This window comes from Toxotes jaculatrix, chromosome 18 (genome assembly GCF_017976425.1).
Source record: "Toxotes jaculatrix isolate fToxJac2 chromosome 18, fToxJac2.pri, whole genome shotgun sequence".
NCBI lineage: Eukaryota > Metazoa > Chordata > Actinopteri > Toxotidae > Toxotes > Toxotes jaculatrix.
In genome coordinates this window covers 5616031-5723113 of record NC_054411.1, presented here as the reverse complement: position 1 = coordinate 5723113, position 107083 = coordinate 5616031, and the positions used below count along the sequence as shown (strand labels likewise).

At 39.1% G+C, this 107083-nt stretch overlaps 6 protein-coding genes across 11 annotated transcripts; 2 read left to right on the top strand and 4 right to left on the bottom strand.

Annotated features, from left to right (window-relative positions):
• Positions 1–1414: 1414 nt before the first annotated feature.
• On the bottom strand, positions 1415–13235 carry fmnl1a (formin-like 1a). The gene is made up of 25 exons (XM_041062134.1): positions 12638–13235; positions 9528–9611; positions 9056–9142; positions 8885–8958; positions 8704–8787; positions 8462–8605; positions 7668–7776; positions 7322–7398; positions 7130–7223; positions 6701–6775; positions 6488–6598; positions 5809–5958; positions 5615–5716; positions 4320–4953; positions 4069–4193; positions 3768–3970; positions 3413–3647; positions 3256–3324; positions 3092–3172; positions 2876–3005; positions 2627–2790; positions 2429–2530; positions 2247–2342; positions 1945–2059; positions 1415–1805 (listed from the first exon to the last, which is right to left on the bottom strand). Exons 1-25 carry the CDS (start codon positions 12821–12823, stop codon positions 1741–1743), a joined length of 3396 nt encoding a protein of 1131 aa, XP_040918068.1. The 5' UTR covers positions 12824–13235; the 3' UTR covers positions 1415–1740.
• A 1315-nt stretch (positions 13236–14550) lies between these two features.
• On the top strand, positions 14551–20538 carry mlx (MAX dimerization protein MLX). Its single transcript, XM_041062174.1, has 8 exons — positions 14551–14627; positions 15655–15691; positions 15851–15940; positions 16824–16933; positions 17070–17172; positions 17720–17819; positions 17903–18101; positions 18212–20538. The coding sequence occupies exons 1-8, from the start codon at positions 14589–14591 to the stop codon at positions 18263–18265; spliced, it is 732 nt and encodes a 243-aa protein (XP_040918108.1). The 5' UTR covers positions 14551–14588; the 3' UTR covers positions 18266–20538.
• On the bottom strand, positions 20174–23803 carry LOC121198212 (PSMC3 interacting protein). 3 transcript variants are annotated; one of them, XM_041062179.1, is made up of 8 exons: positions 23691–23803; positions 22383–22483; positions 22211–22300; positions 21973–22084; positions 21596–21741; positions 21416–21469; positions 20822–20881; positions 20174–20684 (listed from the first exon to the last, which is right to left on the bottom strand). In XM_041062179.1, exons 3-8 carry the CDS (start codon positions 22283–22285, stop codon positions 20628–20630), a joined length of 504 nt encoding a protein of 167 aa, XP_040918113.1. In that variant the 5' UTR covers positions 22286–22300; positions 22383–22483; positions 23691–23803; the 3' UTR covers positions 20174–20627. The 3 variants fall into 3 exon arrangements, with proteins under 3 accessions (XP_040918113.1, XP_040918111.1, XP_040918112.1); XM_041062177.1 differs by lacking the exon at positions 23691–23803 and adding an exon at positions 22882–23617; XM_041062178.1 differs by lacking the exons at positions 21416–21469; positions 23691–23803 and adding an exon at positions 22882–23628.
• A 25859-nt stretch (positions 23804–49662) lies between these two features.
• retreg3 (reticulophagy regulator family member 3) lies at positions 49663–57370 on the bottom strand. Of its 4 annotated transcripts, none has more exons than XM_041062165.1 (10): positions 57228–57370; positions 56724–56999; positions 54853–54959; positions 54370–54400; positions 54128–54254; positions 53828–53912; positions 53139–53276; positions 52978–53057; positions 52119–52251; positions 49663–52041 (listed from the first exon to the last, which is right to left on the bottom strand). In XM_041062165.1, exons 2-10 carry the CDS (start codon positions 56969–56971, stop codon positions 51494–51496), a joined length of 1497 nt encoding a protein of 498 aa, XP_040918099.1. In that variant the 5' UTR covers positions 56972–56999; positions 57228–57370; the 3' UTR covers positions 49663–51493. The 4 variants fall into 4 exon arrangements, with proteins under 4 accessions (XP_040918099.1, XP_040918100.1, XP_040918101.1 ...); XM_041062166.1 differs by having other exon boundaries at positions 56724–56979; positions 57228–57341; XM_041062167.1 differs by having other exon boundaries at positions 57239–57325.
• Positions 57371–58361: 991 nt separating this feature from the next.
• tubg1 (tubulin, gamma 1) lies at positions 58362–64922 on the top strand. The gene is made up of 11 exons (XM_041062169.1): positions 58362–58555; positions 58906–59018; positions 59337–59504; positions 59604–59672; positions 60390–60469; positions 60557–60683; positions 61919–62005; positions 62467–62616; positions 62786–62938; positions 63041–63202; positions 63785–64922. Exons 1-11 carry the CDS (start codon positions 58507–58509, stop codon positions 63980–63982), a joined length of 1356 nt encoding a protein of 451 aa, XP_040918103.1. The 5' UTR covers positions 58362–58506; the 3' UTR covers positions 63983–64922.
• A 537-nt stretch (positions 64923–65459) lies between these two features.
• Positions 65460–97202, bottom strand: plekhh3 (pleckstrin homology, MyTH4 and FERM domain containing H3). The gene is made up of 13 exons (XM_041062153.1): positions 96552–97202; positions 90996–91051; positions 82264–82358; positions 78284–78466; positions 76892–77049; positions 74514–74637; positions 73694–73991; positions 71364–71571; positions 71036–71163; positions 70292–70412; positions 69375–69863; positions 69028–69219; positions 65460–67723 (listed from the first exon to the last, which is right to left on the bottom strand). The coding sequence occupies exons 1-13, from the start codon at positions 96684–96686 to the stop codon at positions 67553–67555; spliced, it is 2358 nt and encodes a 785-aa protein (XP_040918087.1). The 5' UTR covers positions 96687–97202; the 3' UTR covers positions 65460–67552.
• Between the last annotated feature and the right edge of the window lie 9881 nt (positions 97203–107083).

Below are 107083 nucleotides of genomic sequence, written 5' to 3'. Positions count from 1 at the left end.
CTTATTTTGCTACTATCTTTTAATTTTTTGGGGGGGGATTATTCTGTGTGTCTGTGGTCTGTTGTTTTTTTTTTTTTTTTTTGGTTTCACCTCATCTTGTATTTGTAGTTCAGCTGGTATTAGTGATGTTGGAGATGGTCAGAAACACAGATGTAGTTACTACTGTGAAAGAACAGTTAATGGGCCTGAAGGCTTCATATAGAGCCTTGCTGCTTTGACAGAAGTTAGATTGCTTTAATTTTCCTCTGTTCTGTGTTTGCATGTGAACTGGAATGGTAGCGACGTGGATTCTCAGTGCAGAAGCTCGTAATCATTACAACAGGTGGGAGTACATTTTGTTGCTTATTCTGCTCCAGTTGTTGCACTAAGTGGCTTTAAGTAGCAGTTAAGCTAAACCACAAGAGTTGTTAAAACCACCAAGATGGATCAATAATGGAATCACGTGAAGTTGTATGAATATCTCTTCCTTTGCCATTGTATCTTTTTTTTATAATGAACCTACATTCTATAGTATGTATATGAGATTTTTACATGAATGTGTGGATTTTCAAAAATCTTGGCATCAAAAACAAAGAAAAACAAAATTGACTTGTAAATAGGCCGAGTCATTCCTAGCAAGTTCAATAAATTGTTATGTCCAAAAGAAGATGTTTTATTAATAAACTATGATGATGGGTACAAAGGTATATACAAAACAATGCATGTATAGTCTCAAGCAATCGCACGGTGCAGTTGAAAAAATGTTGTCTACATGTTTTCTCAAAAAAAATGAGAAAGAAAGAGAAAGAGGAAAGTGGTTCTATGTTAGAATGAGACATTATTCTGGTATCTGTGACACAGGCATGTTCAGTCTTACTGTGATGTTAGTGATGATGAGGATGAGGATGAGGATAGTGGCCGAGAGTGTTGAATGTCTAGAGGGTTTCAGAATGCTTGAACGCACCCCAAACAGAGAAGTCACCAGTGATGGTGAACTCCTTCCACAAGAGTGATTCTCCCATTTGTAGAGTAGTGTGATATAAGAACAAAAATAATACAGAAAATAGATCTATAATATAATGATATATAAATTTAAAAGCCTACTGATACTGGAGATACTAATTTATCAGTGTGGATGCCATGATATTCTGTGAGAAATGTGTGTGTTTTTCCTGTGAGAAGACAGTAGGCAGTTGAACCTGCCTTCTTTTGTACATAACTTGCTGTGATTGTGTGTCCAATAAAGTGCAGCTCTCTTGTACAGTGGCGGCGTCTGATCTCGCTTTATACTGACTTTCTGTAAGTTTTCTTGTCAGGGAATGATTTGCATCTTTGGCATCCAAAAATGTGAATACAAACTGAGGATTTTGCATATGCCAGGTCAAAGCTCTGATTTTGTAGATAAAATATAAATACAGAGAAAGGTTTAAAAATAGGTTTATTATTTAGGATTTTTTTTTTTTTTTTAATAGGTAGACATGAGGCGCCACAGAAATAATTGTTTTATTTAGCAAGATGTGGAATCTAATTCATTCATGGACTGTTGCACTAAAAATATCAAATAGTTCCAACCCAATTCTATTTACAGAACAAAGTCACACTAAAATGTTGCCAAAAATACACAATGCCATATGGATAACTATATATTTTGATATACTGTATATACATTACCCTTTAAAGATTTTTATTTTGTCTGTATGCTTGACTGTGATTCCAGTTACATTTGTTTAAAAAGAAAAAAAGTCTTGGACCGGAAGTGGATCAAGTGTCCTGGCGTTGAGCTGGCCGTCGACCATCTGTCCGCCTGAATGGTGTGTTTCTCAGATCTGTAGCAGAGCAAGGACAGGCTTACTGAGATGGTAGAAGAAGGTAGAATTTCAACTGCATTTAAATATCAAACATGCAGCACGTGCAATATTAAAATCTCCCCACGTGTCTCCTCCAGGAAGCGACGCGTTAACGTACCTGTGATGATATCCTCCAGAGCGCCGTCCTTCCCTTCGCGTACCTGTGGTTTTACCTGCCTCTTCTTCAGCTCTGCTATCAGGTCCATTTGAGGCATCTTGGGCATCATAGGCCCCTAGTAAAAGTTTAAAAAAAATAAAAGCCATTTATAATCAGTTGTTTTACATGATGCTTTTTGCTGTATGAAATATTTCTGAAAAACTGATATCATTTGAAATAACACATAAGACATTATTACAGATTACCAGTCAGTACAAATCTATGGTACATAATCCCTTTACGCTGAGCCTTAAATCTCTTACCTTTTGTGCTCCAGGTTTATTGGGAGATGGCTTCTCTTTTTCTACAGTGCTCTCACTCTCCATTTTCTTTTTCTGCTGAATCTCTTGCTGTGCTGTCTGTGTTCAGTCCAAGGAAAAACGATTAACATTCAATGCAGCACACCGTAACGGATAAATATCAGAAACCTACCACACATCCTCACCTTGTAGGCCTTTAGGAAACGCCCAAATATCGGGAAAAACATGGAAGGCTGGGTGGTTTTGGGGTTCTCTCCGAAATACTCCACCACAGAGAGGTAAGCCTCCTGGAGGAAGACGGGCAGAGCGAATGTATGTGTATTAAAATGTGATAAAATGTTGTTCACAGTTGTGTGTAAGTTTGATATGAACTGTGGGCTAACCTGTGCGGTCTTGCTGTCTTTGATCAAAGATTCCAGTTGCTCACTGTTGGTTTTGATGAATTCCTTCAACACTGGGCTGTCATCCTGCACCAGGAACTCCTTTTTGGTCATCTCCATTCCTCGTTCTAATGAGCGGATATCCTGAAGAATGCCATCCAGGGATACTGGCAAAGAAAGAGAAGTGAGTTTAGTACCATTCCTGATTTATATAGCTCCATAACTGGACAGCCTGAGTGTGTGTGCATGTACCCAGCGCTGCCTTGTCCACAAAGTGTAGGTCAGTGTGGAAGTTGACCAAGTCTGGGTATTTTTCCTGGATGATATTGGTGATGAAGTGAAGTAGCGTCTGTGAGCGGTCAGTGGACTTGGTCTCCAACAGCTGAAAAGCACAGACATTGGTAAAGCTGAATTGATTTTATGTTTTCTTAAAGTGAGAGAGTAAATCTACAAACAAAAACTACTTACAAGGTCCAGACTCTGCAGCCGAAAACCGTACGCTGAACCTCTCTTACTGCTATTCATATAGTTACCGAAGGCGAGAACAATCTGAGGGGAAACGCATGAGATGACCTGAGCAAAAATCACACACTTGGAAGCCACATCAATATGTTATATTGTCTTTTACTTACTTCTAAGATCTTTCTCAGTTTGACTGAAGACTTGATGGACATGGACGCAGAAATGATGGAGTCCAGTTGCTGTGGATGAAGTAAAAACAAAATCAATCCATCTTGTTAAAATCACACTCTCTTCAAACACAACGTACAATGCATTTGACAAACTGACCGGCTGCAGACGTTTGACAGTGTCTGGGAAGTTGCCCATGAAAGTGAGAGTGTTTATTCGCTGCTTCAGACGAGGAATCTTCCCAAAGCGTAACATAAATTGGTCCTCGTTGGTCAGCTCGTCCAGAGGACGGCCATCCTTCTCGTAGTTCAGCAGCAGCTTCATCTCAAAGTCTGACAGTATGAAGGGCTCGAGCAATTCCAGGAAGTCTATAGACAAAGACTGCTGATCATACCTGTGCAAAACAGTAGTGAGTAGCAAAACATCAGTTAGTGTAAAAGAGAAAGATCCCTAAAGAGGATTGGATGAGTCTGTTTATAAGCAGGATATTAAACAATGCAACAGAAGCACATACGTCTCGATGGCAGTGCAGATACTAGATGGCTCCATTCCTCCCTTGCGTAGAGTGATGGCCAGGTTCTTGGCCTTGTTGGGCTCAATCAAGGATGTCTTGGTAGGGGCCTTCTGGACCACCTTCTTCTTCATATTGGACAGGTCTGTTGGATTACCCTGGGCCCTGGTCTTGAACTGTTCCTCAAACATCTCCATGTTGAGCTCCTGATAAAGTTTTTCATTTCAAGTATGTTCACATCAAACAACAGTTTTCTCTCAGGATATTCTGTACAGTACAAGTGGAAAAGGATGCATGTTCTTACCCCTAAGACCTGCTCGTCATCTAACTCGTTGAAGACGGTGCCTGTCACCTGGTTTGGTTTTAAGGCTTGCCAGTTTAACAATGGCATCCTGAACTTGGTCTGAATGGGCTTCTTGCTCTTAAACCCTGAGGAAACAGAAAAAGAAAAGGACTGATTAAACACTTAAGATCTTTACTGATCCTTTGCTACCAACTCATGACGGATTCTAGTACTTCTAGTACTAGTACAGATTCTTCTTTCAAACTCCTCACCAGATTGAGTATTTGGAGCTCCAGGAGGGGGTGGGGGTCCAGCACCTGGTGGGGGAGGTGGAGGTAGCGGTCCTGCGCCAGGTGGGGGTGGAGGAGGTGGGGGTCCAGCACCAGGTGGGGGAGGAGGAGGTGGGGGTCCAGCACCAGGTGGGGGAGGAGGAGGTGGTGGACCTCCTCCAAAGGTTGGAGGGGGTGGAGGAGGTGGAGGCACAATACAAGAAGGTGCTGCTAGGGTGGGTGACGAAGGAGAAGAGGCAATCTGTCCTGGACCACCGGGAGGGGGAGGCGGAGGGGGAGGAGGTGGCGGAGGGGCATGGGTGCTGGCTGCTGGGGAGGCTGAATCAACAGGGCTCGGAGCACTGGACTGAGTGGCTGAAGCTGGGGCGGGGGTTTGGACATATTCTATCACTGTGACAGGCACAACCTGGATGTCCAGACCTCCTGAGGCACTGCGTCCCAGTCGTATCAGCCCCTTGTCCTGCAGCTCCTGGATCTTCTGCTCCAGCTCTGAGGAGGTTTGAGGGGTAGAGATGCTCAGACGCTCCCTGTCCTTCTCCCTCTCCCTGTCCAGCTCCCGCTCTCTTTCTCTCTGCTGCAAAGCACTAACCTGGGAGCAGGACTCTCGCAGGCTTTCCTAGAAGTTAAGAAGACAAATACAGACACACAAACAGTATATGATACACAGTCTGTCTTCCCGGCTTGTATGGAGATAATGTTTCCATGTTTACCATCTGAGTTTAGTGTGTGCTAATTAGCACAAAACACAACATACAGCTGAAGGTGATGGAAGTGCCATCAGTTTTGGACTGGACAAAATAAAATGCAGACCTCGTGAAGAAAAGTGAGAGAATCACCAAAGTTATTACAATTCATCCTGAAGGGGTCATGAATGTGTGTACAAAACTTCACAGCAGACCATCTACTTTCACTCTTAAATAAAAAAGTCATCCTGTTGGTGGTGCTCGAAGAAAATTCAGGGGATCACCAAAGTCATTAGGATTCACCGTCTCAGAACCACAGGCGTCTGCTCAACATTTCATATCAATCCATCAATTAGCTGTGGGGATATTTCACTCTGGATCAAAGCAGAGGACCGACCGACCATCAGACCAACAGCCATTGCCATTCATAGAGCCAATATACTGAAGGTGATAAAACTTTCACATTAAGATTATTAAAATAAAGTGAACTGCCACTCTTTTGACCTCATTATAACTAATCACTATGCAGATGGCCCACCTTCCTTGGCTAATTAATCTTATTAAACACTGTACATGTCATGGAGCAGCACTTACTTTGAGTAGCTCGGTCTCCTTGGTTGCCTGCATGAGCTTAGTCTCAAGTTCGGATATTCGCCCTGCCGTCTGACTCTCAATCTCCTGAAGCCGGGCATTCAGCTGTAACACAGCACACAGACAACATTGCTTTAACATCACAACATCAGACTCTCTTTTTTTTTTTGCACTGATATTTCAGTTTTGTGGCTGACCTGTGTGTTGTGTTCTTGCAGTTCGTCCACATGCTCCAGCACCCCTCCTCTGTTCTCAGCATCCTCCAGCAGGGCTCCTACATCTAACACGTTGTCCAGGTAGGCCTGGATCTGGACCTGCAGTTTCTCACTCTCCGTTTGCTTCAGATGCTAACACACAAATACATATAAAATGATGTATTATAGGAACATACTGTTACTTGATATATATATATGATATAGAATAATGATATATAATAATATTTCTGTTGCATGTTTACAGTAACAATGTACATATTTACATAGATTAATGCATCAGTTATTATTCTGCAACTGAGATCTCCTGTATGTGTTGAAGAACTGACAGCTATAAGCTATAAACAACTGAAACCACATCATTTGAATCATGTTCTGAATTGGGATAAGGAATGATTCTTGTTCACCTTTAAATATAAATTTATAGCTGATATTTAAATTACAGAAACACAAACAAGATGTTTGTAAGCCAAGCTGTATAGAGAATTAGCAAAAATTTGATGAACCTAAAATGTATTTACCCCATGCTTTTTTTCATGAGGTAAATATGATATTGTTTTATTTTATGTGATTTCTTTTTATTTGATTTTTATTTTTGATATTGATTTTTTTTTTAAGAAATTGTATTCAGCAAAAAGTAAACAGGATGAGCATGTCTACTCACCTCTAGGTACTTGTCTAATCCCAGGTGAGTGAACTCGTACTGTAGATGGACACGGAAGTTCATGTTCTCCACGGAATGGACCACAATGTTTATGAACTGCATGCAAGCCACCTGGAAAGAGACACAATATCAAGTACTTCTACAACTGAACAGTCCCTTAATTTATTTGTGAAATAGTTAGCCGGTGTGTAGGTAACACATTTGTAGACCTACCATGAAGTCAATGTTGCTGTCATCATTGATGAAGTACTCCATCAGCTTCTCAAAGCGGTTCCTTTCTTTGCTCACCTGAGAAAAAAACATCAGAAAATGCTTTTTAATTGTGGCCCACATGGGGGCATAGGGGAGCACAAATGCAAAACAAGCCCATCTCTGACATTTTATATCTATTACGTGTGGGAGCCCTCTATGGTCAACATGAACCGTTATATTCTTATCTCTGCTCTATACTTGCATTTAGAATTACACGCACATGCGTGACTGTTCTACACTTGCTAAAATTATGACCGCAGTGCATGTGAGTCGCAGGATGACTAATGAAAGAGGGGATGTCTGAAACACTGATATGACTAAATGAACAACAGTCAAAGTCAAATGAGCCCTTCACATTATGATGAATTTACTCATAAAAACTCAGTTCACCTCTTTAAAGTTGTCAAAGGCAGAGAGAATGATGTCATGTCCTCCTCTGACGAGACACACGGCAGCCAGCAACTCCAACACGAGAGCTTTGGTCCTGTCGCAGCAAAGGAGAATGATAATGATATACATGGATACATGGACAGACAGACAGACAGATAACACACACTTTTTCTCAAGCACAAAATCCCTCACCTGGGATTCCTGCTGTTGAGACTGAGGGTGATCTCATTCACACAGCGTGGGTGACTCATCACCTGGTTAAAGCCAGACTGCAAGTAGAGGGAAAATATAAGGAGCTGCCCACTATGTTTAAAGATGCAGGGAAAGTGTTTGTGTTTAGTCGGAGGGAAAAAAAAAACTTCGATGCAAAATATTATGATTAAATTTGTGTTTTTCTTCCGTTCAGCTAAGCAGTCAGACAAGTGAAACAGCAAAAGGAAAAGTGGAGCCAAAGTGGGATCAACAAAAGAAAAAAAAGCACAGAACCCAAAGCACCATTTTTGCATGGTAAGTAAAGCATGGGATGTTAAGACTCTACCTGGTAGTTCATGATGGCTCGCAGACACATTATGCACACATGTACGTCATCTCTCTGGTTGGATGAATGGGACTTTTTATGCATTTTGCTCGCCAGAGTGGAGCTTATTCTGTAGAGGGATAACAAGTGTATGGACACATGAACGGATACTTTAGAAGAAGTTACTGTATGTGAAGACGGTTTGAGGTTGAGGACCAGAAATGCTGAGATACATGCAAAACTATTTTGAGCACATCTAGCAGTTTGCTAAGTATATCACAACTTTCGGCACTGTTTTGGACATCCACTGCATCTGACCTCTGAAATGTGTCATCAGGAGGGAGGAAAATAAAGAATGACACACTGTACAAAGGAGCTAAACTTGAAAGAAGGAGAATGTGAGTAATCAAGGTAATTTTTGTGAAGTGTCACTTTGGAGGAAAAGTCTAACAGTAAGATAGCTCATGACAGACTCTGGTATACAATTAATAATGAAGACATGTTGATCACGTAACAAAAGCCATTTAGCCAGCTGCACTGTTAGTTTCATTTACAAAAATTGCTGGATTTGACACAGTTCAGCTTCTTTGAGAAAATGACATGGCACCTCTGTGACACCACAACATGCCTCCAACACACCACTTCTCCCTTGCAGAATACTGTTTTCTGTTCAAATGTACAATGTATGAGCTATAAAGTTACTCTGTAATAGAAATTCATGATGTGGACTGCGCTATCAATACAATCATGTTACTCTCTAAAACTCTTTTTCTCATAGATGCTGTGAAGAGTCTTGCTTGTCTGCAGCTTCTTACCTTACAGTCAGTGCACGAGCAGCTCTGGTCATCCCATGTGAATGAGAGCTGCTGGAGCTCTTGGTCAAATCTTCCATCGACCTCTCTGCCGGCTTTCCTCTGTCTGAGAGGGTTCCCCCATTTTCAACACTCTCCACATCAAATCTACAAAGGGCAGAAATACAAAAGTAAGCATGCATGGTGACAAATAATTTTACTGTAAAAGATTCTGAGATTGTTTTTCACGCTCTGCTGGTACTCACGAGGTTTCACTTTGGGCATGGGACAAGTATTCCACCAGAACATCCAAACCATTATTATGCTCATTGAGAAACTCTTGGGCCCATCTACAAAAAGACCCAAAGCAAAATAAAGCGTGAAACAAAACCTGCATAAAATCACACTCCACATCAAATAATCAAATAAACATCAAGTAGGACTCACCCAATGTGATTGGTGCGAAGTGATATCTCCAAATCTTTAAGGACCTGAGTTGCTTCTTGGATCCTTTTCTTATGCTGAAGAAGCAGAAGATATAAGAGTCAAGACTCCACTGTGCAGCTAGGAAACTGAAGATGTGTCAAATACAAAAGGAGGATGGTGCTTCACACTGACCCTGCGAGACACCCCTCCTTGATCCTGGTAAAAGCTCTTGATCTTGGTCAGATAAGTGGATGGGGGACTCTTCACCTGGAAACGCTCCTGGGAAAGAAATATTCACAGAGAACTGAGTCAAAATTAGCTTTTGACAGTTAATGTTATCAACAACCCAAAAACAAAAACTGAACTGGAGACATTTGCTGGTGCTGCAGCCTCTGACGTTATTAGTACAACAGAAACAAACTGCTCTCTGTTTCCATGCCGACGCCTGAACCGCTTGTCACCACAGAAACTGTGCTGCAAAGTTTTCTCACTGTACTCTGCTCTTCACCACGCATCCACTTTGGGTGTTTATGTACTTTGTGTCAACTCTGGCTCATTGAAGATACCAGTTCACGGCTCCTGCTCAGTTTGATGACATTTGCTGAGGTGGAACCGCAAAACCAGCTCATTATCAACAACAGCAACATAGAATGCATGCTCTTACCTGATCACAGACTAATTCCCATTTCTTCTCATTGTCATATTGACTCAGTAGCTTCAGTTTATCTGGAGGTAAATTCATGTGGCTCTGAAAGAAAAAAAAAGAGAGTTGTTTTTTCATGTTTGTTAAGCAAGAAAATATTATTTGTGATAATTCATCTTTCCCGCTTATGCAACAACATTAAAATCTTTAAAACCACAAGCGCATTTTCAGTATAAAGCAGAAGGGTGTTCACCACCTGCCGGAAGTGCAGATGACTCAGTGTTTGCATGTATGAATTGATGGTTGTCAGTGGGTACCATGTACCTCAGAATAAATATTTTTGGTCCTTATGTGGTCATAACAAAGAAATTATTCCACTGATCTAATCCAAAGACTGTGCAATTGATGATGAAATGTCAAAGTTGACACTACAATGCAACATTTAATAAAGATAAAGATGTTGATGAAACAAGGCACATTTAAAATTAAGAAAACTCACAGCGCTACTAACCATTTTTTATTTCTTAGTTGGTTTCATTACTTTTTTATTAATTTCACCAAGGTTTACATGTCAACTATTGCAATATTTTTAGTTTATATAAACATTCAACAAAAATTACATTTTTTTTTACATTATAACATATCTTTCCATCATAAACTGTACATAATGTTCCTATAATTCTCTCAGCTATATGGAGAATTTTACATAGAAGAAGAAGAAGAAGCCCCCACCTTCACAACTGTGGAGTAGGCTGACGCAAACGTTTAAGGAGTTGACATATTCGCACCCTAACAGTTTCAGTTTGAATTATCACCCTCAACCCACAGCAAAATGTCTGACCTGTGATATAAAGATTATTCGCCCATTCAAAAGACTTAAGAAATGAATAGTTTAATGAATCCAAATTAAGTATTATGAATAATTCAGATCCAAACACGGGAGTGTATGTGGCGAAAAAGACAGAAAAAAGAAGAAGCGCAAGGGTGTCTCTCAACAACTGTTACTCTAAGATTATTTTGTTTTTATTTGTTCTCCAGATTCACAACATTGCTGCAATCAACACCATCCCCATCACCACTCACAAACCCGATCCAAATACTCAGGTGATAATTTACTATTTACCATTCTGATCACTTCCTCTTGCACTGGGTGGTGACCTAAAATCTACCAGTGTGTGTTTCAAGCAATGGTTTGTAGTTTCTTTTTCACACCTTAAAAAAAAAAACGAGAAGCAAAAACGGAAATGGCCCGTTGCTTTACTGCTGGGTAGCGGGAGCCTCATCCTTGGTGGGGCAAGGGAGAGGTCTCATTGTGGGTTTCCTGGTATGGCACTAACCAAATAAACTCAAAGAGGCTCACTTTGTGCGCACGTTCGCTTGTATGAACTTACATGAGCATAAGTATAAAGACCTTCAGTTTTGGCACGATGTTGAAATGAAGAGGAAAGTCCACTTCTCATTTCCTTGTGAGTTAGTGATGCACACTTTAACATCTGAATTCTCTCCTTTAAGAAAAGTACAGAATGACATCTTTCTGAAATTTAGATTGGAAGTATTTTGCAAAAAGAGGAAATGAGGTCATGCTTTCATATAATGTTTGAAATGGCACAACCCATCGATGGTCTCTTTCCAAGTGAGCGGAATATGTCACACAGATATTGTGAAACAGTTAACCTTAAAGCCGCAATACTTGCGTCCTCAGATGTTATGACCTTTTTATGTTTTGTAATAGCTTAGCCACATACATTTTACATGTGTATAATGTGTGCATGTCTAATATTGCCAGTTTTTATTGACTAATACAGTGATTGTTACTCTACTTGATAGAGCTTTAAAAATTCAAACTGTCAACTTTTTGTGTGCTACTTTTCAAGTAATTGTTAAGGCATCACCAGATAAAAACCTATTTGCCTTTTTTCATTTTAGTTACAATAAATGCCACGAGTGTCACTGTGAAAGGAATCTTGCTTGTTTCCTTTAAAAATGCCTTTAAATAAATGACAAACAAACTTGGTTTGGTGAAGTGTATTTTACTGTACTTCAGGGAGGACACACAATTGCTGTTGTTAGTCCGTTTATGTGGATCTGTGCTTCACTTGTGTTTTAAATCAAGCACAAGTAAACTGGTTTAGCTCCTGGACAATTTATGCTGTTCATCCAGAGACAAAAGAGTAGATTTTGCCCCTATAATAATTCATGATGCAACACTTTCATGCAGCATCAAAAAATATGATAAGGAATGTTTTGTTGTTGTTGTTGTTGTTTTCATGTGTGAGCAGAACAAACAGATTTTTGTTCTTGTGGTTTTTCTTTTCTTACACACTGATATTTAGCAAATATAATCAAAGATTGAGGTGCTTCAGCATCTCTGATTCTAAAAAACTTGTTTTAATGCCTTATGCTTTAAGATGTCACAAATGCTTGAGGATTTATTTTGTGGCTTTATGTTTTCCGAATTGTTGTAAGACTGTTGAAAGAATGGTGAAATGGTTGCTTTCCGGTCTTATGGTCTCTCTCATGTAAATGTGTTGCTCAACTTCCCCTTGGGGCCAGCAGCCTGTGCATGCACTAATCACTCTGTTCCTTGTCTGACATTTTCAAATCAAACAGTGCAGAAAAAAAGTACTTTGATGAATCTGGAAACTTGTTGATAATATGGTATTTGTTGTGAAATTTCAATTTTGAAAGGAGCAGCTGTTGATGACCTTTGAGCAAATATGATTGGGCAAAATGACTCTTTGCTAGAGCATGTTGAAAGCAGATATTTTGCAAACTTTGGGTCTCTATATGCACCAGACAAATGGGCCTCTAGATTTAGATATTCTAAAAGGTTGTGAGACATATGGTTAAAGGCAGATTCCATATTTAATCTGTATTGATTTGAAATAGATTTTTGGCAGCACCAATGAGTCAGAGAGCATAAATGTTCTCTGACTCATTGGACAAACAGGATTCAGAGCTCTTACTTAGAACAACTTAAAATTACAGATGATAAATTGGATGTGAATTATTATTTCTGTGCCTCTGGAATAGTTCCCTTAACCTCTGCCAGAAAGCCTGGCTTGCATAATCTCTGTGTTTTCATCTGCATTAAGGGTGTGTGCCTTCCTGTCTCCTGTGCAGCCACTCACCAGAACCACGTTGAATCGCTCCTCCAGCTCCTCCTCTGGGGGCATGGGCAGTTTTGGGGGAGCCGGCTGCTTCTTCTGTAAGACTGGTGTAGGTTCACTCATTCCTGAAGCTGCCCCAACTGAGTTCCTGGCCTCTCGGCCCTCAGCCGGTTCCTGCTCCAAGCCCCCCGCAGCCGCATTCCCCATCACTAATCTCCACAAGTAATCCAGGGGGAAAGCTTTACACAAACACCTTCCCCTGAGAAATGGGTGTATTCCAAAACAGTGACAAAAAGTGGACACTCCAAGTGACTCGAAGACTAGCGGGCCTAAAGCAAACCAAGTCTCTGGGTCTGCAGTGAGAAGAACATCAAGCCGCTCGCCTACTGCCTCCGCCTTGGTCCTGAGGACAGGGCGGGTGATGAGAGAAGGTAGTTTTTCCTCATGTCCTCTGTTCTCTCATCAACCAGTTACTCTCTGTTTACAATTACCTTACTGGAGCCTATTGGGCTCTGAGGAAAGAAGCACCAATTTCTCAACTCACTCTTCTCTATGCTAGTTGACAGAGTTGACCGAGAACAGCTCTGGTGAGGTTAGCACAGAGGGCTGTGCATGTGAGAGGAAGGAGAAGGGAGTGTGACACACTATGTAACACAGACAGAAACCGCAGAAGCAGAAAAGCAGAAGAGTTACTTCCTGTGCATAGCAGCAATAGAACCTGGGGCGGAGGACAGGGTGGAAGACAAACACTGTAACTGTTAGGTGTATCATGCATGCAGTAGATGGATGATGAGAAAGATAAGGTTGTACAGGAAAGGAAGAAAGCAAGCAGTGAGTGTCCAGGCTTAGGGAAACATATGCTAAGCAAGCAGAAAAAGATGTAAAGTGAAGCAAAGGAAACTTAACCATGAGTCCACCTGCACTACACTGGAGCCATCCAGTCTCTTGAAGCCAGCTCACATTGCATGGGCCTGGGGTTACATTTGTTTTTGGTCATTTCCCTTCAAGTGAGGGGGTCAGGTAAAGATTAGATGCTGAGCAGAGAAGATTGTCCAACAGCGCCCCCCCCGTGTTTAAAGCCAAATACTGCACGCAGGGCTGCTGTATTTGTGGCCTCTACAGAACATTCATTGAGTTTTAAATGAATGTAATTAATAAGAAATAGTAACTTTATATAACTTTAAATAGTAACAAGTTGTTTCATAAATTATCAAAGCTGATGAATCCATACTGACAATAATTTCTGTCTTAATTGGCCACTATTTTGCTGATTGATTTATTGTTTCAGCAAAAATATCAAACAACTATTAACAACTAATTACAACTAATTACTAACAAGGTTGGGAGAGTGTGGGAGCCTTCTTTTGAGTAGATTTTCTCAATGACGACAGTCAGTGTCTTAACTCTTAACGAGGCTTAATTTATATTTATATTTGACAGTCAGAGGGGGCCAATAACAAAGTGCATTCATTAGGTGGTTTCAGAGAGTTAGAAGGTTTTGTGAATGCATTGTGAAAACAATACAGCAATATATCGATATTAGAAAATGTAATTTACTGTAATTTGTACTTTTGAATACTTAAGTATGTTTCAAAGCAAGTCAGTTGCCTTGATGACTAGGACATAATGTTGCCTGAATCTTTCAAGGATGCCTGGTAAGGAATGAATTTGGGGACTTCTCCCACATTCAACATGCTGCGCAGGGAGTAATTCAATGTAGAACCGCCACTGCCTGTTAACATTTAATAAACGAATCGATTAATCGAGAAAAATAATCGGCAGATTAATCAGTAAGGAAAGCAATCGTCAGTTGCAGCGCTAGCTGTATTGTTACATTTATTTAAGACTCTGCGATGGATATTAGAAAGCAGTTCCGTTTTCCTAATGTGTGTTTTATAGAACAACAAATGTCAACTCAGATGTGATTGGAATTTACGGGACGGACGCGAAGGCAGCAGCAGAGCATTCCAAAATGACGGATCCGACAACGTCGCCAGAGGACCACTGGAAAGTAAGTAACTCGTGTTAGCTAACCTCGGCTTTTTTTGTTAAATTGATTCACACGTCTGCCAGGTGACAGCAGCGATAAGTGGCAAACGTTGTTTTGTCTGAAAGTGGACGTTTTGCTAACGTTATGGAGGAGCGGGGCTTTGTTAGCTCCACAGCTAACGCTAGCTTGCTGTACAACTGTAGCAGTTAGCTTGCTTGTTGAGTAAACAAATCCCAAATGACAAGTGATTTTGCATATCGTTTCTTCCTCTTTAAAGTCCATGTGGAAGTGAAGTGCAGGTTTTTTGAAGAGTCTGAGTGTTGCAGTTATGTACAATTGTAGCTTAGAGAGTCAGTTCTGTTTGCAGCCCCACCAAATTCATCTTTTGGGAAGCACGGGATGTAGTTTCAGAGAGTTGTATATTTGTGATTAGGAAATGACTTGGTCTGTTTTGCCTTGTCAGAACTATCGGTTGACGCTTTCCTCAAGGCAAAATATAGTCATCACCTCTGTCGTAGTTTTATGGAAAAGCAGCTAATACCACTGTTGATCCCAACTTAGATATTCTGTTTCAGAGAGTAACATCCAAGAGAGGTTTTATTCGGGCAACCTCTTATAATGTAGTTCTAGTTTAGCTGGAGAGGGTGAAACCTTCGGTCAAAAAAGTCCTTGTCAAACACGTATAGCAGGACTTAGTGTTGAACTTATACCCATTTTTCTGTGTTTTGCCCCCTGGAAGCATAGGAGAACACTGGACCCAACTATGGGAACCACAGATTTAAGGAACTATTGTGTTGTGGTGCCCTAGATCAAACCGTGATTCTGTAATTGAAGTACTGATTTGGTCCAGCTCTTTGCCACCTGCATACTTGGACAGGACAAATCAGGGCAGCACTCAGCGGGGGTTCAGGCAATCTATCAGGCCAGCTAGCTATTGGTCTATTGTCAATGTATTTAGGGCAGCACAATTTTTCTCCTTATTATTCCAGCCTCTCAGTCTCCATTTTCTCCTTTTTCCATCTTCTCTTGTCTGGTGATGGCACGGCAGACAGACGGCTCTTTCAGCGACAGTGGCTTTGACCATAGTGAGTATTCATTCAGTTCATATCCTGTTGTTTGTCATATTATTTGATGTTTAGACTATGTGATGGTGACCTTGTGTTTCTGGTCACTGAGATTAGTATGTCAAACTGTTTCTAGTGTTGAAGTGAAAGATCTTTGATGTCGGCTGTTTTGCTCTATAGGTTTCTTTGCTGAAACTGCCAGAAAGGGAACCGTTGTGTCCAGGGCCAACAGTATCGGCTCGACAAGTGCCTCTTCAGTACCAAACACAGGTATTGTGGTTCTAACGGAGGGAATCTGGCATTTGTAGAGAGACTTTGTGCTACATTTTGATTGTGATGCAGACGTTTGCTTGCTTGACTGCACCTCGCACCCACTGATGTACTGATGTAGTCTTAATTCTGTTAGATGTTTTAAGTTTTATTCTCTAAAAAATAAAATGGCCAATTTTATACCATCTTTCATTAAAAGTAATTGTTCATTGTGAAATGGACACAGAGCCTGCTTACTTTCATTATGCTCACTGCTATTTACAAAAGGAAAAACCTGTTCTGTGTGCAGGTACTCTAATAGGATAAAAAAGATATGATAATAACAGAGATAAAAAAAAAAACAGGACTCTCCTGTAAAATTATGTTTAATAGACTACAGTGCATGCAGAACAGAATTTTCATAGTTTTTATTTAGATTCTGTCATGTTTTACGGAATAAAGTTTATTCTCCTGTGCTTCTGCAAGTTTTTTTGCTTGCTCACTGACTAGTGTTTTATATCAGTTTCTAACTGTCGATAAACATTTCGCATAGGCCAGTTTAAAGTGCATTACAGGAATCAATATGTCTTAATGGAAGCATGAATCAGCTTCTTTGCATGCACACTGTCAAGATGAAAAATGGTCCAGTGTTGGCAAAATAAATCTGATGAATACATTTTTAATTTTACATTTTAATTTACTGTCTGGCAAACTAAAAATCCAACTGTCAGGAAACAGTAGTCTTGTTATGGTTTTAGACCAGCTTTTAAAAGTTGTTTCATCTTCACTATGTCTGAGAAAACGTCTGACAATATATTTTAAGATTTGTCAGTATGTCAACAGGTATTCAGTCACTGTCAGACATCAGAGTGACTTATTTGAGTCTTAATATATTCTTGAATAGATGATGAAGACAGTGACTACAGGCGTGAGACGTCATACAAGGACGAGTATAAGGATCGCCGGAGACAAGCTCACACACAGGCTGAGCAGAAGCGTAGGGATGCTATCAAGGTAAGGCTACAGTAGATTGCAGTAGGTCTCTGTGACTGCCTCAGATGAACCGCACACTTTGAAATTTTTGAGTTGTGTATTTTTAGATTTTTTTTTTTCAGTAGTTATTAAGGACTTTTTTTTCCCTTGACTTTAGAAAGGCTATGATGACCTCCAGGCTATAGTGCCAACCTGCCAGCAGCAGTCTGAATTCGCAGTGGGAGCACAGAAGATCAGCAAGGCTACAATTCTGCAGAAAAGTAAGATGCAGTGTTGTGTTATTGGATGAAAACTCGTAGGTCACTCATGAAGCTGATGGAAAAGTCATTCATACATCAGTAGCAGTTTTCCGGAAGAGCATCCAGTGGAGTCCTGTGGTGCTTAATTTGTAGAACATGCCACGAAAAAGTGGCAAGGTCACGTGTTTATTTCTCAGTTCAGTCACATGACACAAATCTGCACGCAGCTGCTCATAGCCCCCAATTACAGACACAGTCTTATAAGCTCATATTACACAAGGCAAACAAAAAATGGAAAAGAACAGACAGCATACATATAAATATATCTACATTTTCATATGTTCAGATCACACAGATTCAATAGAAATGGAGACAAATATAGAACAGAGATGTCTACACTTGCTGGGTTTTTTAACAGGGGGAAAAAAGAGGAAATCAAAAAATTTCAGTATTTGGGAAATGGTTGTGGAGGGACAACACCTCAAGGCAAATGGAAACTTGCCGCAATGTACTTGAGTCTGTGTGCAGTGAAGAAATCCCCGACTGATGTATTTCTTTATTTTTTCAGCAATTGACTACATCCATTTTCTTCACAAAGAAAAGAAGAAGCAAGAGGAGGAAGTTTCTGTACTTAGGAAAGAAGTGATGGCACTGAAGATCATGAAAACGTGAGAAACAGTTCACAAACTGTCTAAGCCAAGATACTTTTTTCCATAATCTGCAACACAATCCCAATCCCTTTTTCTTACAGGAACTATGAGCACATAGTGAAGGCCCACCAGGACAACCCACAGCAGGGAGATCAGGTGTCTGACCAGGTCAAGTTCAACATCTTTCAGAGCATCATGGACTCCCTGTTCCAGTCATTCAGCAATTCTGTGTCAATGAACAGCTTCCAAGAACTCTCCGCCTGTGTTTTTAGCTGGATTGAGGAGCACTGCAAGCCACAGGTAAGGAGTAATATTTACTGTGGACAGTAGATTAGTTACAGTAATAATCATAAGAATTGTTTTGCTAATGCTGAGATAATTATGGTTTTTGTGCTTCTTCTTTGTCCAAGACGCTGAGGGAGTTTGTCGTCGGGGTGCTCCGGCAGCTCAGTGGTCAGCTTTAGTGATCGAGTGAACCTGAAGTCTGAAGACTCTGGGCTTGCTCTGGCCTTTCATGGTGGAGTAAAAACTTTTATTAGCCTCGAGCCACACTACAGTATTTACACTGACTTCAGGTCATCTGTGACTCCCTGGCTGCAATTGGATTACCTCAACTCACACCATGGGCAGAAATGAAAAGTTGCATTGGATTGAGCAATTTTATGTTTTAAGAGAGATCACATTCTGATTATAAGTGTACACACAGATAGCTGAGTTTATTTCAGCCACTGCTGACTGTTCAGTCCAGGGGAAACACAAGTTCTCACAAGCTAAAAATTACAGTAAGAGTTTGCAAGTGAGTGTGTTTGTTAAATGCACCAGGCAGGCAAAACAGTAGCGTGTATCTTGTTATAGTCAGGGTGTGCAGTGGAGCTGCCACTTTTGAGATAAATAATCAGTGGGAGGTTTCATCTGCAAGACTCTCCTCAGAGATCTTTTTTTTTTTGCCTTCATTTTGACAGTCAGCAGTGGAGAGGCAGACAGGAAACATGGGGGAGAGTGAAGGGGTGTGACATGCAGCTGAAGTCCCTGGCAAGAAATCGAACTTTGGACGTTGCAGCTATGTGGCATGTGCTGTAACCATTTGGCTACCAGAGCGCTCCACAGCTCTCCTCACAGATTGAGTAGTGGAGGTTTTGATATTGCTTCTGCAACGTGTTTTTAATTAAGCAAATGAAAATAGAGAGGCGAGCCCACACCTGCCCCTCTGTGAAGCATAAATTTGTAGCTTAGTGCTGAACCAAAGGGCTCCTCTCAGCTTAAGCGCACAAAATTGTGAGTCAGCCATACCACTCCGGAACCAAAGCAGTGTGAGAAAAAAAAACTCTACTATTCTACTGCAGGGTAACCATCATTTTTCTTTACTGTGCTATCAGGAGCAGGCTCTCGGGTGCTTCAGCATTTTATCATTGACGTTTGTTGATTACAACAACTCTAGTGAGATAAACTGTGAGGTTTTTATTAACGCAGCTGTGACGAGTCGACAAAGATGCTGAAATCTCATGGGTGACAGGTGTGCAGTGTAGGCAGCACACAGGGCTAAAATGTATGAATCATTGTGAAAATATTCTGTTTATATACAGGCAGTTATTCAGTTGCGGTAATACGTGTTGTGATTATTTGGGAGATCATGTTTATACAATGTGTTGATTTTGATGAACCTGTCCAATTGCAGTTTTCTCCTCAATCGAGTGACTCAAGTTCTCACCACTTAAAATTGCAGCGGTTTTATTGCTGATACGATAAATGCTATTTACTTTGTCAGTGGCTTTTGCGATCAGTAACTGTTCATCAGCATCACGGTGATGACAATTTTCAGACTGTTCAGGACTGTACCTTACACCAGTCACAGGTTCCTGGAGAGATCCTGAACAGGGCCCTGCACAGATTTAGAGCCAATCTGCTCTGAATGAAAACAGGTAATTTTTAAAATAGATGAGACAAAGTTAAATTTTTGTGATAGCTTTGACAGTTCTCTTTCCATAGAGTTGTGTCACCATTGTTGCTTTAATCACAGGGAAACAGGAAGATTTTTGACCGTCTTGTCTTTTTGCTGAAAGTATTTTATTTTGATAGTTCTTTTACAAAAGCCATTTACACTCAATGCTGACTTTATTAGGTATACTTGTAAAATCTAATGCACTTTAGTAATTTTACAGATGTACCTAATAAAGTGTATATTACCATCCATGTCAACCCATGTAAAAACTTATTTGTTTCTTGTTAAATTTGCCTAAAACACAATTTGGAAATAAAGGGAGAAAGAAAACAGCAGCAAAGGACAAATCATGCTGGTCACCTCTGCAGCCAGTGAACCAGTAAAACTTATTCAGTGTTTAAAGATAATTAAGAAATGAATTTGATTCTTTTGCTTTCATTTGTTGTCATTTAATTCACTGAGTGAAAAAACAGTACAAAGGGTTATTAACAAAAGAGAGGGGAAAAGTGCAACAACAAGCAAGATAGACTTAAACATGTAATAAGAACAACAAAGAATGTAAACCTCTCAAAGCAATAAAGAATAATTTGATGACATTTTCATCGTAGGTTCAGGATTGGTTTTAAACACTGTTGCCCTCGGTGCTGTCTAATTATGTGACATTGTTAGTGTCTGTAAAGCTGTTTTTGTATGAATATACTTTGAAATTACAAAAATTGTTTTTCCATTCAGCCTTTATTAAAGATTTACAATTTGTTCAAATCAAAGGCCATAAATAAAGTAATGTGCTGTGGCTCAGGCTGCTGTCATGTGTAATCTATCTCCCTAGCTGAGCACGGCACAGGCTTCCGTTGATCAAGTAGCTGAACAAGCGTTTTCTTGTTCTTTCAAGTACTTGGAACAACCACCTTACAGTCCTCATCAGTCTCTACTCCGACTTCATCCTGTAAGGGCAGCAGTAGGTGTATTACTCATTTGCACTGTGAACAAAAAAAACCACACTGGCACACAAGCAAAATGTACATAGGAGTTGTGAAGTTTAAGTTTTGGAAAGTGGGTTTTAAGAGCCTCCTTCACTCACCAGGAACTCCTTTTTGCTCTTAGGATATCCCTCCAGGATTGCATTTATCATGTCTGAAGCCTGAGAGAAACAAAACACAATGAAGTTTAAGGCTTTAGTGGCAACAACCTAATGATAACAATGGATGTCTTTTCAACACACATCCACAAATCTACAAACCATCCTCATTACCTTTCCATTTACTGCATGTAATACTAGTAATGATTGGAGGAACAAAATATAGATTTTTTCCCATCATACATCTTTATTTAATATTTACTTTATTCCCAATGTTGATTAATATCTACTTCTCGTTTAATCGTGAAGTAGAAGTTTTAGTAGTTTTGTCAAATTTAGTAGTGAAAAATGGCATTCACAATATCCCAGAAGCCAGTGATGTCCTCAGTTTGATTATTTTGTCAGTACAAAACCTGGAGATATTTGATTTACTGTCATAAATGACAAAGAAAAAGAGCAAGCTCACATTTGAGATGCTCCAACCAGAAAATATTTGGCATTTTTGCTTAAAAATGACTTAATCACAACATTTGCCAGATTTTCTGTTGAATTACTAATCCATTATTCAACTAATTGTTACATCTCTGTATACATTACCAGTCTCTTCCTCTTTTTCCACTCTTTGACATAAACAGTCTGCTCTTTGTAAACCTGTAAATTTAAATATGAGCTTACAGTACAGCAAATGAGGCAAAAAAACGAAAAAACAGCAGCAGTATCTTCACTAGGTTTCTAAGGTGGTGTGCTGTAACTAGAAAACATAAATGCAGTCCCCACCTTCTCTTTCTCTTCAGGTGTGACGTGATTTGTGACTGACTTTATCTTTTCCAGACGAGCTCTGCAACCAGAACACTCGGCTTTCAGCTCTTGGATCTCTGACATCATTTCCTCTGTTGTCAGGGAGCTGTTTAGCTCCTTCAGCTCTGTATTTACAGATTTCACACAAGGTTACACAACATCCCCTTTCAAATAAATATATTACAACAAAAACATGGCCCTTTGAGCTTTGACTCATGCAAAACATTTACTGTACTTACAGCAAAAAATACAGTAAAGTACAGAAACATCCTGTCCTTTGAAACAGTGCAAAATTCAAATATAAGCCATGCTCTGTCTTGAAGCACCAACTTGTAAGGACGAATAGTGTACTCTACCTGCATCTAGCTGTCTGCAGCTTTGTGTTAGGGACTGCGCTTCTGCACTGAGCTCTGAGATCTGACTGTCCATCGACTTCAGGTCTGCATCACTTACATCTTTGAACTGAGACTGTAGGGAGGGTTAGCAGTCATTAGTCAGTTTCAACTGAAACATAAAAGATTATTAGAAATAACAGTTTGTGAATATGTTTGCGAATGTTCATAGCAACACAGTATTTCAAAGAAACGAACTAACCTGATCTGCAAAGTAAATCTTTTGCTTGCCGTATGTTTTCTCCTTTATCTTGCCCTCTAAAGCCAGCAGCTCCATGGCTTTGACCACTGCCTGGTGAAACACAAATGTACAATCACTCATTCATTGTTAGCGACATACACCACTGCACCTTATGGGTAAGCGTTTAACTTACAGTTTTGCCCAATCCATGCTGCTTCTGTAAATTACAAAAGACATCCTGAGCACTGTACGGTCGGTTCTTCTCATTAAGATAGGCAAGAATGAGTGAGGCACCTGTGGATGTCAGCAGGACAATCTGATCATATGAGCAAACACATACAAAGCTATCACAAACACATACAAAGCTATCTTCTATCCCCTATAGCATGTGACATGTATAATGTGTTTTTTGTGATCTTTAAAATAAATGTGGCTTGTGGAAAAGTGGGTGTATTTGGAGGAAAAAATGACAGAAACGTTAGAGAGCTCTGAGGTCAGTTACGGTAGCTTATCATGCGGGCTATGAATATAGGCTATGTGGTTAACGTTAGCTGATAGCTTGTTAGCTACGCTGCGAAACGTATCATAAGTGACATTTTAACGGACACCGTTCGGTCGACACGAGTGTGAGACACGCCAGCTGGCTGGCTACAGTCAAAAACATCTTGACATGACGCCAACTCTTGACTTACCGTTATCCTTTTTACTCATTTCTAACTAGTCGTCTTTCACTTTAGCTTTTCCAAACCGAGTTTCGCGCGGAATCTACGTCACGGAAAAGATCGTCTCTGTTTTAAGAGGCATCACTAAAGTTTCAGTCTCCAGACAACTGCCGCATGAACTCTCTGTCGATTTAGTCTAAAAAAAACCGTTATTTATTATTTTATTTACGCATATTAACAGCACTCTTGAACTTTGTTAATTTGCCCCTAATGTTTTTTGTTTGTTTATAACTTTGGCTCAGTCAAGGACGTCAATAGGATTTGGAAACAGGGGCTTGGCCACTTTCGGGGGGAGCTATTTATAACTGTAAGGAAAAACTGCAAATATAACTAATTTATTCAATATGAATATCCCTGTTAATTTCCATAAAATGCTGTCTGTATCGCAAATGACTGTCAGATCACTTTGACCCACCTTAGCAGCAGAGACTGACAGGTGAGAGAGAGCGACAGCTCTTCCTGTCATCTGGCTCTAACTCAGTCAGTGTCTGGATGTGGAGAGGGGTAGTGAACTGATTATTATTTATTGTGCTATTCTTTTCCATTGACGATAAAGATAACAGCCAGTGAAGGAGCTTAGTTCTCTTTTTTAGAGCAAACAGCACCGACAGTTACACTAACCATTTGGCTAGGCAAACACAGAATGTTAAACTGGTAACATGATGGCTGATGGCCAGGTTTTATTTGTGAGAACAGGGAAGATACTTTGGTTTATTACTGACAAGGAACTCTGTGCTGTAGGAGTTAACTAATTACTACTCCCAGCAACGATGACTTACCTCCTTCTTTAGAAACCTCCGAATATCCATTTCGTTGCGGTGGCGCTCATTTTAATCATAACAAACGTCTGTCAGCACCGTCACTACCGTACAGTCTGTGCAGCATACCAGTGAAAGGTAATACTGAAAACGTGGAATGGATTTTTTATTTATTTCCTGTTCAAGGGAGCAGTAAAACATGGACTGGATTATCGTTAATATTGACTTTCTCTCAATGAAAAAGCGGATTGGATTGGCGCTCTCGATATCGCTCTGAATTTACACTGAATTGATAGAAACAACCAGGAATATGGTTGTTAACTAGGGGTGATTAATCTGTCCAATTTCCCGATTCGCTTCGATTACGATTATTGACGTCTCGATACGATTAACAATCGATTATTGGGTTTCCACTTGACACCAGCAACCCAAAATACACTATAAACCTACTGCACCAAAAAATGGCTAGTGATTTAGTCAACTTTTCTGTTATTGTGAAACATCTCAAAGCAGCTAGTATAGCTGTAACTTCCAAATAACTTTTTAAGTCGTTTTAGATGTCTTTCATCGGGAATAATTTTGTCGTCAACTCGTGGAGAGTACGCTGATTCGGTGGAATGAGCGCGAAATGAGAACCCTCATCCGTCCATCCGTTTTCTATACCGCTTCAAAACGTCATACAGCCATAAGGAGTCAAAATCGTCCAAAAAAAGTCAAAAAAATTTTTTGACCTCAAAATGTCATAAAAAACGTCATAGTATAGTATGGCGTTTTTTTCGGACAAAAAAAGTCAAAAATTTTTTTGACCTCAAAAAGTCATAAAAAACGTCATAGTATAGTATGGCGTTTTTTTCGGACAAAAAAAGTCAAAATTTTTTTTGACCTCAAAATGTCATAAAAAACGTCATAGTATAGTATGGCGTTTTTTTCGGACAAAAAAAGTCAAACATTTTTTTTACTTAAAAATGTCATAAAAAACGTCATAGTATAGTAAGGCGTCAAAATCGGACAAAAAAGTCAAAATTTTTTTTGACCTCAAAATGTCATAAAAAACATCATAGTATAGTATGGCGTTTTTTTCGGACAAAAAAGTCAAAAATTTTTTTTACTTAAAATTGTCATAAAAAACGTCATAGTATAGTAAGGCGTCAAAATCGGACAAAAAAAGTCAAAAAATTTTTTGACCTCAAAAAGTCATAAAAAACGTCATAGTATAGTATGGCGTTTTTTTCGGACAAAAAAAGTCAAAATTTTTTTTGACCTCAAAATGTCATAAAAAACGTCATAGTATAGTAAGGCCTCAAAATCGGACAAAAAAAGTCAAAAAATTTTTTGACCTCAAAAAGTCATAAAAAACGTCATAGTATAGTAAGGCATCAAAATCGGACAAAAAAAGTCAAAATTTTTTTTGACCTCAAAATGTCATAAAAAACGTCATAGTATAGTATGGCATTTTTTTCGGACAAAAAAAGTCAAAAATTTTTTTGACCTCAGAATGTCATAAAAAACGTCATAGTATAGTAAGGCATCAAAATCGGACAAAAAAAGTCAAAAATTTTTTTGACCTCAAAATGTCATAAAAAACGTCATAGTATAGTATGGCGTTTTTTTCGGACAAAAAAAGTCAAAATTTTTTTTGACCTCAAAATGTCATAAAAAACGTCATAGTATAGTATGGCGTTTTTTTCGGAAAAAAAAAAGTCAAAATTTTTTTTGACCTCAAAATGTCATAAAAAACGTCATAGTATAGTATGGCGTTTTTTTCGGACAAAAAAAGTCAAAATTTTTTTTGACCTCAAAAAGTCATAAAAAACGTCATAGTATAGTATGGCGTTTTTTTCGGACAAAAAAAGTCAAAAATTTTTTTGACCTCAAAAAGTCATAAAAAATGTCATAGTATAGTATGGCGTTTTTTTTTCGGACAAAAAAAGTCAAAAAATTTTTTAACCTCAAAAAGTCATAAAAAAAGTCATAGTATAGTATGGCGTTTTTTTTTCGGACAAAAAAAGTCAAAAAATTTTTTAACCTCAAAAAGTCATAAAAAAAGTCATAGTATAGTAAGGCATCAAAATCGGACAAAAAAAGTCAAAATTTTTTTTGACCTCAAAAAGTCATAAAAAACGTCATAGTATAGTATGGCGTTTTTTTCAGACAAAAAAAGTCAAAATTTTTTTTGACCTCAAAAAGTCATAAAAAACGTCATAGTATAGTATGGCGTTTTTTTTGGACAAAAAAAGTCAAAAAATTTTTTTACCTCAAAAAGTCATAAAAAACGTCATAGTATAGTATGGCGTTTTTTTCGGACAAAAAAAGTCAACATTTTTTTTGACCTCAAAAAGTCATAAAAAACGTCATAGTATAGTATGGCGTTTTTTTCGGACAAAAAAAGTCAATTTTTTTTTTACCTCAAAATGTCATAAAAAACGTCATAGTATAGTAAGGCATCAAAATCGGACAAAAAAAGTCAAAATTTTTTTTGACCTCAAAAAGTCATAAAAAACGTCATAGTATAGTATGGCGTTTTTTTCGGACAAAAAAAGTCAAAATTTTTTTTGACCTCAAAAAGTCATAAAAAACGTCATAGTATAGTATGGCGTTTTTTTCGGACAAAAAAAGTCAAAAAATTTTTTGACCTCAAAAAGTCATAAAAAACGTCATAGTATAGTATGGCGTTTTTTTCGGGAAAAAAAAGTCAAATTTTTTTTTTACCTCAAAATGTCATAAAAAACGTCGTAGTATAGTATGGCGTTTTTTTCGGACAAAAAAAGTCAAAAATTTTTTTGACCTCAAAAAGTCATAAAAAACGTCATAGTATAGTATGGCGTTTTTTTCGGACAAAAAAATTCAAAATTTTTTTTGACCTCAAAATGTCATAAAAAACGTCATAGTATAGTATGGCGTTTTTTTCGGACAAAAAAAGTCAAACATTTTTTTTACTTAAAAATGTCATAAAAAACGTCATAGTATAGTAAGGCGTCAAAATCGGACAAAAAAGTCAAAATTTTTTTTGACCTCAAAATGTCATAAAAAACATCATAGTATAGTATGGCGTTTTTTTCGGACAAAAAAGTCAAAAAATTTTTTTACTTAAAATTGTCATAAAAAACGTCATAGTATAGTAAGGCGTCAAAATCGGACAAAAAAAGTCAAAAAATTTTTTGACCTCAAAAAGTCATAAAAAACGTCATAGTATAGTATGGCGTTTTTTTCGGACAAAAAAAGTCAAAATTTTTTTTGACCTCAAAATGTCATAAAAAACGTCATAGTATAGTAAGGCCTCAAAATCGGACAAAAAAAGTCAAAAAATTTTTTGACCTCAAAAAGTCATAAAAAACGTCATAGTATAGTAAGGCATCAAAATCGGACAAAAAAAGTCAAAATTTTTTTTGACCTCAAAATGTCATAAAAAACGTCATAGTATAGTATGGCATTTTTTTCGGACAAAAAAAGTCAAAAATTTTTTTGACCTCAGAATGTCATAAAAAACGTCATAGTATAGTAAGGCATCAAAATCGGACAAAAAAAGTCAAAAATTTTTTTGACCTCAAAATGTCATAAAAAACGTCATAGTATAGTATGGCGTTTTTTTCGGACAAAAAAAGTCAAAATTTTTTTTGACCTCAAAATGTCATAAAAAACGTCATAGTATAGTATGGCGTTTTTTTCGGACAAAAAAAGTCAAAATTTTTTTTGACCTCAAAAAGTCATAAAAAACGTCATAGTATAGTATGGCGTTTTTTTCGGACAAAAAAAGTCAAAAAATTTTTTGACCTCAAAAAGTCATAAAAAACGTCATAGTATAGTATGGCGTTTTTTTTTCGGACAAAAAAAGTCAAAAAATTTTTTAACCTCAAAAAGTCATAAAAAACGTCATAGTATAGTAAGGCATCAAAATCGGACAAAAAAAGTCAAAATTTTTTTTGACCTCAAAAAGTCATAAAAAACGTCATAGTATAGTATGGCGTTTTTTTCAGACAAAAAAAGTCAAAATTTTTTTTGACCTCAAAAAGTCATAAAAAACGTCATAGTATAGTATGGCGTTTTTTTTGGACAAAAAAAGTCAAAAAAATTTTTTACCTCAAAAAGTCATAAAAAACGTCATAGTATAGTATGGCGTTTTTTTCGGACAAAAAAAGTCAACATTTTTTTTGACCTCAAAAAGTCATAAAAAACGTCATAGTATAGTATGGCGTTTTTTTCGGACAAAAAAAGTCAAAATTTTTTTTTACCTCAAAAAGTCATAAAAAACGTCATAGTATAGTATGGCGTTTTTTTCGGACAAAAAAAGTCAAAAATTTTTTTGACCTCAAAAAGTCATAAAAAACGTCATAGTATAGTATGGCGTTTTTTTCGGACAAAAAAGTCAAAAAAATTTTTGACCTCAAAAAGTCATAAAAAACGTCATAGTATAGTAAGGCATCAAAATCGGACAAAAAAAGTCAAAAAATTTTTTGACCTCAAAAAGTCATAAAAAACGTCATAGTATAGTATGGCGTTTTTTTCGGACAAAAAAAGTCAAAAATTTTTTTGACCTCAAAAAGTCATAAAAAACGTCATAGTATAATATGGCGGTTTTTTTTTGGAAAAAAAAGTCAAATTTTTTTTTTACCTCAAAATGTCATAAAAAACGTCATAGTATAGTATGGCGTTTTTTTCGGACAAAAAAAGTCAAAATTTTTTTTGACCTCAAAAAGTCATAAAAAACGTCATAGTATAGTAAGGCCTCAAAATCGGACAAAAAAAGTCAAAAATTTTTTTGACCTCAAAAAGTCATAAAAAACGTCATAGTATAGTATGGCGTTTTTTTCGGACAAAAAAAGTCAAAAATCTTTTTGACCTCAAAAAGTCATAAAAAACGTCATAGTATAGTATGTCGTTTTTTTCGGACAAAAAAAGTCAAAATTTTTTTTGACCTCAAAAAGTCATAAAAAACGTCATAGTATAGTATGGCGTTTTTTTCGGACAAAAAAAGTCAAAAAATTTTTTTTGACCTCAAAAAGTCATAAAAAACGTCATAGTATAGTATGGCGTTTTTTTCGGACAAAAAAAGTCAAAAAATTTTTTGACCTCAAAAAGTCATAAAAAACGTCATAGTATAGTATGGCGTTTTTTTCGGACAAAAAAAGTCAAAAAATTTTTTGACCTCAAAAAGTCATAAAAAAATGTCATAGTATAGTATGGCGTTTTTTTCGGACAAAAAAAGTCAAATTTTTTTTTTACCTCAAAAAGTCATAAAAAACGTCATAGTATAGTAAGGCATCAAAATCGGACAAAAAAAGTCAAAAATTTTTTTGACCTCAAAAAGTCATAAAAAACGTCATAGTATAGTATGTCGTTTTTTTCGGACAAAAAAAGTCAAAATTTTTTTTGACCTCAAAAAGTCATAAAAAACGTCATAGTATAGTATGGCGTTTTTTTCGGACAAAAAAAGTTAAAAAAATTTTTTGACCTCAAAAAGTCATAAAAAACGTCATAGTATAGTATGGCGTTTTTTTCGGACAAAAAAAGTCAAAAAAATTTTTGACCTCAAAAAGTCATAAAAAACGTCATAGTATAGTATGGCGTTTTTTTCGGACAAAAAAAGTCAAAAAAATTTTTGACGTCAAAAAGTCATAAAAAAAGTCATAGTATAGTAAGGCATCAAAATCGGACAAAAAAAGTCAAAAAATTTTTTGACCTCAAAAAGTCATAAAAAACGTCATAGTATAGTATGGCGTTTTTTTCGGACAAAAAAAGTCAAAAATTTTTTTGACCTCAAAATGTCATAAAAAACGTCATAGTATAGTATGGCGTTTTTTTCGGACAAAAAAAGTCAAAATTTTTTTTGACCTCAAAAAGTCATAAAAAACGTCATAGTATAGTATGGCGTTTTTTTCGGACAAAAAAAGTCAAAAATTTTTTTGACCTCAAAAAGTCATAAAAAACGTCATAGTATAGTATGGCTTTTTTTCGGACAAAAAAAGTCAAAAAATTTTTTGACCTCAAAAAGTCATAAAAAACGTCATAGTATAGTAAGGCATCAAAATCTGACAAAAAAAGTCAAAAATTTTTTTGACCTCAAAAAGTCATAAAAAACGTCATAGTATAGTATGGCGTTTTTTTCGGACAAAAAAAGTCAAAAATTTTTTTGACCTCAAAAAGTCATAAAAAACGTCATAGTATAGTATGGCGTTTTTTTCGGACAAAAAAAGTCAAAAATTTTTTTGACCTCAAAAAGTCATAAAAAACGTCATAGTATAGTATGGCGTTTTTTTCGGACAAAAAAAGTCAAAAAATTTTTTGACCTCAAAAAGTCATAAAAAACGTCATAGTATAGTATGGCGTTTTTTTCGGACAAAAAAAGTCAAAAAATTTTTTGACCTCAAAAAGTCATAAAAAACGTCATAGTATAGTATGGCGTTTTTTTCGGACAAAAAAAGTCAAATTTTTTTTTTACCTCAAAAAGTCATAAAAAACGTCATAGTATAGTATGTCGTTTTTTTCGGACAAAAAAAGTCAAAAATTTTTTTTACCTCAAAAAGTCATAAAAAACGTCATAGTATAGTATGGCGTTTTTTTCAGACAAAAAAAGTCAAAATTTTTTTTGACCTCAAAAAGTCATAAAAAACGTCATAGTATAGTAAGGCATCAAAATCGGACAAAAAAAGTCAAAAATTTTTTTGACCTCAAAAAGTCATAAAAAACGTCATAGTATAGTAAGGCATCAAAATCGGACAAAAAAAGTCAAAAAATTTTTTGACCTCAAAAAGTCATAAAAAACGTCATAGTATAGTATGGCGTTTTTTTCGGACAAAAAAAGTCAAAAATTTTTTTGACCTCAAAAAGTCATAAAAAACGTCATAGTATAGTATGGCGTTTTTTTCGGACAAAAAAAGTCAAAAAATTTTTTGACCTCAAAAAGTCATAAAAAACGTCATAGTATAGTATGGCGTTTTTTTCGGACAAAAAAAGTCAAAAATTTTTTTGACCTCAAAAAGTCATAAAAAACGTCATAGTATAGTATGGCGTTTTTTTCGGACAAAAAAAGTCAAATTTTTTTTTTACCTCAAAAAGTCATAAAAAACGTCATAGTATAGTATGTCGTTTTTTTCGGACAAAAAAAGTCAAAATTTTTTTTGACCTCAAAAAGTCATAAAAAACGTCATAGTATAGTATGGCGTTTTTTTCGGACAAAAAAAGTCAAATTTTTTTTTTTACCTCAAAAAGTCATAAAAAACGTCATAGTATAGTATGGCGTTTTTTTCGGACAAGAAAAGTCAAATTTTTTTTTTTACCTCAAAAAGTCATAAAAAACGTCATAGTATAGTAAGGCATCAAAATCGGACAAAAAAAGTCAAAAAAATTTTTGACCTCAAAAAGTCATAAAAAACGTCATAGTATAGTAAGACGTCAAAATCGGACAAAAAAAGTCAAAATTTTTTTTGACCTCAAAAAGTCATAAAAAACGTCATAGTATAGTATGTCGTTTTTTTCGGACAAAAAAAGTCAAAAAATTTTTTTACCTCAAAAAGTCATAAAAAACGTCATAGTATAGTATGGCGTTTTTTTCGGACAAAAAAAGTCAAAATTTTTTTTGACCTCAAAAAGTCATAAAAAACGTCATAGTATAGTAAGGCATCAAAATCGGACAAAAAAAGTCAAAATTTTTTTTGACCTCAAAAAGTCATAAAAAACGTCATAGTATAGTAAGGCATCAAAATCGGACAAAAAAAATCAAAATTTTTTTTTGACCTCAAAAAGTCATAAAAAACGTCATAGTATAGTATGGCGTTTTTTTTTGGAAAAAAAAAGTCAAAAATTTTTTTGACCTCAAAAAGTCATAAAAAACGTCATAGTATAGTATGGCGTTTTTTTCGGGAAAAAAAAGTCAAATTTTTTTTTTACCTCAAAATGTCATAAAAAACGTCGTAGTATAGTATGGCGTTTTTTTCGGACAAAAAAAGTCAAAAATTTTTTTGACCTCAAAAAGTCATAAAAAACGTCATAGTATAGTATGGCATTTTTTTCGGACAAAAAAAGTCAAAATTTTTTTTGACCTCAAAATGTCATAAAAAACGTCATAGTATAGTATGGCGTTTTTTTCGGACAAAAAAAGTCAAACATTTTTTTTACTTAAAAATGTCATAAAAAACGTCATAGTATAGTAAGGCGTCAAAATCGGACAAAAAAGTCAAAATTTTTTTTGACCTCAAAATGTCATAAAAAACATCATAGTATAGTATGGCGTTTTTTTCGGACAAAAAAGTCAAAAAAATTTTTTACTTAAAATTGTCATAAAAAACGTCATAGTATAGTAAGGCGTCAAAATCGGACAAAAAAAGTCAAAAAATTTTTTGACCTCAAAAAGTCATAAAAAACGTCATAGTATAGTATGGCGTTTTTTTCGGACAAAAAAAGTCAAAATTTTTTTTGACCTCAAAATGTCATAAAAAACGTCATAGTATAGTAAGGCCTCAAAATCGGACAAAAAAAGTCAAAAAATTTTTTGACCTCAAAAAGTCATAAAAAACGTCATAGTATAGTAAGGCATCAAAATCGGACAAAAAAAGTCAAAATTTTTTTTGACCTCAAAATGTCATAAAAAACGTCATAGTATAGTATGGCATTTTTTTCGGACAAAAAAAGTCAAAAATTTTTTTGACCTCAGAATGTCATAAAAAACGTCATAGTATAGTAAGGCATCAAAATCGGACAAAAAAAGTCAAAAATTTTTTTGACCTCAAAATGTCATAAAAAACGTCATAGTATAGTATGGCGTTTTTTTCGGACAAAAAAAGTCAAAATTTTTTTTGACCTCAAAATGTCATAAAAAACGTCATAGTATAGTATGGCGTTTTTTTCGGACAAAAAAAGTCAAAATTTTTTTTGACCTCAAAAAGTCATAAAAAACGTCATAGTATAGTATGGCGTTTTTTTCGGACAAAAAAAGTCAAAAAATTTTTTGACCTCAAAAAGTCATAAAAAACGTCATAGTATAGTATGGCGTTTTTTTTTTCGGACAAAAAAAGTCAAAAAATTTTTTAACCTCAAAAAGTCATAAAAAACGTCATAGTATAGTAAGGCATCAAAATCGGACAAAAAAAGTCAAAATTTTTTTTGACCTCAAAAAGTCATAAAAAACGTCATAGTATAGTATGGCGTTTTTTTTGGACAAAAAAAGTCAAAAAAATTTTTTACCTCAAAAAGTCATAAAAAACGTCATAGTATAGTATGGCGTTTTTTTCGGACAAAAAAAGTCAACATTTTTTTTGACCTCAAAAAGTCATAAAAAACGTCATAGTATAGTATGGCGTTTTTTTCGGACAAAAAAAGTCAATTTTTTTTTTACCTCAAAATGTCATAAAAAACGTCATAGTATAGTAAGGCATCAAAATCGGACAAAAAAAGTCAAAATTTTTTTTGACCTCAAAAAGTCATAAAAAACGTCATAGTATAGTATGGCGTTTTTTTCGGACAAAAAAAGTCAAAATTTTTTTTGACCTCAAAAAGTCATAAAAAACGTCATAGTATAGTATGGCATTTTTTTCGGACAAAAAAAGTCAAAATATTTTTTGACCTCAAAAAGTCATAAAAAACGTCATAGTATAGTATGGCGTTTTTTTCGGACAAAAAAAGTCAAAAAATTTTTTTACCTCAAAAAGTCATAAAAAACCTCATAGTATAGTATGTCGTTTTTTTCGGACAAAAAAAGTCAAAAATTTTTTTGACCTCAAAAAGTCATAAAAAACGTCATAGTATAGTATGGCGTTTTTTTCGGACAAAAAAAGTCAAATTTTTTTTTGACCTCAAAAAGTCATAAAAAACGTCATAGTATAGTATGTCGTTTTTTTCGGACAAAAAAAGTCAAAATTTTTTTTTACCTCAAAAAGTCATAAAAAACGTCATAGTATAGTATGGCGTTTTTTTCGGACAAAAAAAGTCAAAAATTTTTTTGACCTCAAAAAGTCATAAAAAACGTCATAGTATAGTATGGCGTTTTTTTCGGACAAAAAAGTCAAAAAAATTTTTGACCTCAAAAAGTCATAAAAAACGTCATAGTATAGTAAGGCATCAAAATCGGACAAAAAAAGTCAAAAAATTTTTTGACCTCAAAAAGTCATAAAAAACGTCATAGTATAGTATGGCGTTTTTTTCGGACAAAAAAAGTCAAAAATTTTTTTGACCTCAAAAAGTCATAAAAAACGTCATAGTATAATATGGCGGTTTTTTTTTGGAAAAAAAAGTCAAATTTTTTTTTTACCTCAAAATGTCATAAAAAACGTCATAGTATAGTATGGCGTTTTTTTCGGACAAAAAAAGTCAAAATTTTTTTTGACCTCAAAAAGTCATAAAAAACGTCATAGTATAGTAAGGCCTCAAAATCGGACAAAAAAAGTCAAAAATTTTTTTGACCTCAAAAAGTCATAAAAAACGTCATAGTATAGTATGGCGTTTTTTTCGGACAAAAAAAGTCAAATTTTTTTTTTACCTCAAAAAGTCATAAAAACGTCATAGTATAGTATGTCGTTTTTTTCGGACAAAAAAAGTCAAAATTTTTTTTGACCTCGAAAAGTCATAAAAAACGTCATAGTATAGTATGGCGTTTTTTTCGGACAAAAAAAGTCAAATTTTTTTTTTTACCTCAAAAAGTCATAAAAAACGTCATAGTATAGTAAGGCATCAAAATCGGACAAAAAAAGTCAAAAATTTTTTTGACCTCAAAAAGTCATAAAAAACGTCATAGTATAGTATGTCGTTTTTTTCGGACAAAAAAAGTCAACATTTTTTTTGACCTCAAAAAGTCATAAAAAACGTCATAGTATAGTATGGCGTTTTTTTCGGACAAAAAAAGTCAAAATTTTTTTTGACCTCAAAATGTCATAAAAAACGTCATAGTATAGTATGGCGTTTTTTTCGGACAAAAAAAGTCAAACATTTTTTTTACTTAAAAATGTCATAAAAAACGTCATAGTATAGTAAGGCGTCAAAATCGGACAAAAAAGTCAAAATTTTTTTTGACCTCAAAATGTCATAAAAAACATCATAGTATAGTATGGCGTTTTTTTCGGACAAAAAAGTCAAAAAAATTTTTTACTTAAAATTGTCATAAAAAACGTCATAGTATAGTAAGGCGTCAAAATCGGACAAAAAAAGTCAAAAAATTTTTTGACCTCAAAAAGTCATAAAAAACGTCATAGTATAGTATGGCGTTTTTTTCGGACAAAAAAAGTCAAAATTTTTTTTGACCTCAAAATGTCATAAAAAACGTCATAGTATAGTAAGGCCTCAAAATCGGACAAAAAAAGTCAAAAAATTTTTTGACCTCAAAAAGTCATAAAAAACGTCATAGTATAGTAAGGCATCAAAATCGGACAAAAAAAGTCAAAATTTTTTTTGACCTCAAAATGTCATAAAAAACGTCATAGTATAGTATGGCATTTTTTTCGGACAAAAAAAGTCAAAAATTTTTTTGACCTCAGAATGTCATAAAAAACGTCATAGTATAGTAAGGCATCAAAATCGGACAAAAAAAGTCAAAAATTTTTTTGACCTCAAAATGTCATAAAAAACGTCATAGTATAGTATGGCGTTTTTTTCGGACAAAAAAAGTCAAAATTTTTTTTGACCTCAAAATGTCATAAAAAACGTCATAGTATAGTATGGCGTTTTTTTCGGACAAAAAAAGTCAAAATTTTTTTTGACCTCAAAAAGTCATAAAAAACGTCATAGTATAGTATGGCGTTTTTTTCGGACAAAAAAAGTCAAAAAATTTTTTGACCTCAAAAAGTCATAAAAAACGTCATAGTATAGTATGGCGTTTTTTTTTCGGACAAAAAAAGTCAAAAAATTTTTTAACCTCAAAAAGTCATAAAAAACGTCATAGTATAGTAAGGCATCAAAATCGGACAAAAAAAGTCAAAATTTTTTTTGACCTCAAAAAGTCATAAAAAACGTCATAGTATAGTATGGCGTTTTTTTTGGACAAAAAAAGTCAAAAAAATTTTTTACCTCAAAAAGTCATAAAAAACGTCATAGTATAGTATGGCGTTTTTTTCGGACAAAAAAAGTCAACATTTTTTTTGACCTCAAAAAGTCATAAAAAACGTCATAGTATAGTATGGCGTTTTTTTCGGACAAAAAAAGTCAATTTTTTTTTTACCTCAAAATGTCATAAAAAACGTCATAGTATAGTAAGGCATCAAAATCGGACAAAAAAAGTCAAAATTTTTTTTGACCTCAAAAAGTCATAAAAAACGTCATAGTATAGTATGGCGTTTTTTTCGGACAAAAAAAGTCAAAATTTTTTTTGACCTCAAAAAGTCATAAAAAACGTCATAGTATAGTATGGCGTTTTTTTCGGACAAAAAAAGTCAAAATATTTTTTGACCTCAAAAAGTCATAAAAAACGTCATAGTATAGTATGGCGTTTTTTTCGGACAAAAAAAGTCAAAAAATTTTTTTACCTCAAAAAGTCATAAAAAACCTCATAGTATAGTATGTCGTTTTTTTCGGACAAAAAAAGTCAAAAATTTTTTTGACCTCAAAAAGTCATAAAAAACGTCATAGTATAGTATGGCGTTTTTTTCGGACAAAAAAAGTCAAATTTTTTTTTGACCTCAAAAAGTCATAAAAAACGTCATAGTATAGTATGTCGTTTTTTTCGGACAAAAAAAGTCAAAATTTTTTTTTACCTCAAAAAGTCATAAAAAACGTCATAGTATAGTATGGCGTTTTTTTCGGACAAAAAAAGTCAAAAATTTTTTTGACCTCAAAAAGTCATAAAAAACGTCATAGTATAGTATGGCGTTTTTTTCGGACAAAAAAGTCAAAAAAATTTTTGACCTCAAAAAGTCATAAAAAACGTCATAGTATAGTAAGGCATCAAAATCGGACAAAAAAAGTCAAAAAATTTTTTGACCTCAAAAAGTCATAAAAAACGTCATAGTATAGTATGGCGTTTTTTTCGGACAAAAAAAGTCAAAAATTTTTTTGACCTCAAAAAGTCATAAAAAACGTCATAGTATAATATGGCGGTTTTTTTTTGGAAAAAAAAGTCAAATTTTTTTTTTACCTCAAAATGTCATAAAAAACGTCATAGTATAGTATGGCGTTTTTTTCGGACAAAAAAAGTCAAAATTTTTTTTGACCTCAAAAAGTCATAAAAAACGTCATAGTATAGTAAGGCCTCAAAATCGGACAAAAAAAGTCAAAAATTTTTTTGACCTCAAAAAGTCATAAAAAACGTCATAGTATAGTATGGCGTTTTTTTCGGACAAAAAAAGTCAAATTTTTTTTTTACCTCAAAAAGTCATAAAAACGTCATAGTATAGTATGTCGTTTTTTTCGGACAAAAAAAGTCAAAATTTTTTTTGACCTCGAAAAGTCATAAAAAACGTCATAGTATAGTATGGCGTTTTTTTCGGACAAAAAAAGTCAAATTTTTTTTTTTACCTCAAAAAGTCATAAAAAACGTCATAGTATAGTAAGGCATCAAAATCGGACAAAAAAAGTCAAAAATTTTTTTGACCTCAAAAAGTCATAAAAAACGTCATAGTATAGTATGTCGTTTTTTTGGGCAAAAAAAGTCAAAATTTTTTTTGACCTCAAAAAGTCATAAAAAACGTCATAGTATAGTATGGCGTTTTTTTCGGACAAAAAAAGTTAAAAAAATTTTTTGACCTCAAAAAGTCATAAAAAACGTCATAGTATAGTATGGCGTTTTTTTCGGACAAAAAAAGTCAAAAAAATTTTTGACCTCAAAAAGTCATAAAAAACGTCATAGTATAGTATGGCGTTTTTTTCGGACAAAAAAAGTCAAAAAAATTTTTGACGTCAAAAAGTCATAAAAAAAGTCATAGTATAGTAAGGCATCAAAATCGGACAAAAAAAGTCAAAAAATTTTTTGACCTCAAAAAGTCATAAAAAACGTCATAGTATAGTATGGCGTTTTTTTCGGACAAAAAAAGTCAAAATTTTTTTTGACCTCAAAATGTCATAAAAAACGTCATAGTATAGTATGGCGTTTTTTTCGGACAAAAAAAGTCAAAATTTTTTTTGACCTCAAAAAGTCATAAAAAACGTCATAGTATAGTAAGGCATCAAAATCGGACAAAAAAAGTCAAAATTTTTTTTGACCTCAAAAAGTCATAAAAAACGTCATAGTATAGTAAGGCATCAAAATCGGACAAAAAAAGTCAAAAAATTTTTTGACCTCAAAAAGTCATAAAAAACGTCATAGTATAGTATGGCGTTTTTTTCGGAAAAAAAAAGTCAAAATTTTTTTTGACCTCAAAAAGTCATAAAAAACGTCATAGTATAGTATGGCGTTTTTTTCGGACAAAAAAAGTCAAAAATTTTTTTGACCTCAAAAAGTCATAAAAAACGTCATAGTATAGTAAGGCATCAAAATCGGACAAAAAAAGTCAAAATTTTTTTTGACCTCAAAAAGTCATAAAAAACGTCATAGTATAGTAAGGCATCAAAATCGGACAAAAAAAGTCAAAAAAATTTTTGACCTCAAAAAGTCATAAAAAACGTCATAGTATAGTATGGCGTTTTTTTCGGAAAAAAAAAGTCAAAATTTTTTTTGACCTCAAAAAGTCATAAAAAACGTCATAGTATAGTATGGTGTTTTTTTTGGGAAAAAAAAGTCAAAAATTTTTCTGACCTCAAAAAGTCATAAAAAACGTCATAGTATAGTAAGGCATCAAAATCGGACAAAAAAAATCAAAATTTTTTTTTGACCTCAAAAAGTCATAAAAAACGTCATAGTATAGTATGGCGTTTTTTTTTGGAAAAAAAAAGTCAAAAATTTTTTTGACCTCAAAAAGTCATAAAAAACGTCATAGTATAGTATGGCGTTTTTTTCGGAAAAAAAAAGTCAAAATTTTTTTTTACCTCAAAAAGTCATAAAAAACGTCATAGTATAGTAAGGCATCAAAATCGGACAAAAAAAGTCAAAAAATTTTTTGACCTCAAAAAGTCATAAAAAACGTCATAGTATAGTATGGCGTTTTTTTCGGACAAAAAAAGTCAAATTTTTTTTTTACCTCAAAAAGTCATAAAAAACCTCATAGTATAGTATGTCGTCTTTTTCGGACAAAAAAAGTCAACATTTTTTTTTACCTCAAAAAGTCATAAAAAACGTCATAGTATAGTATGGCGTTTTTTTTGGGAAAAAAAAGTCAAAAATTTTTTTGACCTCAAAAAGTCATAAAAAACGTCATAGTATAGTATGGCGTTTTTTTTGGACAAAAAAAGTTAAAAATTGTTTTGACCTCAAAAAGTCATAAAAAACGTCATAGTATAGTATGGCGTTTTTTTCGGACAAAAAAAGTCAAAATTTTTTTTGACCTCAAAAAGTCATAAAAAACGTCATAGTATAGTAAGGCATCAAAATCGGACAAAAAAAGTCAAAAAAAATTTTTGACCTCAAAAAGTCATAAAAAACGTCATAGTATAGTATGGCGTTTTTTTCGGAAAAAAAAAGTCAAAATTTTTTTTGACCTCAAAAAGTCATAAAAAACGTCATAGTATAGTATGGTGTTTTTTTTGGGAAAAAAAAGTCAAAAATTTTTCTGACCTCAAAAAGTCATAAAAAACGTCATAGTATAGTAAGGCATCAAAATCGGACAAAAAAAATCAAAAATTTTTTTTGACCTCAAAAAGTCATAAAAAACGTCATAGTATAGTATGGCGTTTTTTTTTGGAAAAAAAAAGTCAAAATTTTTTTGACCTCAAAAAGTCATAAAAAACGTCATAGTATAGTATGGCGTTTTTTTTTTGGAAAAAAAAAGTCAAAAATTTTTTTGACCTCAAAAAGTCATAAAAAACGTCATAGTATAGTATGGCGTTTTTTTCGGACAAAAAAAGTCAAAATTTTTTTTGACCTCAAAATGTCATAAAAAACGTCATAGTATAGTAAGGCCTCAAAATCGGACAAAAAAAGTCAAAAAATTTTTTGACCTCAAAAAGTCATAAAAAACGTCATAGTATAGTAAGGCATCAAAATCGGACAAAAAAAGTCAAAATTTTTTTTGACCTCAAAATGTCATAAAAAACGTCATAGTATAGTATGGCATTTTTTTCGGACAAAAAAAGTCAAAAATTTTTTTGACCTCAGAATGTCATAAAAAACGTCATAGTATAGTAAGGCATCAAAATCGGACAAAAAAAGTCAAAAATTTTTTTGACCTCAAAATGTCATAAAAAACATCATAGTATAGTATGGCGTTTTTTTCGGAAAAAAAAAGTCAAATTTTTTTTTTACCTCAAAATGTCATAAAAAACGTCGTAGTATAGTATGGCGTTTTTTTCGGACAAAAAAAGTCAAAATTTTTTTTGACCTCAAAAAGTCATAAAAAACGTCATAGTATAGTATGGCGTTTTTTTCGGACAAAAAAAGTCAAAAAAAAATTTTTGACCTCAAAAAGTCATAAAAAACGTCATAGTATAGTAAGGCGTCAAAATCGGACAAAAAAAGTCAAAATTTTTTTTGACCTCAAAAAGTCATAAAAAACGTCATAGTATAGTATGGCGTTTTCTTCGGACAAAAAAAGTCAAAAATTTTTTTGACCTCAAAAAGTCATAAAAACGTCATAGTATAGTATGGCGTTTTTTTCTGGAAAAAAAAGTCAAAATTTTTTTTGACCTCAAAAAGTCATAAAAAACGTCATAGTATAGTATGGCGTTTTTTTCGGACAAAAAAAGTCAAAATTTTTTTTGACCTCAAAAAGTCATAAAAAACGTCGTAGTATAGTAAGGCATCAAAATCGGACAAAAAAAGTCAAAATTTTTTTTGACCTCAAAAAGTCATAAAAAACGTCATAGTATAGTATGGCGTTTTTTTCGGACAAAAAAAGTCAAAAATCTTTTTGACCTCAAAAAGTCATAAAAAACGTCATAGTATAGTATGGCGTTTTTTTCGGACAAAAAAAGTCAAAAAATTTTTTGACCTCAAAAAGTCATAAAAAACGTCATAGTATAGTATGGCGTTTTTTTCGGAAAAAAAAAGTCAAAAATTTTTTTTGACCTCAAAAAGTCATAAAAACGTCATAGTTTAGTATGGCGTTTTTTTCTGGAAAAAAAAGTCAAAATTTTTTTTGACCTCAAAAAGTCATAAAAAACGTCATAGTATAGTATGGCGTTTTTTTCGGACAAAAAAAGTCAAAATTTTTTTTGACCTCAAAAAGTCATAAAAAACGTCGTAGTATAGTAAGGCATCAAAATCGGACAAAAAAAGTCAAAATTTTTTTTGACCTCAAAAAGTCATAAAAAACGTCATAGTATAGTATGGCGTTTTTTTCGGACAAAAAAAGTCAAAAATCTTTTTGACCTCAAAAAGTCATAAAAAACGTCATAGTATAGTATGGCGTTTTTTTCGGACAAAAAAAGTCAAAAAATTTTTTGACCTCAAAAAGTCATAAAAAACGTCATAGTATAGTATGGCGTTTTTTTCGGAAAAAAAAAGTCAAAAATTTCTTTGACCTCAAAAAGTCATAAAAAACGTCATAGTATAGTATGGCGTTTTTTTCGGACAAAAAAAGTCAAAAAATTTTTTGACCTCAAAATGTCATAAAAACGTCATAGTATAGTATGGCGTTTTTTTCGGACAAAAAAAGTCAAAATTTTTTTTGACCTCAAAAAGTCATAAAAAACGTCATAGTATAGTATGGCGTTTTTTTCGGACAAAAAAAGTCAAAATTCTTTTTGACCTCAAAAAGTCATAAAAAACGTCATAGTGTAGTATGGCGTTTTTTTCGGACAAAAAAAGTCAAAAAAATTTTTGACCTCAAAAAGTCATAAAAAACGTCATAGTATAGTAAGGCATCAAAATCGGACAAAAAAAGTCAAAAAATTTTTTTACCTCAAAAAGTCATAAAAAACGTCATAGTATAGTAAGGCATCAAAATCGGACAAAAAAAGTCAAAAAATTTTTTGACCTCAAAAAGTCATAAAAAACGTCATAGTATAGTATGGCGTTTTTTTTCGGAAAAAAAAAGTCAAAATTTTTTTTGACCTCAAAAAGTCATAAAAAACGTCATAGTATAGTAAGGCATCAAAATCGGACAAAAAAAGTCAAAAAAATTTTTGACCTCAAAAAGTCATAAAAAACGTCATAGTATAGTATGGCGTTTTTTTCGGAAAAAAAAAGTCAAAATTTTTTTGACCTCAAAAAGTCATAAAAAACGTCATAGTATAGTATGGCGTTTTTTTCGGACAAAAAAAGTCAAAAAATTTTTTTGACCTCAAAAAGTCAGAAAAAACGTCATAGTATAGTATGGTTTTTTTTTGGGGAAAAAAAAGTCAAAAATTTTTTTGACCTCAAAAAGTCATAAAAAACGTCATAGTATAGTAAGGCATCAAAATCGGACAAAAAAATCTAAATTTTTTTTGACCTCAAAATGTCATAAAAAACGTCATAGTATAGTATGGCGTTTTTTTCGGACAAAATAAGTCAAACATTTTTTTGACCTCAAAAAGTCATAAAAAACGTCATAGTATAGTAAGGCATCAAAATCGGACAAAAAAAGTCAAATTTTTTTTTTACCTCAAAATGTCATAAAAAAACGTCATAGTATAGTATGGCGTTTTTTTCTGGAAAAAAAAGTCAAAATTTTTTTTGACCTCAAAAAGTCATAAAAAACGTCATAGTATAGTATGGCGTTTTTTTCGGACAAAAAAAGTCAAAATTTTTTTTGACCTCAAAAAGTCATAAAAAACGTCGTAGTATAGTATGTCTTTTTTTTTCGGACAAAAAAAGTCAAAATTTTTTTGAACTCAAAAAGTCATAAAAAACGTCATAGTATAGTATGGCGTTTTTTTCGGACAAAAAAAGTCAAAATTTTTTTTGACCTCAAAAAGTCATAAAAAACGTCATAGTATAGTAAGGCATCAAAATCGGACAAAAAAAGTCAAAATTTTTTTTGACCTCAAAAAGTCATAAAAAACGTCATAGTATAGTATGGCGTTTTTTTCGGACAAAAAAAGTCAAAAATCTTTTTGACCTCAAAAAGTCATAAAAAACGTCATAGTATAGTATGGCGTTTTTTTCGGACAAAAAAAGTCAAAAAATTTTTTGACCTCAAAAAGTCATAAAAAACGTCATAGTATAGTATGGCGTTTTTTTCGGAAAAAAAAAGTCAAAAATTTTTTTGACCTCAAAAAGTCATAAAAAACGTCATAGTATAGTATGGCGTTTTTTTCAGACAAAAAAAGTCAAAAATTTTTTTGACCTCAAAATGTCATAAAAACGTCATAGTATAGTATAGCGTTTTTTTCAGACAAAAAAAGTCAAAATTTTTTTTGACCTCAAAAAGTCATAAAAAACGTCATAGTATAGTATGGCGTTTTTTTCGGACAAAAAAAGTCAAAATTTTTTTTGACCTCAAAAAGTCATAAAAAACGTCATAGTATAGTATGGCGTTTTTTTCTGACAAAAAAAGTCAAAAAAATTTTTGACCTCAAAAAGTCATAAAAAACGTCATAGTATAGTATGGCGTTTTTTTCGGACAAAAAAAGTCAACATTTTTTTTGACCTCAAAAAGTCATAAAAAACGTCATAGTATAGTAAGGCATCAAAATCGGACAAAAAAAGTCAAAAAATTTTTTTACCTCAAAAAGTCATAAAAAACGTCATAGTATAATATGGCGTTTTTTTCGGACAAAAAAAGTTAAAAAATTTTTTTGACCTCAAAAAGTCATAAAAAACGTCATAGTATAGTATGGCGTTTTTTTCGGACAAAAAAAGTCAAAAAATTTTTTGACCTCAAAAAGTCATAAAAAACGTCATAGTATAGTATGGCGTTTTTTTCGGACAAAAAAAGTCAAAAATTTTTTTGACCTCAAAAAGTCATAAAAAAACGTCATAGTATAGTATGGCGTTTTTTTTTGGAAAAAAAAGTCAAAAATTTTTTTGACCTCAAAAAGTCATAAAAAACGTCATAGTATAGTATGGCGTTTTTTTCAGACAAAAAAAGTCAAAAAATTTTTTGACCTCAAAAAGTCATAAAAAACGTCATAGTATAGTAAGGCATCAAAATCGGACAAAAAAAGTCAAAATTTTTTTTGACCTCAAAAAGTCATAAAAAACGTCATAGTATAGTATGGCGTTTTTTTCGGACAAAAAAAGTCAAAAATTTTTTGACCTCAAAAAGTCATAAAAAACGTCATAGTATAGTATGGCGTTTTTTTCGGAAAAAAAAAGTCAAATTTTTTTTTGACCTCAAAAAGTCATAAAAAACGTCATAGTATAGTATGGCGTTTTTTTCGGACAAAAAAAGTCAATTTTTTTTTTTACCTCAAAATGTCATAAAAAACGTCATAGTATAGTATGGCGTTTTTTTCGGACAAAAAAAGTCAAAATTTTTTTTGACCTCAAAAAGTCATAAAAAACGTCATAGTATAGTATGGCGTTTTTTTCGGACAAAAAAAGTCAAAATTTTTTTTGACCTCAAAAAGTCATAAAAAACGTCATAGTATAGTATGGCGTTTTTTTCGGACAAAAAAAGTCAAAAAATTTTTTGACCTCAAAAAGTCATAAAAAACGTCATAGTATAGTATGGCGTTTTTTTCGGACAAAAAAAGTCAAAAATTTTTTTGACCTCAAAAAGTCATAAAAAAACGTCATAGTATAGTATGGCGTTTTTTTTTGGAAAAAAAAGTCAAAAATTTTTTTGACCTCAAAAAGTCATAAAAAACGTCATAGTATAGTATGGCGTTTTTTTCGGACAAAAAAAGTCAAAAAATTTTTTGACCTCAAAAAGTCATAAAAAACGTCATAGTATAGTAAGGCATCAAAATCGGACAAAAAAAGTCAAAATTTTTTTTGACCTCAAAAAGTCATAAAAAACGTCATAGTATAGTAAGGCATCAAAATCGGACAAAAAAAGTCAAAATTTTTTTTGACCTCAAAAAGTCATAAAAAACGTCATAGTATAGTATGGCGTTTTTTTCGGACAAAAAAAGTCAAAATTTTTTTTGACCTCAAAAAGTCATAAAAAACGTCATAGTATAGTATGGCGTTTTTTTCGGACAAAAAAAGTCAAAAAATTTTTTGACCTCAAAAAGTCATAAAAAACGTCATAGTATAGTATGGCGTTTTTTTCGGACAAAAAAAGTCAAAAAATTTTTTGACCTCAAAAAGTCATAAAAAACGTCATAGTATAGTATGGCGTTTTTTTCGGACAAAAAAGTCAAAAAAATTTTTTTACCTCAAAAAGTCATAAAAAACGTCATAGTATAGTAAGGCATCAAAATCGGACAAAGAAAGTCAAAAAATTTTTTGACCTCAAAAAGTCATAAAAAACGTCATAGTATAGTATGGCGTTTTTTTCGGACAAAAAAAGTCAAAAAATTTTTTGACCTCAAAAAGTCATAAAAAACGTCATAGTATAATATGGCGTTTTTTTTTTGGAAAAAAAAGTCAAATTTTTTTTTTACCTCAAAATGTCATAAAAAACGTCATAGTATAGTAAGGCATCAAAATCGGACAAAAAAAGTCAAACATTTTTTTGACCTCAAAAAGTCATAAAAAACGTCATAGTATAGTATGGCGTTTTTTTCGGACAAAAAAAGTCAAAAATTTTTTTTACCTCAAAAAGTCATAAAAAACGTCATAGTATAGTATGGCGTTTTTTTCGGACAAAAAAAGTCAAAAAAATTTTTTGACCTCAAAAAGTCATAAAAAACGTCATAGTATAGTATGGCGTTTTTTTCGGACAAAAAAAGTCAAAATTTTTTTTGACCTCAAAAAGTCATAAAAAACGTCATAGTATAGTATGGCGTTTTTTTCGGACAAAAAAAGTCAAAAAATTTTTTGACCTCAAAAAGTCATAAAAAACGTCATAGTATAGTAAGGCATCAAAATCGGACAAAAAAAGTCAAAATTTTTTTTGACCTCAAAAAGTCATAAAAAACGTCATAGTATAGTAAGGCATCAAAATCGGACAAAAAAAGTCAAAATTTTTTTTTGACCTCAAAAAGTCATAAAAAACGTCATAGTATAGTATGGCGTTTTTTTCGGACAAAAAAAGTCAAAAAATTTTTTGACCTCAAAAAGTCATAAAAAACGTCATAGTATAGTATGGCGTTTTTTTCGGACAAAAAAAGTCAAAAATTTTTTTGACCTCAAAAAGTCATAAAAAACGTCATAGTATAGTATGGCGTTTTTTTCGGACAAAAAAGTCAAAAAAATTTTTGACCTCAAAAAGTCATAAAAAACGTCATAGTATAGTAAGGCATCAAAATCGGACAAAGAAAGTCAAAAAATTTTTTGACCTCAAAAAGTCATAAAAAACGTCATAGTATAGTATGGCGTTTTTTTCGGACAAAAAAAGTCAAAAAATTTTTTGACCTCAAAAAGTCATAAAAAACGTCATAGTATAATATGGCGTTTTTTTTTTGGAAAAAAAAGTCAAATTTTTTTTTTACCTCAAAATGTCATAAAAAACGTCATAGTATAGTAAGGCATCAAAATCGGACAAAAAAAGTCAAACATTTTTTTGACCTCAAAAAGTCATAAAAAACGTCATAGTATAGTATGGCGTTTTTTTCGGACAAAAAAAGTCAAAAATTTTTTTTACCTCAAAAAGTCATAAAAAACGTCATAGTATAGTATGGCGTTTTTTTCTGACAAAAAAAGTCAAAAATTTTTTTTACCTCAAAAAGTCATAAAAAACGTCATAGTATAGTATGGCGTTTTTTTCGGACAAAAAAAGTCAAAAATTTTTTTGACCTCAAAAAGTCATAAAAAACGTCATAGTATAGTATGGCGTTTTTTTCGGACAAAAAAAGTCAAAAAATTTTTTTGACCTCAAAAAGTCATAAAAAATGTCATAGTATAGTATGGCGTTTTTTTCGGACAAAAAAAGTCAAAATTTTTTTACCTCAAAATGTCATAAAAAACGTCATAGTATAGTATGGCGTTTTTTTCGGACAAAAAAAGTCAAAATTTTTTTTGACCTCAAAAAGTCATAAAAAACGTCATAGTATAGTATGGCGTTTTTTTCGGACAAAAAAAGTCAAAAATTTTTTTGACCTCAAAAAGTCATAAAAAACGTCATAGTATAGTATGGCGTTTTTTTCGGACAAAAAAAGTCAAAAATTTTTTTGACCTCAAAAAGTCATAAAAAACGTCATAGTATAGTATGGCGTTTTTTTCGGACAAAAAAAGTCAAAAAAATTTTTTGACCTCAAAAAGTCATAAAAAATGTCATAGTATAGTATGGCGTTTTTTTCGGACAAAAAAAGTCAAAATTTTTTTACCTCAAAATGTCATAAAAAACGTCATAGTATAGTATGGCGTTTTTTTCGGACAAAAAAAGTCAAAATTTTTTTTGACCTCAAAAAGTCATAAAAAACGTCATAGTATAGTATGGCGTTTTTTTCGGACAAAAAAAGTCAAAATTTTTTTTGACCTCAAAAAGTCATAAAAAACGTCATAGTATAGTATGGCGTTTTTTTCGGACAAAAAAAGTCAAAAATTTTTTTGACCTCAAAAAGTCATAAAAAACGTCATAGTATATTAAGGCGTCAAAATCGGACAAAAAAAGTCAAAAAAATTTTTTGACCTCAAAATGTCATAAAAAACGTCATAGTATAGTATGGCGTTTTTTTCGGCCAAAAAAAGTCAAAAAATTTTTTGACCTCAGAATGTCATAAAAAACGTCATAGTATAGTATGGCGTTTTTTCCGGACAGAAAAAGTCAAAATTTTTTTGACCTCAAAATTTCATAAAAAACGTCATAGTATAGTATGGCGTTTTTTTCGGACAAAAAAAGTCAAAAAATTTTTTTTACCTCAAAAAGTCATAAAAAACGTCATAGTATAGTATGGCGTTTTTTTCGGACAAAAAAAGTCAACATTTTTTTTGACCTCAAAAAGTCATAAAAAACGTCATAGTATAGTAAGGCATCAAAATCGGGAAAAAAAGTCAAAAATTTTTTTGACCTCAAAAAGTCATAAAAAACGTCATAGTATAGTATGGCGTTTTTTTCGGACAAAAAAAGTCAAAAATTTTTTTTGACCTCAAAATGTCATAAAAAACGTCATAGTATAGTATGGCGTTTTTTTCGGACAAAAAAAGTCAAAAAATTTTTTGACCTCAAAAAGTCATAAAAAACGTCATAGTTTAGTAAGGCATCAAAATCGGACAAAAAAAGTCGAAAAATTTTTTGACCTCAAAAAGTCATAAAAAACGTCATAGTATAGTAAGGCATCAAAATCGGGAAAAAAAAGTCAAAAATTTTTTTGACCTCAAAAAGTCATAAAAAACGTCATAGTTTAGTAAGGCATCAAAATTGGACAAAAAAAGTCAAAAATTTTTTTGACCTCAAAAAGTCATAAAAAACGTCATAGTATAGTATGGCGTTTTTTTCGGACAAAAAAAGTCAAAAAATTTTTTTGACCTCAAAAAGTCATAAAAAACGTCATAGTATAGTATGGCGTTTTTTTCGGACAAAAAAAGTCAAAAATTTTTTTGACCTCAAAAAGTCATAAAAAACGTCATAGTATAGTAATGCGTCAAAATCGGCCAAAAAAAGTCAAAATTTTTTTTGACCTCAAAATGTCATAAAAAACATCATAATATAGTATGGCGTTTTTTTCGGACAAAAAATGTCAAAAAAAATTTTGACCTCAAAATGTCATAAAAAACGTCATAATATAGTATGGCGTTTTTTTCGGCCAAAAAATGTCAAAAAATTTTTTGACCTCAAAATGTCATAAAAAACGTCATACGGCCACAAGGCGTCAAAATCAGCCAAAAAAAGTCTTGTTTTTTTCAGACCCATGAGAAGATGCATGTTAGCCAGTATTGCACACACACACTTAAGTGTAGAGCCGATGAGCGAAGCCAAGTGCAGTGCATTCTCCCAAATGGTCTCGGCTGCTCCGCTGAATCCCTTCGACCGTCCTGCGGAAACCTGGCACATAATCAAGCATGTTAGTCTCTGGTCACAAATTCTCAAGCATTTTAAACGTTCTGCGTTGTCCTTACCTTACCTCCACACCAGCTAATTTTCTTCCGGATTGCTCCGGACACGTGAACCGCCTGTCTCGGGCCCACGCTGAAGTTCCAGCTCCACTAGGCCTGAAAATTCTCTCTTCTCTCAGCCATAGCTTTCGCTGTACACCAGAAAGTACAATGACAAATAATCCGTTAAACATGAACACACAGGCTTCCTCTGTCTACAGGTAACGACTTCAGTTCAATCCACTTACCAGAAAAAGAGCTTGGACAAAGCAGAACATTACTGAGGTATCCCGTATTTCACAGGAGACTCAAGCCAGCGTCAACCTGACGCCTTGTATAAGCCGCACCTAACATAAAATTCTGCCCTGCTATTGGCTGAGCCCTCTCCTCCCCGGTCACATGGGTTTGATTAGCGCATGGGCAACAGGTGCGACTGATTTTTGGCGCGGCTCAAACGCGGGGGTCCATGGGGGTCCAACATCACAAATTGCCAGGGGTTCACTTTCAGTCTGACTCCATGGCTTTATGCATTAAAGACTTCAATCAGAATCAGTTTTATTGGCCAAATTTATGCATACAAAAAAGGATTTTGACTTAAGGTTTTCCTTTGCTCTCAGGCACTACAGAGCAACAACACAACCAACAGAACAACTATTTTTTTCCCACATATATCAATAGTGCAGGGTCTGTCTGAATCTGGATAATGCAAACTGTATACATATAAGGTGTGTTCAAAAGCAAACAAAGTCAACCAGTGAATTTCATGTTAATTGCCTAACGACGTCCATGGACTTAGTCCTTCTTTTTCGTGAGGTTTACGATATCCTCAGATATCCTCGAAGAAAAGCAGAGTGAGAGCTCTGTAATTTTGGCTGGTCTCAGAGCAAGTCAATCCAGGGTCATTGCCTAAAATTGCCCGAGTTCATTTCCTATGTAATCGTGTTGGAATTAAAATACAAACAAATATTGTGTGCACAAGAACAAACGCGTTGAAGAGCTTCATCTGTCATCTGAAATTACAAGTTTCACCAGAGAAGGACGTAATTGCAAACATTTTATTCAATACGATTTGCACATCAAAACATATCAAAACCAGTTACAGAGAAGAAAATACACTACTATGCACATTACATTATCAAACTACAGATCACTCATACTGAGGAACTGTCTCTTCATGGAGCAGCAATGAGGAACTTTCTTGTTAACTGAGGTGGTCAAACTGATACTAACTTCCCCTCCTCTTCTTCATCTTTAGTCTCAAAATCCCAGTAATTTCCTTTCAGTGCACAATTTTTCTACATCACTTCCATGAGGGTGGATCCAGCAGTTTATTTTCCTATTGTGCTAAATCTCTCGCAGCTATGATTTTCTTCTCAAAATAGCACATTGAAAGCAAGCAATGTGTTTTTTCTCTATTAAAAAAAAACAAACAGCATTTTTATACTCTTTGATATATGATTTCATTAAATCTCAAATGTGGCTTATTTATGTTTGAAGTGCCATTTCCACTGTAAAATTCTGACATACAGACATGGTGTGTCCCTCGAGAGGAAATCAGGCTGACCAGCACACAATGCCACTTTAAACTTTTATATACTAATACTTTAAAAAAGGATATGAGGAAAACTTTCTATGCCCAATTTTGATGTAAACATGTTTCCCCTTAAAATAGTTAAAGATCCATGACTTGAAGAATATTTGATTTTTTTTCTTAAAATGTTCAGCATGCCTGTCAACTACATGAAATGCAAGGATGATAAAAGATATTTTTAAAAAATCTGTTTACTTCTTAAACAGAAAACACACAAAGCTGAGGGCTTATTCAAGGTATCAAACATGGACACAATATGTTATTGAGCTGTATAAAAGGGAACAGGAAAATGAAAAAATATTCTGAAATATTCTGAAACATGCCTCACCCTGGGGCACAAATTCATAAGTACTATGAACAACAAACATAACATCAAATGCTCCCCTGGGTCAGATATCTTAAGACTGTAATGTGACTTTCCTCTCTCTAAAATAAGCTCCTAATAACGTATGAATGTGTCTTCATGTGTTTGTCAGTAGAAAAGGAAAACAGTAAAGAAAATCACACAGAAAAGTAAAATGAAACTTTTATCCAAATATTATTCATCTTGTCCAAATCTTCAACTGCTGACAGGTGTTTAAAAAATATAAATTTGTCTCTGTATACCTCAAATAAATCATCTTCTAACAGGTTACGGCCACGTCATTTGAAAGGACAGCAGAGGACTAACATCCACAGCAACACGAACTGCTGTTTCTTTGACAAAACGTGATGGAATAAGTGGGGCCTGCTTTATAGATCTCATCTATTCCACTCACTGAATAAACTCAAAACATGAAATGCTGTTCCATAATGGCATTAACAAAGCAACATGGCTCAGCTCAACCAACAGGAATGTCATATTTGGTCCCATGTTAAATAGCCCTGTATGTCTAGACCTAGTAGAAAATATTTTATGGGCACTGTTGTTTATAGTCATTTATACTCACTAACAAGTGCCCTTATAACTTGTGGGTGCATAAAGTTACAGGACTGCAACAAGGCTCAGTAATGCTGGTTTATTTAATGTCTGTGTTATATATTTGTTGCTGCACTTTCTATTGCTCAGCCTACAAAGTAAAGGTTTTCTGGATGATGAGGGTTTAAAAGTAGGGGAGAAAGAGTTTGAAAAGATAGAAAAAATAAAATACTTCACAGTGATAAACTGATGCCAATCAGAAGCAGGGCTGCTGGAACCTAAAATCATCTTTCACACTTTCACAGCTCATCAACGTACACACACACACAGACACACAGACACAGACACACGCACACACACACTCTCACGCACGCACTCACACTTTACTGTGGTTTACCCAGCAGGCTAGATAAGAAGTTAGACCCCTGGCTCTCTCCCCGTCTCGTAGCGCCTCCTCCTCCAAGGGGATCCATCTGGTTCAGTTCAGACTGATCCAGCATTTCAAAGTCCTCTCCATCCAAGTCTGTGTCCAGCTCAGAGCTGGACTGCTTACGGTAGTTTCGGTGGGCTCCGGCTTTGGGAGGGCCTTCTCTGCGCTGGGTAGCAGGAGGCCGAGGCTGCATTGCCCCGGCCAGCGCTGCCTGGATCATGTTGCTGGCGATGACTCCGGCCAAGTCTCCAGTGAAATCAGAGGCAGGTGGCAGGCCGCTGAGAGAAAGTTCTGCATCCAGATCATCCTGGTCGGAGTCCAGGTGAGCATCCACATCCAGTACTGAAGCCCGGTGACTAGCTAGTCCAGATGGACCCAGACTAGGCAACCCAATGCTTGTGTCGTCATCATCATCCATCAAAGTGGCATCAGGGTTTATGGAGGGAAAGTCCGGGAGGTCTTGAGCAAAGGATTCTTCAGCATCACTGTGTCTGTCAAGGTCTGAAAAAAAAAAGAAAAAAAAAGTTAGAGACAAAACTAACCAGAAAATAATAAATCTGCAAAACCTGTACACTTACCCTCAGAGCCCTCTGTGAGTGGGGTCTGACCACGTGATAGGTTAAATGTCCCATTGTCAGTGTAGGACACCTCAGCATCAGAGTGTTCAGAGTCTGTCAGTGCAAGCTCCTTAGCAACAACAGCATCATCAAACTATGAGAGACAAGAGATTTAAAAGGTTGAATATCTTTAAGTAATGCGCTACATTTTTTGGTTTTAGATGTTTGTTAAATTTGAGCAAAAACTTCTAATCTTTTACTCTGTCTGAAAGTGTGTGCAAACTTTCTGTTCTACCCTTTTGTTATTTTCTCTGTTTGCTCTCATACCTTCCGCAGACACAGACATGCAACAGAAAGCACATCATGTGAAGTCCCTAACCTCAACAGGAAGTAGCTTAGATGTGCTACTTTGAATAATGCTGTGATGAAATACAAAGCTATAGGTATTCAGAGAATAATTTATCTGTTGTTATTTCGTAACTTACACCCTTCCCACAGAGTGTCTTGCCTTATTTAAGTTGCCAACATTCCCAACGCCCAATTTTTTCATAAAATAAACAAGGTGACACACGTGTTGACACTCCATAAACACAGCAGAGGCGTTAACCATCATTAACAGCATTTTAAGTAGACAAGCTTAGACATGTCTCTACAGACACACACACATCATGAGGTGCACCTTGCACACCGAAGAAATGCTCATGTTAAGTGAAAGTAAAGGTTTTAGGGAGCCAAAAGTGCAGCATACTGTCACAGCAACTATGTGAGAGCACTATTTTTTATATTTCAAATGCAAACCAAACACACAAGTAAACCAGGCTTGACCACAGGTTAACTGTGGTGACAGTATAAAAAAAACATTTAATTTAAACAGACTTACTGTTGGGCAGAAAGCAGCCAACTCCTCCTCACTGTCACTAGCTTCACCTGAGGCTGCACCTCGGATAGGCTTCCGCAGGACTGCAGATCAGGATGCAGAAAGTTTAGTTTGTTAAAAGTCTGACTTACCTGCATTCTTATAAAATTTGATGGATTACTTACACTGATTATCAATGGGCTTTGACATCATGTATCCACGAACGCTGAAGTCCAGCCGCTGCAGGACTGGCTCCAGCTTCACGCACACATGCTGAAAAACCCTGTGGTAGGCTGCCAGAGGGGCCAGAAGAGTAGCTAACACTAGGCGACAAAGGTAAAAAAAAGAAAAAAAAAACAGTTACTGTGGAGAAAGCTGTCATTCTGTTGTGTTGTGTGATAAGAAAAAAATTGTAGGCATTTCTGTTCTGTATAGAGTCTCTATCTAGAACCCTGCTCACTGTAGATACACACTAAAAAGTGTGTCAGCCTCAGTATAGATAGAGACAAACTGAAACAGGGAGCAGCGTGGAGTTTAACATGTAGCTGTTGTGGATAGTTTCAGACGTCAGACAGAGGGCCTTGGCAGGTCTTGCCTTCCCAGCTCTGCAGCCCACACTGGTTGGAGGTTAGGATTAGCCCGGTTTCAGCCTGACCTCCTTAGCTTTCTGCCTGGCTCCTGTCCCTCCTTCACTCCTACCCCATGTGTCTCATCCTGGCTTTAATCACCACACCGTGGTACTGAGGCACCACAGATCTGGTTTCAACACCTATGCATTTTTAATAAAAGCAGTCAGGCTGAGTTTCCCTGCCACTGTGGTCTTGTGAAGGGCCCTGGATCTATAGTTAGGGCCGTTTCAACTGTTGGGACTCACCAGCAGAGTAGGAGAGCACCAATCCAGGAATGTAGCGCCCAATCACAGCCAAACAGGTGAACACTCCACAGGTCAGGATGCAAAACTGACAGCAACAAAACACACAGGGATTCCAGTCAGAACGTATAATACATGCTGACTATGGTACATGTATTCATTGCTTGCTGGTGAAACTGGATCAATTTCTAATTTGCAGAATCATGTAATGACAATTAGGACCACAGGCAATCAGAACAGGGAACGGGACATCTTTATCTCTCTCTGTCTCTTTTTTTTTTTGGGATATCACGTGGTCCTCACCTTTCCAGGGTTGTGTCGTTTGTACTGCACCACACTGGATGTCAGAACTGCTCCACTGACCCAGGCCTCAGCAATATGGTGGCACAGTTCAGGAACACTGAGGATGCCAGGCTGCACCAGACCCCAGCTAGACAAATAGACAATATTATGAACACTTTTGTCTGCTATCTTATTATATCATTAATGCTGTCAGAGCACTGGCTGGTTGTTACAGTCAACATAAAACTGTGTGTCTAACAAACCTCTCATTTTCTGATTCATCCAGGTTTCTGACTGTGGAAAGAGAGAGAACATCCATCACTTTAAGAAACATTACTTACCACAATGTACATCAATATATTAATATAAAGTGAATATATTGTATAAAATGAGCTTAAACAAGTTATCTACTTTAGCTAGTGTTCTCTCTTTCATCTACAGTCTCCGTAGGACTTTGTACAATCATTACATAACACAAGTTCAAAAACAGGTATGAGAGACTGCTCCATGTGTAATTCAAACTGCTAGCAAAGTCCAGGGTGCAGGGCTACTGACTGATGGCATATCTGTTCTGATAATAGAAGTACATTTGTTGCAGTCACAGAAAACTAAGGGATGATGTATGACAAATATAACACAAGAAACCTAGTGCACTCCAGGGGTAAAGTAAAGTAAAGGAAAAAATACAGAACTTGTCAAGACTATAAGAGAAATATAAAGACCCCCATTGAGGGAATGTCTAGCACCTCTAATTTCTGGCCAGATCTTGTTTCTCCAAGTATCAACACAGACAATCACAGCCAGACCAGAAGCCAGAAGGAACAGCAGACGCAGTGAGGTCAGGGCGAAGAACCTGGAAGGGGAATAAAACACATGAACAGTGAGTACATCATGACCCTTTTACTCCAGGAGAAAACAATTACATAATTCAACAAATTAGCACAGAGTTCCTGAAACCACAAAACCCCTGAGTGATGATCTACAGTTTCCTATAGTCAGAGCTCACATAGAGGAACTTATCCAAGCTTCTCATGTGTGCTACACCCATTACAAGTCATTATGAATTAACCAGGAGAGATGGTAGCAAAACAGGATAAGAATAAGAAGACAGTGATATTACACGAGTTGTTACAGGTTTCCATCTTTAAAGGAGTTTTGCCCATTTTCACACAATTCGATTTCACTGCCTGGGTCCTCACCAAAAGCCCCTAGGTACTGCTCCAGTTTCAGATCACAAGACATCATAATTTGCTGACCACAACAATGTTACAGGATTCTGCCAATCAGCAGTTAGAGATTAGCCTAACAAAGAATTTGTTGGCAGAAGGTGGTGTATTAGTATTTGGGGTAGCAATGCAATTACTTGCTACAGTTTAAAAAACTTAAAATGCAAAGGTCTATGTGGAACTAACAAGTGGAGACACAGCAGTGTGAACACAAAAACAATAAAATGGACTGTCACCAACTACTTTAACTCTACAGCACCTTCTCAAAAAGCAGCTTGTGGTGTGGTGGTATTGGGTTTTATTTTACCCCTTTTCCACTCCTGTGTGTTGAAAATGGGTTGTGCTTTAACAGTAAAAATCAGGTCAACCTCAAAGGCCTACTGTCTGAAAGGCTGCCCATTCTGCCTCCTGATTTCCTTATGATTTGTCATCATCAGTTATTTCATGCATTAGCATGGGATATGAATGCAAATCTTTGGGCAGAAACTAGACTGCACCACTTAGTGTGTGCTGAAGCACAAGATGAACGGCCTGACATGCCCAGTGGTCTAATCGAATAAAGGCTGAATGCCTGAGTGCCACAAGCAGGCTGGCCAGCCTGGCTGTCCCTCTTCTATGTCCCAGGTCAGTGATTCTTATCATAAAAAAAGACACCAAATTTAGCCAAGGCCTGCCCCAACCCTACTCTTTCTCCAGCTGATTTTTACATGTACTTAGAGATTAATGTTGCTTTTTTAATTCCACAACCTTGATTTTACAGCCAAAGTTACCAGTTACATTAAACAGCTAATACTTCTTCTACTTTTTTCAGTATTGGCTTCTATTTGTAATATTGCTCCTTTTTCCATCACTGACTATTATATATGATAAAACAGAAACCTTTATAAATACACTCCTGTTCACTGACACATGCTTTATACTTTGATTTATAGATATGCTGTATTAAATCTACAAACAGGCACACATAGACTCCTGCTTCTGTAGTGACACCACATGAACCTGTAAATTGCAGATTCAACTTCGATTTTTTAGTCTCTGACACACAAAAGCATTAACAATGAAAGAGGCACAGCACATTAAACAGGCGTCACACTGTTTTCAAGATTAAGAAACCAGTTCAGTTGGAAGGAACATAAGAGTTAGGATAGACGTGTCTGCAGAGTGCGTCTATAAATAGAGACACTAGCCAGCCATCTGTCTTGTCTTGAATTGACAGGTGAAACGTTTGCATTGTGTAAAAGCACCAGCTGCTTTCAGTCACGTTGGCTTTCGCCTAACGACCAAACAGTTTCTGTACTGTCTGGATGTAGGTTGCTATAACACACTCAGGAAACAGAGCAACTCTGCCATGAAAATGCACAAAGTTTATCTGACATTAGCTTGAGACTCACCAGAACACAATGTTGACCACAGTGTAGAGAAGGACACATTGTAAGGGTCTCTCCCACACCAGGACGGACTGTAGATAGGTCAGGACTGGCTCGTAGGGCCCCAACCTAGACTGAAGAACGACTTTGACAGCCCGTACATGACCGTCTCTCTCACTGGAGGACGGTCGACTTCGCAGGCAGACAGTAGACCCCTGCTTGGCAGAGAAACCCTCCATGGATGCGTCTTCCATTGCCCCAGTGTGCGCCATCTTAGCGTCTAACGTGAATAAAGCAAGCCTGTAAAATAAAGACTTAAGTGGACACAGGTAAAGAGCGTGAAGAGGGGCAGCGCAGTGCCACAGAGCCGCTCCGCTCAAAACACCGGCTAACAGATCTGCGCTAACGGATTTAAGCTAACAGCTAGCCACGCCAGCTGAATCATCATGTCAGCGTCTAATAATAAACACCTGGCTATGTTACAAGCAAGCGAGTTCTTAAAGCCACGGGATGTTTTCTTTTAATTACCTGACACCCACTATTTTGTCATTTTTGTAGAAATGTGGCGCTCTCCTCGGAAACGGACAATATGGCGTAACCTGTTTTTCTGAGTCCTCAACAGCCCAATCAGAATCCGCACGAGCCCCTGTGTCCTGCTCCGTTCAGGTGCAATAGGAATATTCGACTTTTGTTTACTTTGAAGAGCTTCGCAGACAAACAAATCAGAAAGTAATCTGGACTGTGATTATCTGCAACGCCGTGGTTTACATTAATCTACCCGTTTTCTTGTTTTGCATAGTTTTGTAAGAGCCAGATAAAGTTGGAAAAAAAAAAAGAATCCAACATTGAAATGTCAAAGTCCGACAGGAAGTTCTGACAAAAATACAACAGAGCCGTTTACAAACACACTTTCAATAAAACAGTTTTTATTGTTTATATTAAATCACTATACTTCTCCCTGTACATAAAGTAGATGGACGAATTAATTAGCTACTGAATCTTTCTCTCCTCACACTTGGGTGAACAGATGGTTTGTTAAAAAGAAAAGTGAAGCGCCGTTAGAGTTGCTCACTGTGGCCACTAGAGGACAGAAAACTATAGCTTATAAACAAACCAGCATGCAGGAAATGACACAATAAGTACCGATTATTATCAAAATTACACGCCTGTAACCAAATAAAATGTAATATTTACTCGGGAAAATGTCGTGAATTGACTGTAGAAGTAGCAGAATATATCAAATCATGTCAGTGCCCAAGAGAAAACCAACAGAACGGCACACGAAACATAATGAGCTCCTACGAGCAAAACAGAACATCATCCCCCCTCTCTTTTCTTGTGTGTGTATCCCAACAACACATTAGTAGTAGTAGTAGTAATAATAATAATAATAATAATAATAATAATAATAATAACGGTAACTTCCAAGTGTAGTAATCCATTGTGGCCTCTGGGGGAGGGGGGAGGTCTAAATTAACTCAACATTGAGTGAATACGCTCAAAATAAAACGTTTAAATTAGGCAACAGGCCAAACCGACATATATTTAGGCTTTGGTTCTGGCGTGTACACGCCACATCTTTCACCTTTTGAAGATGTCTTTCTGCTTTTCACACTCCGACGCAATAGGCGGTGCTGTGGACATTTAACATCGGTTGGAGACGTTTGTACGGAGCGTCACATCAGCACCAAGCGGGAAGGAGCGGGCTGCGGCTGTTGCTGCTGTGTGAGCGGTGTGTTTTTCTTCTATTATTTAGCTAGCAAGCAGCCAGCGGGCTAGCTGAACAAGGAGCGACTGAGGACCGAACATGCCGCGGGAAATCATAACGCTTCAGCTGGGACAATGTGGAAACCAGAGTACGTGAAAGGCGTAGTTAATGTTAAGATTGGCATCTCCCTGTTTATAGCCAGTGTCCAACATTTATCTAAGTCATCTAGATAAGGTGATCGGTCTGGCGTACTACTGTATAACGACGTTAGTTAAGTGTTAATATCAAGTCTAGCGAAGTTCAAAATACAGCTTATGGCTAATGGGGTCTCTGCACAGCAAATGCCATATAATACATGTATACGTTAGCTGCCGCTGCAGGTTATGCTAATTGATGTGTTTACTGTTTATCTAATAAAACCAGCAAGGTCACCAAAGGGCTAATTAACGTGACCTAACGATAACGTTGTGCCAACCTGTTCCGTTCGCTGTTTTTCAGTCGGGTTTGAGTTTTGGAAGCAGCTGTGTGCCGAGCATGGCATCAGTCCAGAGGGGATAGTTGAGGAGTTTGCAACCGAAGGAACCGACAGGAAGGATGTGTTCTTCTACCAGGTAACGGGAGCAAGAATTTACAGCTTCGCCTCATTATCTTTGATGTCAAGAGTTAGAGAAGATACACCATTGTTGTGTATCTAAAAAAGGAAATTGTGATTATGACGGGATGAGCATGGTTAGCAACAATCACATACACAGTCAATGTATGTACAGTCTGTTGGTGCTGGTGCACAGCTGAGATGCAACAACATTGTTTGCCGCTAGATGGCGTGCTTGTACTATAAACTGAAGTGACTCAGACCCTGCAAGAACACAGCATTTTAAGGACAGTGTAGTTTCACCAGCTAACCCCTGGTTATTCATTAAACTCCACAGGCTGATGATGAGCACTACATCCCCCGTGCAGTCCTCCTGGACCTGGAGCCGAGGGTGATCCACTCCATCCTCAACTCACCTTATGCAAACCTGTACAACCCAGAGAATATCTACCTCTCTGAGCATGGAGGAGGTGCCGGGAACAACTGGGCCAGTGGATATTCACAGGTGATCACTGGTTGTTGTGTGTTCCTTTCTCTAACTCTGTTCATTAGTCCTCAAATGACAACATAAAAATTCCATGCATCTGTGATGTTTTCCCTGTAGGGAAAAAAAATCCAAGAAGACATCTTTGACATCATTGACCGGGAGGCAGATGGCAGTGACAGTTTGGAGGCAAGTTTATCATTTATCACATACCGACTGTCCCTGGGGCTGGGGGGTGGGGGTGTGTAGTCCACATGCCTCTTATCCCACTCAGGAGAAACTTCCTAATGAAACCTGAACCTCAAACATCCAGGAAAGTATCAGAGTATTAAATGCATGTAGAAATGAATGACTTGATAGAAATGACATGTTAAAATGCTGCCAGTGCCTGTCATCTTAAAACCAGCAAAGCCTCAGCCATGCCTCACTATTATTCTTAGACTCTTTTATTTTTTTTGGTGGACTTTCTTCAGCTGCCAGCCTCCCATAAAATAACACTCGCATTTCCCCTCTAAGGTCTGCAATTTCTGTAACTCATTCACATTACGACCCCACATTATTATTTAGTGTGTGCACTCATGTGTGCATTGGATAGGAAGGTGGGCCGGGCTGCCGTGTGCATGTGTATGTTGGCAGGGTGTGGTGTGTAGAATGTCTGGTGATAATAGCCGGGCGAGTGTAGAAGGCAGGTATTACAGGGCTGTCTTGGGGGGTGAGGGAGCCTATTTGTGAGGTGGGGCTGCACTCCCATTTATATAACTGCCCAGGAAGAGAGGCATTTGCTCACCCACACACATTCAGCTTTCTGCATCAGTGGAGTTTACAGTAAGCTTTACACACACACGTGGCACACGCTGTAGCCGTAAATCTGAACTGCAAGTAATGAGTAACCCTTTGTCTTTGTAGGGATTTGTCCTGTGTCATTCCATTGCCGGGGGGACGGGCTCAGGGCTGGGATCCTATCTGCTGGAGAAACTCAATGACAGGTCCACAAATGCACATGCAGCTTTTTCACCCATATTTTTCTTGTGATCTAGTGTGTGTGTAAGTAAAATACAATTTCTGATCTCCAGGTACCCAAAGAAGCTGGTGCAGACGTACTCTGTTTTCCCAAACCAGGATGAGATGAGTGATGTGGTCGTTCAGCCGTACAACTCACTGCTGACGCTGAAGAGGCTCACCCAGAACGCAGACTGCGTGGTGAGCAGCAGCACTCATGAATGGATGTTGATTAATCCCATTGCTCCCTTTGCTTCACAGCGCAGCAAAGACACTAACTACCCTCACAAGATCACATCAAAATGATATTTTCAATGCTTGTTTTTTTACAAGCCCTAGTTAGCTTGTAATTGTGCCACTTGAACAAACCAAAGCTAAAATATACCGCAGTAGCTAAACTGTTCCACTATCAATGAGCTGAAACAGGAAACAAAAGTTGCCAGTAAAATTATGATGTGATGTCAGACTGTTAAATAAATTTGGCTTTGTGTGCTCTGACGAAATGGCACAGCAAGCACTTGCTAGTACACATGTCAAACTGTGTTAAGACATCAAAGACATATAAAAACCCTGACATGGATAAAGTTTATAAACTGTTGTCACACTGCATTTTATCAGCAGAAACCCGTTCTGCACTAGTCATGATTTAGCTAGAATTTTTTAAAAATGTGGAATTTAATTCTTTAAAAGAATATTCCACCCAAATAAAATCATAATCACAAATACAAAGACAGAGATTGTTACCTCACCACAATGTGTGGTGTGATTTAGTAATATGACTACCCAGTTGTCACTTGTCACTTTTAAAGTTATGTAACTGATATCACAAGTTGTTCATGGTAAGCTTAAAAGTTTCAAAATCCACTGGCTTAAGTTGTGAAACTATATTATAGGTATAGTCTAAAGTTTTTATTTTAATCAGTTCCTTTTTTTTGAGCAGCTGCTTTTTATGCTCCTGCAGTGCTTGTGTAGCAGACTAATAAAGAAGAAGCAAACTGCAGCACCAGCAGTGGGGCATTACAAATCGAACTTATTCAATCTCGGTCTTAAATTGGTGATTGTATTAGTCTGAGATGCTCTGACAGTCTAATGGTGTTTCCTCTCTAATACCTACTTCCTCCAGGGTCTTGCATAAGGCCGTCATGTTGATTAAATTAGCTGGAGAACTAATAGAATCTGTCCAAGAATCGGTCCCCCTGTTACAACTGTACAGTGTGTCTTTTATGTTCAGCTCTCCTAACAACAGCACACTGTGTTGCTTCTTAAAAGGTTCCTTGACTGCGTCATTACTCCGATATCCTCTCACTCTGTCTTTAACTTCCTAGCAGCGTATTGACTTTCACCATGTTGCTGTGCTGGAGGGAATCTGTTCCCCCATTTTTCTCTTCATTTGTCTAATAAGTGCCCTCTGCGTGCGTGTGTGTGCTTCACATCAGGTGGTGTTGGATAACACGGCTCTAAATCGCATCGCCACAGACAGACTGCATATCCAGAACCCGTCGTTCTCCCAGATCAATCAGCTGGTGAGTGAGACATCACTCAGTGTTACAACCTCTGCCTCCCCCAATGTTTTCTTAGCTTGTCAGTCAGCAGGCTTAAGTTTTAGCCCTAGTTTGCAGACTGGCTCACTCTATTTGAGCAAACGTCGAGACAGACTGTACTAGACGTGTCACTCACTACAAAAATTACACGATTCACAAACTAGTTTGACGAGTCAGTTGCACGTGAGACTGGATTTCAACTCTCTTTGAAATGAGTTGCACATGGCTGCACTTTCCAAATGGTATGTCAACTTGTTTGACAAGAGCCACATACACACACAGGTTTTGAATTTAGGCCACACACCTTTTAGGGTTGGGCAAAATGGCCAACAAATAAAATCTCTGTGTTTTTTTTCTCAAGCTGGAATTTGATTCACTATTTTAATTTAATATTATTATTATTTGTTCAGTTTTTGTGTCTAATTGAACCTACACACGCACAGGTTTCCACCATTATGTCTGCAAGCACAACCACTCTGCGCTACCCGGGCTACATGAACAACGACCTTATTGGCCTGATTGCCTCCCTCATCCCGACACCTCGCCTCCACTTCCTTATGACTGGGTACACACCACTCACTACTGACCAGTCGGTGAGTTGTGGTCAGACCGCTGAAAGAAATTAAATCAAACTTAGAAACATTTGTTTACTTTCAGTCAACAAAATGGCATCTGAATGCACCCAGTGCAAAATGCTCTATGCTTCATATACTAACTGTTTCTAAGATGTTGACTTGTGATTTAACTTTTTGACTGTCTCAGGTTGCAAGTGTTAGGAAAACCACAGTGCTGGATGTGATGAGGAGGCTTCTGCAACCCAAGAATGTCATGGTGTCCACGGGAAGAGAGAGGCAGCCGAGCCACTGCTACATCGCCATCCTCAACATCATCCAGGGAGAGGTGGACCCCACACAGGTATGAGTGTGTTTAAGGTGTCAGACTATAACCTTATGGGTTCCACGTTTCTTAACATTGCCTGGAGAGAGTTTAAATCTGTTTCGACTGGCTCTCCTGTAGGTGCACAAAAGTCTCCAAAGGATTCGAGAACGTAAACTTGCCAGCTTCATTCCGTGGGGTCCTGCCAGCATCCAGGTGGCACTGTCCAGGAAGTCCCCATACCTGCCCTCGGCCCACAGAGTCAGCGGTCTGATGATGGCCAACCACACAAGTATCTCCTCTGTAAGTTCTCATCCTAGTTACATGACCTCAGCCTGCTCAGTTACATTCTCCTCCAGTGTGTACTGATACAGTAGAGACTGTGTCTGCTGTTGTTCTGAGTCAGTACTTCAGTATATGGATTATCCTAAAAGTTAAGTTGAGCCGCTGTAGCAGCAGGTGGAGGGGAATTCCACAAAACAATAGGTTTTGGATTGTTAACGCAGCCAAACTAGACATTTCCTCAAAATTGTAGACATATCTTTTTCTTTTTTCTGGTTTAAAACATGAGCACAGGAACCTCGTTCCTGTGATGTTATTAAATTAATTCATCTGATATTATTGAGAAAAGCTTCAGCCAGGCATATTATGCCAAAATGAAACTTTTTTTCTCGTTACTTTAGGTCTTAAATTTAAGAAAGGGGAAATTACGGTCCTCTAAGGAAGTTTCAGTGAAGTCATACATTTCATTTTCTTTTCTCGTAACATAGAAGTTAAAAACCAAAACAGAAAATGTGCAAGTTTCAAAGAAGTCCGTGTACGAACCTGAAACCTACACCCTTTCAGAATGATAGTTTTGATGTCCTCTTTTTTGCTGTCCCACAGCTGTTTGAGCGGACGTGCCGGCAGTATGACAAACTGCGTAAGCGTGAGGCCTTCCTGGAGCAGTTCCGCAAAGAGGACATATTCAAGGACAACTTTGACGAGCTGGACAATTCCCGCGAAGTTGTCCAGCAGCTGGTAGATGAGTACAGCGCAGCCACGCGGCCTGACTATATTTCTTGGGGCACACAAGAACAGTGAATGTACTTATCAGGTCTTGTATCTCAGCTACAACTGAGTCAACATACATTCTTAGATAGTTTATTCTAACTCAGTTTATGTCCCTTATACACATAGTTGTCCCAAAAATAAACAGGTATTTGGCTTTAGCTGCTTCTCTGGACAAATTATTTATTGGCTTTTTCCAGCATGTAATAGTATGGTGTGTATGTGATTCAAATTTCAGCCTCCTGACTGAGGGATGAGTGTTAACACCCACTGTCATTATATCAAACAAAAAGTAAAATGGTAGACTCTCAAACTCATTTTATAGACTTGTGAAGTGAAAGCACACTTCTTCCCTGCAAGTCTGTGCAGAAAGCATCGATATGTGTCTTCTACAAAACAATCTATAAATGTTTGTCAATTGCTTTTTTTTTTCCCTTTTTCCTAAACTCAGCTTTGCCCCCTTGTAGCCTATTTCTTTTTTTTCCCAGCACTGTAAGACAACTGTTGCCTTGTTTCGGTCTGTTTTTTACAGAGTACAGTAACCCTAGTACAGCTGATTCACAGTAAAACATCCACAGCCTACAAAATGACTGCCTTGAATAATGGGAGTAGGATTGGCAGAATGCGTTGCATGATGGTAAATGTAGGTTGTTATATTTCCAGACATTTCTGACATGGTGCTTCGTACCATCTGTCTGCTGCTGATACACATGGCTCACTTGTCACTGCTGTACACGACCAACTGCCATATTAACTGCACTGACATTTTAACAGCATTTGTCACCTACAGTAAACAGTTTGCACAGATGAAGACGGTGTACAAGGATGGATCTTGTTTTAATACTTCATCTCTATGCCTGTAAATATACTTTAAAGAATAGCTGGTTCACTGGCATCCTCTGTATCGTCTCAGTGGATACTGTTCCATGTTGCTTTGCTTGTTGGACCTGTTTAAAATGATGAATAAAAACATTTTCTACTATTTCTGTTTTTGGCGTAATTGCACTTGGGCATTTTCTTTCTTGCAAAATGATGAAACACCATTTTTCTCCTTCACCTGGAGCGGCTGTGTCCTGGTGGCCATTCATCTAGCTCAGTTAAGGCTCATTACCACAGGGGAACGTGAAGGCACTTAGCAACGCTTGCTCAACCAGCTATTGTTTTTAACCAGAAAAGCTCGGGGGGAGGTAGCTCTCAGCTCTGCTGCTGGCGCCAAACTTAAGCCTTTTATAAAATGTGCCTTGGTGAAAACAATAGTCTTACACTGCTTCACTAGTCGAGGGACAAGAAAGCACATTTTCTGAAAATGAAACGGGGGAAACGAGGGAAACAAGGGCTGAGGCTGAACAATACTACCAAAGACTAAATATGGTAAAATGGTGCTGTTTTTATTAATTAGATACAGTATTTATAGTTTTTATTGCACTTCCAAGTTAGTTAAAAACGAACAATAGTGCAATTAACTATACACGCATTACATAAAAAGGTACCGTGCAGCATACGAACAAGCATAATACAAAGCAACAACATCCGCAGTTTGATTTTTTTTTTTTTTCTCTTTTCATACATGTAGCTCGGAGCTGCCTGCAGCTGCTGTAAAAAAAAGCAAAGACCTGCTTCTGAGCAGGAGACAGGGCTGACTGTGCAATGACTCATCAAGGCCGTCCATGGTGAAAAGATTTCAGTTTTGAAGCTGATTATCGCATGGGGCTGTGTAGCAGACAGTACTGAAAAATTATCTTTACAAAGCCAATTATTGTTCTAAGATTCCTAAATGGTTATCTACTATAATAAAATGAGATGTGGTATGGATACAACAGGAGGTTTTCATATTGTAAGATATTCAGGTGTAGAGAAAAATGAGCAAATGTGAAAACAGTCAAATATAAATTGGGGATCTGTCTGCTTCGGGATAATTTCTTGTTATAAAAGTTTATAAAAAAAAAAAAAAAAAACATCTTTGGTCCATGCTCAAACCTATGACTTGGCGAAACTTTGGTTTCACAAGAATACTACAACAGTGAACACAAAGAAGGAGCTACACAGGATTTAAACATCTGAACTGCTTTATGGAGCAGAACCAAAAGCATTCATGGCTGTGATCAGTTAAAGCAAACCTAATATCAAAATGCACCTGGGTCTGCATTTAAGACATAAAAGACAGTAAAAAATAGCAAAGTCTGCATAAATAATACTACAAAAGCATCGATGGCCTGATTAGAAAGGTTTCTGTTTAAATAGCAGGGGACAGATGGGGCATCAACATGGTAAATATGGTGTCACTTCTCGAAGGATCCACATCGCTCACTGGGGGTTTTATGTTGTACTCTGGGTTCGATTTCTTCACTGATATATATACACTGTGAAAATAACAATAATAAACAGAGTAGCACCTGTTTTTCAGCAGAGTAGAGCTGCATTAGAATAGTAACTGACACAAGCAAAATTATCCAATCAATCAAGTGTTAACCAAGTTTCATGTCGAGGATTACGGCCAAGACAAGCAGCACAACAAAGGACAAATCAGAACAGATTTGGTGGGAACAGTGTACAAACAGCTCGAAAATCCTTTGGTTTCTGTGAAACACAATTAATCCAGATCCTGGCTGTGTCATCCAGGATCAAACAGACACACATATGCGCAGACACACGCACACACAACCGATAATCCCATAGGTAAGAGTCTATAGGGCCGCGGCAGCCAAAGTGACTTAGCTACAGAGTTCAACATCTGTTTCCAGTTCCAAGTTCACATGGCTCACTGCATCAACATTTCCAGGTAATGCAAGCCCGACCGGGACCTTATGAAAACTAACTGTCTCTGATGAACATGTCAGCATAAGGGCACGTGAGAGAGTGAGTTAGAGCGTGTGTGTGTGTATATGAGACAGAAAGGGCGAGTCAAAGACAGGGCAGGGTTTGTCACTGAATGTTCTCAACACTATTCCAGCAGTGCATGAGGGACGACTGCCTTCTAGGAAAGGTAATACAAATATGGCACACTTCGAGAGAGAGAGAGAGAGAGAGAGACAGAGAGAGAGAGAGAAAGAAGAGAGTAGTGTTTTCACTCTAAGCCATACCTTCATGAGGGGAGTACCACAGCTTATTGTTGCCACAAGTCTTAACTCTTGTGATACTATCTCTCCCTGATGTAGCAAGGCTCACGCCAACGTCTCACATTGTCGAGGGGAAGGGCTGGGGTGAGGTGAGAGTGGGGTGGGGTGGGGCAGGGGGTGTTGCCATGTAGGGTAACAGAGGTGGTTGCGTGACAGGACTGGGGGGGAGGGAGGTTGACACCTCATCAGCAACCGCATTGGTTTCTGTGGGTTTCTGGCCTCACTTGCAAAACAGAACCCCTTGCCTTCCCGTCCTTTCCCGTTCCTACACCCTCCCTCCCTCCTCCACCGACCAGCTCCTTCAGCTGGAAAGCTCAGCAAGGGTTTATTTTCACGGATGGGGAGTGAAAACAGCCTTCTCTTTGTTTTGGCTGCCGTGCCATTCCCAGCGGAGGAGGCACGGGGTCCTGAGGACTGGGGCTGGGCCTCATAGGGGCCACGTGGAGGAGGACGGTGGGGGTTGGGGGTGTCTGGGTATGGGTCCCTCTCAAACAGTGTGTGAGGGCAGCTCCAAGAGGGTAGGTGTTGGTGTTGAGGCCAGGTGATGGAAGCCCACCTCTGTGCTTTCTGGTATGGTGATGTCCGCATCTTCCCCCTTCCCTCGCTGGCGACGGATGGCACTGAAATATGCATTCATCAGCTGCATGATCTCAGTCAGCTGTGACAGAGAAAGAAAGAGAGAGAGAGAGAGAGAGAGAGAGGGAGAGAGAAAGATAGAGAGAGAGAGAGGTCAGATTGGTGGCAGTCTCAGTGTCTGTCTGGCACTGTCACAGGAGGGTGGAGAAGGATGATGTCATCCAGCTGCTAGAAAAACTGGATCCTCCGCAAGCCGAGGATGATGATGTTTGGCAGATTCTACCCAACACGCACGCACACGCACATATACACACACCCCTCGATTAGCCAAAAAAACAAAAAGAGGCCTGACATGTGTGTGGATATTTCATCACTTTGACATATTTTGCTCAGCAGCTGTTGCAGAAAAAAATGAAGGGAGGGCACTGCGGAGGAGTTCATTTGTTCATCTGTCTCTCCGTTAACCTGACCTTGGTGGACATGACCACCAAACCACCATAAGCCACCATGACCATTACCCTTACTCTAGTCCTGCTAATGCTTGCCTAAACGTGTGTGTGTGAGAGCCCTCACTGAAACAGTCTTCAAGCTTCAACCTTCACCTACTCTTCAATTTTAACTGCAACCCTTGAATCAGCAGCTAATCTTGCCTTCACCCTTAACTCAAGGCCTAACCATAATCACCCCCTGCAAATCCGCTGGCTTTCTTTTTTCCTGCCCAGTAGCTCAAAACCCTGCAAATTCATGTCAGAGCAATATGAAGCCTTAAGTTCATAAAAGTAGAAGCCTCTCTGAGTTGTACTTCAATTCGCCTCCGATTCCAATAAATAAATAAAAGCCACTTTTGTGCCCCATGAGACATCACAGAGGGATTTTTTGTTCCGTGTGGGAAGATGCAAGCAAATCTACCCAGTGAAAGGCAAGACTTGTTCTCTCCTGAAAAAAAAAAAGGTCTGTTTGGAAGAACATCCATGTTTCTGAGAAATGTTTTGCCTAATATTTTAATCTAACCACTGCAATAAAACTCACCCCCAGTTACCATTTAATGCCAGGAAGTTAGACTTTTGGTGGTTAGCATGCGGCAGGTTGTATGCTCTCTATTTAGACCAAATTAATGAGTGTTTTTAAAGTGGGTCAGAGAGCTGGAAGGAGGGGGGGGGGTATCATGAACAGACAGCGTGCTTCTTTCACTTACTCTGCAGAACACTGCATGGTGATAAGGCCACTTGGCCCTGCACTGTACACAAACTGAATCCTGACTTCGGAGCAGTTAGATCGTGTCTATGCTCAGTGCAGAAACGGCTCTAACGAATAAGAGATTTTTACTCCCCTTCACTCCCCCCACGTTAGCCCGTATGAGCTAACGTGGGACATGAACCAGGGTACCTTGGTGGTTTCAAATAGCAGATCCCGATCCCCAGCTGTGATCTTGAAGGTGTTGCTGTCAGATACACCGTAGGAGCAGATCTGGCCATAAGGAAAGGACTCCAAGGCCTCTGCTTCTCCCTGCCGGTACAGAGACACCGATGTAGCAGCTACACCCAGCCACAGCTTCTGGGAAAAACTCCCTGTTGAACTCTGCAGGGAGGAAGTGGTAAACAGATGTCAAAACAGTTCAGAGTTATCCCTTAATTTACCTCAAGAGTACAAGTGACTCTTAAGCACAGTGCTCAGTGCTTAACCTTTCTGTAAAATCCTACAATAAAACTAAAGCATGACCTCACAGTACTCACAATATAAAAGTCCACTTCATAAAGAGTACATCCAAAGCCTGACCACTGGCGTGCAATTGTGAGGTAGGCGGCCATACTGTCCCTGCAGCTGTAGCCGGCCAGACCTTTCCAACGCTCCAAAATGGATCCCATGACAGCCGCCGCCTCCTCCTTCAGGCGGCTCCGCAGACGCATGTCCTGCTCCACCTTTTGCTTGTGTGCTGCAGTAGCGGTGTGGCTCCACAGCGTCCCCGCCAGGAGGCCTGTGGGGAAGCGCTGTGTCGTGGGGCAGCCCTGAGCCGCCACTAGACAAGGAGACAGGGCTTGCGGGGCAGAGAGGGACATGAGGACCCGAGCTTCAAGCAGGTCACCTGGGAAAAGCTCGTCCAGAGGCGGGCAGGGGGCATGGGTGCTGAAGTCACCCATCAGACACTGAAGCCTCAGAGCAGCTAAGGCCTGCAGGTCCTCTTCGCTGGCTGGCAGCTGGCCACGCACAACCATCTCATGGCACTACAGCACAAAGGGCAAAATAAGGACAAACAAGGAGACACAGAACAGAAAGAAAATAAGGTACAGTGTGTCAGTAATAGCCTCAGTCCTTCCATCAATCCTTTCTACCCCACCCTGTTTTATTTTGTCCCATAACTCTTTTATAGGAGTCCTCAGGAAAAATGTTCTAATGAAGCCAGTGCTGGCTGCCTTTTTGCCCCCTCTGCACTACAGCCAGTGCTCTTAGTCATGCTTTTTATGCACAGCATTTTATTACAATCACAGCCCGTAAGACCTTAATGACTGTTAAGTAAAAACATAATAATCCAATGAAATACGAGGAATGAATCATTGCAGGACAATAAATTATATCTCATTATCACCACTGGAGTGGTCACTCTAACAAAGACACTCTCAAAGGATAGCTCAGTCATGTTCTTCTCTATTACCTGCTCAAAGAGGAAGAGATACTCAATGCTGTCCACTGATATGCTGTCAGCGTCCAATAGGCAGTAGAGCTTGAAACACAGTTTCCATTGGGATTTAGACTCTGACTCTTTGGTGGAGAAGCTGCACAGAAGAGGGACCGAAAAGGTTGGAAAGCTGGGACAGGGAACAAATATACTTCATACACAAATGGTAAACCAAGAATCTTAAGCCTAGATGTTAATATGTTACAAGATACTGCCTCCCCAATGTGTAATATTGTTGTTTAGTAACTTGGCGGTTTGCTGAGTTCCATGTTTACCCTGTCACTTAGCGCTGTGAGGACACAGACGCCCACGGCTGTTAAAAAAACACAGATCTTTTTTATTCCAGCTAAATGTCTTATCGTTTCATTCAAGATTTTGCCTTGTATAACCAAATGACATCAGCTTCACCTTGGCTATTCAAGGGACTGGGCTGGACTTGCTGACAGAGATAGTGACACAAGTCCAGTTTCCCAGCAAGGTGCCATGTTTGGCCAGCACGACCAGGCAAGGTCACGAGTTATCAAGGATACTGGATAACATTTACCATGGGAGTTGAACAAGATAAACACACAATCCACCAGTGACAAATAGCTCAGATTCCTAAGACTAGACAAGGTGTTTTGATAGTGTGTCTGTCTGTCTGGTTTTATTGTGTCTCACTTCCTCGGGGGGGCCTGTCTTTTTTTACAGGGTGAAGACTGACTGATGCTCTTTTCAAACCTGGTCAGGATGTCTGCAATCAGAGCGCTGCCTGCAACCGGCTGCTCCCACAGTGCATTCTGCTCGTACAGTGCAAACGTGTTTTTGCTCTCCTGCAGGCCGAGCTTCTCCTGCATCCTTCGAACCACCTGGTGAGAGCCAAAAGGACAAGCAGACAGACAGATGGACTTTAAGAGTAAAAAGAGACAAGGCAGAAATACAGGGTCTGTGATTATCATTACTTGGTAATGTCACTAGACTTTATACTAGGATACCAGGAACATGTGAGAAGATGAAACACTGAGAAAAGTTGTGTTACAACATAGAATATAGACAAATCCGCCCAAACCTCATTGGCAGTAGTGTGTGAGCTGATGTAGAGCTGGCAGGATCCAGGGCCAGGATAGTGCACAGTGCACAGCATCTCCTGTCTACTCATCAGCATCTGGATCTCCTCCCAGGATGGCACACACTCCCGACACTTGGTCTTCTCCAGAGCCTCGCTGATGAATGACGCATAGTTATCCATCTCAGACTCAGGACTTTGGCTCTGAATCCTGCAAAAAAGAGTGAGAAAGTGAAATGGGTGTGTGTGCTCATGCAAACACATTTAGAATTTCTAGATTTTTGCCAGCAAAATGAATATATTCAATACTTAAAAGGGAGAACTTGTTAATGCTCGTGATGTTAACAGTGACTCAAAGTCTGTAAAGTGTTATGCTGCGATTATGGACTTTGCGTCATCCTTTTGATTCAACCGAGTTCTTTATTTTCTTTGGGCTGGCAATGCTAAAGAGTCAATGAGGCGAGGAATGACAAATGTTCTCACTTTAGCTCTTAGGGACTTAAAAGGCTCAACATCCCTCAATCCTTCAAAGAAAAGGAAAATGGCAAAGAAAACATGTTTGACTTTGGGTAGCGCACGAAACAGGAAAAGGTGTTTCCGCTCCTGTGAACCAGAGTGACCTGCCACTTCCTCCCAGTGGAGCATCCAGGAGTGGTATAGGAGAGTATGTGTGTGTGTGTGTGTGGTGCTTTTAAAAAAAATGGGGACAAAAAAGGCAGTGGACGACATACTCCAACTGGAGCCTGAAGCCTTGCACACTTTGCAGAGTGTGAAAGGTGTGAAATGCAACCTGATGGAGTTACGGGCTCAGCCCTGTGCAAACACCAAGGGGAAAATAGGAAGGAAACAATTATACAATGATGCTTGTCCCAAAATACACAAAACCGGGGACAGAGAGAGGCAAACAAGATGGCCTCAAACATTCTGTCAGACAGAGAGAGGCCCTCTTATTCCCTCTGATGTCTCGCTCTCTCATAACTATATGGCCACAGGGTGGGATTTGTCCTGCTGAAACATAATTAGGAATGTTCCACTGAGTCTGTGTGATCCTTCCTATACTCTCCTCTCCTCTCCTCACCCCTCTCTGCTCTTTCCTCCTCTCTTGCCCCCTCCTCCTCCTCCTCTGCTTTCTTTCTTCTGGCCTATTCTCTCTGACAGCAGACATTCCCTGGGGGTTTCTCAGGGCACTGGGGGAGTGGAGGAGGGTTTCTGGGCCCACTGCCCAGCTCCAGTCTTAGCTCTGCCCAGCTGCAGCCTCAGCAGTGATCCAAAGAGTGAGAGAGTGCGTGAGAGCGACGGCAAGACATATCAAAACACACAGGCAGAGAGTTCCACAGTGTTATTATGAATCGCCATTGCATGCAACTGTTCCATTAGCTGCAGGCAGATTCCCAGTACAGAAATATAGATAGAAAACTGTAGTGGTTTGATGGCATGGCGTTAGACAGAAAATCTGGAGCAGGAGATTAGCGCTGTTAATAACTTAGATTGGCATGCTTGACAGAGGGGGCTAATTCAGACCTGCAAATCCAGCCCTAAAACACTGGATCTGTCTGAGGGAACACGCTAACAATGTGAAGGCATATCACGCTACTATATCTGAACTGGTGGTTAGGGATGGCGACGCCTACTTTTCAGACCCCAGTCTAGACCCCAGGTCCTCTCTGCTACTACACTACTAGTTCACCTTTAACTCCCAACATTATCCCTCGCTCTCTGTCCCCCCGCCCTAACCATCAGACTCCTGGTCTGTTGTTCCAGTGATATGGGACACGGATGGCACCTTGCCGCTACAACTTGAGCTCTCGTTTGACTTAGGTCACGCTCTCGTAAAATCATTTTTATGAATTTAAAATAAACACTGCAATATTACTGTTAACTGACAACTGCGGTTTCTACTACCTTAAACTGTCAACATAGATGAATTCGCTGTAGTGTTTTCCACTTGTCTACCACAAGTCATGTTTCCCAGTGGGACAAATCGAGCCAGAAAAAACAAGAAAAATTCCATGTTTTCCACTTGCAATTACAAGTAGGAGATGATGTGAAGAGCTTTCTTCAGTCAGCAGGATTTATTTATGCTAAATCCAACATGAATAAATCCAACCTGAATGCGGCATTCACATTCACATCAAAAATACAAGCTTTTTTTTTTATGTTAACTTCTAACTTACAGACTCTTGAGGACTAAAAGCATGGATTCTGATTTTACAAAATATATTCTCCAAAATTATTAACCAAGTTAAACTATTTTCATTACATACGGAAACTTAGATCCAATCATTACACCACTCCTAAGTTGATTTTAGATCAGTACTTTGTGTGTATCTCACCTCTTAAGGTGGAATCGCAGGTACTTGAGCACAGTGGGCCCAGGCAGGAAGGTGCAGCTCATGCACGTGAGAAGCTGCCAATAGCGGAGGTGTGCGGCAGTGTACGGGGCAGGCGTGTAGCTCGTCTGCTTCACCAGCTGGCAGTAGACCTCGTCGCGGAGGGGCCGCAGGTCCAGGCAGGTCTGCAGCACACCCTGGATAATGGGAACCGGCTCCCGTGCCGACTCCAGCTGCTGCAAGCAGTTAAAGAGCTTCACGGCCTCTTCGCGCACTGAGCCGTAGCCTTTCCCACTGTGGTCTGGAGAGAGGAGGAAGAGCAGTGCAATATTGTGTTAACGTGTTGCCTTCTTTCCACTAGAAAGGAATTTCTGTGTGTTTTACCTTGTAGTGAAGGTAAGACACAGTTGTAGTAAAGGTTTGTGTTGTAATACAGTGAGACTCACTATCATCTTACTTATTGGGATATTGTTCCTACTGTCTGTTTGAATCTTATTGTTTTGTGGTCTGCTCCCGTTTTCGCTGCGAGAGCTTGTTGTTATGGTGACCTGCATTGCATTGTGCTTAATACTGCATCTCAGCAATATAAACAGCACAGTAATCACAGAGATCACACTGCTTCTTTCCACTTAGCAACAAAGTCCTTGAACTGCAGTTACGTAAAAACGGTTACTAACTGTACACAGAAAAGACTGGAGTGGTCAGTTTCTGTTAGACAGCATAAGTTAGTATTAACGTAGTACAGACCAGCATTTGTTATATTTCTTCAGTTTGAAGAAAGACTCATATGACAATGTATGATGTGTACATGTTAACTACTTACATGTGTGCTCCAGGCTGCCATAGGGGAAGGGAAGCAGAGGGGCATACAGGGGTCCCTGGGTGTACTTCAGGATGGGATTGTGCTGGTAGATGTGCTCCACCACCTCAGGGTTGAACTTATTCTCCTGAAATACACAAGTCAAAAAAAAAAGATTGTGACAATAAGGTCAGTGGACACAGTAAAGAACATACTTTCATATGCCTTCAGTATGCCTGCAGCCAACGTGAAGGTCAGTGAGTGTGTGATTGACTGTGTGAGTTTGTCTGTCGGGGGTGACCGGGGTCGATTTGACCAGGGTCACAATTCAGCTCTGGCAACTTTCAAAGCAGCAGGAAGGTCAAGTGATGACCCAGCAAACCACACTAGCATGACTGACACGTTATATTTTATCCGCTGGTGTCAATGAGTTTCGTGTGCGTGTGTTTGTGTCTTTCACTGCCTATGTGGATAGATGCCTTCCAGCGGTACAGATGGCTTCCATGCTACTGCCCTCCAGCACCTGTTGCTCATTAGTAACGTTGCCACTGCTCTGCCCCCCCCCCCCCCCCCCCCCCGCAGCCACCCTTTCTCTCTGGCTACAAGACAAGCCCGCTTTCCCCCCTCCTCAGTGGGCCAAAGTTGACACATTCTTCTGAAGTGTTTGGTGCACACTGGTGACAGGCTTGTCTGTTTGAACTGTGGGAATGAGATGCTGCTCTGTGGGCCACGTGCAGCAGGGTACAGCACCGCAACCTAGACGATATTCATACACTGTACATACATGGTTAGGCCCTCAGGTAGTTTCTTATTCCCTTTGGTCTTCCCCAGACGGATGCAGTAGTTTGACATTTTGGGAAATACACATATTCTCTTTCTTGCCAAACGCTACATGAGAAGACTGATGCCACCGTCATGTCTGCGCCAAAGATATGAAGCTGCAGCCAGCAGCTGGCTGTAGCTGCCTAACTTAGCTTGACGCTAGCGCACATACTGGAAATGGGGAACCATCTAGCCTGGATCTGTACAAAGGTGACACAGATAAGTAAGCTTCAAGCTTACTGACTGCACCTGAAATGTTGCTAATAATCCCTCAGCGTATGGGAAAAATGTTTGCACCACAACTTTAAGTGCAGTAACTCAGATTGAGCCAGCATGCCTGTGTGTTAAGAATGATTACAATACAAGCTTAGGTAAGCTTTTGTTTTCTCTTTCAGATAGGTATGATTACTCAACCCAGCAATGTTATTGCACTCCCAGATTTCAGCAATTAACTTGGTGACCAGAGTGTTACTATTACAGATGACGGCCCGGTCAGAGTTTTTACAAAAACAAGAGCCATCCTTTAAATGTAATGTGTAGCAGATATAAAATAGAGAAGTTCACCAAAGACCTTCCACACGTGGCCTTTGGCGGTAGGTTCAAGGCTAAAACTGCAATCCCTTCTCTCCCTTGTGTCTGTGGCTGGAACATGAATCTATGCTTTAAAGATAAGCGTGCAGTTCTGCTCACACAAAGGCTCTTCTGTTCATTCTCTCTTTGATTTCTGCAGCAGCAGCTCCTAATCTCACACTCGAGAGGGAAAATACCTCACCTATTTGAGAAAGTGTGCCTGTGTGGAAAGGTGAGAAAAAGAAAAAGCAACTGAGAGAGAATGTTTGAGACTGACAGAGTCTTCAGAGTGAAAAGCCAAAACAATGAATGAGGAGCACTTTAAAAGCAGGCCACCCTCTCGTCCTCCAAAACATAAGCTTGGCCCCTCCTGGTAAAGCAGACAGGGGCAGACGGAGGCAAGCAGATTAACCACTTTCTTTGAGATTAGAGACTCTCGTTGGGAGATTACGGAGACAGGAGGCCAGGCGCAGGACTGCTTATCTGGCCCTGCTGCTTCACGCCGAGCACTCCTCCACCTCCTCTGCCAAAGCTGCCCCTCTCTTCACCCTGGGGGCAGACTGATGCAAGACGAGTCATCTGTCTGCTCAATGAGATTCCAGCACGCTGTGTTCTCCAGCAACCCCTGGTCTAAAAATATGGCTGTCCCTTATAAACACTCCCTTCCATGTGAAAATGTAAAGGAAAAGCATCTTTTCTAAAGACACAAATCCAGTTTTTCTGAGCACTGAATAACTGGAAATACCTTTATCTTGACACGACTGTTCTGTTTCAGGTCTGTTATTCTGTCCTGTGCCAGTGTGGTGGAATAAGATGAGGTCATTCAAAAGAGAAAGGCAAGCGGAGGAAACTTTGGACTCCTGACTCAATGTGGCTGTGTGGTCTCCATGGTAACGGGGCAGAGGGGAAATAATGTGTAGCCCAGTGACTGTTTGAGTTTGGTGGCTCTTATCACAGGTGGTTTGGCAGCAACTGTGTGTATATGTTTGTTTGTGTGTTGTGTGGTCTACCTCGATGTCTCGGATCAGGAGCTGTGTTGGCGTTTCCACGGGTGCTTTGGTGTCAATGATTTTCTGGATGGCACATGCCCAGTGCACAGCCTCGTTGAAGTGCTTGGTGTACAGCCTGTAGCAGTGCTTCCGCCCATATACTGTGATGCTCCAGTAGCCTGAAAGGAACATACAAAAAACACTGCGCTTTATATGACTGGTACTTGTAATTGAAACTGCACCTAAACTGATTTAAGTGTCATTTCAGTAAATGGGGAAGAGACAAGTGAAATGTTCACCGCACACGACACCCCACATATCTGCCGTGAATCCCTCTCCACCGACTTCCTCTATCGGTTTCACTAAGGATCAAAGGTCAGATTGAGAGGAACCTCAGACCACACCAAAACCAAACAAGAACAGTTATTCTACAGATGAGGCAGGACACAAGTGTTATTCCCCTCAGTGAGTCTTCTCTCAGACAACCTGAAATAAAAGCGCGCAAGGCGAGCTTCCTCCTTGTGCAGAGGAAGTATTAGACATACCCCAGGCAGCCTGCAGCCCCATGGCTGTTATCAGGCTTTCCTGCTACGTGACTTGGCACCACATCTTTCTTTGTTTAGGTTTTTTGTGAAGTACAAACCCAAAATGAAGAGGGTTTGCAAGTGAGATCATGACATGGTGGTATCGCCATTGCCCACTTTGAACCTGTTCGGCGCCCTTACATTAACTTTGGTGTAAAGGGTCAATGGTGCCACAGATGCAACCCTTAAAGGGAAGTGGCTTAGGAGGAACACAAAGCTATTCAGTAGTGAAACATCCAGTGGAGCTTGTGACAAAGCCACTGTTGAAAGTATAAGTCTGTCCAGAAAAGTCCCATGGCATATTGAGTTAGTAAGAACTATGTTTGGATTTGGGTTTGTACAATAGTTTGGAGATTTTAAGTGGTTTGGTGAAGTCAGCAGGACATAATCCCCTCCATTGATGCACAGGCAGACAGACTTAGAGGGCGACATGTTTGAGTAATACATTAACTCCGAAAGGACAAGTCATCCCTGTGTCTCTTCCCATTCAGCGAAGACTCTCTTCTGAAATCTTCATATCTTTTATTTCTTTCATCCAAGAAATGGAAGGCAGATATTCCGGCTGATTACAAACACATCTGGGGCTTCCCAAACTTACTCAGAATTACAACTCTCATGGGAAGAGAAACAGGGACCACAAGACGTCACATGCATTTGAAAAACCCCTGAATAACCTCGCAGGAATTTTTTTTTAAATGGCTGGCCCCTACACCGGGAATTAACACATTGAACCTGACTCTACAGAGATTGCAGTCAAGTATACATGAGTGTGACTCAGCTATGCATCAGCCCGTCTATGTATTGTTAGGTACATAGGTGTGTTGCTCACCTGTTTCCTTGTAGGTCTGCTTGTCAGGCCAGATGACAGAGCAGAGTTTGGTGAGGACCAGCGTGCCCAGTCTGCGGGCTCCTTTCTCTGGCCCACTGTAGTAGTCGAGGGAGTCCTGGCTCAGCACAAACCAGTATCGACGCTGCTTAATCCAGTTTCCCCGCACCTCCCGCAGCAGCCACCCTTGAAATAAGATATACACACAGGCGTCATTAATACTCAACCTTGAAATGAATACACACGGTGGCTCTAATACATGACAGCAGAGCTGCAATGATTATTTGATCAATTAATAATTAATCAAATGACAGAAAATTGTCACATATGGGCAGAGTCTTGGGGTAATACTTGGTATCATCAATTTGTCAAACATGACATTGCATTTTAATTTGACTTTCTGCCACTTTTAGCAACTACACACCAAGACAATAATTTCCCTTGAAAGGACTGGGTGGTAGGTGGGCTACTCATGGAACTGCTAAACCAGCGCGGCCACACCATGTCTTCACTAAGAATAATCCCCAAGGCATGTAATTATCCATAAAGTTTGTAGCAGTCTGTATGTGACTGCCTTGTTGGGGTAAATACTAGGGGATAAAAATATAGCCAGCTAATGGCATAGGCATTAAAGCCTGCATGCAGCCAACATAATTACAACTTTGGAGGTTGACAGAGTGAGAAAAGGAGGGAGAGAGGAAGAGAGTGAGAGGTACTGGAAAAGTGTGACAGTCGGAGACAAAGCGAGTAAAGCAGACATGCTTTCTGCCAGCACATAAGCATGCCTGCTGATTTTGCCAAGCCTGGCTCTACAATGCAAGACTGTTGTGTTCCCAAAGTCCTAAGGGTTTGGAAAGACAGCCCAGATCCACTGTTCACAAACAACAGTCACCCTCTTCTCCCCCTTAAACTATGTGTGCAAATTGTTCCTAATAAATATTTAATCTCAGAGTAGATGAATAAACTAGTTTGGCAAAGATCTGAGCAGATGTTGCCTGGAGAGAGACAGACAGAGGAGGATTGAGAAGTCCTGGTAGGGGGTCAGAGTTCATCCAGAGGGCTGATGAAGAGGCTGGCAGAGGGCTGGAGCAGGCCACCTGGACTGATACTAGGCTGGGTGGGACTATCTGAGGGGGCAGGGCACTGCTATACATTGGCAGTGCTATACATTGGCAGGGTGCCATATGTGGGCTGGCTGAGCATGTGAGTTCATATGGTTTGTGCGTGCATACTTTAGACTGGTTTTAATGGAACAATTAGGCAATATACCGTCAACCTCCTACCACGTGAAAACGTCAATGACGCCATAGCAACATCACAACTTCCTCTGTGGTTAGCAAACTGCGTGCCACCTATCCACCTGCACCACCGGTTTTCGTCTTTACCTCAAAGCGGTTTCCGAAGAAGTGTAAAGCTTCCAGTGCCTCGCTCCTACTCCAGAATAAAAATAAAGAGAGGAGGGGGTGAAGGCTCAGCCTCTAAGGCTATGTTTCCTGTCTGAGAATGCTTCTATATGATATAAGTGCCAGGTTTGAACTCACCATAAACCCACCCAATATAGCCCAAAGTAAAAACCCTGGAGGTACTTAACACCACACCAGAGGGGGGCAGATTCAAAACCCAACGTGAAACGGATAAATAAAAACCATGAGGTAAGTCAGGCTGAGCTTGCTGACAGACTGGATGTGGGACAGGGGAGGCAGACAAGCTGACTGGGTGAGAGACATGGAGAGAAGGGCATGCCTGCTACCTTGACGCCTGCTACCATGTCTCGCAGACACGGGACGTCCCACAGATGCTGCTCTTTTTGGGACCAGTGTGGTAAGAAAAGGCAAAAAAGGAGAGATAGAAAGAGGGACAGGCACCAACAGAGACCAGGGACCCCCTGTATCCCCCTCCCATGGTCCTCCATCTGGATCCCATCTCTGTGGCCTGCTAATGTCTCCCCTGGGGGCCATGGCTTGCCCTTAATTTGTTTCATTTGTGACCCCTGACCCCCCAGCACCCTGCCCCCTAAAACACAGATTGAGAAAAACAATCTCTCTCTGTGCATTTCCATCTCTTTACTGCCAGCCTCTTGTCACTTTCTGAGTACTGAATGTTTGTACCATTGGTTTTTAAAATAAAATTATAATGAAATATGAGCATTGCAAAATAAAAGACACCTCACTTCAAAGTTCAGCTCTAAAATTAGTTTCACACACACACACACACATCTGAAATTTTGCTCTGCAGGCCTTTGCGTGCTGGAATTTCATAAGAAACCTGTTTAGGATCATCAGTGCAATTAACAAACTATTTTCACTTTGGGCACTCTTTCCCCTTTAAACACTAAACACTAACCCTAACCCTGAACCAAAAGCCATAAGATTAGCTTCCTATTACAGTTTTGTAATAAAATACAAAGGCCATTTCTTTAACTACAGTAACACATTAAGACTCATGACCAAAGATTATTAGGTCAGCTAGTGCTGTTCATGAACTCGTATTTTGGAATTTAACATGGTAACTTAGAAAATTAAAAATATCTTTATAACTATGCACAAGCAACAGAACTAAACTTTTTTGTGCCCTTTTGGATCAAACAGACACTGACAGATTGAGCTGCAGTGTATTGGAGCATGAGAGGTTCTGCATCATGTGAGGAGTAGCTCGTTTTAACTCTAAATCAACAAAGGTATGTCAATAAACCAATGTCAGCATCTCTGTCTGTCACCACTCCATGTGTTGTACAATTCATACTCCCCTCATTGGTCTATATCTGCAACATTGGTGGCCTATTTTAGATACTGGGGCAATATTCACTGCATGTAGCCTCAGGTTGTAATGCTGAAAAAACAAATAAGAAAACAAAACAAAACAAAACAAAACAAAACAAAAAAACCAAACGGAACAAGTGGAAAGGCCCTAATGGAAGGAACTCCTGAAAGCATATCCTCGTGCAGCACAAAGAGAGAAATGAGAGGGATTATCTAACACCCTGAGGTGTCCTACTGTTATGGTGGCTGTAATAGTGTGGTTGGTTAAAGGATGGGGGCGTGGTGTACAAGCTGAAACTCAAAGTGACAGTGTAATCAATGGCCTGAGGAAAGTAGCTATCCTCTGTTTTGGAGGGAAAGCAACTGCATACACCTCTCTGTCAACAGCGATACAGGGACAGACAGAGGACAGCAGTAAGGGAGGGGTGCTAGTCAAGGGAGCATGGTAACTGCTGTCAGAATTAGGCAATCTGACTGCCGCCATTCCAAGCAGGACGTAACTTATCCAAGTGCTGGCATTTTACTGCTCCCTTTCAGTAGCAGGCCAAGAAGGAAAAAAAAGAAATGAAAATCACACAGAAATATCCTATGAGATCATTCCTCAAAAGCATCAGACATGCAAGACGGGGCTCCTGATGCCAGTAGCTATCCTTACATGAACACACAGAGCAGCGGGAAAGAGTGGGAGCAGCTGTGGGCCACATGTGGTCAGAGTGGGGTTGGCTACAGGGCGACAGCACAGCATGGAGCTGCGACAGTACTTATTAGGAGACAATTAGGGTAATGAGATATATACTGTACTTAATGAGATGAACAGCACCAACCCGACCCTGCAAAGACTTCATTTATTAAGCGAAGAGCAAGGTAGGGTTGCAATTAAAGATTATTTTCATTACTGATTCAGCTGTAGATTATTTTGTTTGATTAATCTATTGATTGATTTAGTATGTAAAGAGTAAAAAGAGTGAAAGACGCTCAACACAGTTTCCACAAGCTCAAGGAGCTTCAAATTCAATGTAAAGGTATTGAATATACATTAGTATGAAATAAAAAAGGTGCAAATCCTAACACTTGTCATTCAGTTTTCTAACTACTGATCAAATAAATGACTTCTCTTTTCAGCTGGATGACTATCGTCACCACAGCTGATCACAGCAGGTGGATGCATGCAGTCTAAAGCAGAACAGAGTAATGGTGGTGTGGTGCGCTGTGAATAAGACTCACCTTTGACGAGCTGTTCGGACTCTTCCTCCGTGCCCATCTTATTCTTCTCGATGATCAGGCTCTTCATCTCTTCAGTCACCTCGGCGACAGTGTGGCTGTGTGGAAGAGCAGAGAGAGAATGTAACTTACTCTGCTTCCCTCTCACCTCAAGTCTTCCCCTGACTACTCCCCCCGCCCCCCTTTGGATAGCTAATTGGCCCAGAGACACACAGTTGGCTGCGAACCCCCCCCTCCAATGTGACTCTGTGCCAACTAGAAGCCTCTCTGATACTCTTAGGTGGGGGTCACACAGGGGGGACTGGAAGAAGTGCCACGAATATCTGTCCTCCAGCATTCTCCCACTTTCCCTCCCTAGCAGCACGCGAGAACACAAACACGCACTGATGCATACCACGCCACTGTGGACAGCTCGTCTCTCTTTTATCACTTTGGCCGGCAAGCCGAGTGGGCGACTGAAAATAAACGTGACAGAGCGACGCCGGCCTGACTCCTAGCCAGCCAGCTCACACCAGTCAGAGGAAGGCAGAAGGTTCAAGAGGTCACAGCCTTGGATAGTTAAAACCATAAACATCAAAAACGTCTGTAAATCTGCTGAACCGATGTTCTTTCCTTCCCTCTTCAATGCCTCGCAATCACATTTGCAGCTACTTCCACATACAGTGATTCTCCAGCATCTGGTCAGGCAGTGCTGACAACTTTGTTATCTCAGGCCAAGGTCCATTTCCAGTCTATAAGATTGTTTAGGGGTTTTATCTCTCTTCATTTGTTTATCTAATTACTCCTTTATTTTCTCTATTTCCTGGGCCTAATTTCATGTGAGGTACAAGTGACAAATCCCTCTTTCCTTCCTGTCCTTCACCTCCTGGGATCATGGCTCAGGAAATGAACCAAGCCCTCCCTCCCAGGGATATTTGGCCTCTAGCTACCTACTCATTTGCCAGAAGATTTATGTCGTTATTGATCTGATAATTCCTGGAAGGTTCCTCCTCACGGAAGGCAGGAATAATCAATGAGTCTGAATATAGCCTTATCTGCTTTGACTCAGCTTACATGGCTGCTGAGGCCATTTCCTTACTTTCTGTGTGCATTGACCTGATCCTTTCTATACCATGGCCTATCAGGTTGACCCATGTGACATGACTTCTCAAACAGTGGCATTTATACATACAATTTGTCCCCTTAATGAAACGTGTTTTGCAGTTGTAGATCTTAACTGATTGGCATCTCTAATTTAAGCTAATGTTCAGACAGTGAAACTCTATATGGAGGGTCATTTTTTTCTCTATGTGTATAAAAACTCATCCAGGGCATCACCAGAAAGCAGAAATGAGAAGAGAGAGTCAGGGTTCTGTCACATTATACTCAGTCAGGCTGTATTACTAAGTCTGCTCGCCTGCTACAGGGACCTCTGACAGTCCCCTGCATCCACAGACCCCACTTAAAGGCATTAAAATAAACACAGACATGTGAGGACGTCTCTTATTTGAGGTTGTTAATAACCCCTGCTACATAACGGAGACATGCACGCAGACAGGCAGAGTTAGTCTATATGCAGCCCAAATGGGACAAGGATTAGAATTATAGAAAAACTACGCCTCGACTGGAGAATATAGCCTTGTGTGCACAGCGGGCGTGTTTATGTTCAATGCCTTGAATTCTTGTGTGCTATTGTTTGTGACTGGCTTCCATCCAAAATGTCAAGAGTGATAAAAAAAAAAAAAAACAATCCTTACACTTTGTTTCTAAAGCTCAATTTAGTATACACTAATATTAGTGTCTGAAGTTAGTCTGAAGTTATAAACAACTGGTGTAACCAGCAGGAGTTTCAGCAGGGGTTTCACAGAAATAAAATTAGTATCTTTCAACTTCACTGTATATTGAAGAATATTCTTTTCAACTTCAACGCCCCTTGAGGCCATGTAAAGAGGGAGTGGGGATTACAAGAGGGCAGAAGCACAGGTCCAAACCCAAGGTTTGACCTTCAGCAGTACAAACTAGTCTGACCTTTAATTTAAATGTTTCCTTGGCAGAGTCAATACGTCCATTGTGTCCAAAAAGCCAGGCTAATGTCCAAAATCTTCCTCTAAGACTGGCTCGAGACCACAGCAGTAAAAGTAAAGCCATCTCTACAAAAAGTCTGCTTAGTGTCTCCTTACAATGACACACTCTTGCTGTAATGACATTTGTTTGTTCCTCCTTTCTTTCATGTTCTAACATCTTTTTCTCCTAATTACAAAATTATAAGAAATATGTTATTATGCAGAGGTAAAGTAATATATCTTTATAATCTACACTCATGTGTTATGTTAAGAGTACACAACAGAGTCAGTCTAACAATATTATAGACAATATCTGAGATGTTATTAATATAATAGAGGTTAAATGATGGCTGTAAAAAAAAACAGCAAACTCAGTAGCAGAAAAACATAAATATCTAACCATGTACTGACTCCACACACACACACACACACACCCACACATACATACATATATACACAGAATCAATAGCTCTCTGTAGTTACTGAACAAATGATGTAACTTATTAACAGGAAGAGGCCTGTTTCAAGCAAACCTAATGGAAAATAGAATCTAAAATGTCAGTACCTCCAGCAACCCCCAACACACTCATTCAGGTACTCAATCTTTCTTCTTACATTCTCCCCAATATATTTCATCCTTCGTCTTAGTGTATGTGTAACCCAAAAAGATCAAACTGTGTAAAATGGGTTATTTCCTTTATTTGGGTACAATTTTGTAAGGCTTAAGTCTTTGACTGGACCTTTTTTCGCATCACAACAACAACATTTCAGTCCAGAAAATGTTTTACCACGCATCCAGTGGGCTTAGAGTGGAGGGAAGAAGGACCATACATGGCCAGAGAAACCTTGCTTCTTGTCTTCTAGTGTGTCTGGAGCTAATGCTTTTGTCAATTAATATCTACATGACACGATTCAATCAAAACTGTGTTTCCAGACATACTCCAATCTCCAATGGTATAAGAAAATAAAACAAACAAAAACATGTAATACAGTTTGGCTCTGAGCACTGCTGATGTGAGGGTTTTGGATCTCCACAGCTGTCCAGCAGTCCTATCACCCCCCCGCTCCCCCTCCACAGTGCTTCCGCCCCCACATTCCCAGAAGCCCCAGCAGAGGCCGTGACGGTGGGGCCTTTAGTGGGCAACTTCCTGTGGAGAGCAGGAAACGATTTGACATGGGGATTAAGCAGCAAGGAGAATAGAGCGAGTGCACATCTACAGAGAGCACCTCTCTCTCTGCCTCTCTCTCTCTCCCTCTCTCTCCTCGCCCTCCCTTGAGGACAAAGCATCAGCTACTGCAGGGGAGGAGAATCATTTCAATCTCCCACTACTCAATGCTGAAGCTTAAAATGTGTTGAAAATCAAGGTATTTCCTCTGCTCTGTGGTTTGGGTCTTGTATGAGATGAATGCACTGACTGTACACTCATTCTTCTCTCACACTGACAAGTTAGCACTTTCGTTTCAAATGGGGAAAGTGCAGCAGTTTTATGTAAGTTTAAAAGAAAATGTCTGCAACCCCCGTTGAATAGATCAGCTCAGACCAGCAAATAAAAAATGGCTGGCTGCCCCACAAAATAGGAGAGGGGAAGTCAGAAAAAGAAGAAACGAGAGAGAGGAACAAATATTTCCCTATAAAACCACACAGTTTATTCTATAATAAAACTAATGCACATATTAACATCCTGTGAAACTGCGTGGGTGCAAATGTCCTCTGGCCTCTTTATAGAGATGAAAAACTATGTGAATATTGTTACATATATGGCAGAGTGAGAATGATGACACACAGAGCTGAGTAGGTCAATACTCCCTTACTCATCACTAAATGTCACCACTACTACATGCAATTTCACATATCTGTTATACCTAATCAACACGCAAACAACATGGCTGCAACTAACGATTATTTTTGCAATTGGTTAATGTGCTGGTTATCTTCTCGATTAATCGTTCTGTCTTGTGAAAAATGCCCAATGTTACGTCTCTGAACGTCATGTCTTGTCTGAATAACAGTCCCAAAATCTAAAGATATTTGGTTTACTCTCATGTAATTCAAAAAATTGCATCAAATCTTCCCATTTGAGAAACTGGAACCACCAAACATTTGGTATTTTCGCTTTAAAAAAATGACTCCAATCAATTAATCTAATCTAATTGCTTAGCTCCAATACTGAGTTCAGAAGATAGTGGGGTTAAAACCAACCAAGTATCTGCCTAGGTGGAGAAAAAGATGAGAGCAACGTAGCAAAGAATGAGGAAGAATACTGTCATATGCAGAAGCTTCAGGTATTGCTGGACTTCTCCTCATTAATTTGTAAACGGCACTTCTTTTTTCCAAAACCACTAGCTTACATTATTTAAAACACACAACATTAACATAACACAGCATAATGGTGTATCATTAAATAATGGCATTTTTAAAACACTGTTGACACTGTAAAACACACTACTGCATTATTAAAGATCTGACATGAGGTCACCTAATTTGATTTCCACAGAGACGAGGCCCTGCCTATGAGGCCCTGCCTACGAGGCCCTGCCCTAACAGGTGGAACAAAACTAACAGGAGAGTCAGGAAGATATAAATCAAATACAGTTGTACATGCCCACACAGTCCTGAGAAGATGTCTAATTAGCCAAAGCTGTCATTTGTAAGATGACAGCAACAATATCTCCCACTAGGCAAAAAGAATTACATAAGTGTCACCAAACCAGTTGCCCACAGGTAAATAAAATCTAATACAACTGATTCAACTAATTTAAAAAGGAGCTGTAAACACATTGCTTGTATCTGGTACAATTCAAATGCACTGCAAAGCAAACAGCTAACTTGGGCTATTTAAACAGTGAGACTACAAGGGTAGCAGTCGGGGTAACCATAACGAGAGACTTTCCTGTTCGCCCCACTATAAAGACACTGTGTGAATGCAGCATTATCTACTCTATGAAGCTGGAGACTGACTATAGCATATGGGCTGTTCCTAAACACTGAAATAAGGCCATCACAACTAATGAGCATATTGTCGACAGGCCTTTCGTGGTGACACATTTAAATCCAACAAGTATGAGCAGCACAATGAGTTGATTAGTTTGTGACCGTCCGTCTGGTGGTAGCTGCTGGAGCGATGAGTAATTGATTTCAGTCCAGGGTCTAATCAAAACGCTGAGATGCTAATTAAAGCTAGAAAAGTTGTGTCCTTGCTCTCGGGCTCGGATGACCGCAGTGGAAACAGTTGTCTTTGTCACTACAAGAACATACACATTTGCAAAAATCACCCTTGTGCTGATGTGTCACAGAAATACTTGGAGCTTTATCTGATGGATGAAAAGTCCAGATGGATCCCAAAAGGCATTTAAACAAATGAACTCAAACCAGCTGCCTTTTTTGATGTCCAGGCTCATATACTGTACCCAAATTATAGCCATGCATCATATTACGCAGATTTTATTAGACATCTGAGCAAGCACCGAGGGTAAATAACACTATCTGAAACAGCTTTCATCAAAAAATACAGTGGGTCATACTGCTGCACTAAATAATCACAGTTTCTCTTTGTAGAAATCCATCTCCCTCTCTCCCTCTCTCCAACCCCTATCCCCTCCCCCACAGTGCATGGGCTGGCTGCATGGGCCTCTGGCTGAAGCTGGGCTGGTGGGAAAATGGGAATGTGGTGATTAAGACTGGGCCTATATGACCTCCCAGCTAAAAATACGCTGTTTACTCAAGACCACTGCCAAGAAACTCTGGACTAGGCAGAGGGGAGAGGAAAAAAAGTCATGTTTTGAGAAAGGAGGAGGTGGGGTGTGTGTGTATGTGTATGTATGTGTGTGCGTGCGTGAGACAGGAAGTCTGAGTTTGTGACTGAAGGGGAGTGTGTTAATCAGCAAGAAATCTTATGATAGAGTTTTTAGAAAAGTCTGAATGAAGTCACTCTGACAGTGAAACCAAGTCGTGAATTAAAACTTGGTGCTGTTGTTTGTGATGGTTGGACCGTTGACAGACAGACTGACAGACACTCAGACAGGCAATTACCAGGGGCCCACATCTGAGCTTTTCACGCAGACACACTCACATGTTTCACACATACACACTCTCTCTCATGCACACACATATATTCACACACATGAAATACATTATCAAACACTGGTCTCTTTCAGCCATTACTGCCTGGCAGCCCACACCAAAATCTGTCAACTTTTTGACTGTCAAAGGCCATCAAAGAAAGTGGGGGGGCGAAGGAGAAAGCAGATGGAACAAATGGTGAGAAAGAGAGACGGAGAAGTCCTCGAGTGTTCACTTTCCTTCTGGTACAGTTTGCACCCTGCCCTCACTATGAGAAGGAAAGAGGAAAGTGGGGATGAAAAAATAGTGATGATGTAAGACAGATTTGAGTGTGAACACAGCAGGAGGGAGCAAGCTGCTTGGCACTTTGTGCTGAGAGACAGACACGGGGAGACCTTACACTGTCTGCCTGCAGAGATATGTCCATCACACACGCCTGAGAGAGGTTAGTGCAAACACACAACAAATGTATTACAGGACTCCTGACATAGACCAAATAATATCATCACTTGGAAGTATTTGTTCCCAGCCACTCCAGATCAGTCTCTGAAATTATACATCAGTCAATTTAATACACAGTGTTCTTGTCTTTTCTGACAGGATTAAAACATAATAATCATATTGTTAGTGCGTTTGATTTAATACTGAATTGTGGTAATTCCAAACTTCAGATGTAAGAACCATGCAGAACCATGTGAGGTTACATATCAAAGTGACAGCATGGTGGCACACTGTCCAGTCTCTTGAAATCAATGGAATTCTAACTGGCAATTATCACTATTAAAAAAAGACTATCTCATAAAAGAAGAGGAAACTTTCCATCCTGTTAGGGTGCACAGCAGGAAATCAACACTAGCTGTTTCTGTGTTCTGCAACATGTTTTAATCACATTGCGCCTATACTACATGATGGAAGAACACTGAGCTTGACTGTGCGTGTGGCCTGCTGCTATGTTTATGGTCAGAAGACTCAAAGAGCATTTTTACAAATTTCATGATATATATTTTATATGTATTTTAACATACTGGGAGACCCCTGAAATGGTGTCTGTACCCACCACTGTGTTTTGACAGGGGCGGGCCTATGGGCCTATCTCCCTCCCTAACCACATTAGGCCTGCATGACGAATTATCTGAGCATTACCATATTAACTTCAGTCTAGCAGAACAAACATAAATCACCCCCCAATTCATCATGATTAAATCTGGGCCATTATTTAAACTAATAGTTGAGACTGATGTTTCCTTCTGGACAGTTCAATTCACTAGCTCAATAAAGGTACAAAGCAAACTAGAGCTGCACGCCCTGTTATATGAGACTAAAGATAAATGGATATGGCACCATTTGCTATATCGCAATGCCATGACTTATCAGAGCCTGGCTTGGCTTTCCCTCCACATGGATGAACGTCTGGGCGTGTCCATTCATTGGCCAGGTAATGACCAAGCACTGCACTCTTTAATCTCTGCACTCAGTGCGATGATTACAGCCAGGCTTTTAACACACTCCCTTCAAAACCAGTAGTTAATTATGCCATGTGGCCTGAGGCCACCTCCACTATATTGTAGAAGTGACACACACACACACACATCTGAGACACACCTCTCCTGGGAGTGCTTCTGAGGTAGGACTGAGTCACCCAGTCCAGTTAGCCTACCTCCCTCCTCACTTCTTCCTTCAAGAGACAGCATGTCCTGTATGACTGCAGCAAAATGTCTCCGCTTCAACTCACCAACCAACATCCTGAGGCAGCTCGCTTCTTGTTGAGAATTGCTTCAGACCCACTTCTATTTGTGTGTGGTGTATGATCAAGTCGAGCTTTGTGACTCCTGGACTGTGAGTCGGCAGATGTACAGTCAAGATTGTGGATAAGGGAAGAGGGGTGGGGAGATGATAAGGGCATGATGCCAGAGATAGAGTGGAGCAGAGCCTGGCTACATCACTGTCTGAGATCACAGCCCTGTGCTAATAGTCTGGATCAAGCCCTCTATGAATCAGTCCTTTTCATTGTTACTAGCATTCACTTGTAAACCACATGACCATTTCATTATTCGTGAGTTGCAGAGTGGTTTCTTGTAAATGGGAGTTCGAATGTACAAACTAACAAACTAACAAAGTGATAGGATTTGTGGACATGGAAGCTGGAGAGAGTTAGCCTGAAATTACAACTGTGATGATCACAAACAAGTAGGCTGAAGACTGACATTGCTGGCCAATGCAACCGCCACCAACAGCAAAGCCGAGCTTTGAATGGCAAACCTCAACAAGTCAAGAGTTTAACAAGAAAAAACTGACAGTAGCATTATCCATAAGCAATCAAAATACCACCACAACTTGGAAACATCAGATGTCAGTATACATGTGAGTCTGTGCCACCTGTGCACATACACATGCTCACATGTGTATGTGCATGTGTATGAGGTTAGGCACATGTGTCATGGCACAGCACATGAAGAAAGCCCCATGAGAAAACATACAGGCAGAGGAAGTCAAAAATCAAGTGACTGGTCTGTACTTACACATGTGCCTGCCTGAGGATAAATACAGAAATCCCCAGCACTCAGAGGAAGTATACTAGTAAAAGAAGGAACTCTATACTTCCTAAATTTTGGTCTGTTTCTCTCTCTCCTTACCCATTTGTTCCATTGGCTGTGCGAGTAGGTTGAGAAACAGTCACTTCAGCTGGACTCTGTCAACAGAAGAGAGAGAGAATAGGGTAAATAGATGATAATGCAACACAAACAGTAGTCTGTCCTTAGAACTAGTCCACAGGTTGGAGAGGTCCCTCAATGGTTTGCCTTCAGTGGCCATGTTACAGTAGAGCATGCAGCCGCTCCTGGCAGTCTCAGCACATAGCAGCTCTGTTCCTGTAATGCTTGGCTCTCACTTGCAAGGGGTGAGCTGGTGGGGAGAAATATGGCATGCAAAACAGGCTCATTTAATATAGGAGTGGGGAACAGAGGAATCTTTTGTGCTGTAGCTGCGTGCAAACCCCAAAATGCTTTTATTCAGATCAGTCACTTCTCTGAGAAGGCTGTTAATCTAAAAATAAACCTGGTCTTTGAGATTGCCCTCATTACAGGACCTTCTGCCTTCATCTTTTCTATCCACATGTTTATTGAGACACAAGCTGAAGGCAAAAGGAGTGTTAGGTTGATGAAATCTTGAGAGAAAAACACAGAGACAGAATGCAGGTGTTCTGTTGATGATGAACACAGCCATAAAATTAGTTATCCTGACTGCTAGCCAGCTACTCCTATCACATCACATTCCCTTTTTCTTGGCCATCACTTTTGTGTGGAAATTGGAGTAGTGCTTCTACTAACTACAAATGGAGCTGCTACTGGTAGATACATAAAATCAAATTTCATGGGTGGAACAATGAACTTTTCATTCCAGGACTCCCCTGTTAAGCAGAAGATGGGAGAGGATGTTTCCTCTCACAGTGCTCCAGTCCTCAGATTCCCAACCTGACTTTGGAAAACCCCATCAGACATCAGAGCTTCCCTGTGTGCAAGTTGGACCGATTCCCTGATGTGCGAGGCAGCACTGTGTGTCCCAGTGGCCTGACTTGTTGTCTCTGTGAGCCACAGCCTTGAGCCAGCTCCTGTGGCTGCCCCGGCCCAGCTCGGGGGTGTTGGCCTACCTGAAACACTATCCAGGTCAGCTCTGGGCCCCTCACAGTTCACACACCACACTTTACTACTGGGCAAACTAGCCTAAGTATAGCCCATGCCCTGTAAAAACAGTCTACTGCTTCTTTTTGGATGCCTCAAAACTAACAAAGAAAACATGAACTACAAATTTATAGGCTAGTATGGAATCTGTGTTATATTTACAAGGCAGATGGCCTCTGAAGCAGATGAGGAAATGGATATGGAGGATGAGGGTTTGGATAATGAGATGTGATTAATGTTTAACTCAGGGAGAGGTGCTGTAAATGTCAAACCAGAAAGGCAAGAATGACTGAACAGCGTCAGAAAGCGACTAGTGAATGGAGTAGAGTGTATAGGGTTATTCCCTACCCGTGTCTGTTAACCATAAATGATTCAGCCAAGCCAGCAGTTCCAGAGAAGAAAATTCAGCCAGACAGCCGTGACTGAAAACGACAAATCAATACTAATCACATCACCAACTGCAAAGCTCTAAATCCATGATATAAACTAATCAGATAATCAATAAACTAATGGGTCAGGTTGATCAAGTTAGAATATTTTGGGTAATTCTACACAAAGCATGACAATTTACAGAAAAATTACTTTCCAAAGGAGTTAATGGGCTGTGGGATGAGGAACAAGGATAGCGTGCGATGCAGAGCATTGGCAAAAGCTCTCCCTTTGGACGGGCAGGGGATGAATCACTCCAGACTAGAACAGAGCATGGAGGGAAAGAGGGAAAGATGCCGTGATGTGTTCGTTCCGAGGCTGACTTCCGCTCTCGCTTTCCCTCTGTCTACTCTCTCTCTCTTTCTCTCCCTCTCCGTCTCTCTCTCTCCCTTCAGCTCTCCTGGGAGGCTGAGTAACCAGGAGGAAATGCTTGGGCTCAGCCAGTGTCGGCCTGAAGACCAGATGTGTGGCCTGGAGGTGGTGAGGCAGAGACGCAACGGAAACCAAATATAAACCAGCGTACCATGACACCTCTGAAGACAGAGGGCAGTAGTGACGGCTAATGGGACCCACTCTCAGCGTAGCAGGACTGAGCCTGTTTGTTCCACGTAACAGGATGCACTGCGGTGCTCTGATCCACACTTAAGACTGTGCAGGATGAAACACTCTGTAAACGTGACTTTATGCTGCATAAAAGTTCAATAAAGTTTCAGTGGAAACATGGACAGAAGAGAGAATGACGGATGTCCTGTCCCAAAATTAGTGCCTTGCTGTCCCAACACTGGAGGCATTCAGCTCAGTGTGACTGTTTGGGCAGCTGTTGGAGAGCAGTTTCATTGAATGAGGACTGTAAACATGCAGGGAAAGGGTTCCGACAGGGTTCTGTGCTCTTAAGGGCCAAGCCTACACAAGCGTCAGCACTGACTCATGATTCCAACCTCAGTGAGAACAGTCCTGGCAAAATACTGTGTGTCGCCTATGGCTTTGGTGCAGCGGATGCTACATATCGTGGCATCCTCTGGCAGCATGTTGGAAAACAACTATGGAGCGCGTGGTGAAGGTTTTGGACGTCTTAAGCGAGGGAGATTCCACCAGACCTGAGGGTTGCTGTGGTCACCCCTGGCAGGAACTGGACAGAATCCTACTAAATGGAGTATTTCAGCATTATGAAGCCCAAAAGACACACACACATACACCCAGGGAGGTCTGACCTGCTGTCTGAAAATGTGGCTTGTCAAGCTTTGGGGCAAAATTGAGCTCTCTGCGTAAACGATGGAACGTGGCCCTGAGGGGCTTTCCCTGGGAATATTTACCCCTTTTCCACCTAGGCAGTGAGAGGGCCGGACAGTTTCTTGCATTTCAACAGCCAAAGAACCAGCTCTTGGCCAAGAAGACTGGTTCATGAGCGGCACCAACCCTTTGCTGGTCTAAAACCATGAACGGCTTACATCAGGGGCTGAAGGTGGGATCACTGTGACCAACCCCCACCCCACCCCCTCTTTTAACACCATGAAAAACCAAACAGTATCTGCTAGATCTGTATATTCTGAGGGGAGGGGCTCTGGGGAGCAAAACGACCTGCATTGGATGAGAGTGGGTCAGCTAAGGATATTGGCTTAGAGTGGTTCAGCTGTGGTCTTAATTATTGCCTCAGTGTGAACTATTGACACAGAGTTACAAAACCCAGCATAAACCAGCGACACAGATCAAAAGGAAACAGGATTTGTGGCAGTGGATTGATTACCTGCAAGCATCAGGGAATCAATAATCAAAAAATTCAAAACACCTGGGTGAATTTATTAACAAAAAAGCAGCAAACTGCCTTTTGGCTACTTGTCAGTTACATCAAACAGTAAAGTGGTTCCTCCCATTAAGAACTAATCTGATAAACAGGGCTGACCACATGATAGACTAAGACTGAATGTTCCTCAAAGGGAAATATATCACTCAGCTTACAAGTAGAAGACTATTATTTTTATGGTTCAGGACAAGTCAATTCATATTTATGAATATTTACGAGCAAGAAATCAATAGAACCAAGACTCTGATCAGTGACATAACACCACTACAGGGGAGAGAGAGAGAAAGAGCAGCTCTAGAGACAAAGAAGCATTATGAGCTTCACAGTCGTCAGTTTTCCACATTCATCCATAAGCTTATAGTTATAATAAAAACAAATTTCTTTTAAAGATTGATAAATTGGCCCTTCCTCTTCTCTGATTAACATGATTGAGACTGACAACACTGAGTTCAGTAGGCTTGGCTCGACATGCAATCACTGGTAAGTGATGACCAACAAAACTACTACTATGTGGTCATACATCCACTCATACAGTTAAACTGTTTAATGTAAATTTATCCAAAAAACCTGGCAGAAAAGGCCCCTTTTATGACAGTTCTTGGCTTTGATTGAGCTACTTTTTGTCAGTCAAATCTGGAAACACAAGACATCCTTTATGAAGTTCTTCTTTTAGAGAGACTATAGATGGGCCAGAATGCAATCCTTCAGTCAAGGTCATCTAATGGGGCACATTCTTCTCCAAACAACACACCTAAAATTCAATAAACCAATGTTAAACTGAATCCACCCAAAGTTACAGGAAAAGGAGATCTCCGTGTCTCGCTATAAAAAGCCATCAGGCCTGTCCACTGGGACATTTACTGTGATCTTGTATTGATTGTAAATATGACCACCAATGGTCAGGCAGATGGTACAGCATGACTAAGACAGGGATGTTTGCCAAGAAGAAGAGTACTACACACCAACAACTCTCTGGATACCCCCCGAGCAACAGATGTTGCTCTTATCTGGCTGCTACTAGTACTGTTAGACTTCTGTTGAGGCAATAACTGTGTAAAACTTATCTCTTCCCAACGTTTTCATGCAAATCGCTGTGTTGTTGCACTGGTTGGTTGCAAGCAGACAAAAGGACCTATAGTATAAGCAAGATATGCAACTAGTGGCTCCTGGCGGTATTACTTTCACCTGCAAGACCGTGCTGTTACTGTAAGCTATGCCTCATCAAGACAGAACACCTCCCAGGTCAAGGCCGCTGTAAAACAGTGAAATAAAGAAAGTCTGATGTGTGGAAATGCACCCAGTCCAGATAAATATTTAGAAAATATTAAGATTTTTCTAAGAGACTAAAGAGATGTATGTTCGGTCATACAGAAAGAGCCTACCTCAATTCAAGGCAACAATGCCCCCTCACAAGGGGATGGACAATGCTGAACTCTCTGTGCCTGATCAGATGACTAACATTACAGAGAAGACAAGGCTGCAGTCTTATTTGCAATTGAGCGGACAGAGCCCAAACACACAGGATCAGTTCAACATACTGGGCTTTACAGCTTGCATCACAGTGTGTGTACATGTCTTTCTATGGTTGTGTGGACAAATTTGCGTAGGAAACCATCACTGTGAGGACATTACAGCATTTTCATCGCGGCTGATCCTCACAACTTCAAAGAGCTGTTTGAGGGTAATGGTTAAAATCACATTTAGGTTATGGGCAGGTTTGAGGTCAAGCATTTAGTTGTGATGGTTAAGGTCGGTGGCTAGCTTCCTCACAAGTATAGAGAGACCAGCGTCTGTGTGTGTGTGTGGGATTGCTCAATGTTGCCCAAGCTTCCAAAGACCATGCAAACTTAAACAGAAGCAGCAAATTCTGTGTCCTGCATCAGTGATAGAGGCTTGCATTGAACAAACTGATGATTCCCACAGATAACAAAGTTAACAGATAACGTGTGAACACTCTGTAGCTTGCTGCTTCAAAATATGGGTATATCTTATGAACACAAGCTGCATCTCTTATCATGCTTTGAGGTTCCAATCCATATTTACTTTTAGAAAAGTAACCGTTTTCCTATCAATAACTGTAGCTATTATCTGTTTGCACAAAACTGAAATTACGCTCCAGGAGTTGACCCTGTTTTATGAAATGTTCAAGGTACAATGTACAAGTCGTACAGGACAGTTTTTACAATCACTAATTGACATTTTAGATTTGTATCTTCTATAATTGTATGTTATGAACTGTGTATATAAAGTATTGCTGTCTGGTGCAGGTGGAGAGTTTTTACCCGTCCATTGGGAGTCAAGTCCTCCTTGTTGCGCAATTCGAAAGACTCTTCCTCCTCTTTCTCCCCATAGTCCCGTCCGAGCAAACTGAAGCCCTGCCTGCAGCACAGAAACCAGCAAACTCCTTGCAAAGGCATTCAAATGAGGTTAAGTGAGTCGTTTTCTACTATCCAGGTCGGTGAATTCAACATTCACGGCGTAGTCTCAGCCGCAAGTAACTCCAAGAGCTGCGTGAGAGCAAACGGGACACCCTCTCCATAGATATCCAGCGAGGAGGACGAAGGGTAGCATAAGCTCACTTTCTCCTTTCTGTCAAAGAAAACGTAAAATGTCTAGTAACTGTACATGGCAGCTGTCGTACTCCAACACAACCGCCTGAGAACCGGTTCAAGGAAAATCCTTCCCCTTCTTCCAGGTCGCCAGTTGCTTCGCTCACGACACCTTACTGTCCCTGTTCGAAGCACTTCACACGACCGAAGTACAACAAAATCAAAAAAAAAGAAAAGAAAATATTTAGCATCCAAAACTGCCAGTGAAGGTTAAAAGTACATCGAGCTGAATGCGTTTGATAAGAGTCATAATGTTGCTATCAGCGTTTTGTGAACACGTTTGCTCAGTAACGTAACAGCGCACCTTTGCAAAAGGGCCGAGCGTCTGACTTCTGAGTTTGAACAAAAGCGTGCTGCAGCTGGGACAGGATAGTGTGGGAACCGTGGCCACGCCCACAGACCTCGCGTCTGAAATGTGGTTGGCTGATCACAGACACTCCCCGGAATGACACGCCCACAAGGCACGCCCCTTCACACTAACAGAGAATCACATGCCCTGTGGTACATGATAGTAATCAAATCATCCAAATCACCATGATGTCCCAGTAATACTGCTCATACTGTCTGTAGTGCTCATTAGCAAGGCTGTTATCGCTATTATTTTTTAATCAACCACAAATCTTAGTCACTTTCCACTACGGCATAGCAAGTATAAATATACTTAGATTAGCCCATGCTTGGTCTTAATATCTTAAATATCCTGGACATGCAGTTCCAGATGTCTGAATAGCCTGTAAGTGTAAATAATTCAGACATTTTGTGGAATTATAAGCCTCTAAAGACAAAAAAAAAAACAAAAAAACAATTTGAAGTTACTTTACTGCTCTTTATGGTGTTTTAATCACTGTCTCTTGTGATATAATCAGTGATAGATGAAGTATTCAGACAATTTACTTACATAAAAGTGCCAATACTGCATTTCAAAATGACCCAGTTACATGTAAAGGTCCTGCATTCAGAACTTTACTTTAATAAAAGAAGAGAAGTAATGTCAAATATCAAGTATCATCAAAATTCAAAATATAAGAAGTGAAAGTACACATTATGCACACATTATGTTCCCTGTCAGTGTTATATTAATATATTACTGAATTATTATTATGATGCATCAGCATATAAGTAGTACTTTCCTGTTGTAAATGGTTGAAATTAAGCTAATTTTAACTGCTTCATTTCCTGCTTAATTTAGTATTTAAAAATACATCACATTTTATAAACTGGTGATACATTTATGTGCAAAACGTTGATCTGAAAAGTAACCAGAGCTGTTAAATATGTGTAGTGGAGAAAAATATACGTCTGAAATGTAGTGGAATGGAATTATAAAGCAGCATAACAAGGAAATACTCAAATAAAGTACCTAAAATTTCCCTTAAGTACAGTACTTGAATAATGTATTTCACTATTCTCCACCAGTGGGTTTCACTTTAAACATTCACATTAAAGTTGACGTTTCATATTTTACTTTTGCCTGAAGTTGAAGGGAGTTGTCAGTAGCTGTGAGAGAACATTACTGGCTGACTTACAAAAAAACAGATTTGATAGGGTCATGATATCGCTAATTACCCAAAGCATTTGGTCACAGCTCTTTCACGCTCCCTCTTCATGTCTGTATTTCTTGTTCTTTCTCTCACTTAACTCTCATTCTCTTGCTTTTCTTGCACATACACACACATGTATGTGCACGAACTCTCCTCCCCCACTCTTTCCTCTTCCACTTTGCTGAACAGTCTACAAAGATACAGCAGTAGGAGGTAGGAGGACTGGTGCTAAATCCAGACACGTGATATATCCAGCCCCCTCGGCGCTCATGCTTATTTCTCCCTTAATATCCCTTCATTTCCCCTGCTCTGCTCTGTACAAACTCCCCCCACACATCTCAGTCAGCTGGTTTTAACTCATTCCTCACCAAGAAGAACTCTTAGTTTCTGGTCCACTCACTTTAGCTTGATGGATACACTCCTTTGATTCAGTTCTCCCATCAAATACACACACACACACACACACACAGACTACAAGCAGTTTTTTCAGTGTGCATACATAAGTACACTGCCCCTTTAGATACTTTTAACCCTTGTCCTCCCTGGGTCCCTGAGGGCTTTGCGAATCAATAAAAAGGCTCATGGATGCACCTTTTCAGCTGGGGTGTACTCAGCATTATGGACAGTAATCCTGACTCCCCACCTCCCACCCCCACCCCATCTCTGACAGACACTTTCAAGTAACACACACAAACACACTGCCCCACATTTCAACCCCAGTGGGTTACTGGAAAGAAGAGAGAAGAGACATTGCTTCATTTCAGCTTCCTTTCCTTTTTAACTTGGAGCTGTAAATTACAAATGAGCTCCGTGTGCAAGCAAGAATATTTCTTCAGCTTTTTTCTCGCAAAGGAGCTCTGTAACCCCCCCCCCCCCCCCTCAAACAACTCACTCTACCTCTGTCTGTATCCACTCTGCAGTATCTATCTCTAGGCCTATCCTCCCCCATATCCCAAAACAATAAGCTGGGGGGCCCCTGCTCCCACAGACCTGGAGGAACATATGTTTTATTTTTAGAGCTCACTCCCTCAGCCCACGCTAGTAAAGTGAAAAAAGGAAAAAAGGAAAAGCCCTCCCTCCATATATGGTTTCTGGAAGAGATGAAGTCAGCACAAAGAGCAAACGTACATCATCACAATCCTCAGTACTCATTTCCCAAATATTGCCCTTTTTCATGATTTGGTGACAGAGGAAGCAGCTGGAGAAACTGCTATGATATTCTCTTAGTTTCTCTTTTAAACTCTCCCCCCTGACTTACAATCTCTTTCACTGTCTTCCTACGCCCCCTCCTCCTCTGTCCCTCTCTTCCCGTCTTTCCAGGAGATGACACATGATTCTCCATTAACAGACACATGCACGCTCACAGACACACAGACACAGACACACACACACACACACAGTTAGATACACGCAGGATAACCTGATACAGTGTGTCAGGTTGAGGCACCAGATCAGGAGTAGGGCAGATGATTTGGTCGGGCTCCCAGTCTGAACACAAGCCAGGCAGGCTAGCCTCAGACTGCCGGAGGAGAGGGAAGTGTGAATCTGAAATATAAGAGCACATATTGAAGGCTTTTATCATGACAGCATGTTGGTGCCAGATGTGGTCGAGCTGTGAAATTTTCTGGGATATCTTCAGCAACAAGAAAAAAAACACGATTTCGATGAAAGCACAGCAGTGGAAATGAAACTACATTTCTTGGAAATTAAATGAAATGGCATTACTCTTTTGCTTTCGAAATACGAATATATCTTGATTGTGGTTGTTAGAAAAACGTTCTCCTTCATGTTCTCTTTTTCATTTCAGGCTGGTCCCACCCACTTCCTGCCTGCCACTCCTCACAACACCGTTTGTTGAAATTGGCGTGTGGGGTTTCCATTGGAGACGTGGAGTAGACACAAGTCGCACATGTCAAGTTGATCAGAGACAGAGCTGAGCAGAGCACTGTTCCCCCCCAGTCTCTCTCTCTCTCTCTCTCTCTCACTCTGTTCCTTTTTCTGTGTCTCTCACTCTTTTTTCTTTTCTAGTTTCTGCCTGCAGGATCCTGTTTCACCGTAGCCCGCATCACAGCCAGACTCTTGTGTTGGTGAATCAGACTGACTGTCAACAGAATGGGATGTGAAATCTGGTCTGCCAAGAAGCTCCATGCATGGGGCTGCGTGTAAGTTTATCTTTTGAGCGTTCTCTGGGTGATGATTGAACAAATCTCTCGATATGTTTGAGGGGTACTGTGTGATCCCTGCTTCTGGGGTTTTATTTGAACCTGAGCTTCCAAAGTGGTCTACAGGCACTCCTGGAAATGAATTAAATAAGAAGCTCCATGTCTCTTCTGTCTTTGGTGATCCACACAAGCTTCTCTTCAGGAGACTGGTTCAAGGTCAAAGTTTATCTGACAACCCCAAACTGAGGATTTAGGATAGGAACTGACCCCCAGTGACCCCTCACCCCTGACTCAGACAGGATTTCCTCCCCACTGTGTCCAGCATTGAACTTAACCCTCATCCTGCCATGCCACCGCCCCCTCTACCGCCAGCCCAGTGTGTTTAGGTCCTACAGAGGTTTTAGGCGGTGGGTTGGTGAACAGAGGGCTGCTGTTTGATGGCTGTCGGCCATGTAATGGGATAGGGCCCTTAAACTACTGCACCACTTGACCTGAAGTTCCCACTGTGAAACATCCAGCTGTGCATGTGGATCGTTTGTGACAGACAGGCTGCAAATGTGGAAAATGGGAAAAAAAACGATGATGGAAGAGAGTTAATTAAATTAATAATTTGAGAGAAGAAATTGAAAAGAGCAGCTTTCAACTGCACACACATACTACCGCAGGAGTCCTGTTCCTTATAAAAGAGAGAGTGTTGGACTCAGCTGGGTTCACATCAATACCATGTCCAGTACCTTTTGTGTTCTTGTACTGTCCTACATGAACCGTGTTTACTAGTATTAAGGACACCACAGGGAGGGAGGTGTTTCTAACCCTGGCTGTGGGCGCATCTGTTCCTGGGGACTGTGTGGCACACAGGCTTGTGTGAAGGGAAGGCCAGGCTGTGGAAAACATTCCCAGTTTCAACTTCTGACCTTCTTGCCCCAGTTAACCCCTTGCATTCCCCATTTCCCCTCCTTGCCTAGCTTCATTACAGTAACCCTTAGCACTACAGACTCTTACACACTGGCTCAACCTGTCAACACATGAACTGCCTGCAGAATTTGTGCAATGGATGAATAATTGTGTTGCAAGTACGCTTCTCAGGTTTTAAGAGACTGAGTGATATTCTATACCTGAGGAGGAATCTGTCTTGGGTACCATTAGACTATGGATATGTATTATTTACTGCATATTACAACAGTTAACTGTTTTCTACCACAGTCCACTGCCCCTGTACTTTGTTTAATACAGCTGTTTGATATATGTGGGCAGCAACTTGCAACTATCTTCTGCCAAAGAAACATATCACATCATCACTTTTCACAAAGATTTGCGCCTGCAAGGCTTTGTATATGCCAGGACCATCATTCATACCACCCATTAAATTCATTTAGTTACATAATTCAGTTTTTGAAAGCTCTGCACCACAATCCACTTATTACTGGAATTTGAGAAGCAAACATTCCTCAGTATGGGGAAAATATGAAAATACGAGCAGACACAATACCAGAAGCCTTGTTATCTCTAACCGTCATCAAAAACCAAGTGAGGAGGAGTTGTACTGGAATCAGGCAGGCGGAGAGGAAGATGGGAGATGGATAAAGATGGATAGTCAACCAGAACAGATAAAAAGCCAGGACAGCTGAGATTACAACTTGGAGAAAAGACACAACAACTGGCAATGCAAACGAATTGCAGAGATATGCCCTCATATCGTCTGGTATTTTCACATCAAAGAGGAAATAAAGAACAGATAAGGCTCCCCGAGACACTTTTGCTCAGTTCATTCTCTTACTTCTGGTTATTTATTTATAAAGGCACAGAACAATCAAGTTAGCTTTTCCTTATCCCTGTAAATTTGGCTTAATTTCAGTCAAACCTGGTGTTTCGTGACATGCCTGAGGCAGGCCAAATTAGAATAATTTATGATTAACTTGCGGTGTTTGAGAGGCACTTCTGTTAACGGTTGTGGTACTGTAGGTTAAAAGCTCTGAGTGTTAGTGTGAGGGAGAAGATAACTTATTGACAGTTAGGGAGGCCGGGCAGAGAGCCAGAGTCCTTCAGCTATTTTTAGGATGCTGACTGTGTGAAAGTACGTTGAAGACAGAATTGATGACACATAGCCAGAATCTGAACCTGTGGCCGATTAGTGGTGTCTGTGTGCATTTGCATAAGTGTACATGTGCATGTGCATAAGTGAGCGCTGGCATAGAAGCACATGCATACATGTGCAGCCAGTGCAAAGAATGCAGAACTGAGTGCTTGTATCTTTGTGTGCATGGTAATGGAGGGTTGAGCTGATGGACATTTCAAAAAGGATTTGAGGGATCATTGGAAACGGTTTGCTATTTGTGAAGGAGTCTTGCCCTGTGCGTCTGTGCTCGGTCTTGCTCTTGTTTCCTGTGTTTAGATATCAGCCTTGAGAGCGGCTCTTAGCAGTACAAGCAGTATAATTACTGAATATGGAAAAAGTGCCCACTGCTTTACCTCAGTCTGGGCAGCAGCCCTTCACAGAGCAACTGAGTAAACTATTCCCTTGGTCCAATTTGCAAGTATGTATCTGGGTGTCTTTACATGGAAAACCACCTCAAAGCAGAACTATGCACTCTTCCACACTCAAAACATTGCTGTAAACAGGAAATCTCAAAACAAGAATCAAGAAAACCGAGGCTCAAGATTCCTGGGAAGCTAATCTTCGGGATGATTACATATCTTGTTTGAGCTTTTTACACTTTAGGTATTTTAGTTCATAAAAGATCCGGCATTTATATTTGCCATGATATCATCAAACACTATGTAACTATTCATAATTGATTGGGTGGCTTGATAGACTGTACAGGACATGGAGTCTTTCAGGTATTTACATCTTTATCAAGAAGAGGCAGAGTAAACAAAGAAAGAAGGGTAACATATAGCAAACATTCCATTGCAGGATCCTTTTGTTGAACTATCCACATTTCACACTAGCTCACACAGTCACAGTGTATTTTTTTCATCTGTTCGTTGTAAAACAACTGATGGGGCTACAAAAAAAGAAACAAGAAACTGGGTTCCGCCTTCTAGATAAGTCAGTGATTTGATCTTAGATAAGCGAGTCTGTCATGCAGACACATGCGCACAAAAAAAAGAAAAATGTTTTTCTACACTATTCTGCACTTTAGGTCAACATAAGATCACAAGAAGAGGTATGTCAACAAAGTTAGTTTAACCTGGGTGTGTTTCAGAAAATGTATGTTACCATATAATGTGTGTGTGTGTGTGTGTGTGTGTATGTGTGTGTCTGCCTATGTGTTGTCTCAAGTTTCTTTCAGGACTTGATCCAGGCTGTTGCTAGGAGCCATGACCTCCAAGAGCAACATTCATGGACGCAGAGGGTGAACCCTGCGAGGAGGAGTGGGGCTGTATTTTATTTCTGCACCCTTACCCTACCACAAACATACGCACTCACTTACACACTGTATACCACACATGGACCCACATGGATTCCCTATGGACTTGGTCTGTGGTTCGGCTTGTTCACTAATGCCTCATCATCAGAAACAATATCTACTCAAATGATATCTGTCTCCTTTCATGACCAGAGGAAGCAAAAGACTTTCTGATTTCAAGAAGTAGGATTTTTCCATCTTTTTAACACAGGAATAAAGGTCACTGTAAACTGATTTTAAACACTTCCAACAGTTCAAACTGTTGTAAGGAATAGACCTCCTTTCCATTAGCTGCGTGAATTGCTGCCCTCCAGATGTCCCCACACCCACCCCACCTGCAGGGTGTGAGTGGAGTGGGGCCCAGCACTGAGAGGACAAGCCGTTCTGTAGCCTTGCTGCCAAAGGGACTTTACCGGAGCTCAGCTGCGAGGAACTGAGCTGGGGAGGGGAAAGACACAGTTCGCATGTCTAGATAGATACCTCCATGTGTGTATGTGCATAGAGCAATTCACTGTGTGCAAATGTGAGAAAACGCCTGTCCAATTCAGTCTGGGCTACTTCCCAGTGTCCTCTTGTAGCTGAATGTGAAGAGAACCACTTAGTTGTTGCTTTTTGAACACAAACACAGGAATACTGCTGTTTATCCAACCTGACCACTTTCCTACTTTGTCACTTGGCGTGACCCTTTTCATCCTCACTCATCATCCTCCCAGCTGCAACTGTCATTTGCTACAGTCAGCAGTTCACATCAAACAAAGCCCAAGGCAAAGCAACAAAAGAGAAAAGACAGTGGGCAAACAAACTGGGAGGCAGACTAAATAACTAACTAAATAACTTGTCTGCGGCGTGAGTGAAACACAACCCAGTGGTGTGTGTTAGTCACTGGCTGTGGTTCTGAATCTATGTATGTGTGTACGTCTGTGTGTGTGTGTGTGTCTGTGTGTGTGTGTCTGTGTGTGTGTACTAGTGTTGGCAGCAAACACGAGAAACAAAAGTGTCTCAGCTCCATGCATCTCCACCAGGCTGCAGCTGTTGTTAGTATTTAAACTTAATGCAGGTGTCAGTGCTGTTGTCTTTGTGGAGCTGTCGTTGTGCATACACCCCCTGTGTCTCCTCTGTGAATAAATCAACTTTGAAATTGTATGTAAGCGTGTGTGTGTGTGTGTGTGTTCATTAACAAGAGTCTGCATGTGTATAAAGATGGTTCAGTGACAGCAATTGGTATCATGACTTGTACTTCAACACACAAGCATCACTTGGTTGTTTTGACAGAGTAAAGTGGAATCTGATGAGAGATTAGGCGACTTTCAGACTAAGACCAAGCAGACGGAAAGAATAACTGCTGCAGCTGAAGTGAAGACACAAAATAAAAGGAGAACATAAATAATATGTACTCTGATCTCCTCCTACAGCAGAGTTAGATGAGAAGGTTGATACCACTATCATGTCTGTATGCCAAATACGAAGCTACCAACCTCCAGCAGCTAAGCTTAGCTTAGCACAAAGACTGGAAACATGGGGAAACACCTAGCCTGGCTCGGTCCAAAGGAAAAAAACACCTACCAGCACACCTAAAGCTCACTAACTACCACACCAGTTTGTCTTAATTTGTGCAAAAACCGAGATATAAAACCAACAATTCACAGGTTTATTATGGTTATATACCAGACTATTTCTCAGTAGGGACCAGTTGTAATACAACCATGTGAAACTCAGCAGAAAATTTTACTCTTCAGTTTTTGTATAGATTAAACAAATCACATGATTTTGTTTCCCTCGGGCAGAGCCAGGCCAGCTGTTTCCCCCCATTTAAAATCTTCATGCTAAGCCCAGCCAAACTGCTGGTTCCAGCAACATATTTACCACACAGATATGAGAGTGGTATCAATTTCCTCATCTAACTCAGGCAAGAAAGTGAACTATTCCTTTACACTAAGATCCTCATCCAAAGCCACTGTCGCTTGGTTTTCTAAATATTTACTTCACCCCCTATCTCTGTCCACTCTGAAGAGTAAGTGGTCGAACAGGTTGTAGCAGCTGTCTTTGACACAGCAGTTGAGCTAACACTGGGGGTTGGGGGGGGGGGGGGGGATTCAGAGGTGGGATCCCAGTCTGTGCATCCCCTGCTGGGCTCATATTCAGCTGGGATTGGCTCTCATCAGCAGGAGGTCATACCGTTGTATGGACACCTGAGAGCAGGCTGTTTTAATAGCCCTGTTTACAGCTGCTCCCCAAACCCCCCCCATACTATGCAGGGACATTGGGTTCCCATAGGTGCTGGCCAAAATAAACACCTGTCCAGGAGTCTCACTGGAACATAATCTTGCTGAATTCTTGAGTTTCTGACACATATTTTCAAACTGGCTACTGTCAGCATTATTCACTTCTGTTTTGTGTTTGACATATCAGGTACACATAAATAAAGCCAGTGCTCATCATGCGAAACTTTACAGACTTTTTCATACATCTTCATGACAAGTAGTACTCACCCATGATAACAGATCAGTGCAACTATCTCTTGGAAACATCTGGGTTTGAGTCATGACTTGACCCCGGTTTGTGTGTAGGTGTGTGTTTGTGGTTTGATGGGGTGTGTGTCTACTTCTGAAATGTCTCTGTGTGTGTGTGTTTTCGTGCTTGTACCCTCAGCATATGTATGTGGTGTACAGTGGTACCCCTATGGAAAATGCACACAGTGCGAATGGGGGCAGTGCAATCTGATACAAAAAAAAAAAAATCCCTGTGAGAAACAAGGCCATCACGAGTCTCCACCTGTGTTTGTGCATGTGTGCTTTCTTTTTAACAGAACTTTAAGGTAGACAGGGAGAGGGTGACCTTTCTATTGTGTGTGTGTTTGTGTTTAAGTTTAAAATGCACTAATAAGAAAAAAGTGCAAAAGAAGATGTGTGTCTGTGCACGTCACACAGGTTTCTCTGTTTTATATTAAAGATGATACTTAAAGATGTTGTGGCACATACTGACCTGACAGACTCATTTTATTAACACAAACATCATTTGGTCATTCATTACACCTGTGTCAAGGTTTAATGTGCTTTGGCAGCATGAAACACCATTTAAGACCCGCTTGGATA

Bases quoted from the DNA above. Each gene is read 5' to 3' on its own strand.
- retreg3 (XM_041062165.1), bottom strand. From the start codon at position 56,971: ATGGCGCACACTGGGGCAATGGAAGACGCATCCATGGAGGGTTTCTCT. The intron at 54,401-54,852 runs GTGCTAGACATT...CTCTTTCCACAG, and splicing joins GATCTGGCCAGAAATTAGAG to TCAGAAACCTGGATGAATCA. The intron at 53,058-53,138 runs GTAAGTAATCCA...CCTGATCTGCAG, and splicing joins AAAGCCCATTGATAATCAGT to TCCTGCGGAAGCCTATCCGA.
- tubg1 (XM_041062169.1), top strand. From the start codon at position 58,507: ATGCCGCGGGAAATCATAACGCTTCAGCTGGGACAATGTGGAAACCAG. The intron at 59,505-59,603 runs GTGATCACTGGT...TTTTCCCTGTAG, and splicing joins GGGCCAGTGGATATTCACAG to GGAAAAAAAATCCAAGAAGA. The intron at 62,617-62,785 runs GTGAGTTGTGGT...TGACTGTCTCAG, and splicing joins CACTCACTACTGACCAGTCG to GTTGCAAGTGTTAGGAAAAC.
- fmnl1a (XM_041062134.1), bottom strand. From the start codon at position 12,823: ATGGGGAATGCGGCTGCGGGGGGCTTGGAGCAGGAACCGGCTGAGGGC. The intron at 3,325-3,412 runs GTCAGTTTGTCA...CTTCATCCACAG, and splicing joins CTGTCAAACGTCTGCAGCCG to CAACTGGACTCCATCATTTC. The intron at 2,343-2,428 runs GTGAGGATGTGT...GACTGAACACAG, and splicing joins GTTTCCTAAAGGCCTACAAG to ACAGCACAGCAAGAGATTCA.
- mlx (XM_041062174.1), top strand. From the start codon at position 14,589: ATGACGGATCCGACAACGTCGCCAGAGGACCACTGGAAA. The intron at 15,692-15,850 runs GTGAGTATTCAT...TTTGCTCTATAG, and splicing joins CGACAGTGGCTTTGACCATA to GTTTCTTTGCTGAAACTGCC. The intron at 17,820-17,902 runs GTGAGAAACAGT...TTTTTCTTACAG, and splicing joins GCACTGAAGATCATGAAAAC to GAACTATGAGCACATAGTGA.
- plekhh3 (XM_041062153.1), bottom strand. From the start codon at position 96,686: ATGCCTTTGCAAGGAGTTTGCTGGTTTCTGTGCTGCAGGCAGGGCTTC. The intron at 71,164-71,363 runs GTTTGGGCGGAT...GGCTCTCACCAG, and splicing joins CACACACTACTGCCAATGAG to GTGGTTCGAAGGATGCAGGA. The intron at 69,864-70,291 runs GTAATAGAGAAG...TTTGTGCTGTAG, and splicing joins ATCTCTTCCTCTTTGAGCAG to TGCCATGAGATGGTTGTGCG.
- LOC121198212 (XM_041062177.1), bottom strand. The intron at 20,882-21,415 runs GTAATGTATACA...TGTTTCTCTCAG, and splicing joins GGAAAAAGAGGAAGAGACTG to GCTTCAGACATGATAAATGC. The intron at 20,685-20,821 runs GTGAGTGAAGGA...CTGCCCTTACAG, and splicing joins AGAGCAAAAAGGAGTTCCTG to GATGAAGTCGGAGTAGAGAC.